Raw genomic sequence first — 144,179 nt, 5'->3', positions numbered from 1 at the left:
ACATACAGTATACTGCACCATGCAGTGATAGCGGCTATCGTTGCTGACGCGCGCGATGTTGGTGTCAACGAATGGACTGCAGGCCGAGCTCAGTGCTGCACGCATAAGGGATTGGCTTCTTTCAATTTTTTAAAAGCATTTTCTCATCGAAGAACATTCACTAACAATAATACATATTTTAAATAGTACTGAGTATAAGAATTTATTCTTTGACGACGATACCTCCGGTAGAAATAAATAGTAAATATTAGTACAAAACGATGAATTCATAGAAGAAAAAGCAGAATTATTATGTAAACTAGCAATTGCCACAGTTTAAGGTGCGAAATGCGTAGACTATCCAAAGTGATCCGCCAGTCATTTCAAACATTATGACAAGCATTTGTAATTATTCTTGCCCGATTCACTGTAACGCGTGAGAGTTGTTCTCAATTCCAATAAACATTTCATTTTTACAACATTATTGGGCCTTTGTCCCTGGAAGCTCACGCTTTGTCCCTATGGAAGCCGTTGGCACCATTGAAAGTGTAAAGAAATAGTTGAAGATCAATAGGATTAATTGGTGGGGCGGGCATCGGTCCACCACGGGCAGGCAGGTCACGCCAAGCTGCGTGCGCTCATCATTAAAACACACACAACCATCGATTAAACGCCACTCCGCGGGGCGCCATGCAAGACCTCAAGTCTTCAAGAGCCTGGTGAAAAGGACTTAAAGACTGAAAATCGTTATGAATTGCATGACGTCATTCAAGGGTCATAGGGTTGGGTGTCACAAATTTAGGGGCTCGTAAGATGGTCTATATTGTGAGGTCGACAAAGCATAAAGTCTCAAAAGTTTCTTAACATCCATTCTTGATGAAAAAATAGGGCCTGAAAATTTTCCTCATACCACATATAATGAAAACTTTCTACTTCTATTGAAGGACGCATGCAGAGCTTATATAGCATTCAAATTTGCAAGAATACAACTAGGCGTATCGTCTTCGTCACGAATTTTATTATTTAAAAATGTTGTATCACTTCAACGATAATCTATAACTGTTATCAGCGAAACTTTATACATTACACTTTACAAATATTTATCAGGTACATCCAATTTACTTTTCACTTTTCGAATTATCTAATTTTGTTGTTGACGATTTCTCGTTAAGGGCTGTCGGAAAATATTTATTATGGAGGTACCAAGAAAACGAAGATGTCGTAAACAAAATTACTACTAGCACCAGAGATAACACAATGCATCTTCGAATGCAGCAACAACAAGATGAGTTTGATGCATAAAGTGAAAAGACATTAAATGCAATAAATTCTCAATTAAACTACACTGTTGTGCATTGGCTTGCAAAATAATTGTATATTATTTTATTATATATTATTTTGTTGCGGCTGATTCAATAGATATAAATAAAAATTAACACTTCAAAGACCACAGTCATTAAAGAGAATTTTACAGAATTTAAATTCTTGCGAACATCATTCTAAGGTAGAAGTAGTCTGAGCATGCATTATTAATTTTCACGCTCTAAAACAGGTTTCATCAGTAGCGAGGTCTGCATCATCATAAACCTGCACCATCTTATCAATTAGTCTGTAAAGAAACTAATCTTCTCAAATCTTCATCGAGAATTCATGACAATAGCGTTGCAGCATTGAACACTGCAGCAGAGACGAAGCACCAAACGTCTGTCTTTTAGCAACGTAAGACAACAAAACTGTCTAGCGATGTCAGCGACATTAGAATTATTTATGATATTAGTAATAACCAGCTTCGCAATAAAACCACCCGCATATGCATAAGCAACCGCATAAAAAAGAACAGCTGCAAAATGCATACATAACAGAAGCATGATGAAAATAACTGCAACCGTTCTAACGAAAAATGGCATCTAAAACTGCATAACAACATTTCCACTTAAATAGCTGTGTCGCGTGACTAGCTCAAACTTACTGAAGTCGAACGTCTTGGAAAGCACTGTAATATGCATGATTATTTACTGCCCCGGCTATGGCAGTTCACAATCAAAGAATTCACATGTCAGTTCCGGATACCTGCCGATTGATTTCGCTATCACAATATGCAGCCACAAACACAAAGAATATATTCATCGCCGATAGAAAGAAGTCTGTGGAAAAATCACGTTCGTCATTACACGAATCAATTAAAAATGCATCAAGTTTCTTCGAGTTTGAAACATTTTCTCAAGATTATGCATTTCTATAGAGTTATAGTGTTTCTCTTTGTAGGCTATAGAAGAAACAATTCTTCTGTTGTATTTTATTACAGTCTGTCAAGTAGCAGTAAAAACGAACTTGAATTATGCCGGCCTTAATGAAGCAAAACAACGCTGACCTTATCTTCACACAACTAAAGTATATGGTTCTGAATAAAAAATAACACTAAAATTACCCGATCAAACTTTAGAACCTTGAAACATTATTCACAAATGTCAGAAGCAAAATTCACAAAATATATAGAAACTTCAAAACAAAGTACGTAAGTAAATAGAAGAAAACTATGCCGTACAGCCTGCTTTGCGTAGACTATGCGGTATACCACCACTAGAAACCATTACGTTCAATACACGATAAGCTTCACGTACATTTAACTCTTAAGTGTTTGCGTCATCCAAATAACATCTACCACCAGACGCTGCTATTCTCGGCTGATATGAGCGTTGCTAAGAGCGGCGACCTGACAGCCATACGAACAGCAGACCTAGAGCTGCACTGTCAAAACTTATAGGCACACGCTGCAACCTGAGAACACCTATAGTGCTTGATTTCTCGTCTGTGATTGCTGGGTTTAGCTTTAAAATCTAAACCCAGTTTCTCTACTTAATTATTGGCTGAAGGAATACGGTTGATTTCTCGTCTGTGATTGCTGGGTTTAGCTTTAAAAGACGCGAATTATTGGCTGACGAAATACGGTTGATTTCACGTCTGTGATTGCTGGATTTAGCTTTAAAAGACGCGAATTATTGGCTGATGGAATACGGTTGATTTCACGTCTGTGATTGCTGGATTTAGCTTTAAAAGACGTGAATTATTGGCGGACGGAATACGGTTGATTTCTCGTCTGTGGTTGCTGGGTTTAGCTTTAAAAGATGTGAATTATTGGCTGATGGAATACGGTTGATTTCACGTCTGTGATTGCTGGATTTAGCTTTAAAAGACGTGAATTATTGGCTGACGGGATAGCGAACTCTTATATATCTTTGATTATAGGGCTTCAGGTTCTTCACATGTGCTTCTGAGCCACGTGGACGTCACCGCACTGGCACAAATGGGAGACATTAACGCAAATGAGCAGCGATAATTCCGACAAAAGCGAGCGGACAACACGCAATGACGCTACTGTAGGAAAAGTACAACACGATGATGGCGACTATTAATTTATTGCCCCGGTAACGTGAAAAATGAAATTATCCTTGCATGATAAGAGACGAGTGTAGCCATGTACCAAACAACAAGAAAAACAGAAATTTTTATTAATGAATAAATTGAAAAGACATGATGAAATATTAGTTACTGATAGATATGTATGAACGTGATGCCTGGATCGGTGAATAGATCCAGAGTAACCAAAATGAAGACCGTACACTTTGGGACTTCAAAATTCTCGGCATGACAGCACAAATGATTTCGACAGAATACAAAACACTCTGTCGAGAGAGAATTGGTAAGAATGGAACGAAGAAATTTTAATGCGATTCAGAAAATTCAAAATCTTAACTAAAATTCATACTTATTTAATATGCGCATATTACCGATGCATAAAAAAGATAATTTAATTTATTAATACTGTTAAACTCAAGCATCATATATAGAACTACACAGAATTCAACAGTGCACGAGTTTTCAATCGTCACATACAGTCAATCAGCTCAACGCTAGACCTGAAAATCCCACCGTTTATCTTAACATTTCCTTTTCCGGTACGAACGAGTTGGGTTGGTGGAAAGAATATTAATGAGGCAAAAAAATACCATTTGACAGTGAGCTAAAGTCGAATCGTGAAAATTTAATTTCCACTTTTACTAAATGCCGATGTAGTATGTAGATCGCAAAGCAAGGCCAAGCATCGTTTTTTTAGTTAATGGACCAGCCGTCTGATTTTAAACATTGATTAATTATTAGCTCGAAGCAACAAGATAATTAAGCCTTACAATGTGACAGCGATGATACTTCACTTTTCTCTGTACAGTGCGGTACGTAATAAACTGTACATTATTTGAAACATTAGCAACTCGTTGCACTAAAAATGGGCGACCTATACAAAACAATGCGATGCTTTATAAATTCACTGCGGTGGAACAGCTTTTGTTCGATACAATACGAGACAAAATAAACTCGTTGAGGTGAAATTGCGCAAGATACTAATAATGCGAGACAATAATTATGATGAAACTAAATCCAATACGATACACTGAGAGCCATTGCGAGCTGACTGCAACAAAACTGCACAACATACAAGCCAATTAAATACATTCTCGCCTGACTTGGCCGCAACTGTGCTTAACAACTGTGATTAAATCACAAATATATGCTTATATAGTTGGTTCCATCAGATCAATTTACATTATTGAGTTTGATTTCTTCATCAAAAATGCAATAATTTTAATAGTTTTAAACACACGTTTTCAGTAACACAGTAAAAATTTAATTCGTTTTCAATTTCCATTGGTATAAAACTTTTCAAAAAAAATTCACCGACATTTATCGTGGACAGAAGATCGGAATCCGAACGAAGATTCTTCTACGTGCGAAGAATCCGAATATAAGACGTTACCAGAAGCACACATCCACAATATCCAATACAAGAGAGTATTTTAATCTCACCGAATAAAGCCTGGTGGAAAGATAACAGAGCGCAAAGCCGAGACAATCAAGACAAACCGTGTTCGTCGAGGAGATAAGCAGATTTGCTGAACGGTACAGGAACCTTAAAATGAGTGCTGCGGTAGCTATCTGGGTCACGGTTTCGCTAGTGTAGCTTCACTAAGCATTGCAGCTATTATCAAACTATACCTTGAATTAAGCTCTATTTCAGTGTAATAATTCAATCACAATTTGAAAGAAAATCTTGCAGTTTTCTATATGGGTGAATTATTTTAAAAAACATTGATCTGGAGCACATGTAGGCATCCAAGTATGATACACGAGTTCCAGTTTTCGTCTTTGAAGATTTCCGGCAAAACTTATAACTCGGCAATGGCTATTCTATTCTTCATTTTTCATCACTTACTATGATCAAAATTTTAATTCGTGCATGTTTAGATTTCCTAATAGGTGGCTGGGGGTGAAAGAAACTCAATTAGGGGACAAGAGTTCTTCAATTGACCAGCAAGACAGGCAATAACTGAAGTATTTGCAGGTCACGCGAACCGTATCATTCTTAAATCCGGGCCCCGTATGAGTTCCAAGTAATATGGAACCTCGCATCAAGGGCCAGCTCAATGCAATGGAGGGGACGCTGGCTACAAGAATTGATATCCGGCTCTGGTTCTGAAATATCGTTCAATATAACAGAGATTGTGTGAGCCAAGGTGGAATTGGATGATGTTGTGCACGGCTGGCTACATCAATAAAACTTGTACGGAAATCTACAATAAATAATACACTAACCTTGCAAATTTAAGCACAATAGTTGGAAGAATCATTGAAAATATCAAAGCAAGTTTACAAAAAAATTGAACAAATTAAAACTAGGCATAAATGAAAATTTCAGCTGTATTCACAAAGCAGCTAATACAATATATTTATCAATTCTTAACTCATTTAATTGCAAGTGTTGAAAAAAAACACAGCGTCGTAGCTAATGACGGCAAAGTGACTATAAGCTTTGTCACGCGAACCGTATCATTCTTAAATCCGGGCCCAGTATGGGTTCCAAGTAATATGGAACCTCGCGTCAAGGGCCAGCTCAATGCAATGGAGGGGACGCTGGCTACGGGAATTGATATCCGGCTCTGGTTCTGAAATATCGTTCAATATAACAGAGATTGTGTGAGCCAAGGTGGAATTGGATGATGTTGTGCACGGCTGGCTACATCAATAAAACTTGTACGGAAATCTACAATAAATAATACACTAACCTTGCAAATTTAAGCACAATAGTTGGAAGAATCATTGAAAATATCAAAGCAAGTTTACAAAAAAATTGAACAAATTAAAACTAGGCATAAATGAAAATTTCAGCTGTATTCACAAAGCAGCTAATACAATATATTTATCAATTCTTAACTCATTTAATTGCAAGTGTTGAAAAAAAACACAGCGTCGTAGCTAATGACGGCAAAGTGACTATAAGCTTTAAGTTTACAAAAGTTTTTAACAAAATTCAATGAAATAACTGGACGCTTGAGCAAACTTTCTAACTCCGAATAAAAAAGTATGAGCTCTTACATTAAAAGGGCATTAAGGTAGATGCGTTGCGTCACCACCATATGCCGGGGTAACTTTTGTAAATGGTACTTGAGGCAGTCAAAAACTTAGCTTAATTTATTACACGCAAGCTCCAAGAGACGCCGGCGCGAATTTCCAACTTGCCGGTGAACAGCGGGACAAAGTTGTTACCGAAGGAATTGTTTGTAGGAAAAAACTGAAGCAGCTCGCTAGATAAGAAAGAGCGCAATGAAATAGTGTAGCGCAAAGAAACGAACACGGAACAATTCGGTAATTGAAGACTTGCTAAAAATGTACTCGATTGTTTCTTTGTCAAGACACCGGCTGTTAGAATCACAACAGTTTCATCGATATAGAAACAACCATAAAAAAGCCAATAATTCCTAGAGTGTTTTTCCAATTTAATACCGAGTATTCTGCGCATCAAAGGTACCTATTAAGGCCTTTACACCGAGAAATATTGAATTAAAAACTTTAAATGAAGTCAATGCCAGTAATTACGGATTACGCCGGGAACGGATCATTTGAAAATTTAAACAAATATAAAAGCTTTATTTTCACTCAAAAAATCAAATGAACGTTCTCAAATCACGAGAAGTGAAGTTATTGATAAATTCATCAGATTTATACTTTTGTTTCAATTTATCGACCAAGTCAACATTTTCAATAAATTTAATTCAACTAGGTTACTGAGGTAATATAAGTACCAACATATTCATCAGAACTTGACTGAAAAATTATGCATTACCGGTATATCAATAATTTTTTTCTCATAACCTAGATTAAAGAATGCGATGATAATTTTGATAAGCAGGTCGTAAGATTTATAGATCCTAAGATTTTTATGGTCAAATAAAATATAATACAATTTCACTTGAAATTCAAACTATTAAAAGAAAACTAATAATACGGTATACATATCAAATCAATTGCTCCCACATAAATGAAAAAAAAGGAAGTTCATACAGAAAAAAATTAAAAGGTATATAGGTATATAAGTAATAAACTCTTCTCTGAAGGTCTTGCCATGGCAGAAGTTGGAGTTGGACAAGTCTATATGTATTGTTATTCTACAATACGTAGACATGATAGTTTTTAATATATTTTAAGTTGTTATTGTAGAATGATAACATCATTCGTAAATGCTCTCTTCCAAATTCCAAGAAGAAAAATAAAATCATTTCATTTAGCCTGTGGAATGCGAAACAAAATGCACTATTGGTGTAACAATCCTTACGAAAGAAACAGAGTTTCTGGAGCAATGGGAACTCGAGAAATAAATTCACCAACTATTCGTAATTGACTAGAAAACTGCGGCTTTGGCTGAAAGAATTCAAGTTTATAACTGAAGAACGCGGTCATTGAGTCATCGCGTTCTGAATATGCTCAAGCAATTCATAGTAAACTACGTACTACTATTGCATGGCGTTCTTATCGTGATAAATATGAATCTATTACAATATAGAATAATCAGATGTAGAAGTAACTAAAATCAGTGCTTACGTACAACATTTTCAAGGAAATATACGCTTGCCATGAAAGTGTGAAAACGGTATTTTGCATCAGGATTAAGCTTAACGACACGAGAAAGCTGGTTGAAATAATAGATATTATAAATAAAAAGATATTCAAGATATTATAAAAAAAATAAATCACAGTAATTTGCAGCGAGTATTTACACTTTCAGTAATACTCAATCTTATTTTCATCATTTTAGTAAGCGAATTTAACAAAGAGGAGAAAATTGAAGTTTTCCTGGGATGGGTCTTTTATATCTTCCTAATGTTGTGAAAAAACCTAGAACATAATCGATGAGCCACAAGTAAGGTACTTATTGATCTTTAAGGTCATTAAGAATGGGTCATTTACATTATATTATTTTAATATCTGAATAGAGTACTATGGATAACGGAATATCAATAATTATGTAGTTTGCCAATTTCAAATTAAATACAAATTTAATACGAAACACTAGCATAGAACAATTGCTTCAAACTAAGCACGAGATAAATTTCATCAGCAACAATTTTTTTTCTGGCAAGTAGAAATGTAAAAAATGTCTTTTTCGCCAGCTTGTTTCGTATTAATACAACTCTTACACCCAAGTATATATCCGAGTTCTACTCTCGGTTGTATTCCATTTAAGATATCATGAAATAATCTCGCAATGTTTAACTTCGTTTCTAGGTTCTTCATTATTAAGTTGTGAGTCATGGAGGTTCTTAGGATTTTGAGCTATCGTTCAATAGCTTGAGTAATTATCATACGAGTTCTAAGAGAATATGTTTTTCACTATCCATGTAGCTTCACTATCTTCACCTCACTATCGTTTGATTCACCTACAGTTCGACGAACACATATTGAACTCAGAGATAAACCCGAGTAATACACACAAAACAGCACATTTCTCGTCCAGCATAAGCAATGCAAGTTAATTGAAGTTAGTGGGGATGTAAATTAATGAAATATCTGTGAGTCGACAATAACAAATTATGTATGTAAGAAACAGCGAGTCCTGATATTAATCTTTGTAGGAGACTAATAAGTGAAATGTTGGCAGCGAGGAAATCTAAAGCAGAGAAATCATAAATTCTTGAGGGTTGTAAATAAAGAATAAGTGCTGGTGTAATGAAGGGGCGGCGAATGCAACTTTAACCGCTGTCAGTACACGAGAATGACAAAGTAGACCTGAGGGAACATTAAAATGCTCCAACCGAAGTACCGAAAGTCCACTGCGCCACTAACGTATGGAGTTGAACCTCCTATGGTAAAGTTTTGTACCTTCTTGGAATGCAAATTCAACAACAGCGGTGTCAGTCCACTACAACACAGCAGTAAACAACAGCAGTAAAAAAATTCAACTACAACAACAGCAGTAAATTCAACAACAGAGTGAATCAATCTCTTGCGTGACATTTTCGGAAAACGAAAATTTTTTTATCAAATAGAAATGAGAAACAGGTCAGTCATATCATGATTAATGTTCGGAATCCAATTAATGATATCAAGTTTACACCGTTAACATAGACGTTAATCTAAAGCGCAAATCATGTGCAAAAATACCTTAACTATTTTTGTACGGACAGATATTTTTTTTAAAGTATGCACGGGTACATTTCGAAAAAATTCTAAAGAAATTTAAACTCAATCATAATCTCAGAAAATTTTCATGAAATGAATCTTTAGCCAAGCAAAAGCTGGGGTATGTGAAGCAATCGTGAAAAAAAATTGAAAATGAATTTAAATATTTAAACTCTGCATCGATCGTTCATACAAAGCAACACTGAATAATATAGATTTTAAACTGCTTTAGGCTAAGGCAGCAATATAAAAGAGACCTAAATATTACCGAAAACTGATCTTGCAGGCATTTTTAGTTGAAAATGCAACCAAAATTCGTTCCCGCCTACACCTGGTGACCTCAGGAGAGAAACAAATACGGGTTTAGAAGAAAGTCGGCGAACTCACGATATTCAAGGCTTTTATCATTTATATATCATATACGGCCTATAGCTCTGTCTCGTCAAGCTCAAGTTAATGCGGCAATAAACACAGCAGATTAGGAGCACGAGGTCTGTGTCAAGCAACTTCCCAGGCCACTGAACGACACAAATTCAAATAAAAACGGGTCAATGCTAAAATTGAGATGTAACAAGTTCATATAATAAAAAATATATGCCAATTTTATTCAAAATATGAATCCCATGAGAAATTATTCAGGTTCAAGGTTGAGATTCAAGTCGCTATAACGGTGCCAGCCACACCTAGCAGAGGCAATGAACGAAAAATAGAAACTTGGCGATTTTCTTGACGCTCAGTTGGCTTTGCAACGTCGAGTCTCGTGGTGACTTCCTCACGTAGACTCCTGGTGACTTTTCCATAAAATTTTGTAGTGACTTAATGTAGACTTCAGGTGATTTGATGGAGGCTTTTGACTAGGCAGCACAAAAACATACGATCTTCATCAAGTCGTCAGGAAGATGAGAAACAAAGCATATAAGAGGAAGAAAAATCTGATCGTCACTTCCACAATGCGACAGGATTTACGGACTAAAAGGGAATAAATATGGAGTGAGCAATTAAATAAGTAGAATTAGGCTGCCTGGAGCGAGAAATCGATGAGCTCAAGGCTCACAAAGCCTTCACTTGGGCTTCACAAAGAACCTGACAAGCAAGTCACAAAACAATTGAAAAACAGCAAATTATGTTACAAATTTTCCCTTGTTAATCATACGTGGCAACTGGACTTGCATGAGAAAAGGGGTATTTGAATTTAGGAGCACTTTATGCCTTTAACCTTAATTGAACATCTCGTGAGGTACTTGGTTATATTTCAACCAAGTACGAATTGATTATTAAGAAGAAATCGAAAGCCTAGAGCAAAAAATCTTCAGTAAGAATCTCGAGAAAAATGTTTTTTTCTCTTGAACGCAGTCTACAATATCGGTCAATAAAATTGCATGCATAAAGCAAGCTGCAAAATATAATACACCGATAATACTATAGTTATTGGTCTAACGAATGTCGGCTTCAACCGTGAAATTTCAAGAATATTAAAATTAAATAGATTGAACAAACTTTAACCAAGTCTAAAAATCTATTCGAAAATTTTATCGAGTTATCGCTCGAGTTTTAATTTGAAATGGAATAGTAAACTTTTTATTAGTAAGCAGCAACATCACCAACTAGTTATTAGACCAATTAATGCAATTAGAAAGTTCATCAGCACCAGCGCATCAAGTTGTGGAAGTTCCAACTTCATCGGGTTTGCATTCAAAGTGAATATTTACCAGATATAAAAATCTGATCAGGAGGAGATTATTTCAAAAGTATAAAACACTGAGTAATTGATGAAGATGGCGATAAGAACAGCGAAGGTTAATAAATAATATAAAAAACGAAAAATATTCAAATAAAACAATTAAAGAAAAATCTAATTGGGGCACGACTATAGAGGGGGAAATTCAACTGGAATGTAAACATTTTGACAAGAATGTAAACAGTTTGGCATGCATCAAAATCTGCTAAGGAAGCATTGCAGAAAACGCGATGAAAAAGAAAAATTATTACTCGCGTCCACAGATTGGAATATAAGAACAGATTGGAATATAAACGATATATACGCCTAAATGCTTTATTTAAATAAACAGATTGACGCTGACATCCTGTGACCTCAAACTGATACGGCCACTACATTTTATTTCTTGGCGTTAAAAAAATAAACAAAGAACTTTCCGAAGCAGTGAAAATCAATTGATTACTCAGGTAAATAAATCTTACTAAAGTAGGACGTCAAGGGAGTCTAGGATTAAAATAACTCGTTTACAGTCTACCAATAGGTAGACAAATGCTCATCCACCCTAAAAATTGATCAAGCAAATGGGTGCGAATACAATAGATCATAACCATAAACAAATTGACCAAACAAAAGGGCGCGGATAGAATAGATCATAAGCATAAACAAATAAGAAACCGCAACGATGAAAGGCAGAGCACGCAGGACACAAAGTTTATGAATAAAAACGAGGTGCAGCAGCGAAGGGCGATGCACACCACCACCAGCTGTATATACACAAGTAAGCAGCGGCAGAAGCAGGTCGTCATACCGAGCGACAGCTGTGCTCCGCTATAATAAAGCTCTTGGCACGACCTACAACGCTGTGGGCCCACTGAGGCTTAAATCACAAGGGTAAGTGGCGGCCTTTAGGATGACTGAGTCGTCTGCTCAACGTGATTTTCTTTGTAGGATAATTCTCACTCGGTTTCAATCATAGCAAGCGAAAAAATTGATAGTTTTGGTCCAGTCGACACGTTTAAAGAGGTTATTAACGAGGCATCACCTCGTGGTGCAGTTCAAAACGGTTAAATATTTGGAAAATTAGACGATTTGGCACTTTAACATCGACGGAAAACATAATTTCGGTGGAATTACTGATGATATAAAGATATGTTTAGTTGCCTCGCCAAGCCGTTGAAATGGACGTCATTTATGCAACGTCACCGAACTTTATCTCAAAGCGCAGGTTGTTTGCACTTTTGCTACAGTCAAAATATGTCGGTAGCGTCACTGCCAAGCCAGCGTATGTGAAGGACCAAGGCATGGTGCCTCGATACTGTGGCGCCAACGTTCGAAGTTACACGAGTACATATACGCACTGGTACTGAAGAACAGCGTAAACCTTAAATGCATCGTTATAGTGTAAAGTTTGTTTCCGGCCGCAGCCAAAAGCGTCGTTTAAAGCACTAGACACCAAAATTTTCAGCGTATTTTCATTTAAAAACGATCGACAATGTTACAATAATATACGAACTAAAATAGAAATAATATAGCTGTTTGCCTTAATTCTGACATGTATGAAATTTGAACAGCTTTTATCATACTGACAATGCGACTAATTTGAAGTCTTATAGCCTTCTTTGCTCCTTACCATCGGCAATGTTCAAATCTGAAATATTTTTAGCGGGGTGAATACAATGAACGTCGAATTTTATGCCAAGATTCAGCGAAAAAGCTTAACTGCCGACACCACGATGCTCGGGAGTTGCCGCACTAGCAAATATCCGCAGAACATTCGTGACATCGGCGAGCAAATTATTAACGAAGAGCAAGCAAGAGAACCCGGACACGGTGAGCGCTTGCGAACATTCCATGCATTTTCGGAAGTAGGTGAATGCGATGTAGCAGCGACCACGTTAGGCGGGCGGAATTTGTAGACGGGCATGAGAAAAACATCGGATAATTCTTTGTCACGTAATTTAACACTTTAAAACCAGATTAAATAGTTCAACTGGGCACTGGTATAACCTAATCACCAACTCGTCTTAATCCATTACCCGTGAGGTAGCTTCAACCCTTTATTTTTAATGACCAATCTGGCTCGGCTTCTGACAACCTCACTCAATAGGAAGTTAAGCCGGGAAGCCTGCCACTGATTCAGCAATAGTATTAGGCAAGCACATAGCAGAAGCAGCAATTATAACAACACACGCGCCCTATACTCTACCATCTACCCGATGTGTGGCACTGAAGTCACCCAATACTCTACCATCTACCCGATGAGTGGCACTGAAGTCACCAAATACTCTACCATCTACCCGATGAGTGGCACTGAAGTTCAAATTTGTAGCAAGAGACCGTCATTCAATCAGCACTCTTAACAGTTTGGCAGCTGACACTACTTCGCAGCAGCGGGATATCATATCTCATTAATAAGAGCACACCAGAGCGGCCCTTTAATGACATAGGTACGGTACTCAGATAGGAGGCTAATCCAAGTCAGTGTCTGGACTTGAAATTAGTCCAAATTTCAAAAGCTATAAATACCAATCAGATCGACAGTGATAAGGAAAACACACGAACAATTTTATCCTCGACTCGACAAAATTCAAACCACGATTCATTTCCGACACATGCGCATCGTTGAGCATTATCAAAAGAATAGGATTATTCCGCATCAAATTGTTTAAATTACATTGAATTTATCTAATTTAATGTAATTATCATACGTTTCGCGTGTTAATGCAAATGCATATCAAAATGACAGTCCCTTTCACAGCGGCAAGGCATCTCTGAAGCAATAGACGAGGTGCAATATTAAGCAATAGTGGCAGCCGATAGGTCATATGTGCGACCTAAGCGGCAGTAACATCACATCAACTACTGATACGTACTCCAATGGATCAGAGATTTTCTAGTAGGTAGACGACAACGTGTCAGTATTAACGGAACCGTGTCAGACTGGGCATCAGCGCGCAGTGGCGTGCCACAAGGAAGTTTGCCACGATAAATCCAAAGTTAAATCAACCTCAAAGGTGAAACAGACGTTATCTAGTTTCTGTTCAAGACTTGAACATTATTTACAAGTCAAAAGTAGATTACGCAAAGATAAAAATCCCATCATTTATTACACATGAAGGTCGAAATGACACGCTTGTTAGTACAACTCGTGTTTTCTTTCGTTTTACTTTTGACTCAACGAAAATCAAATTGAACTACAGTATAGCCTGCTTCCACAATTGGCATCAGAACGAAGGTTTTTTTTCTCATTTGGGTGCAAAGAGAAAGGATTGTTGTATTGAAATTTTTACAGCAATTATTTTCTACGACTACGAGAAAAGATAAAAAATAATGCAACGAATTTATTGCAGCAACAGCATTCTGTCATGAATCTTAATTTACAAAAAGTTCATTTACGAAAATTCACAAGATTGTACATTGAATTTTAACTTTAATTTTTTTTGTAGCACTTCTCGTAAAGAAATATTGAGCCGAAAGCCAATGTTACACATCAACGCGGGGTACAGAAAAGTCCACAAGGTTACACATCAACGAGGGGTACATAAAAGTCCACAAGGTTACACATCAACGAGGGGTACAGATCTAAGATTAATGTACCTATTGGTAAAAGTTTGTAGAATTGCTACGCTGAGAAAATGACATAAGTTTGTTCCTCACATTTAATCGAATTCAATGGTAACAAAGAAATGAAACCCGGAAAAATTTTGTAAAAAGATGGGAAAATTACTAAAACATCGAAATCTTACAGGAGGCGCGAGTTGTAAACTCACAAATTTAAAAGGGTTACGATCTTGAATTATCAAATTCTTTTCAATATTAACTTATTAGCAAAAAATTACAGCGAAGAATATCATCTTCAAACATGAACGCATCATCGCCCAAGCGTTGTAGAATTAATTTGAATTGTCTCTGATATACAAAAATTTCTACTTCATTATCTACTATCGTGTTGCTTTATGTAATTTTCGATAGTAATGACACAATTTCCGAACCTGGAGTCAGGTAAAAATAATCGATGGGTGTACAATTGCTTAAGCTCCTATGGCGCTTAAGATGACATAAGCAGGAGTATTAATTTCGGCAGTGTTCATTATCAAAATGGATTAAACTAGACATCGAATATTCATGTAGAAACAACAGTGACAATTGAGCCAACTCACATAAAAATAATAGATGATTAGGCCTGACCAGCAAATGAGAGCTAGATAATGTTTTAAAAATACCATACCGTGTATATCACCTAAAATTTCGTCCTAAACAGAAGAGGGAAGCACGAAAAATAATTAGAACAAAATTAAGAGATCCGATAGACATATTGAAGAAATTTAATACGAGTGTTTTTTGCCTAGTTGTGGTTGCGGTTAATATGATATTCTGTCCATGTTCCACCAGTTAAAATCGTGAACGACGACTGTAAAAGTGTTCCAAGTATTCACTTCATACTAGCAGATGAAGATCAGGACTTTCGACTCGACAATTTTTCATTTATTTACGATCCAATCTTTATATTGAAAAGTATTTCATGTTAACCATTTGAACAACAATATGTTTACCTGCATTGCTAGCCAAGATAAATCCAAAAAGAATTGATAAATGGCTAGATAAACTAATTATTTAATTTCGTTTAAAATCAATACTTTAAAATGTAAAAATAGTTCAATACGATTACTTATAAGAGTAAGCATTTGCCTAGGCGAATATACAAGCTGTTCATTTTCAGCATTTCTAACAAAACGCAGATTCAGTTAACGTCATTACATTTAACATTTGAGACCTCATCAGCAACAAGTAAAGAGCGATAAAAAATATGCGGCATCTACACTGAGAGGAAGAATCAGCCTAAGCTCTAGCATTAAATTCTAGAGAGCCTGGTAAGAAAAAGTCCATTGCAGTCGTTCATGTTCTGTGTCTGCATCATGACCCAAGTGCAGGCACAGCTTTTACATTAAACTCTTAAGATCCCGTTACTAAAATGACCATTTCAATCGTTCATGTTCTGTGTCTGCATCGTGAAGCAAGTACAGCCACAGCTTTTGCATTAAACTCATAAGATCCCGTTACTAAAATGACCATTTCAATCGTCCATGTTCTGTGACTGCATCATGACGCGATTGCAGCCACAGCCTTTGCATTAAACTCTTGAGATCCCGGTACTAAAATGACTATAGCAGTTGTCGATGTTTTGGGCATCCCCTTTGCCGCATATGCAGCCACAGCTTTTGCATTAAACTCTTAAGATCCCGTTACTAAAATGACCATTGCAGTCGTCGATGTTTTGTGTAACCCCCCCCCCCTGCACATGCCACATAACGATTGATCACTCATGCACATGCCACATAACGTTTGATCACTCACGCACATGCCACATAACGTTTGATCACTCTTGCACATGCCACATAACGCTTAATTACTCATGGACACGACATTCAGATTAGTTTATTTTGTCACTTAATTGAAGAGGTCATAAATAAAAATATAAATCAACGGCTTGAAATAAATCAAAGGAAACAGAGTATTAGGGCTACCATTAATCAAGAAAATTTCGATGTTTTTCTGTGTACTTAGCGTACGACTGATCATAAGTATAGATTGAAAACGCACTAAAAATGACTAAAACTGACGGATGGTATACCTAATATATATGCAAGTTAATCCCATTTTGTCGAACACTAGTCCAACGCACTGAAAAGAACAAATCGGAACTTAGACCAGCAGTAAATTTCACCCCAGATATTCAATATCAGAGAACATGGTGCATAATTTACCTAGAACGTGTGTGAATTAATAACGTTCGTTACATTTGGAAAAAAATAGAGCTTAATATTCGCGATACGCGATACCAATATTGAAAAGTGAATAATGCATTGAATAAAACAAATGTTATATGAGAAACAAATTAACGCAAAATATGTATTGTATTTTTATTAGAAAACCGATCGAATATGTATAATAATTAAATTTCTTTAAAAAACGCCAACGCTTGAGCATATTAGTGCTTTCAAATTGATACAACGAATATTTGTAAATTTCTAGCAGATTTCGACTTAGCTCAGTTAATAACCAACCGGAACTTGATACCTTTTATATTAAATACATATTGCCACTAAATATGTATATATATTCTTCCTGCGCTTCATGTTCCAGTATGTAAATAGAAAACTGTTGTACAAAACGCATGCACAGTTTGCTTTGACACGAGTTGGATCTGAATGGGTTAAAAATCAGCGTTGTCGACAATTAATCCAACAAAAAGAGTGACGAATCCTGCAGTTATTGTGGACGTTTGTTCTTGTTACGTTCAGTACCTTACTGATGCCTTAAAGTTCTTCGACGCTTAGAACAAATAAAAGACTTGTTTAATGAGTTCTGTAATAAATTAATGCAAGTGATACATTCAAATTATGCTCGACGAACCCAGTAGAAGCGCTCAGCAATTTTAATTATTCAATAACAAAGACATATGCGAAAGCAAAATCAAGACGCTTCAAGATTTAATTAATCGTCTTAATTTAATCAAGATTTAATTTCGAGGCAATTTTTCATTTTTCAGACTCCTCGATTTGACTTTAAAACAAAACTCATCCTCTACTCGAATGAGAGAACAGAAACAATAAAGTTATATTATTTTTTCAATAGCGAGTAATGGAGCTTGAAGCTTGCCGAACGTCTGCTAATCCAAACAGTATAAATTATGAGCGAAGCTCTTTCTCTTTCCATACCGATGAATCTCGCTCTGATCATAAAATAATAAATCAAATAATAACCACTTTCAGTGGTCGTCTTTTGGGCAATGGCAATTTGAATATTTATATACATACTTGAAATGAGGGATAACGACCGAACTCAATTAAAGTTCATTTACATGATATTATCCTAAATCCGAAAACATTCATAATCATTTTGGATCTTCAATTCAGAAAGATTTACAAAACAATAAAAAAAATTACATTTTACGAGAAATGATTCTCTTCCAGAAATTCCAAAAATCTCCTCCAGTCTTCATGCGCAGTAATATGAAAACTATTTGACACGTGTATAACAAATGAAAGCGAGGGTTAATTTCCATCAATTTAGCGACAAAAGCTAAAATAACTGGAAGATTGCAAGCAATTTGAAGACAATCGACTCTCACGAGCAAACTACATATGCATGAAGCAAGCTCAAAACATTGAGTGGTCTTAGAAGACAATCTAGCGCTACAAGAAATTTAGTCTGCAGTCCCAAGGCAATTACACAAGCGAATAAACTTCACACTAAAGGGAAGCCTGGACCAACAAAAACGATGCCTCTAGCATAGAAGCTATTAAGAAGTCTTTCTGTCAACGTACAATTGGACCGCTTCTGTAGAGAGAAACTTTATTTCTAAGAGCATCAATGATAGAAACTTTTGCAATGGCATTTCATATCGAAACTAAAAGCTAATGGAAACTGAAAAACAAAATTCCAGTTTCAGTAGAAGACTGATTAATGTCAGAGAAAAAAATTACCATTGTGTTACAATCAAATAAATTTGTTTCTTTTACATACTAATATTTTTCAACAAATAATTTGAATAATATCGGACAGAGATTTTAGACGGCCGATGTAATCAAAAAATAAATCAGCAAAAAATGAGAATAGCATTACGAATTCAACCTTTCAAGGAATCAAAATCATAACTAAGAAACAAAATTAGAAATGTATTTTTAACGCTATTTTATCAACATGATTGAACTCGACATATTCATATAATTATATGTTGCCTGATTTTGGTCAATACTTATAAAGAGAAAAACTGCGTTTATCAAAACATTAATAAAAAAACACTGAAAATTTGTAAACCGCCGAAAGGATTGCATAGAATTGATCATAAAGGAATGCCAGGCACTCGCATTGCCACAGGAGTGGTTAAGAATGCCACTAATTAGAAAAATTACACAATCTTTAAATCAAATGACAGTTGAAAAGAAGCTAAAACTTGAAGCATAATACGCTAGCAGCGTCGATGCTTGTACTGCTCAAGTACAAACAATTAATCCCGCCTCACTCTTCATGATCAAAGTTATAAAAGAAACTGCCAAACGTCCCATTAATTAATTAATATCATATTGCTAGCACAAATCAAAATTAAAAGAAAATAGATTAAGAGCGTTCAAGCCTAAGCGAAATAAGAATTATATTGTTGCTTGCACGAGATGCAGCTATGCATGCACGAAGTCGCTGCAGACTCTTTTCTATAATTTAAAGCCAACCTTTCCTAATCAGGAGGAGCTGTACTATCAAAACTCGCTTAGGTACACATAACGGCCTAAGTACGCGAAGCAGCCTAAGTACACATAGCGGCCTATGTACATGTAGCGGCCTAAGTACACGTAGCGGCCTCAGTACACGTAGCGGCCTAAGTACCGTACACGTAGCGGCCTAAGAACACGTAGCGGTCGATTTTTAGTCTGTGATTGGAGGGTTAAGCTATGATTTATAAGTAGCTACGAACTCGTAGGTACTTTTGATAGTACGACCCATGGTCACAAGTGCTCATCGTTCCTGCGTAACGTTAAGACAATCGATTGTTGGTCGATGTGTGTATATAAATGACCCCTCAGTAGCACTTATCACTGCTCTAGATATCTTCTCTACACATTAAGAGCTTTAAACTAAGAACACTCGGAGCGTAACGAAATTTCAAACTTTTGGTGAAGTTTCCTATAAGAAAATAAACAGGTATCATAGTAATTATTTAAATACGTGAAAAGATACGCAATGCATCGTAGCAGTTTTCTAACATTTTAATGTAGCCTATGCATGGAGGAGACCCACTTCAACATTTTGCCTTGATTAGTCTTTGCGATCGTCATTATTGTATGCAAAATTATCGTATGGAAATCGAGTTTCTCAAAAACGAACCAGGGTTCGATAAAGAACTTGGTTCCGTTTCCTCGACGGGGTGCAAGAAAAGATGATGCGGACAGTTACGTACGAGCAGTTTATTTCTCATAGCAAAACACTCGGAGAAGAAATCATAAGGCAAAAGAAACAAACCACGCTCACCGGAGAAATATCTTTCTTTCTGGGCGCGTTGAACTATCACCGGAAACGAACGAACAAAATGTGGTGCAGTGTGAAAGATAAATGTTGCGAATGTATCAGATGGATAATATTCTGTTTAGTTGAGGAATATGATCGATAAAGTTATGCAAAAAATTATATCTAAGCAAATGGGCATGCATGCTTATTACAAGAAAGTAGGCTTTTCAATTGAGTCTCGGGAATTGGTCTCACAACTTTGATCATAAAATGACGAACAATGCATCGCGACTTTAAATCGCTGCCAAGGGTTGTGATGTTGCAGTGTTCGCAGAACTGNAGCGAACGGTGACCAATTTATGGTTATTCTTAGCAGAACTTACAACTACGAACAATATAACCATGCACTCTAGGAAGACACATATAAGATTCCGAAAAACGGAGAGAAACAATGAATACACAACAAACACTTGAAATTGAAAGATGAAAATAAGTCAAACTATAGTATAGTAGAATTCGATAAGACTAATCTCTGAAAAGGCGTGCTTCCAGAACGTACTTCAAATTTAAACATCAATTTCCTAGGCAAACTTTGTCTACGAGATGCTATGAATTCTGAAGTATTTAGAGCATTCTATTGAACGCCCAAAATTTTAGGAGTAAGGATAATTCGACTGTCCACTAGTGTCCAGCTCACTATGAAATAACACGAGTCGAAATATTCTACGACCCGTAACATCATAGCTTAAACTACTACTACTATATGCTACTACTGCGGGTGATTCACGAAAACTTCCATTTTCTATTTCGCGCCAAGCAGCTAGATGTTGTAGGAAAAAGGCAAAGAGTATTTCATATGAACGGCAAAGTCACGAAGTTTTGTGATTTGCTTTGTCAGTTGCCACCATGCATTGGACAAGTGAGCCGCGTGCGTTTGCTGTCGAGGCGCTCTTTTGTAATGGCCGTTCCACTATTGCTGCTCAAAGCATTCCGTACTCGGTTGGGTATTTATCCTTCAGTGGCCATACTTTCAAAACTCGCTAAGTGAACGTAAGGACTTGCGCTCTATTTTCTTGTCTATGATTGGTAGATTTTGCTTTAAAGGCCATCAATGATGGGCTGATGAACTTACGATCTCTTAACTTTTTTTGGAAGTATGGGCCCAGGTCCGATATTTCTGATCGGAAATAGATTGTTACTGGGGTTCCCCCAATTTAGCTCCGTGTAATTTTTCTATGGGGTTATCTTCCATCAAATGTTTATAAAGAAGGACCCTACCTCATTTAATGAACGACATACGCCAAGCCATCGCCAACATACCCGTCATTATGCTTCAGCGAGTTGAACACAACTTCAAAAATCTACTAACTGAATGCATTGGCCATAGGGGCAGTCATTTGTCCGATGTCATCTATAAAACTATAAGTGATACAAAAATTCAAGTAATGTATTTTCGAATAAAAATTATATTGTTCTTCATTTATTGAAGAACAATATTTATTGAAGAACAATAATAATAATAATAATCAATAGTTCTTCATTTATTGAGCTTTCAAATCAGGAAGTTTCGGTAAATTACCCTATACAACGCCATCAATAACCTAAATAACCTAAGCAGAATTTTACAGAATGGATATCCGATCCGGCACAAAGGATCAGAATGAAAAAGTGGTACTGCTATCGAATTAGAAGCAATTGAAGAGCAGCGCGAATAATGGATGTCAATACATGCGAATGAGTAAGATTGCATATCATTTCTTCCAGAATGCAATCACTTTCTTGCGATTAGACAGCACGCCAAGGAAGAGCTAGATTATTCCATCAGCGTTATTTGGTGAAATTGACGCACAAAGACGGTTCCATTGCGCCTCTAATTTAACAACAGAGGACAAGCACCCTTTCATCAACTCGACAGCTCTGTTCCATCATGCTCCATTTATATTTTGTGAATATTTTTTTACTATTAACTAGAGTGCATGCGTAGTCTTCAGCAACATCATGCAAGTGTAAAGAAAATTAATTAAACTCGATGTAAACCGTCTGCAATAGCCCACAAAAATTTCATAAGGCGTCGTGAACAACCAACAATGTTATGCTTGGTGATTCCTGAAACCTGACTTCAATACACGCAGCATACTTTGAGCGGAAGCATAAAGCCAATTAATTAAATATGCTACGCAATAGGCTCTAAAAAGTAGAATGCATAATGAGTGCGAAGCAAATAAAGAAGTAGCGCCCGGCAGCTCAGAGCCATCATGTTAAATGGTCCTAGCGAAAAATTTGGCGAATCACGCGTCATGCGAACCACACGCGGAAGAATCAATACCAAGGAAGAGCTTTGATCTTAATAGCCTCGTAAAAAGTGTCAGTTTCTTAGAGCTTAGAGTGTCAGTTTCTTAACACTCTAATGGAGTGTTAGCTGCAGCATTGAACGTCTCTAAGTACCAATGATATGAGGTTTTAAGGTTACTGGGACTAAAATGCGTTTATGGTGGATTGCATGTACAAGATATCAGGGTAGATGTGCGCTGTCTAAACAGGGACATATATGGCAATAATAGAGGGGTTAACGTGATACATGGAGCGACTATTACAACATAGCTTTACCACCAAGTGACTGGACTGTTAACCATCTATATAAGAGATTTGAACGACCGCATGTCTTTACAACTCGACTATTCAGCTTGGAAAATGAAATGCTTGTTTAATGCATGCAAGTCACTGTATCAATATATGTAGTATGTAGTTAAATTTATGTATATTTAGGCCACAACCTACCCACGAGCCACAACCGTCCCGGGAGCCACAACCGTCCCGCGAGCCACAACCGTCCCGCGAGCNTTATACACATCTACCGTCCCGCCAGCCACAACCGCCCAGCAAGCCTCAACCGTCCCGCGAGCCACAACCGTCCCGCAAGCCACAACCGTCCCGCGAGCCACAACCGTCCCGCGAGCCTCAACCGTCCTGCGAGCCTCGACCAGATATCTCGACGTGCTATATATGAGGTCCAACAAATGTCGTCGGCAGCGAGACACGCTTTGCATAGTCGCAAGTCTGGCCGGTAACGAGACAAGCAATCATTGCGAGACCTCTTCCTAAATTTAGCGCAGTGAAGAGCGCAGTGAAGAGCGCAGTGAAGAGCGCAGTGAAGAGCAGCAGCAGCGTGTGTCGTGGACCCGCTCGCTCCTCCAAAATTTGTACGCTCGCCGACGGTCAAGTAAACAATTTGGTTTATCGCTCACGAAGACCTTGGTTGCACGCGACGACAAAGGTATATACTTCAAAGCCAGGTTCTTTGTATCTTACCTTTGATCGAAGTAAAAATTGCAACGCCACATCAGTTAACACCGCACTGTCCACAAAGAAAATAAAATGTTTGTGGATCGCGAAAAAGATATGAATTTATCTTAACTCCCCGCACGCTTCCAACTCCTTGGCAAAAGTCAAATTTGATGAACAGATGGGGTAAAATTTTATACAAGCTCATTAACTTTCAATAGCGTTTATGGTATGTTCGAAAAATAAAATTCCAAATAAAAAAGTCAGCCGTTGAGCATCATTGAGCCGGATTCTTGATCGAAATAGCCGTACGTCAACGTTCATGACAAGCGCCCAGACAGAAAATGAAATGATTTCAAACGAACGAAAGATTCATTAGGATGTTAGAAGTCAATAACTAAATTATTTTATGCTAAAATACTTCATAACCTGCAAATATGAAGCATCCCCGAGCCCTGCGCAAACTAAGGAACACCAAGCTAATTTGAGTACGTATTTCCTTATTATTGGCAAACAAGTCAAACGTAAAGGCTAATATTTCTGCAAGACCATGCTTCAAAAATAAGGCTTTATTGGTGATCGTCAGCCAATTCTTGAACGTTATGGGGATTTCAATCCGATTCTACGAGGCATAAAGGTCTTGTTTACTGCATAAAAATTATATCACAGATATTATATAAACGTAAAAGCTACGAGTAAACGAGTAACAACGTGAAGAGTAATTTACAATTACAACAGTAATACAATTACAACAGTAATACAATTACAACAGTAATTCTACGAGCAGAGGAGCCCAAGTTTCAATTATTCACACGGGACCGGATGTATAATCAAGAGCAAAACATTATTAGCGCCTCCATTTGCTGTCCGCCGACAGCACATCTCCGTTAAATTAAAGCCGTTTCAAGATCTCGAGCTCGAGAGACCGCGTCATCAAGACGGCTAACTTTAGCGGAAGTCCGGAGCTGTGATCTGAGAAACATGGCGGCTCTTGCCAGACGACATATGGCTTTTAAAGAGGCCTTCTTGTGAACATCTTGTGTATTTGCACTGCAGTGACCAACGCATCGTGATCTGGTGATACAGTGACATATTTATGAAACAAGACTATTTTCAATATAACCGGTTAACCTCAGCTTGATGATCAGAAAAATCTTGCGGAAAATATGACATGTCAAATTGTACAGTGATTTTTGGGGACCCTGTAGCATTTAAAAAGTACGAATATATAAAAAGTTTAGGCCAAGCCTAAACCTTAAACCGTATCTTAGTGGTCACTTCAGTGCGCATACATAGTACAGACTGTCAGACGACGTCATGACAGCACTTGTGCAACATCATAAATCCAATTTTAAGTATGTGCGGTTGCGACAGGCAGAGCTAAATGGTAATAAATATATCTCCTTATCTGATAGAGAACTCGTTTGGTAACGCTGATGTTAAAAGAGTCAGAAATTAAAAATTGTTTGACTTCAAATAATAAGAGAAAACCTAATTTTCGTAACGTGTAATTTCATGAGATTGTATGTTATAGTGAGTATAGTATAGGCTATGATTAAAATTCAAACATAAATCTCCATCCTGGGGCAGACAGGTTCAAGAGCCATAGGTTTGATGCTGTCTTACGTGTTCAAAGAATGTTCTTAGAATATTCTTCATTATATATTAGCAAAGTTCTTCGTAACGTGTGCAGTGAGAATATGATGCAAATTTTACACGATTTTTCAAAAATTCGTAGCAATGTTGAGAACGAAAAAGCGGTCCGTTGTCATGGTTTTAGTCATTTAACAGAAATTATTAAAATAAAAAAAATATTATGTGTAATAGGTTCTAGTCTAATGTTCATTTTAGGATCTCTTTCCAATCTCACCAATCTCACCAGCAACCTTTAATCTAACGTGCCTTAAACAATTTAATAAAATACATACGTTAAAAACACACAAAATGCGTCAACTTTGAAATCATTCCTGATCATTCATTAATATAATTTTATCATATAAAATATTAGCAGAAAATAATTCATTCCCTTCAAAAATGACAACTTATTCGAAGGAATGACAACTCTTTAATAAATTCATGCAATTATCAACAGAGAGATGAATTATCAACAGAGAGATGAATTATCAACAGAGAGATGAATTATCAACAGATAGATGAATTGAATTATCAAGAGAGAGATGAATTATCAACACAGAGATGAATTATCAACAGAGAGATGAATTATCAACAGAGAGATGAATTATCAACAGAGAGATGAATTATCAACAGAGAGATGAATTATCAACACAGAGAGTCTCTAGCTCAGCCATAGACATGAGCAGTAATGAGCGACATGACTACATTTACAGTACAGAATCACTAATTCATATTAATGATTCTGTATAGTGATACATATTATATTCATTCACACAGGAGAATAAAATAAACTCTGAAATAGGCAAGGAACCAAAACAGGTTGTAAAACTCTGAGCTAATACTGTAACCTTTTCCAGTTAGAGAATTATAGCGGAAGTTCAGATGAGTACAATATGTTCGCAACTAGTAAAAACCGTGATACCCTAGATACAATAACTCATAACTGTATATAGTTGCATAGATAGTAGTATCCATCTCGAGCTGGCGACATGATTTGACAACGATAAACATATAAGCACATGTTAGGGCGTATACATTGCACATCACATGTTGCGGCGAACACATTGCACATCACATGTTGCGGAGTACACATTGCACATCACATGTTGCGGAGTACACATTGCACATCACATGTTGCGGCGTACACATTGCACATCACATGTTGCGGCGTACACATTGCACATCACATGTTGCGGAGTACACATTGCAAAGCACATGTTGCGGAGTACACATTGCACACCACATGTTGCGGTGTACACATTGCACATCACATGTTGCGGAGTACACATTGCACATCACATGTTGCGATGTGCACATTGCAAAGCACATATGGCAATGTGCACATTGCAAAGCAGTTCACATGAACAGCTGACCCGTGAAACCCCACTCTGAGAGGCGAGCAGACCAGCCGACAACGAAATACGGACGGTATTTTTACCAAGCTAAGGTGGTGGCGGTACACTGAATAACATCGACAGAGCTCCCAGTATAGATTCTCGGTCAAAACCAAGCCTCTGACATGAACACGAAATTATGGCTCTTGTAGTCCATGAATGCACCACAAAGCAAAGAAAAGAATTATTCCGAGGCTAAAGACTGCTCAAAGATATTCGGTTGACTGGCAAGTATGAATAGTTTATTCCGTATAGAATTTGTTGATTATTCAATAAGAAAACATGTGGGGAGGAGCCGCACTTCAGTACCGGAAAAAAGGCCTCCAAACAGAACCGAGTAAATCAGCAACAAGTGACGGCAGCCCTGAAATCATTCCTCCTGCGAGAAAAAAGTAAGGTAAGCATATTAGCGATGACGAACGAAGCGGCAACAGCAACGCGAAGACACTCCAAGATCCGAGTCGCTTGCATGGTATCTTGGCACACGAGAGACGGAGTAGGTAAGTGCAAGAAATCCCAAAAAGAATTCTATATACGAAGGAACTGAGACCCGCTATCAGATTCTACCAATATCATAGTATGTGGGTTGTTCAGGATGGTGACCGTCAGTGAAACCTCAGATCTCGAAGGTTCCTGAAATTTGCAGTTTTGCATTCCATCCCACATTTGGTTGGTTTCTTTTCTTGATGTTGGCACCGATTGATGAAACAACGATTTTTTTTTTTTGCAATCACATCTATCGCAAGAAATGAACCTGGAGATTGAACATCATAAAATCATCATGCACGCGCACCGGTTAGATACTATCAGCGAGGGAGTATAGTCGAGGACCCTCGAGGTGACAGGACAGCAGCTGTCGGTGAGCGTCACCACCCACACCACAAAATTGGAGTCATATTATTACCGGCCAACCCAAGTCATTCATCGACCACCGGCAAGCCACCTGTGATACCTAACTGAGTGCGCCAGTGTTGTCACCAAGCAATTTAACGCACCGAGCAGACAACAGAAGTTGCGGGCTTCGCTCTAATTTACCGCTCATATCTAACACGCGGGAAGAGAGGGCATATGGCCAAGAAAACTAAGCATTAATGTCTCTTGATTTCCAATGTTACGGAGGAGGAGCTGAGATGATAATGGCTTCACGGCAATCATGCATGATGAAATAATAGTTTCAGCACCGAGGCAGCCGGCGGCCCACAACTCATGCCAGATGTCCGCGGTTTTCACAAGGACTAACGCAACACAGAACTTGTCTAAGCTAGAACAACATCGACTCTAATATATGGGACAATATTAAGTGGTGGTACCTCTTAACACAAAGCACTTAGTGTATTCGGGATTTGCAGAATTAATTATTAAAACTATAACAATCTACCGGAACGTTTCGTAATATAAATACTTTTCTGTACACGTAAAGTGGAAGAGTTTATTGAACAACAAAAATTGAGACCAGCTGATTTCGTTTCCTTTATTATTCCTTCTGCATGAAGCTTCTCGATAATATTTTATTTTCTAATGTAGCTGATTAAAAGCCATCTCACTTGCAGGCTTTGTGAGTAAACCCACAGAGCGATATTGGCTTTAAATTAAAATGATTTAGGGTCATCAAACGACAAAAGATGCATAACACATACCGGTACTCGGGTAATAGGGAAAGCAGGACAATAATAAATGGCTTGAAAGGTCATTTCAAGCTTGTGTGTTTTTCTTAGACTCTACTTACCAGTAGCTCAAGTTTGTTCTAGGTGCTTAATATAATATATTATTACCATAAAATTAAACTGTGTGCTAAATGATTTAGAATGTAAAATACCGACTGTGATGCGTTTTTTAATTAAGGTTGGGTCTTGGTCAAAATTCCAAGATTTGGCTTCTTTCGTGTTTTGAGCTCATGCACTTTGTAGCTGCGGAGAAGGCGCATCGAACGCAGTAAACTGTATGTATGGGCGCGCTTTAGTTTCTGCGTGAGGCAATTTCTAATTTATAAAAATAAGCAATTTTTACCATATTTTCAATAAGATTTCTTTAAAAAAAAATTGAATTTATAGGATATATTTTTCGCGCTAAACTGGATAACAATAAGTCATGTCATGATGCCTCATTACGAGAAATGGGCGATGGAGAAGAAGGTATACATTATTAAGTAAATTTTCCAGCCTTTAATTTTTTTTCTAATCCACGTCACTTATTTGGCTCCCTTAAACAAGTAAAATTGCCATTTTCGCATCATTTTAAAAGTATCTCACACTTTAATCTCCAAGCTACAACTTTGTGAGACATATCATTCGATTTATAAAGAGAATATCTAGCGGTTTCAGAAGCCCTTCCTTCTGATTTATCTATTGTTCGGATTATATATTGAAAAACTAGGGGAGAAGAGGTGGAAAAATAGAAGAAAAGTCCTCGACAATATTTTTGGAAAATATGGCCTCTAGAGTCGCTCGATATTTGCATTGCAAATCGAATGGTAAGTCTCTCGATGTTACAGCTAGTAAATTAAATAAGGAGATAAATTTATAAAAGTTCCCCTTCTTCTGTTTTCACCTTTTCTTGCATTTTGTCAAAGTTCATTCGAACAAAAGGTTCCTGTAATAATTTTACATGTTTAAGTCATTCCTCAGGTCAAATTAGGAGATGGAACGCTGCAATGCTCGACGAAATAGATTACTTGAGTAACTATAATTAATGCAACGTGAAAGACATGCGGGATGTAAATCATGTGCAAGCCGTGATGCCAATCAAAGTGTCCAATTGATTAATGCCAGTCAGAGTGGATTTAGGGCGCTGAAATGCTGGACGACCATTTAGTGAATTTAAAAAGCAGATCATCTATACTGTGTTTCTTTTACAAATGAAGGGGGATTTCACAATTTTACAAACTTGCATAGGTCATCGATTTCAGAATAGTATGCAATATCACGTAAAAACAAATATTGAAAAGCACTTTTCACAGGCACCTCAAATCCTACAAGGTCAATGTCGATGCCTGTCTCAAAGTAATCCATCGCAGGCACCAAGAATCCCTTAACAAAAGTACGTACCTAATACAGACTACTATACAATATATAAATTTCAGCATTTCAACGCCAAATGGAATTCAGGAATTCGCGCGAAATTTAAAGCTAAATAGCCTAAAATCTCGAACTTAAAGTTCGATAAAGCTAAACTATTGCATCTTTCGCTCATGAGGCCAGGACCATGGCACAGCGACACATAATCAATTATCGTTCCAAACATCAAAACACAAGATTAAAAGTGAAAATATGACATGCAAATCCAGCTTAATGTCGCATACCGTATCACTTAGAACATTAGAAGAGAAGCACCGTGAATATCGATGGTAGAGGACTCGTGTCAGGTGCTATGAAGCAACGAAAACGCAAAATCTATAATAGTTGCGTTAACAGAAACTCACAGAACAAAAGTACAACCAAAAATATCTTATTTGACCACCGGTATACATCTTTTGCTGTCATCTTTACTCTATTTGTCGTTTATCCTGATATTCGAGGGGGTTTTCAAATAATATGCACTAGGCAGAATAACCACTTCACTTTTCATCACACATCATTCGAAAAATGGATTGATGCAGGAAATTGGTTGAAAGAGGTAATAGTGGATCGCTTATGGCGGCTCCAGTACGTTCCACCTGATCTTCATTTAACAAACGCAAAATGAGAAAAAGTTGGTGAAGATTTGGTCCATCAAGGACGAAAATATTATGGATTCCTGGCAAATTGCCTCCGAGGATAAAGTTTTTAAACACGCTTTTTATAAGGAAATAGTAAGTTATTTCGCTCGTGGAGGTAAGGGGGACAAATAGCTAGCAAGAGTACCTCGCAGTACGTAATCATTCTAACGGTTGTTGACTCCTGATGATATAATTTTGAGAATAAAACACGAAACTAATTGATCGAAGCATTAAAATTCTCAAGCGTGCGATTATTCTAGCTGAGCCTTACTCGCACAAGAGCCCCCATAAAAATACCAGCCAGTTCGTAGTAACCATTCTAACGGGTGGTGACTACTGACAATATAATTTAGCAAAGAAAACACGAAACTTATCGATCGAAAACATTGAAACTCAGGTATGCAATTATTATGGCTGCGATGAGAGAACTGGCATGATTGCGATGCCCCTGAACTGAGTGGGCAGAGGGCCAGCAGTCCCACCCATCAGCAACGACCAGCTCTAGCGTCGGGGTTGGTGCGCGCGTCTTTCTCATTCACGGGCGCTTGGAGGTTTCGTTTTGGAGTCTGGCAACATCTATTTGAAGAATCTATTATTATTTGGATTGTGGCAACATCTATTTAGAGGATCTATTATAATTATTTTGGAGTGTGGCAACATCTATTTAAAGGATCTATTATAATTTTAGAGTGTGGCAACGTCTATTAAAATGATCTATTATTATTTGGAGTGTGGCAACATCTATTAAAAGGATCTATTATCATTTTGGAGTATTTTGGAGTGTGGCAACATCTATTAAAAAGGATCCATTTTCATTTTTTAGTGTGGAAAACATCTATTAGAAAAGACTATTTTCATTTTGGAGTGTCGCAACATCTATTTAAATGATCTATTATTATTTTGGAGTGTAACAACATCTATTAAAAGGATTTATTTTTATTTTTGAGTATGGCAACATTTATTAAAGATTGAGCAGGTCTTGTGATGGCGTTGTTTGCCACCGTCGTTACACAATGCACTAAGTTGGCAAACAGGATAAAATAAAAGCTTAAAAGACGTTTCAACTTTGACATCCTAAATTATCAACATCTTAGGTAAAATGTAATACTCAAGCATAATCCCATTAGTCAATAAATTAACTGACAATATTTGAAATTTCATGAGGCAAGTAAAAAAAATTTAGCGAATTATGGCACATAAATCAGTCAGTTGGAATATTTCGACAGTACCATTTCATCCACCGTTCCTCATTTGCACTTTTCCTGACCATTACGGTATCTACCCAACTCAAATGTCAACTACGGACCACCGAATTCCCTTCAAGAAATAGGTCGAAAACTTGAGAGTTCGGAAACGTTTAAAAATTGAATCCAGATACTCCCCCTCAAAAGAGTTCATGAACAGAATCGAGCAGTGTAAAAACAGACAAGATAAAACAAAAAATTTACTTTTGAGATTCAAATTATCAATAAAGGATAATATTTAGATCGTATGGAAACGAGTGTTCATGAGTAAAAAGCTTATAAACTAAAAAGTTTAATACTTCCACGTTTCAATTCAATTACACATACCGCATCGAAAACTATTTATATGTAAATTTAAGAGCAAAATAAATCTTCAGTAACGTATATGACGGTGCTTTCTAAGCGTCCCGCGAGTGTCACTAAGAACCAAGTAAACAAAGCTGCCGTCTCTTGGTGGTATGTCAGAACTACAGGAGAAGTCACTGTCAAATTCTGAGCTCAAGTTTACGTGTCACTGGCAGAACAGACATGTAGACATCAGTTGATGTGAAGGAAACCGAACCTGTTAAGTGAGCTCAGTCTTACGCCAAGTGTTTCGTTAAGTATGACTAAACTGCGCTCATTTAGCTTCTGACCTAACCAAGCTGCTTTGAACAGAGTGTGGTAAAAACTTCCATAGTCATCAAGTAATTCCTGTCACAGAAACAGCTTTTACGAACATGAATATTAAACATGTAGCTCAGCTTATTTATGTTCAACATTATATTGTTGCACATTTTTCTTTTGACAACATCAACCAATTTACGATAACAAACCTCGAAGAACATTCAAAGGAAATTCCACACGACTTCCCAACAGCTCCACAACAAGTGGTTAGAAATTCTTTCAGTCAACTCAGCTCAGGAGTAACGCCACATCAATATTTGAAAAGAGGTACACGTGAGGAAGAACTTTATGTAAACAAACTCTGAGTATACAGTACGAGATTTCAACTATCAAGGACACACCAATAAAAATTTGTTATTTTTCTCAATTTGATAGACCTCGTTACCTACAGATACATTTATCGTCCTCAATCTTTCTCGTATCTAATTGCCTGTTGACTGGGAAAATACTCGGGAAAAATTTAAAGGGATAATCACGAATTCAAACAAGGACGCCGGTGTTTGCACTACCAATTCAATCCGCTTCCGGGGGTGGCACTCCTTCATTCAGTATTTTAAGGGAGGTTATTTTTAGCTCAGCAACCACAAAAAGTCCCTAGCACGATCAGAATCTGGCCACAGTCACTGAGAGCAAGCAACGCGGAGACCGAGGGGCAAGAAGAATAATGAACTCGAGGGAAAATCTCGCCCGAATGTTGCCTTCCTCCCTACGAGAACCGCCTAATGCTCCCTTTGAAGCATCCGTTGGCAAAAGCCTCTGCCTGATTCCAGCTCCAGCAACAAAGAAACCTGGAGTGATTGCTGGAATTTTATAGGCAAATATACTTGGCAAATACGATCGTGCATCGCTAGGAGCATTTCACATACCTGAATAACTTCGATTACGTGAAGGCCAGACGATAGTAGTGAGCGAAGCTCATACACTTACGCAGGACATCGAATTTCTAGCTCGCGAGTGAAGAATTCATTTTCATATCGATCATTTCCTAAGAAATATTGAAGCAATAACAATTGAAACTTAAATTAACTCGCCATATAACGACGAAGAGGCGTAACTCGCTAGTTATAATTTCCCAGCGAGGTCCCCAGTGTTGGATTTTGAGTAATTTTGTAGATTTTATCATTCACTTTTTTTGTTCATATCGTCAGAATCTGGGGAATGTTGTTCCCTAGAACATCATTTGATTTATATTTTTATCGGCTCAAAATCCGGTCTCTCAGATTTACCTTGCACCAGTAGTTTGGATTTCTATACTACATCGTCGTGGCCCGTGGCTCAAGAGAGATATAACATCAGTTTAAATTCTATTTGTCGGTTTGGCCAATAACGTGTCATTTTTCGGGCAAATCACCTTACGTATACATTTAGAGTCTACCTTCATCACAGAAATCAATCGGCATACGGTAAATTTGAACACGGTATGACCTACTTTTCGTATATTCATATTAATTTTAACTCATTCCTTTTTACGAGGGAAACAGTGCTTGCTGATGTGGTAAACATTATGGCTTTCAGAGTTTCAACCTAGACCGACATCATAAATAAACCTTGGATTCGGAGCTTTCATCCATGATGTATAATAGAGTCCTGGGGCCATACTTTCAAAATTCGCTAAGTGAACGTAAGTACGTACTTACGCTCTGTTTTCTTGTCTATGATTGGTGGATTTTGCTTGAAAGGCCGTCAATGATTGGCTGATGAACTTGAGATCTCTTAACTATTTTTGAAAGTATGGGCCCTGATTTTTCTCATTGTGAAACCGCTGAAAATTCTATATAAATGTATCTCGTCAACTATCCCAGCTCGTTTACGTAATCAATGATAGTGAAATATGTTGGAAGCTCTCCTACAACAAAATTACCCAAGGTAGAAAGATCTTATATTACATTGATGGCAACCAAGTCACAAATAAAACGAAAATGTACAGTAAAATATTAACATTATCCACCGAATTCAAGTAGCACCACCTATCAAAATTCCCCATTTTAGCCTCACAACACTTCTCATCCACTGTAGAAGGGCGCTCTTTGTACCACCTTGAACCACATTCCACACAAGCACTTTTGAACTATACCTCGTTACATCCTCTACTTATAATAACACTTCTAAGCATTTGATAACAGCTTTAATAAATGCATCCATATTCTTAGTAAGGAGTACACGGCGTTCTCTACTGGTGATACGCACTGGCAGTGGAGACGGATGCCTTTCGGCCTTACGAATAGCCTTTCGTCTTTCATGCGCCTTATTTCGTTGGTATTAGCAGGATTACCGTGGAGTGTAGTAATAAGCTATATAGACTCTTTGTTAAAATATTGTCAACTCAGTCATTTTGCAAATAGTCAGACAATTAAGAGCATTGCAATATGGTACAGTATGGTGAGGTCGATGCCTGGGTTCTGCCAAGGATGCCGATTGTACAGCCGCCGCACAAGCAGCCACAGCGGGACGGCCAAGTGCCATGTGTGTCATATGACGGGTGAGGAGGCGGGTAGGTCTTGGCACACGCAGTTGGGTGTCTTTCAAGACCAAGCCACAAAACAAAGCTTTCAGCGTCAACTCATGTACTATTTCAGCTGCAATATGCGTTGTGCAGATCATGTAGATGCCGTAGAATTGGCTTAAATTGCGTCTTGATTTTAATGACGAGGATAAGGTTATCAGTGTCATAGTCACGAACTTGAATGATTGTAAACTTAACCTCATAGCGCCCAAATAAAGATTACAAAATACTATATCGTGCATCAACATTGAAGTCTGGCAGCAAAAATTGGCCAAAAAGCTTTTGTAAGACATAAATGAACCAGAATTTCCTAAAAAGCTTTGAATAAACTACAAATTTTATCATAACCAACAGTACCATATTGTCATAAACAAGAGAAAGATTTCAAATTACTTCGAACTTTTCTTCCACGTATTATAAATCCTCGTACCTGCAAACGTCACCGGCGCGCATGACATACGCATTTATCGGATTCATGCAGCATGACAACATAAAGGTATTCGCGTACAGCATACCACAGCACGGAAATAGAAAGTCATTTTGCAGCATTGCGACAAGGCAAATATGTGTACATTATATAACATATATATATACATAGTAAGTTAATTTCAACTTTCAATTACCACGCTCGGTCTCAATGATGAAGACTTCTACGAACGAGTTCATGAGTAAACCGTTCATAAAAACATTCGCCGGCAAGAAAAAAGAAACACACCATTAATCCTGCATCTTGAGTAACATATCATTACTGAAGCTCAAATAAATGAAGACCATCCCCATGTATTCCCCGACCTCGAGGCTGACTTGACTATACCGGTACTAAATATAACGAGTTGGTGGAGAATAACAAAAAAATGTTGCGGTTACTCACTTGGGCCATCAAAGCGGCGGATGATGGTGTTGATGAACAGGTTCTGGGGAGCAATGTGGCCCCTCCGCAGATGCATGCTGCCGCCTGACAGAGGGGAACTGAAATTCACGTAGCGAAGAAAGAAAGACAGCCTGGCTAGATTTCTCGAACGTCCTTCAGAAATCCGACTGGTTTGAACACCAGTACTGTGAATTCAATTCAAGTAGCGAAGAAAGAAAGACAGCCTGGCTAGATTTCTCAAACGTCCTTCAGAAATCCGACTGGTTTGAACACCAGTACTGTGAATTCAATTCACGTAGCGAAGAAAGAAAGACAGCCTGGCTAGATTTCTCGAACGTCCTTTAGAAATCCGACTGGCTTCAACACCAGTACTGTGAAGAAGGCTGAGGAAAAGCCAGGAGAAATGCTCACAGAACAAGAACACTGAATAAATTAACTGAAGTGGACGGCGTTTATCGTGACAAAAATTGTAGTTTCAATCACGTAGGTGGGCCGATCATGGACAAAGTGTCGGCCATAACGAAGAACACGGCATTTTTCAAAAGGAAAATTCTTCAAAAAGCAACATTTTCATTAAATACAATGTGTACACTTCCACTGTCGGGTCTCAGACAACCTCATTTCGACTCCTGGCTTTAACTTAGTCTACAGAACTAGACACTCAACAGAGATACAAATGAACTTAGCGGGAAATTAAGGCTCAAGATGCATGAGATTTGTGCGAAAGATGCGAGGTTTCTTTTGACCCTCGGCAGAGAAACTCAATGGATGGTACCACGAAGTTCATGTTCATGTTGGTTATCGCTGCGTTGCATCTGGCAGGTGAGTTAGCCATGATAAACTTTTATTTTTCTTCAAAACTCAGAATATTTATAATTTCGAAGTTTGTATTACAAACGTCACTTTCAATTTGTAACATTTATTTCGAAGAAATTGCACACATTTTCCAAAATGGAATACTATTATTAATATATACTTCAGTAACAACAAACAATTGTCTACCTACATTCAATGTTATCTATATAAAGCACTTTAACACTGTCACATCACTATGCACAACTATAATATATTTATCTATCTGAAAAAAAAAATGAAAACAATCATCGAAACCTGAACAAGAAACGCATCAACGGTGAAAAGAACAAATGTTCTCACCAAGTCGCAAGGAAAGTAAAAATTATAAATTGCAAACAATTTAAACTTTCAGAATAAATCTGATACAAGACCGTTGTCAAGACATATAACTTTTACACTACGGAATTATATATATTATCAATATTTGTCGCATTCTGCGTGATTTTGGGTTTCTGTTTGACGTCTGGCGCTGGAAATGTATAGGGGCTAATGGATCACGTATACTTTACCTTGTACTGGAAAAATTAACCTATAGTAATTAACAGAATAATAATGCATAGCAAAGCTAAGACGAATAGATTGTATCACGAATTAAAATTTGATATTTAAATCGGAATGTATCGATGAAATCAATAAAAGATGCCAATGTTTATCTCAAATGTGCGTTTGAACAGGACTTTTATCTATCGGTAGACATGATTTTTATTCGTATTAATGAGATTCGGGATAGCGGCATTATCAATCCCGGGAAACGTATACGGCTAACCTGCTAAATTAAGTAATATCTTGCTGCATATTTTTCATCATTAACGCCAGTTTATAAAATAATTTTGTGAATAATGGGGGAACCAGGAAATTTGAGGTCAATCAAGGTTCCTATAAATTACGAGTTGAAGTCATTAAAAAACAACTATCAGAGTAAATAAAATGTAAAACTGAATTACCCGGTATTAGTGAACATTTAAACCTTGCTGCAGTAAAATGACTAGTTCTGTAAATCTTCAACATTCTTTCTACACATGTATTCACATAAATCATTTTGCAGCAGGTATAATGACGGGCTAAATTACGTGCCACGACACTCAAAGGACCTCGCAATCTGATATGGCGTGCTGACAGCACTGTAAGCTTCAGGGATTAAGAACTAATAACCGCAGTACAATCCCAGGATTATCATGAGAGCCATAATGTAAAGAAACTCAATATATTGTTACGACGGAGCACGGTTCCAGGAAATTCAAAATTAAAAGAAAGAGTTGAAGTTTTCTTTATACTGGCATTTATTCATTCTTGAAAGATTAAAAACAGGTAGATAAGAGTTCATATCTTAATTATTTAACCCGTAATTTAATCATTAGTAATAATCAGGATGATATCAGTTCTGGTCTGGATCTTGAAAAAGAAGAGTTGCATTGAACAACAACCTACAATTTTTTTATCAACTTTTAATGTTACAATTCAAAGAATGTGAGAAAAATGCAAAGATTAATTTATCGCCTCAAATAAACTATTTCAAAGCCCCTCATAATCATAGAAATCTAGGTAGCAGTAAATTACGAAGATACGAGCGAATGCTACCCTCACTAACACAGGAGTACAATAGCAAGCTAAATATTCATTTTCAGCGTATCTTCTTCAAAAGAACTCCGTATCTCAGAGGAGCTGATAGAACGAACTCCACACGCCACCGGAAAGGCCGCTGCCCGAGTGATATTCTTTTCAGTTCAGACTCTACAACCCACATGACCATAGCATTTGGTAGACAAGGATTAGGTCGGATAAACTTTACAGCAATTAAAATTATCGATTATAATTTTTTCACACAATTCAGCCTCTTCATAATCCAGAAACTGCCTTCTTAGTTAAAGAGTCCTTTATAGATTTTCGACTGCAAGTGGAAGCAAAAAATTTACTTTTCTACAAGTTGCATCCGTTATCCAACAGCTAATCTTGTTCAAAATCAGATGAATCCCCGCGAAGCAGTAATATTCATACGGGCTGCATCATGCAATGATAAATTGCTGAAATCAGTGCTAGGCCTAATCGATTATTTAAATTTAAATTATCTAATTGAGAAATTGCGAGATAATTAAAGGGAGTTCAGATAGGAAATAGGACACGCAAATCATCTATCACAATTACACGATCGTGTCAAATCAAATATCAAAAACCAAATACGCTGTGTACTATGGCCAGCGTTGGGGGTGGCGATGGAGTGTGGAATGCAAGTCTGCTGCCACCAACCGTCGCCAAGCCACCGCACTATCGACGCCAGAGCCACGACTGCAGCGGCTGCTGCTATCGACGTCCACCATCACACGTGCATTGCTCCAGAGAGCCAGCTCGAGCAGGGCAGTTCTCCACACAATTGCTTATTTCGTGAATATTTCACGGTACGCTCGTGCGATATGGCACCGAGAACTAAGGTATCGACGTAGAAGCTATTGAGAATTATAAGCAAAGTAGGAAGGTTTTGATAATCGACGTAAAAACTATCGAGAATTATAAACACAGTAGAAAGGTTTTGATAATCGACGTAAAAACTATTGAGGATTATAAGCACAGTAGAAAGGTATTGATAATCGACGTATCAACTATCTTTAATTATAAACACCATTGATCAGTCTGAAGAACTAGCCAAATCTTTATTCAGATTGGCTCAATTTAATACAGGGGAGTACTCGAGACAATCGCAAATTTCATGAATATTTCAGCGTAACGCGTACAATACGGCACGGAGATACGAGGTATCGAGTATCGACATAACGAGTATCTAGAATTATATATTAAGTAACGTAGATTAGTTTGAAACGCTCGCAAAATCCATATTTATTCCGATTAGCCCAGCTTAACGTGGATTATATAGAAGAACTGATTATCATAGCAGCATTTAGGATCTAAGTTTGTAAAAAATATAATAAACATTCCAGTAGTGTCAGTCTATTTTACGGGAAATCGATACCTACTGCGGCTGCTTCAAATACGTAGTCTAAACATTCGTGGCAATCGTAAACAACATGGAAATCATAACAGACTTTCATTTTCAAGGATTTTATAAGATTTTTAATCAAAACTGCTACAATTTGAAAATTTTGGTAACAAATTGCATCCATCATCAGAATTCGATTTTTCCGATTACCGACAGTTGGCATCCCATGTTCATCAAAATTTAATAAGTACACCTTCAGCATGACCACCTCTATGAAACCTAAATGCAACTGATTGCTGAACATTTAATTAAACAGTATTTATTGTTAGTTTCATAAATGACCTATTCGAAAGCTTGTTAACATCGAAAAGTACGTTTCAGCTCAATCAAAAAAAAGGCTGGATATTGAAAAGGCTGGATACCTATTGAATTTGTATGTAGAGCACTTCACGTTCGGAGACTCAAGTTGAAATTTCAGGTCATTGGACCGTAGACTACTTAGGTTTGGTGTGAATTCAGCAGTCTTCTGTTCCAGGAAGCCATACCGCGAAATTTATGACTCTTTGATTAAGCACAAACTTGGTAGCAATTTTTTAAACGCCAAAACCTCTATACAGTATTGCTACTAAATCTACTGACTGACACTTAACTGATGCCCCACATAAATATTAAATAAAACTTTGGAACGCGAAGCCACAAACAAATATCATGTCAGAACGAGAACAATAATGAGAGTAGACATTTTAATCAGAACTTTTTTTCCTGTTGTGATCATTTAGATAAAACTAAAGGAACACCCAGTGAAGGCACACATCACGCTCGACGCAACAACCCTCCACACACGACAGTCAACAGCATACTGACCGTGCAACTGCACGACAGCACGAGTGCACGTCTGCAACTGAACGTCTGCAATGAATCGGAGTTTTAGAAATAAAACATCCTCAACAATTGAACAGTTCATTTTTCTGTGAAGTTAAGCATTGTGCATCCGCAAATGTAAGTATTTCAAACAGTTTAATACAAAAATTTCAAAGAGTATTCAAAATATGACTGCTGCGTTATCAACAATACTATGAGGCCACTTGAGGTGTATAGCTCGACTTTCAGCACAGTCAGAAATTCGAACACGTTCTTCTTAGATGGAAATTAAAGATCTATCTAAACATGAAAAGCCACAAACCAACTAAGTTCTTCGAAAGTTTGGAGGTGAGCATGAAAAAGAATATGAAATGTTTGGAACCGACGATTGTGAATGACCTTCCTTGCATGGCGACGATTATATATTATTACAGCATTGGTGCCATCAGCACAATCAGTTCGAAAAACTACGTAGAGTACAACAAATACCTGCTGGTACCAGCAGCACAAGCAGTGCGAAAGTCTACATCAAGTGCAACCAACTTACCTGCTGCTAAACTGAAGTTCGTAGTCACGAAAACACCGCCTTTTCTTCGTCTTGTGCCAACTCCAGTTCTTCTGAGTATTGAAGCGGTCATGGTTTAACTAATGCTAATTTAACATAATACTGAGTGGAGCGAAAATTTCTATAATTCAAGCATGGATGCGAAGATCTATGCAAGGGTAGAAAGCTGATCAAGGAGAAAATAGCGTAGCCCTAAGTACAAACTGACAGTAAAAATGTGGTCAGGAGAACAAGTGGAAGGAGGATAAATTTTGAAAAGCATTGTCAAAATGCAACTATAATGTGATTAACGTCCAAGATTGCGGCTGCAGTGGATCTACTATGACATTTAAAATAAACGAAATCACGAATGCGACAAGTGCTAGAAAAACCGATCTTGTAACTGTGCAGTGCTGGCTCTGGGAAATGTAAATCCGAGAAAAAGTCGTTTAGGAGAAGCTGTTAGTAAGACTTTGAGTTTGAAGTTCATGAGTTCAGCGACGGACGAATCTGACGGTTGCTCAGCTCCGAGTGAAGTTTCAGTTTTTGCAACGCTCCTTTGCTATTTGAAGCCCATGTTTGAATCCAACCGCGGAAGGAAACTATTTAGCTCAACCAAGTATGAGAAAAAGTCGTGTGCAATATATACTAAATGTTAGAAAAGTTAAGAAAGCTCAACCTGTAATCTCACAGAAAGCAAAGCAGTTGCTTATTGCGTAATAATTCCAGAGTAAAATCTGTGAGTAAATACAACTCGACGCGGTCAACGGATGTCAGTACTTCAGCAGTTTACGAGTCCTTCGATAATCGGGCGAATAAATCAAGCACGGGAGCTTCGTCGAATGGCAAATCAAGTTCGAAGAATACCGTTTCCTTAAATCTCTATTTCAATGCACTGCAGTCCCTTGACAAATCAAAGGAACTGAATTCGGTAGTCTGCTTCAGAGGAATCTGCTGGAATCGATCAGCAGGTTACACGATCCTAGGTCTCAAGATGAACTACAATAAGTATTCGGATAAATTTAATCGAACTCTAATTCCTCTCATTGTGCTATTCGCTATGGCAAACATTCTACAATGGAAGAAAGGTAGAATTATATGATAAATAATCACCGACGATGAATGGAAAGCATGGTTGAACTATATACTAGTTCAACCATGAATGGAAAGTTGCTGGTGAACTGTAAGCAACGGACTTACCTCAACGTAACTTTCCGGGTAATTTAAGGAACTGCAAATGCAGTTTTATAAACACAATTGAACTTGTTTCCGCTTACGATTCAAATAATTCAATATTATACAATCACGAATAAAAAACAAATAAATAACCTAAACAGGTAGCTTACGCTGAAGTTGAAAAAAAAAAAACTCAAAATTCAACACGCCTAACATGATTTAATTAATGTTCTCAGAATATGTAAATGATCTGAATTCTCGGCGCTGAACCGTAGCTTAGTCGACATAACAATAAAAATTTCAGCGATTTTGATAGGTCTCGTAAACATGGGGTTTGTAAAGTGATGCACAATAACTATTGGATAATCATACAAATCCTGATCGGAGTACGAAGTAAATGTGAGCGTAGTCTATTATAGGTGTAGCGCATTCAATTTGTGCTTACTTACTTGACACGATTCCAGAAATTTGTTGCTCTCAGCGTCAGTTACGTATCACTATCAGACATAGAACAGAAACATGTATTATGTTACCAGAAAGTTTCTCAAAGTGAAGTCATTAGCTTACAAAATACTCATCGTCACCTAATTATTGGTATCACATGCGGTTGTTGGAGTTTAAGTAAACCTTAATTGAAGATGGCATGAACTCTTTCCCGGTTCCCGTTGGGTACTGCTGAACTATACTTTTTGTTAGGTGCAAGACAAATTTCGAATTAGTTTTTTTTTCATTATCTGTAAATTTACGACAATTGAGAGTGCACCTCAAGTTAAACATTTATTTTCAATTCAGTATTTTAATTTTACATTTTTGCTGGTCGAAAGATTGGATTAGGTGATAGAAACTAGCTAATATCCATTTGAAAACTACTATCCACGTCTAATTTCACGATCTTGTGATTTTCCAAAATCCTTTGCTTATTCAAAAGTTTTAAACATTGTGTTTGAGGAATTGATACGTTCAAATAAATATCATCACCAAATTAAAATCCAATCACATTTTAGACTGTATATTTCATGCGGATCCTGAACAGTGAACTGTATTCAACTGCACATATAGAGGATGAAACCTATAGAGCACAAAATCCATAGAGAAATTCGAACTTGAGTAATCGAAACTATGCTTCAAGTTAGATGGAAAAGTGCAATATATTTTGAGCTTCAACAGTTCTGCTAATCCTTTAGCTAAAAAGTTTTTCCAAAATAAACAGAGTTCTCAGAATTATTCAAGGTCACTGCATAACGTGCGCGTATCGGTCGGTTCATATACGGGTAAAAAAAGAGACAAAATTACACAATTTTTGTTCCTGGATTTATTTTGATCAATTGATAATTGACAGAGGCAGAGTTAACATCAGCCAAGAATTACAGGGCAGCAGAATATGAAGGTAATGACAAGGTGATAGAAGATAAACAAACAAAAATATTCGCCGTCCAAAATAAACAATAGCCATCGATTCAAGCAAAAGACGGAGCAAATCAGAGTGTAGTTCAGGTAGCGAAACCTCAATTAAACTTGAACAAATTCCATATTTCATCTAAATATCGACAAACGGGAAGAAATCTTAAATTACTACAAGAAATGTCAACACGTGATAGCCACGAGTAACATCGTAAGCGGTAAACAGCCATGGCCATAGGTGGTATATAGGGCAAGGCAGTATGGTTTGGGATTATGTTGTTTAAAGATTATCAAAACTGAAGGCGGTAAATAAAATCTAAACGGGGAAAATTATTCTAAAGAAATTCGGTGCAAGAAATATACATCGTTAGGAAAGTGAACAGAAGAGCCGAATTTGTTCAGCGTGCAGATAATATTTCATATAAATACTAGGAACAAATGGAGATTGAAAGCAAAATTAACATGACTACGCAAAAGAAATTGTGACGTGAACAAAATGACAGCTGTACATCTCTTAAATTGCTAGCATTATAAATTTGTTTACGGAAACACCCGCCGTCAAAGCCTTTCGTACCTCAATCCTGCTAAAATATTGTTACTAACAGTAGACATGTAATTTGCGTTCTTAATCTCCACGGCAATGAACATAATTAGTCTTATTTTAGTAAAGATTGGCGTAGCGAGTGCACACTACATTTTGTTAAAAATGTTGGTGGTCCTGTAAAGTAAGGTTCCTTCACGATACCTCACGGATTAGAGATTGGACTCCACTCCAGAGCGAATTACAGAGATGAAAATACCACTCGGGGGCAGGTCAACGTGGTCCAGAAGATGTAATTTATTTGTAAGAATGATAGTGATCAGTGATAAATTAATAATCATCTTTAGTGTAACAATAGTGCGATGCTCAATTACATCATTCACAGAAGCGATCCAGAAGCGGCGATCCATCGTGGCCTGGGACTGCTACGTCCCAAACAAATATTAAGGAAACTAGAAAGTTCACAGTGACTTCACCACAAGTAAAGAAGTAAGATACATTGGAACTTGCCGGTAGAGAACTCGAGATTATCACAGAGACTATGATGTGGCGAGTATACTCTAGTGTCTTGGTACTTTGAGCACTGCAAAGCAAGGAAATCTTCTCCTCGGATCAACTCGTAAGAAGAACGAAGAGTGGTACCGACAGCCGGAGGCTCATTGGTGCCCTGTGGCAGAAAACAACTGATCAATTACTATATTCAACACTGGTCTAGGCGCATTTTTAATCACGGTATTTTCCTTGCAATAAGCACAAATAGCACTAATCCCCTCATCCAAATAGGAAAAATTCCTTTATAGAAAAATGCATGAAGTTTAGGCGCTTATGAGGAAGAAATGAGAATGTTTAATTTTGCTAATCAGCAAATACAGAAGCGAGTTTAGACTCGATAAGAGAAAAAAAAATTTCGACATAAATACAAACCCCGCCAAGAGCTCATGAATCAATCAGAATTTAATGCAACGAGTACACAATAAACAGGAGCCGAGAACAAGTAATTAATTCACTTTCCATCCTAAGGTCTCAACACAGCGATAAAAAATATCCGACTTTATAGCACTTAAGTCAGCAGTTCTCACCTCGCCAGCAGATCCTCAGGAACTTCATGATAATAGAATCGTTTTGATGAAGAAGCTGACTGAGCCGCATCGTTGCTGCTGAAGCATTTTAGTCGTTCTTTGAAACTTCAAGTTTATGAGATCCATCCTGATGGCAGCTCGAGGACTGACTTCAAGTGGTAACGCCTCGCTCATGGTTCGTCTCCAAGTTGAACCTAATACACAGATAGTAATTAGACATTAAACAACAAGAGTGATTAAGTGAAGCAAGGCAAAGAAAAAAAAACCAACGCTCCTCTGAAAAACTTTGATTAATATTTGATGTTATTAAGCGAAATTACGTTTACACAAGTGGCTAGTCACTCCTCAGTGGAAAAATCGTGACTACACAAAAAAATAACAAATAAAAAAATTAACCCACGCGAATTTTAATTTGAAGCCGATTAGCCAGTCCATTGACTACTAGATTCGTTGTCGTATTTAAAAAAAATCTGGTAGCATTTCTCATTCGTTTCTCCTAGGAACCTATGCGTTATTGGCTGAATGCCGTCAGATTGGAAACGCATGAATACTGTCGCTATAGGCTAATTTAATTATTTAAAACAACCACGTTTCATGCAATGATTAAAAAATTCGAAAGGGTACAGAGCAGATAAAAACAAAAGTTAATAAAAGGTAAGAATAGCACAAATGATTTTTAACGATACATGAGAGTAAAGTTCCACAATGAGGTCATTCCGTGTCAACAGAAAAGCGACAACGAAAACCAAAAAAATATTGAGGGGCGCCAGATGAAAATTCGGATTGTGGAAAGAGAAAGGAGAATTAGCAGACGCCTGCTCACATCAATTACAGCAAACTTTATGCACTTGACGGATGGAAAAAAAAAAACAACAAAAATATTCCAAACACGCGCACGAATGACTCGAATTTGAAAAATATTTTAGATAAGTGACTAAAGACGCTCAACGAAACGGCAACATAACACAGCGAAGTACTCTTTCAAATGCATCAAAATTTCGGATTAACTGAAGCATAAAGGTAGAAGGGAAGCAGCATCGCGTCAATATGAACCTCTCGCGAGGTCACAGTCTTACCTTCAGTTTCCCGCTAAGCGGTGTGAACTAAGATCGATTTGTTCAAAAGAACGCCATAGTTGGTTCTCGCGAATCTCCGGGTAGCTCGCACGATCCAGTGCTCAGCTTAGCATTTGACTTCGGTCTGATGTCACCACGCGGCGACATGTACTTGTGATACAAAACTTGTCGGACATCAATCTTTTATTGCGAGCTGATACACACATACTAAAGCTACCACACCACTAGCCTATCTTAATTTTAGATCGAATCTAGAAGTGACATTGGCACGAAGTAAGCCGGTTGTCATTAATCGAGTTATGGAGTGACGAACAATATTCACGGGATATCGAAGACAATTAATTAGATAGCACTTAAGATATACGGATCAATAGGTTACACTAACTCGTAGACATAACAAGAGAAATATGAGCGAGTGGGAATATTCTGTTCGATTAATTAAGTTTGAGAATTACATTATCGGTAATTTAATACATCACAAAGCTAAGAATTTACAATGAAAAAAAAAAAACGATCGGAATCTGTTAACACTATAACGAGAGCAGACTGATTTGGATAAGTGATAAGTTAAAACTAAATTCATACCGATCATCGTACAGAATTTCAGATAATTAGCTAGTTAATGAAATTAACGGTCATTTTTCGGGTAAAATTAATATTGAGTTTTAGACGTACCTAACAATGATTTATGAGAAGGCGAACATCGCAACATCGACTACATATTACGGGCGGTAAGTTCGCTACAAGTCATAACAATGAAGGACAAAATCTCAGAACTTCATCATATTTCGTAGATACATCGAGAAAATAGTCAAATTTACAATTGTAGTAACAAATTATCATGAAAATTAACGGCCAGTATATAAATACATTCCGGGGTGATTTCGATGAGCTTGTGAAAATTAACCAAGTGCTCGTATTAGCAGAAATTAAGGTTTAACCATTTCGAGTCCCTAAGCACGATGAGCAAGTGGCGTCTACAAAACTACCAAAGATCTCTATCAAGAAGAAAACGGATTCATTGCACGAATAATGAAAAACCGATAATTTGAAATAAATGTCTGAGCGCCTGTAACCCAAGTCAGGTCTAGCATTGTCTGCATTAAACTTGTTTGCTAATGTCGTCTCATCACTAGAGGTAACTAACGCATATAAAACATGAGTTATAGCAAGAATTATCTTCGATTGATATATAAAATTGAGGCTTTGTTCGTAACCCAGATTTACGCTCGGCGTTGCTAAAGTTAGTACGGATAGTATGAACAACATTTGACGCTCATTAGTGTTAAACAGAAAGTTTTCCAAGAGAGACAGCTCAGTATGAATTTAAGACGACAGCATGTCATATAACTTAGGACACGACATTTCTAAACAGAATACTTGTGATAAGAGATAACGCTATATACGAGAACATTTTTCCATCGTAAATTTACGGAAGTGCAAATTCATTGATCGTAACCTGATTTGTGTCCTTGTACAGTAAAGCTCTATCAGGCCCTTGGACAATGCCAGGAGCGAGTATTGAATAGGACCAACGAATCGATCAACAAGAACTTCTTTACCGCCCATCATAGAGAGTAAATTTCGTGATGAAAACAAATTTAATTAGAAAATTATATCGAAATATTCCTCCTGAGAACTCCAACTTTAAAACGATAGCTAGAACTATCTGCTGGAAACGCGCACTAACTGCTGGAACTAACTATCTGCTGGAGTTTCGTACCCTGAATTTCTTTGCCGTATTCATGCGAAGGCAACTTCATTAGTGATTAAGCATTATATCCTAGCACATGGATATTGAGGATCTGATGGAAACTCCTTTCATGGAATCTAGTTACATTTAAAGAAAACGAGAATTCGATTGCTAAGTGGCTCAGATGAGGAACGGGATTTCAAAGAACACAATGTTAGCGGTCGCCCTTAATCAGCTCTATAATACAGCGAAGTACTAGTATCTGGAAATAATAATACATAGGCGGTGAATTGAAACGGTACTACCTATGCTAGCAATACGCCGAATAAATAGAGTTCCATGTCTAGTTTACGACTCATGGCATGGGTAAGGTACGCCGAAAAAGTTTAAGACGACATTAGGTATCGAGATCCCAGGCTTAGAGTACTTCGATGGTCAGGGCGAGCGAGATGGAACTTAAAATCGTCGGGGTGGTGCCGGAGGCAAGTCCCGAGGAGGACCGGCATAGCTAGAGAAAAAAAGCGTCAATATTATTCGTCTTATACATCTTTCTGTATGATTGACTTTTGTCGTTTACGAGCGTGCGCACGCCAAGATTGTAAATAACGCACCGGGCATTTAGGACTTAGTTAATTCTATCTAACTGTACGGGACTACTGACGTGTTTGACTGCAGCAGTTTCTAGAAATGATTAATGACAATTATTGTACACAATAGCATTAGCTTGATGACGGCTGCTGGAGATAACGTTGACATTGGGTCCCAAAAGACGAGATTCGCAACATTTTCGCCCACACCGCAAAGTACATCACAGAAAAATGAAAAAAAAAAACCGCGAAGAAATGACATAGAGAAGATACTTAACATTGAGGAGCAATGATCGACACAGAATTTCGAAGACAGAAAATCGTAACACGAACAAAAGATTGCCCAACCAAAATTAATTAAATGAATGTGTTCATAGTACTTGTAGTGCTATAGTGTTCTAGAATAATACTTGGTCACTCAAGGCAGCAAACCGCTTCAAAATATTTCATTACCACGCATACCAGTGACCTAAGCTCAGCAAAAAATGTACTGTGCTTCACAATCAAAGCTGAAATTTACATCTATTATGCGTTCACCAAGGCAAACGTATCTTTACTTTGTTTAGAATGAGCAAAAGAATTTTCAGGACGGTTGGTACAACGTCTTCCAAATTAATTGTTGTGAAAAAACATTTCCCTCCGTTGAATATACAAGAAATAAAATTTCGTGGAGTTCCGTTCAATGCAGTTCCGATAATTTGTTAACCAAAATTGACTTTCTCTGATATTTTCGATCCATTCTACTCGCCAAGAAAGATGGAGCTCTCACAAAAGTCATAACAATCACACGTCAAACAACATCCTCTCTTTCAAGCCAAGAAGCACGCAGTCGGAATAATAAGTCAATGAATTTATTCATGAAATTAAGACTATTGGTAATGAATTTATTCATGAAATCATTGAAACGAACACTAAAAATGAGCCAGCACTAAAACTGCAATAGCAACCGATACGAGTATCTTTTTTACTGTACGATTGGCCAAACTAACATTCATACAAACAAGCTTGATTTCAAAGTAAATCGTTTTGGAAAATTTGCGAACATAATGAAAGCTCACCGTCGTGGACTCATGGAGCGACGGATGGCGTAGGGGTCTCGGGGCGCGTAGGGATCGCGTCTGAAAATAATGTTACTGTTACATTTTGTGATATAAATATTTTAAAATTACATGATTTATTCCTAAATATTTTGGCAAAAACCAGTAATGTCAACTATGTGAATTTTGATAACCTGAATGAAATCCTCCTGCACTCATTGCTAATCCCCTTGAATGTAAAGTTCTGTTTCGCCTACAAAAGTTGACGGTAGTGACGCAAATGAAGGAAACATTGCGGCCAACACAATCCAATCATTTTGGGGAACACGAAAATCATACTCGCATTCGAACACAAAATTTAAACAATAATAAAAATACCTGAGTTCTAGAAGAATCAATTACATTATCATCATGAAAAAACGAATGTAATGCAATCTGATGGCCTGTGAAAGGTATTAGACAAAAAAGGCAAAATGATAAGATAATAAGACTAATGAAAATATTAAACCGTAGAACTCTATAACATTTCTTAACGCTCTCAGAATGAAAAAAAAAACTTTTATTCAGAACGTTAGGGATTGAGAAAAATTGACGTAGTATAAAACAAAATTTTATGTGGTTGTGACCGAATTAACAGGAAGGTGAATCAGCCTGAATCTTCATGCTATTAATACAGTTGATAGTTAATACTCGGTAAATATTTTGAGTCAATATGCATGTCACTGGAGAGAAAAAACACTTGGTGATACAGAATAATTCTGCACACTCATGGTATATGAAAAAATCAAATCTGCCAGAGAATATTATTTTTTCGTCATACTCTAGAGGTCTTGATCAATCAAATTCATGTTTATCATGTTCGCGGTAGACACGATAATCACTTACTGGACATAAAAGAATTCAAAATATTCAGAGGCTCCTATGAAAGCAGCTTGATTTAAACTGTGAGTTAAAAGAAACAAGAAAAAAAATAGATGTTCACAGTAGCTTTCACTCACTCCCTGTAAAGATCAGCATATGGATCAGGGCGTTGGTCATAAGGAAGCGGGGCGATCCTGCGCTCCATCAGCACTGCAGATCGAGGAGCCGGTGGGATGCGGTCATAGGGATCATATCGATCATAAGGATCCCGCATGTAGGGGTCCCTGGGAGGAGGAAGAGGTCGGCGCTCCATAGGCAGAGGTCGTCTTAGGGACTCGTCATAGTCGTCGTAGTAGCTATTGCGAGGAGCGGGTGGCGGTAGCGGACCATACCTGCAAAGTTGCATTGTTAAGGACTTCCATTCTTCGTTATAAAAAATCAGTTTTCTCCTTGTGGATACAAGAGAAATAAAGAAGGTTGTGTTGTACCGTACCAAAATTTATTACTGGTCATAATTTACTTTTTAAATTCAAGTTCGTTGGCTGAGCACTGATCAACAGAAAAAATTTCAACTAGACATCAATTCATCTAACTAGACACCAAAACTCTTTCCTACATTTTTCTAAATTTTTACGAATGTATCAGATGCACAGGTTTTCAGACACATGAATCCAGTCAATTCAAGCTCAATTTAAGCATAGATCTTATTTCCATAAAATTCTCAGCCTTAAATTGCACATTCAGTACACCATGTTTTTTAAACAAGGAAGATTTGCACTTGTTTGCTAATGCTTTCCAGCTATTTCTTATATTTACACTTTAATACCTGACATTTGGTGGATGGTTCATTTTTTACTATGTAGGTTTTCATTTTCAAAAAATTAAGCTAAACAGTTGACTTACTGGCATCCTGTACACATGCAAAGACTAATAATTCTCACCATTGAAGAATATATTTAGTTGAAGTATTTTTATAGAAGAAATCAAATTTGGAGTTTGCAATGAAGGCAGTCGATATTTTGGTTAATTGAAAGATCATGTTTTCAACATGTTAATTCAGACAAATTTTGTTTCACAAAATACTGCTAAGTGATTCAAAATTTTCAACAAAATATTCTCTTGTCAAAAAGTCTCAACAAAATATTCAACAATATCTCTCAACATGATTGCTTGTGTGAACAAGATGATCATATATTTACTTATTTACACCAATCAATATGGATGGCTTACATATACCTATATATACATGAATATTCTAATCATTTTGGGGAACACGAAAATCATACTCGCATTCGAACACAAAATTTAAACAATAATAAAAATACCTGAGTTCTAGAAGAATCAATTACATTATCATCATGAAAAAACGAATGTAATGCAATCTGATGGCCTGTGAAAGGTATTGGACAAAAGAAGCATAACAAAAAGTGGCAAAATGATAAGATAATAAGACTAATGAAAATACTAAACCGTAGATCTCTATAACATTTTTTACCGCTCTCAGAAAGATAAAAACCTTTTATCCAGAACGTTAGGGAGTGAGATTAATTGAGGTAATATAAAACAAAATTCTCTGCGGTTGTGACCGAATTAACAGGAAGGTGAATCAGCCTGAATCTTCATGCTATTAATACAGTTGATAGTTAATACTCGGTAAATATTTTGAGTCAATATGCATGTCACTGGAGAGAAAAAACACTTGGTGATACAGAATAATTCTGCACACTCATGGTATATGAAAAAATCAAATCTGCCAGAGAATATTATTTTTTCGTCATACTCTAGAGGTCTTGATCAATCAAATTCATGTTTATCATGTTCGCGGTAGACACGATAATCACTTACTGGACATAAAAGAATTCAAAATATTCAGAGGCTCCTATGAAAGCAGCTTGATTTAAACTGTGAGTTAAAAGAAACAAGAAAAAAAATAGATGTTCACAGTAGCTTTCACTCACTCCCTGTAAAGATCAGCATATGGATCAGGGCGTCGGTCATAAGGAAGCGGGGCGATCCTGCGCTCCATCAGCACTGCAGATCGAGGAGCCGGTGGGATGCGGTCATAGGGATCATATCGATCATAGGGATCCCGCATGTAGGGGTCCCTGGGAGGAGGAAGAGGTCGGCGCTCCATAGGCAGAGGTCGTCTTAGGGACTCGTCATAGTCGTCGTAGTAGCTATTGCGAGGAGCGGGTGGCGGTAGCGGACCATACCTGCAAAGTTGCATTGTTAAGGACTTCCATTCTTCGTTATAAAAAATCAGTTTTCTCCTTGTGGATACAAGAGAAATAAAGAAGGTTGTGTTGTACCGTACCAAAATTTATTACTGGTCATAATTTACTTTTTAAATTCAAGTTCGTTGGCTGAGCACTGATCAACAGAAAAAATTTCAACTAGACATCAATTCATCTAACTAGACACCAAAACTCTTTCCTACATTTTTCTAAATTTTTACGAATGTATCAGATGCACAGGTTTTCAGACACATGAATCCAGTCAATTCAAGCCCAATTTAAGCATAGATCTTATTTCCATAAAATTCTCAGCCTTAAATTGCACATTCAGTACACCATGTTTTTTAAACAAGGAAGATTTGCACTTGTTTGCTAATGCTTTCCAGCAATTTCTTATATTTACACTTTAATACCTGACATTTGGTGGATGGTTCATTTTTTACTATGTAGGTTTTCATTTTCAAAAAATTAAGCTAAACAGTTGACTTGCTGGCATCCTGTACACATGCAAAGACTAATAATTCTCACCATTGAAGAATATATTTAGTTGAAGTATTTTTATAGAAGAAATTAAATTTGGAGTTTGCAATGAAGGCAGTCGATATTTTGGTTAATTGAAAGATCATGTTTTCAACATGTGAATTCAGACAAATTTTTGTTTCACAAAATACTGCTAAGTGATTCAAAATTTTCAACAAAATATTCTCTTGTCAAAAAGTCTCAACAAAATATTCTCTTGTCAAAAAGTCTCAACAAAATATTCAACAATATCTCTCAACATGATTGCTTGTGTGAACAAGATGATCATATATTTACTTATTTACACCAATCAATATGGATGGCTTACATATACCTATATATACATGAATATTCAACTTCTAATTATTTGCATGGTTTGATTTTACTTTTAATTATACAAAAATTTGTAAATTTAACATTTTTTAGGATCAAATGGTAGAGGCAGAGTTGATTATTTTTGAGACAATATATTTTTGAGACAATATATATAAACCTAAAAAAATCTTAAATCACATGCACAAACTTCACATTTGATCTAACTAAAAAAAGTGAGACTATTCTTGTACACATTTAATGCCAAGAAACTGCTAATAAGAAATAAAAACAGCAAGGTTTCTGATGCTGCCCTCACTCATTACCTATCAGCCATAGGAGGCATGGGAGGTCCCCCATATCTGTCAGTAACTGGCATGTGGTCGTAAGGAGAAGGTCGCATCCCAATTCTCCCGCCAAGCCTCATGGGGCCAACTCCTCCTCTCATGCCCCTGCCTCGGCCACCACGAAAGCCGCCTCTGAAGCCTCCACCATCCCGCTTTTCTCCAGTAGATTGCTAGGAGAAAATAAAGTTAGAGTACAAAAAACACACAAGTTTGCACATAACAATAACATTTACAAAAAAGCAATGTCAAACTGAACTGAAATACATCTATGTAAACCCAAAAAATATTTCATAGAACATAAATAAAAAATCCTAAGAAATTCAACTTGTATAAAAATTTTATATTAATAATTAGAGCTAGAGCTGCTAGTTCTCAGAAAACAGTAAGTATTACAGTGATCCTTCATCTTTTATGAAGATATTATCCTTAAGTCCCTTGCAAATTATGAATCGATTCATCGAATTTCATCCAAAGAAAAATTTATCCAAAGGATATGTAAACAATGAAAAATATTATTCACACATTTAGAAAAATCCCTATTTTTTAACTTGGTAATAAACTTTGTATGCAGTAAACTGAGTAAAGAATGATGATTCAGTTAAATGATCAAATACCGTCAAACGGGATAAAATGGACGGGCTGGGTAAATCAGGACATGCGTCCCACATTTCGTAGAAATGTTGTAGCAGCTAAACTAATCAAAATATTGCAAAAGTAAAAATAGTGGCATAAACTTCAACATTTTTACTACTGTAAAATGGGGTAACTTTGACCACTTTTTTTTTTAAATGATGCCATTTTTTACTAGATAAGTTAAACTTAAATTGAAACGTGCAAAATTCAGGTCTATACTCTAGCTTTACTCACCATAAATTGCTGGCTCCTGCCTCTCATAGTTTTGATGTAATTTCAAAAAAAGTGATGGTCTTTGTTACTCAGGCCATGGGCCTATTTCTTCAACGCCGACACTTCTATTCTATTCTATGACTAGAAATTGTAGTTCTGACTTTGGACCAGTATTATACAAATGGTCTTCAGTGAGATAAGGCCTAAGTGGAAGAAACACAATAATAGACAAATTGATCAGTCTGAAACAAACTCAGCACTCAGCAAGTTGCTTAATTTTCCTCTGGCAACATCTCACTTGTAAAGTTGCCATGCTTGTCATATTGCTTGAGAGTTGAGAATGAGAAACATGTTTGACATCAAATTGTCCATTAAACAAATGTGATATGAACATACAAGTAACACTATGTCACCAATTAGTCCTTTATTTCTCTGTATTAATGAGAAATTTTTTGTATATTTTTTTTTTTGAAGCTTGACATTTCTAGAGGTGCTGCCTCAAAAGTAAAGACTGCTCTGAAAGAGAAGGATAAATGTCCTCAGCCAAGCACAAGTGACAAGTCTGGCCAAAAATCAATGTAAATGTTGTCTGAGAGTGAGAGAGACCATTGGTAGGGTAAACGCGGTATATTCCAACACATTAAGGACGCATCGAGAAATGAAAAACTATAAAAATGACACTATGCATTACTCAAGTTCTGTTTGCTTTATGTGACTCGCAAAACACCGTACTACGCGCCAGTAATGATGAAACGTCACAAAATGTTGCCATATTTATTTAAAAGCCTTTAGAATGCAAACCTACCAAATCCCTATATTCCGACACTGTGTGTGGCAATATTCGGCACGTGGTGAGGCGTATTCCGTCCGCGCTTCAAATTCTACTGATACGTAATGCCGTCATCCACGTGTTCAAATTCCGTTCGCTGTGTGAGCTGTATTGGAATACAACACGGCTTTGAATTAGAACACTAATGAATATTGAACACTACTTAATTACGCTTTTAATTAACAACTATTAAGCTTTCAATTAAGCAAATTTAAATTTTTGTACATAGCTTGGAACAATCTGTGTGTGTCCTATTCAAGTTGTGACGGAATTAGTTTTCATGTGTCTAAATCCATTTCTCAAGTTAATCATCTATTAATTTATTTACCACTTGAAATCATCAAATACAAGTATACTTGAAGGATTCCTAATATATTCACAGACGTTTGAGCTGTATTGGAATACAACACGGCTTTGAATTAGAACACTAATGAATTTTGAACACTACTTAATTACGCTTTTAATTAACAACTATTAAGCTTTCAACTAAGCAAATTTTAATTTTTGTACATAGCTTGGAAGGATCTGTGTGTGTCCAATTCAAGTTGTGACGGAATTAGTTTTCATGTGTCTAAATCCATTTCTCAACTTAAGCATCTATTAATTTATTTACCACTTGAAATCAGCGAATACAAGTATACTTGAAGGATTCCTAATATATTTACAGACATATTTAAAAGTCTCAAACCATAATATTCTTCCTATACAAACAGTTATTCACTATTTGGTAGAGCAAGGTCAACTGTCAAATTTGACACATTTTTCGATGATCTCACTGGTTAGCGTGCATTGTCGCTCTTTGGATCTCAATATTTTCCCGCTAGATGGTCAAGACCTAGTGTTTTGTCATTAGTTCGACGTTCAAATGTATGACGTCACCATTTCAACCATTAACGAACGCATGGAACTAAAACAAAGCTTAATATAAAGGAAAAACTAGAGAGGTGATGGAATTACCCACGATGTCGGAATATACCGCGTTTACCCTACTTGTATGTTTTATTGGCATAGTGGCAAAGCAGAGAGTTTTTTAGACTCTCCCTCAACTTCAAGTTCATTTTTGAGTCCTATAGTATAACTGTATAAGTATAAAGTAAACCAGTAAAGTATCCTGGATAGTGGATACCAGCATGGGCAGCATCATCATACATAAGAAATTGGTTTAAATCTTGGGTAAATGAGGAAATTAAAAATGAACTGATTCTAAAATATCTCTGGTTTGTCACTATGGTTGTATCAATTGTGAGGAACAATCAAAAGAACACGGCTATTAAATTTACTGCAAACTGTTAAGTGTAAACCTCAATGATCAATGAACACCTACAGAACCCAGTTTCAATGAAGACAATCTGCTGACTGCTGAGACCTGAGAGCTTCACAAAAAGCTCCGAGCTGTGAGTTTTAACTGAAAAATATGTTAAAATTACTTTGGAAACAATTCACAGTGTGTAAGAATCAATGCCTCACCAAGTTGAGGCTGTAATAGCGGCACAAGGTTAAACTACCGTTACTACCCCATACCCATAGGCCCCAATATGGCCAATAACCCCATACCAAAATATATTTTGTAGATTTCTCAGGCCGTCAGGCGTTTCCCTTTATTTGCCTAACCCCTGTATTTTATACACCTAACTCAACGCGTACCTCTACCTTCTAGGCTTCTCAGTGTTGCCAACTCTTCCTATCACCCGTTAACACAGAGTTGAGAGTTGATGAGTTTTTCTTGCCGGTAGATGTTGACTGCCCTCTAATATTTGTTCTATTCAAGTATTTTTTACCGTGTACTACTCACTTCATATGAAAGAATCTCCAACTAATTACATCAGCATATAGTCGGAATATTTTCATTTGAAAAGCTAACCTGATACTGTGTTGATATTCTCTAGCTATATTGTTCGTACATTCAAAATTGACCTTGCGGCTAACAGTAACGACTAACGGGTCACAGAATCGATCAAAACGTTTCAGTTGAATTTTAGAAAATAGTCCCGTTACTGCATTTTTATGCAAATTTGACATGTACGAGATCATACATTGCAACTTAAATTTCTGTCATTACGAATCCCATCGTTCCAAATGCCGCTGACATGGATTCCCTTACCTCAACCCTATCATTAATTGAATAATGTTAATTAATCTAAGAAAGACCGGCTAAAATTTTGATAACTCTCTTGACTTTCTCATTACCAAAAGTGAGACTCCAGCTATGAACTTACAACCTACCGGATTTGTCAGGGCGTTTAAATTATTTTCCGAGTAATATCAAGTTCTAATGCTTCAACTCTATCCAAAATACTCCTCGATCACCGGTCGGACAAATGCGCGCGAGCGTTAGCGTGGGATACAGCGTGGGCCAGCCCGGCCCTGAACCTGCCCTACACCTGCTCTCCCTTTAGCCACGTTTTATTCCCTCAATTCGTAATCAATAATTATGGAAATTATATACATGGTTTCACATGCTTATTGCGCAGTCCGGCACTTTTCAAGACAAAAAATGTTTACTCAGTTGCGATTTTAATATAATGTACATACACCTAACTTAAACCAGGTTCATATGTTATTAGTAATTGCTCTAGGTACATCCAATTTCGTATTATCTATCCGGAATATTATTTCTATGCTGCATGTACCAGTAGTTTATATATACAAGGGTGTTACTATCATCGAAATTAGTTTCATGTTATGATAAAAAATTGTGTATATTTACCTAAGAAGTTGACCGAATCAAGGCCTTTTTTACTTAATTGATCGTGTCTCGATGATGTCAGATTTTACTGAATATTATCGTTTAAATGAATAATTACTTCATTTCAATTCGCGATTAACAAGAAAAATGATGTTCTTATAGGTCTAAGTATATTGAAAACATTTGATGATAAAGTAACCTTTTATAAACGCAGATATATATCAAACAAGAAACATGTCATATGGTTTGCACCTCGCTTCTTGAATGGTAGGATTTAGGCATTGTTTACTAATTAAGAATATTTTTCATTTCCAAAAAACTTATGCCTAGCAGGCCAAAAAATACAATTGTAGCAATACTGTGGATAACAACATTGCTCTGGATACTTTGTAATCAATTTACTTTGGAAAAAGGATTATAGTTATTTTATAATAAATTTGTTAATAATCTGACACTAACACAGCTGGACAATATATTTAGCGGCTAGTCGGCTACGAGCTAAATAATCACTATAGCTCTAGTGACATGTTTGAAGGAGTTCATTATAGCAAATTTACATGATATTTTATTAACCAACATTGTAAGTAACATAAAATGCATCCTGCTACATGTTAAAATGATCATTGAATTGATGGTGGCAAAACAATTACTTTCAAGGAACAGTTGCGCATTTATTGTGAAGTTTTAAACATATGTTACTTGCTTTGATTTTGCACTTCAAGCTTTGCTAATGAGTACATCAATGACATGAACAATTTTTAGTTTTTAAAATAACGGTTATAAGTTTTATTTGTATATGCATTGCAAGAAAAACAATGTCCATATAATTAACATAGTTTAAGGTCGACTATCATATATGGCATGTAACATGTGTGTTCAATTGCTCATTGCCAGGAATCATTTCCGCAGTGTCTACAAATTAATAGCAAGTCAACTTTCTATCCATTTAAATATTCAAAACTTTCAAAACAGAATGTTACATAAGTAGTCTTATGCTTGTATATTGTGATGATAGCAGCATAAATCATCTTGTGCACTTGGTTAGCAGGTACGAACGCCCGCTGGCTCCATACACTATTCCCAAGACGCTCGCCAATCCTTTAATCATTTGGTCCTTTAATCCCCATACGCTCGAGAAGCGTTGTTCCTGGGGGACCAGGATATTTTGTCCACCATCCATCTCGCGGTTTTCCAGTAGATTGCTAGGAGAAAATAAAGTTAAATACAGAAAAACACAGATAGGTTGCAACATAATAACATTTATAGAAAAGCAATGTCAACCTTAACTGAAATGCATCTGTGTAAACCCCAAAAATATTTCAGTAGAATATAAATAAAAAATCCTAAGAAGATAGACTAATAAAATTTTACATTGATAATCAGAGCTAGAGCTCCTAGTTCTCAGAAAACAGCAAGTAATACAGTGATCCTTCATCTTTTATGAAGATATTATCCTTAAGCCCCCTGCAAATTATGAATTGATTTATCCAAAGCAAGATTTATCAACAAGATATATAAATAATTAAAAATTATTCACACATTTACGAAAATCAATATTCTTCTACCTTGGAGCATAAAATTTGTATGCAGTAAAGGCTGATGATTCAGTCAAATGATCAAATGTTACTATTGCCAAATAGAATTATACTCTGAATGATAATACCTTCTATGGCCACAAGTTGTCAGTTTGATTTGCAAACTGATAAATTGCTCAGAAGATAAAAGTAAATAGCTCATAATGAAAGATGATTGCTTGTATTTTTTTAAACAATATGCCTAACCTGTGCTGCAAGTCTTAACTAGGGCTGGCAAAGATTATATCATGCGATTAAATCTTTATATTTTTTTATTTTTTATATATTTAAATATATTGAGTGGTAGTCTTTGATTTATTTTGAGGTATTGTTATTCATGGTTTAGTATAAGTGTGCTATGACAAATTGGAATATAAACCTGTTGCTTTTAGTGTGTATTAGGTTCCAATGAATTGTATGTTTTTGGTACAGAGGCATCTAGTGTTGCAATACATTATAGGTACATAGCTAGCAGCTTAGCTAATTCTTATAAGACTATATGTAGTCTTCAACTATTATAAGGCTATAAGTAGTCTTTAACTATTATATATTATATAATATAATATCAGTTGAAAGGTGTATATATGCATACAGGGGTTGGACTGTACAAAATAAGGGAAACACCTGACATTTTGATATCATAATTTTGAACATTCACAAAAAATAAAAATTTGACATATTTAAGAGTTTTATTTTTCATTTTAGTTGTTAATTGATATTTTATACTTGCAGATATTTTCAGTAAATTTTTGTTTCTATAACCTAAGCTATAACCACAAGGTGCGTACCAGTCATGGAAAATCTGGAAAGTCCTGGAATTTGATTTTTCATTTTCCAGGCCTGGAAAGTCATGGAATTTCATTTCAGGTTATGGAAAGTACTGGAATGTGCAAATAAATAAAAAAGGAAGTATTTTTCTGTGCTGCGTGTGTTAACCCTAATCGCCACGGGTTGTCGTGTCACGCTACAACCTCGGGTGCAAATGATATCAGCCCTTAATTTTGTTAAGTATTTTTTAGGTGTCTTCTATTTTACATACACTGCGATTATTTTACCAGGCATTAATATACATTGTTTCCTATCAAATGCAGTCTTCAAACGCACAATTGTGAACTCGAATCCATTTTTGAAATTATGAGAATTAAAGGGCCTAATTTCTGGCCTCAAGCAGAGCCATCTCCATGTACAACTCCGACCATTTGAACTTGTGTCTATGTTACCCATGGGGAGGAGACTAAGTCATTCACGTGTGCGTGTGCCTGAGAACACGTGCATATTTATCGCTGGTGCATGTGCACCTCCTGCGTCCTCATTGCTAGTTTCTCTCAGTTTTTGTTCCAATTGTTTTTTTGTCTGTGACTTTGTTGCCTGCCATTAATAGTTTGTCTGTGACTTCGTTGCCTGCCATTGAAAGAACTGCACGAAATGAAATGCATTAGCAGAGCAGGAAGATCAAGTACCTCCACGAAGTTCCAGCCCCATTGCTGGAGCTGAGTATTTTCCTGCACATTTCTGTGGTCAGTGGTCACAGGTACATTTAATTTTTTAGGGGGTTAATGCTATTTGTATTTTATTCAGTCATACATGTAATTTAGTTTCTAATGAATTTTTGGTTAAGAAATGATGTGGCAGAACAGTGTTTGCTTAATATAACAGGCCTTAAATTATGGCAGTTTTGTACTTGTGTGGTTTTTCTCCATTCTGTTTGTTCTGCCTAGATGGCTGGAAAATGTGCCTGTAGCAGAGAGACCTTTGGAGCTGTGGCCAAACATCTAGGAATTCATTCATGCAGTCAAGGGAGGAAAGGTCCCATATCCAAAGAATTGAACTTCCAATACATTGCAGGAGTGTGCTGAAAATCCCCTGTTGGAGGCCAAGGTGCATGCCTTCATCTCTGTGGCCAGGGTGGTGATACCTTTCCTGCAAAAGTTCCAATCAGATGCCCCACTGCTGCTGTACCTTTGCTCTGACCTGCAGTCCATGATTAAGAGGCTCCCTGTAAGATTCATTACTCCAGACACTTTGGATGGCCTGGGCACTGTGGCAAAACTGGCTTCCTTGAATCTAACTGACAAAAGCTTTTTAATTTCCCTCAATAAGATTGATGTTGGTTGCATGGCCAGGACCACGATAAAAAAAACAGCTTACAGACAAGAAGGCAAGTGCACTGCAAGTTCTCACTTTTAAGACACAATCACGGGACTTAATGCAGGCTGTAGTCCAAAAGCTACTGGACAAAGAGCCCAATCAGGTATGTCCTTGGTAGGAACCTGAGATGGCTGGTGCCAGAAGTCTTCATCAAGAAGGACCGTAAGGAAGCCAACAAGACACAGTTGAAGAACTGTCTCAATTCGCTTGTTGATGCCAAGAGATTCCCTAACACAGATGTGGATGGTGTTGTGGATGAGATGTGCAACTTTAGAGATGAATCAAAACATTGCAGTGAATTGAATGCACAGTTTCAAGCATTTTCAACTTCTGGTCGATTGGACACTTTTTGGCATGCCATTCTGTCAAAAAGCACCTACAAGAAGCTCTGGAATGTGGTACAGATGCTCATGCTCCTGTCTCATGGCCAAGCCACATATGATGGGTTTTTGTTCAACAAAGAAATCATGACGCACAACATGAAAGAACAAACGTTGGTTGCCCTGCATGCTGTGGTTGATCATGTTGCACATGTTGGTGGCCTGGACAAGATGACCATCACCAACACCAAGAAGATGCTGCTTGCAGCTGGCAGTGCCAAACATCCTACAACAATTATGTGGCAGAAGAGAAAGAGCAGAATGCAAAGGCCCAGAAAATCCAGAAGAGGAAGGCTCTGTTGGATGAGCTAGATGAACTAAAGAAGAAAAGGCATACAGATGAGGGCATCAAGGAACTTGAGCAAGCAGATTAATATGCAGAAGCAATGGAGAGAAAGTGGGATTTGAAAATCATTGCAAAGTTCAACACCATGAGGCAATCTTTGAAAACAAAGCACTCTTTGAAAACAAAGCAAAGAGCTAGACACTCTTGAACTGAACCTTAAAGAAAAAGTTGATGAAATAGCTGCCAGTTGAATGTTAGGGTAGTGTTGTTTAATCATGTTCTGAACTGTGAAATATTGTGAAATTCACATTATCATGTGAAATATTGAGTGCATTACTCAATATTTGTTGTGATTTGACACTATTGAATTCATAATAATAAAAGTGTGGGTTTGATTTCCAGATTTGTGTCATTTTTTATCCTCTGGGTTTGCCCGCTCTATGCATTTACACATTTGATAGTTATCAACTTTAGGAGATGATAGAATATGCACGGTTACTCTTTCAGTCATGCTAAACCTGTTGTATGCAAGTTATCAATAGATCTACTAGTTTTACGTCATATAAATCTACCAGACTGTACCCTCTAAACACACTGCCTAGAAGTGACCAAGTGACTGACTGCACTGCTCCATCCTATCACCCTCGCTCTTCAATCAATTCATGCACAATATACCCAAACCACCTCCAAACATCCACATTGCCTCCTATGCAGACATTACAATAACATCCACTCACCCATCCGCAGACATATGTAATCAACAAGCACAATCATATCTCAACACTTTATCACAATGGCTTACACTGACCCAAGGTTGCTCCTTGTAAATCCACAAGCACATTAATGACCAGCTACACAAAGGAGCACCAATACAGACCAAACATCACATTAAACAACACCCCAATCCTGCACACACAAAACAAAAATATTAGGGGTCACTTACTGACTTTGGCCCTCATGACTTTTGGCCCTCACATCAAGAACATAGTGAACAATGCAAAAATTAGACAACTCACTTCGGTCCCTAGGCGGCACCAAATTTGGCAAAGACAAAGAAACATGAGCACCTACATACAAACAATTCATCACAACAGTGCTGGCATATGCCAGCCCCGCCTGGATGCCCGCGCTATCCAACACCAACACACAGAAACTCCAAACATTACACAACAAAGCACTCATGATAGTCACAGGCTGCACACAAAGCACCCCCATCAAACACCTTCATGCTGAAACAAAAATACTTCCCATAAAAGCACACCTTAACAGGAGAGGAACACAGTTCATAGCTGCAGCCATAAACAACACAGAACACCCATGCTACTACCTGCACAACCACCCACCTACACACAGACAAATAGTGCAAACACCCACATAGTATACACAGATACTACATCAACATACTAAACACAGTACCCCCACCCCAAGGCAACACCAGCACAAAAGAACACTTACACACAATTATGACACATAGAACACTGAAGCTGGCCAGCAACAACCAAGTCCTTGGACACCCACCACCTGACATAAGCAGCACAGAAACCCAGCTCTCTAGACTGGAGAGAGTACACCTAATCAGCTGTGCTGTGGCCACCACCACTCACTACAAACATCCGCAAACAGAATTGGCCAAGCAGACACAGACACCTGTCCATCCGGCCAGGGAGCTCCCCACGCAATCACTCACATTCTCCTCTGGCAGGATCTCAGACAACACCAGCACATAACCTTGGCCCTACAGCTCTGTAGCAACCCCCCTGTTGGTGGAGTTGTACTTGTGCGAGGAGGGTCTCTTGTAAAAGGGAGACTGGGGAACCACAACAACAACCAGACTCTACCCTCTAAACACACCAACTAGTAGTGAATGAGTGATTGACTGCACTGTTCTCATTTGTTTCAGACCAATAAACCAATACTAAACATAAACTGAATCACAACCAAACAAACCTCAAACTAAACAACTTGAAGCGAGACTTATCTTATGAGAAAAGCAAATACTGTTTGACATAAACATGTACACAATTCAAACAATTTATTTCCAATCCATGCATTTGATTATTTTATATATAGTTTAATAATTGTAATTGATTTGTTTCTAGTCATAAATTTACATATTTAAAGATTGAAATTAAATATTTTAATTAGAATAGGGTAAACACAGTATATTCTGACACTTTAAGGACGTAGCAAAAAATAAATGGCTATATAAAAAACCAAAAGCGCAACTAGAGTTCTGTTTGCTTTACGTCACTATCCAAACACCGCACTACGCACCAGCAACAATGAAACGTCACAAAATGTTGCCATATTTATTTAAAAGCCTTTAGAGTGCAAACCTACCAAATCCATATATTCTGACACAGTACGACACTGTGTGTGACTAAATTGGGCATTTTGTGAGACTAATTCCGGCCACGCTTCAAACTCTACTAATTCATAATTCCGACACTCTTGTGTTCAAATTCTGATCGCTGTGTGAGCTGTATTGGAATATGACACAGCTTGGAATTAGAGCACTATTGAATATTGAACACTACTTATTTAGGCTTTTAATTAAGAGCTATCAAGCTTTTAAATTTTAATCAAGAAAATTTTAATTTTTGCAAACAGCTTGGAACAAGCTGTGTGTGTCTAATTCCAAGCTGTGTCAGAATTGGTTTTTATGTGTCTATAACCGTCTCTTAACTTAATCATCTATTAATTTATTTACGACTTGAAATCAGCCAATACAAGTATACTTGAAGGATTCCTAATATTTTCACAGACTTATTTAAAAGTCTCAAACCATAATATTCTTTCTAAACAAACAGTTTATCACTATTTGGTAGAGCAAGGTCAACTATCAACTTTGACAAATTTTTCATGTTCTTGCTGGGTGAAGCGCACTGTCTCTTTGGATCTCAACATTTTCCCGCCAGACGGCCCAGGCCTAGTGTTTTGGCAATAGTATGGCGCGCAAACGTATGACCTCACTATTTCAAGTTTTCAACCATCAACAAATGCATGGAACTAAGAAAAAGCTTAATATAAAGGAAAAAAGTCGAGAAGTGTCGGAATTACCAACAATGTTGGAATATACCGCGTTTACCCTACTCATATTAGGGTGGAAAATCTTTTTAAAGAAGTCAATACAATCTCAATCAACCCTTCTTGCTTCTTATATAAGCTAGCTAACACATGTAAATTATAGTTATATTGTAATTAATAATTTATTATTTAATATTCAACAAATAGGTAGTCAAATAGTTAAAGACTACTTATTACCTTATAGTTATAGCCTTATAAGAATTAGGTAGGTAGGCTAGCTAAGCTGCTAGTGGCTAGTGCTAGCTATTTACAGTAATCCCTTGATTAGCACGGTTTTGAATACCGCGGTTTTGATTAACGGGTGGTGCTCTAGTTACTCATTAGCCTTCAACTGGTCAAGATCGCTGCCATATCTACAGCTCATTTTTATCAAACTACATAATTTTCCTTGATAAATTACCGTCATAATTATGGACAAAAAGGGAAGAAATCTAAAAATTCTAAATCTAAGGAGAGAAAGGAATCTAATACTACTGTGCAATTGAAATTGGATTCGTTTTTCAGTAAAAAATAAATGTTAATTCATTCGCATTTCTTTTACTTATTTCCCCTATTATTTAGAAAAAATATGATGAATTTTAGTGGAAGAAAATTATTATGTAATTTTGCTATTTTTGAGGATTCATTATAATTATTCCCATATATTCTTAAGTTTGATTACCTAGCTAGCGCGGTTTTGCTTAACATGGTAAAACTCGGGGATTTATTAACCGCGTTAATCAAGGGATTGCTGTAGACTGTAGTACCTATGTACTATGTAGTACAACTTTACAAGTACCTACAGTTGGTACACTAGTAACACTACACTCTACAGTGTATTGCAACACTTGATGCCTCTATATCAAAAACATACAATTCATTGGTATGGGTATCATCAATGTATGGTATGTAATTACACTGTAGTGACTGTACACACTAATCAGTCTAATGGCAACAGCCAACAGTGAACAGGTACACCATACATGATACAGCCTATACAGGTTTATATTCCAAATCCAATTCATCTAGTACCTACATTTATTTTATATTTATACTAGGAGTCTAGGTATACCATGAATGTCAATACCTCAAATTCTCACAATAAATTAAAGATTGCCATTCAATATAGGCCTATTTAAATATAGTATAAACAAATACCTAAATAAAAAATCATGATTTTTTTATACCCAATGCTAATAAAATCAAATGATTTAATCACATTCACATCACAATGATCACATCATCATCACTGACATCACGATCAGTCGATCACATTATGTTATAATTAAATTATATCATGTTTAAAAGTAAACATTAAGTACCTAGCCTACTCACTTCAACAATTATGGTGGAACCTTGGAATCGATAGTGATTGAGCGATTTGATGGCCTCTTGTGCTTGATCTTCCGACTTCATGTGAACAAATCCAAATTTCCCAAGAACAACGCATTCAGTAACTTCCCCATGTCGTTCAAAAAGCTTACGTAGAGCGATTTCAGAGCATTCATTAGGAAGTTCTCCAACGAATAATTTAGTTTTAGGAGGCATCGCAAATTATGTTATTGCTGACAGGTTAAATGTGAAGTCACGTAGCCTACCTAGCCCTATTGCAATTATTTTACTGAAACAAACAACGGCTACAACGCGTACCTTCTCAGTGTTGCCAACTCTCTCTATCACCCGTTGACACAGAGTCGTTGGTGGCTTGATGCGTCTTCCTTACCGGTAGACGTTGACTATCATGTAATATTTGTTCTCTGAAACTGCTAACACCTGAAACTGCTAACCCCTGAAAACAGCTAACCTGAAACTGTGTTGATATTCTCTAGTCCAGTGGCAACTTTCAGGCTGGCTTTTGGGCTTTTTTTTCAGGCTGGCGCCCCCTTTGGCTCTCTAGTGAATTTCTAGCGCCCCCCTCAGACATACGCCTCTATTTTAAATTTAGTACGCTGCAATTTTTAAAGAATAAGGTTAAACACAATGTGTACTTCACAAATAGAACCCCCTTCAGTGAACCAATATGTTTTTCAGCTGTTTTAACTGTTTAAGCACTAGAAACCTAGGACGTCGCGAGCGAATTTACGGCCGGACACGTGGCCGGTCTCACGACCAATCTACAAATTCAATTATCAAGTAATATCTCCCAAGCTAATGAACGCAGCTCTGTGAAACTTGGAACACGTATTTATCAGAATCTAACGGTGATGCTTAGCTTGTATTTTTTTTAATTTAACCTTCATTTGTGAGTTACGCGTATATTGCGAAAGAGGCCGAAATTCGAAGTGATCAAAGAATTTCTTCCAAACTATTGAACAGATTTGAACGAAATTTTGAATATACATTCCTAACTACCAAACGGTGGTTTTTTTTAGCTTGTAATTTTTTTTCGATGTGACCTTCGTTTGTGAGTTTTTTTTTTCATTTCACCGTCATTCTTGACTTCACACTTTCTTATATTCGGCCCGTATCGCCGGGTAATTTGTTATTTAAATTCGCGGCGATCAAGAAATTTCTTCTAAACTACAGAACAGATTTCAACGAAACTTTGTATATAAATACCTAACCTCTCAACGGTGATGTTTACCTGGTGACAATTTTTCTATTTTGATTTCGTTCGCGAGATATACAATACAGATATAGGAGGAACGAACGGATTTTCTACCGGCCGGGTAAACCAAAAGCCTTATATGTATAGCCGTATAACTCGCAAACGAAAGCAAAACGAAAAAATTGTAAACATCCCCGCTGCTGAGGTTAGGTATTTAGATACTATGTTTCGTTCAAATCTGTTCTGTAGTAGGAAAAAATTTCTTGATTACTGCGAATTTAGGCACATATTGCTGTTTAAATGGGAGCGCAGCCGTGCACCACCAATTTTGCGCACAAATAAGCCCTGAATCGAACGCCTTGGATCTCTCCGGACATCCACCAATCAGCCGTGCTCCACTCGGCTTTGTCCTCTTCCAGCCTTGATCACCACCTGCCGTGCACCACCAGGCCGCGGATCGAATCTGACTTCCGGGCATCGTTAAATTACGTAATTTTACGTTCACCGCATCTGAGGTTAGGTTTCAGATAGCATAGTTCTGTTCCAAAATTTATCGTCCTTCGACAAGTGGCCGTTCGACCGAGGGCTGGTTCGACCCACGGCCTAGATACGGACGGCTTGAAGTGTTGAAGGCTACGTTCCGGAAGGCAGGAATCATGATGGTCCATTACATCCAGGGCAGTTGTGGTCTTCGGCAGGCAACCCGTTTAAATCACGAATGAAGGTGAAATGAAAAAAAAAAACTCGCGAACGAAGGCACAATCGAAAAAAATTTCACGAGCTAACGTTACCGTTTGGTAGTTTGGACTGTAAATTCAAAATTTCGTACGAATCTGTTCAGTAGTTTGGAAGAAATTACTTGATCACTGTGAATTTCGGATCGTATTGCCATATAAGTAACTATGGCAAAAACAAACGATGGCAAAATTCAAACAATTTTCACGAGCAACACATTACCGTTAGGTCCTAATGAATACGTGTACCAAGTTTCATAAAGTTGCGTTCATTAGTTTGCGAGATATTCCTTGATCATTGAATTTGGAAATTGGCCGTGAGACCGGCCGGTAATTTGTCCGAGACGTAAACACAGGAGAGGTTAAAAAACAGATCTGGGTGAAAAAACCATCGCTGGGAGTCATGTGATGCACGTGTTGTTTACAAATCGTCAAACGCACGTTCGAACTTCTGACATTGACTTCGGACTACCGCCCCCCTATCGTCCTCCTACCGCCCTCTTCTTCCTCACCGCCCCCCCAAAATCTTTCCACCGCCCCTAGGGGGGCGATATCGCCCACTTTGGGAACCACTGAATTAGACTAATCAGCCCACAGGAAAATAAGCCTGACGTCGTATGGCCCAGCGTCGTCTGCCAATACGCGAAGAATGTTTACACCACCCGGACGGAGCGGGTGGTGTAAATCAGCCTACGGAGCGAATCAGCATACAGTCGAACGGCCACGCCATGGTTGAACTACTACTAGTTCAACCATGGGCCACGCGTCGTAAGACGATAAATTTTTGAACAGAACTATGCTTTCTGAAATCTAACCCCAAATCTGTGAGCTAAAAGTGGCGGTCTGGTGATGCACGGCAGGATGCACGCAGTTCCACAGGCGACCTTGGGCTGGTTGGTCACAATCCGTTGTCCGCAAGTTACAGATCGAGCTAAAGTCTGGGTATGAAGTGATGATTCGATGCAACGTTCAGTGGTGCATAACCATTACTCTCTGGGCTATTCGCTTCAGAAAATAGTGGCGTTAAGCTCTAATATTTAAAGCAAGATGATGTCACGTGCTGGTTACCGACGGATGGCTAATCCACGGCTGATTGGTGGTCATCCGGAAATATGCTAGGCATTCTTTTCAAGGCTGATTGGTGCACGGCTGCGTACCCGCTTAAATTTCTGGGTCAAAAATCGTAAATTTCACTTCTCCGGTTTTTAGTCTCGCCTTAAAGCTGACATTCTGACCTATCCAACGGTACCGAAGGTTAATTACCCTTTACCGCCCGAATTTCTGGGTCAAAAATCGCAAATTTCACTTCTCCGGTTTTTAGTCTCACCTTAAAGCTGACATTTGGGCACATAAATAGACGACCTGGAGACGCTGATCTTTAGTTACCCGGCTGCTGTTGTGTGGGATGGTGCTCATGCAGTCGTTCCCACCAACCTTGACTGAATTTCAGCTCCAGTAACGTCTATTCTTGTATCCATGCCACCTTGAATGCCTATTTCGAGGCGCTCGGGACTTTGCCGGGCTCTACTGAACATTCACACTTATTGTCACTGCAAACTCATGGTTGAACTATATAAGGTTGACCCACGCGGAAGTTCCGTCTTTCAGTTCAGCTTTCTTGTTGCGTCACGTAGATCAAGAAACGTAAACAAACCAGTAATTCCCATGACGGATTGGTTGACTGGTTTGAACGCATTTCGGTGATTGGTTAATGCCCGTGACGTCATTGAGATCAGTGACGCCACAGGCGAAAAACAAGCTCCATCCGCGAAAATGAGCTTCTCATGGGTCAACCTTATACTAGTTCAACCATGTGCAAACCTATCTCCTCCTAGAGTTTTTAAGCTACAGCAATGAGACATATACCGTTCGATTCGCAAATAAAAGATCTAGAGATTAGTCGTAGATTTTTTTTTCAATTTCGTTATAGTTTCGAAAATATTTTGAAAAAGGAGGGGGGGAGAAATTCGAAAGGGTGGGGGGAAATTCGAAAGGGTGGGGGGGATTCCAAATTTTTCCGAAAAATGCCCACCCCACTTACAAAAATTAGAATTTCGAAAAACAGCAAAGACCAATCGATAAATATAGTCCTTACGCATCGAATGATATGCGTCTCGATGTTGTAGATTGAAAATCCTAGGAGGAGATAGATTTCTACAGTACCCCCTTTTTGGCTGTTTTCTAAGAATTTCACGTTTTCTGTCATTTTTTTCGAAAAATTCACACGAACAAAAAAGTCTTAGATTTATCTTTTACATGTGTCTACTAAGTTTCAAAGTGATCCGTCTGTAAATAACCAAATAAAATTTCCACAAGAAATTGGAAATTGCCATTGGAAATTGGAAATTTTATTTCGGTTATTTACAGACAGATAACTTTGAAACTTGGTACATATATTGAAAAAATAAATCTAAGACTTTTTTTGTTCGTGTGAATTTTTCGAAGAAAATGAACGAAAACGTGAAATTATTAGAAAACCGGTGTTTTTTGAAAGGCGACTTGAAAGTCCGATTTGGCGGTAAAGGGCTAGTTATGTTATGCGTCCATTCAAAATTGACCTAACGGCTAACAGGTCACTGCATCGATCGAAACGTTGCAGTTGAATTTTAGAAAATAGTCCCGTTACTGCATTTTTAAGCAAAAGTGACGTGTACGAGATCATACATTACAACTCTCATATTTCTGTTATTACGAATACCTACGTCCCCTATTCCGCTGACATGAATTTTTGTCAACTTGACGAGACTACTTTGTTCAACGAAGACTTTGTCAGATTTTCAAAATGTGAATAAAATAAAATAAGAGAAATAATGGAAGTTGTATTTATAAAATCTCAATTAAGACGTATAACATATTTGTACAAGATTAGCCTGAATTAAAAGTCATATGCAGTATATTATAGAAGCGGACGTAGTAATATCAGTTCGAGTAAAGGGTCATCCAATTTTATAATACGTTGAATGCATTATCCAGAAAGTTATAGAAACTGTAATAGTTCCAGACATGAATAAGCAAATATTCCGTGTTAATTAATACTCAGCGTTAATAACAGGAAATGGAATGTGAAGAAGAGAACAACAATGCATAAATCATTAGAATTGTAGGGAGGGTTTGAAAAATAGGTAAGTAATTTTGTCTTCTGAGTTTGAATTCCAGAGGAGTATAAATTTTGCGATTTTGATTGAAAATTTTGTTTTTAATGAACACGAATGCATTTTGTCAGCCAGTTAAATGCAGAAACTTTAGATGTTGGGTCACTAATTGGTAATTTACTGTGGTTGCACGGTATTATTACTCATACAATATTGACATTTCAGCTGAGGAAGCTCAAATTTATTTGTAACTTCAAATATCATTGTCCAAAATTTGCTGTGTTCCTTCGATGATTAATACTTATAGCACCTCGCCAAGGGACGAATCGTGAAAGAGTTCATCATTCATCTGCATAAAGTTTTCCTAACTCAACTAGAAATGATAACAAAACCAAATCATACAAAATAAGAACGTAAACATCGAAAATGGAGCTACGACGAGCTCATGATATTCTAAATCTTAATAATGCCACTAAAATAATCATTTTAACTAGACTAAGAGCATTATGCAGCATGCAAGTAATAGCAGATACAAATGTTAAGCATATAGGATAAAAGTAGTTGTACTGTCTATTAGTTTTTTAATAGCCATGCGTTGGCGATTGCTAGCTGTCAAGTAAACTTGTACTAGAACACATGAAATGCTTCTCATAGGAACTGAAGAACGGATATCGCATCTAAAAATTCAGTTACTTCAAAATATCAATCATGAGCTTAATAAAAAAATTGGATGGAACTCTCTGAACTTATTGATAAAAAAATTGAATCCAAGTGGCAAAAAAGAGGAATGTTTTTCTGTTGTCATTGTCAAACATGTACGCATAATACTTTCGATTTCTTATTTTTCAGTTACCTCTCAAGTTACTTTAACCTAATTTCAATAAATTCAGTGTTGAAGTCATAGGTAAAGGTACATCCGTGAAGACGCACCACACCATCAATAAATGATCGTCTCCTGATTTATAAAAAAATTTTTAATTCGCAAGACAATCACAATCCATATCTGAACAGGCCTGCCAACTGAGACATGAAACCAGTATCGCTGTATTCTCAATGGCTTACGAAGTAACAATGTTGTTAACTTTCATCATAACTCATCTTCATAATCAATACACAATGTTCGCACTTGTTTTAACAATGCTAACTAAGATTTATTAGTCATCTTTCCTTTACTGTAATAAGCTGTGAAGTAAGTGGTGCACAAGCGTTCAGACGCAGTATGCACTGTAGGTCCTGAGAGAATCGTCACTGTAGAGTTTGCCAGGCACGACACCGTGGTCGGTGTGGTGTGCGGGACAGGAGCGAGTGGCAGGACAGCGACACAAGACGGTCGTGGTCACCTCCTCGAAGTCGGTACGCTTACGTGCGCTGAACAACCTGCACGGCTCCTTCCTCTTGCACACCAACTGTTGAGGCGGTACATTATTCCAACCGGAATATTCGGTGCATTAAATTGATGACCAAATGTCAAAATCAAATAAATGAAAAATTCAGTCTCTGAAACGAGCTCCGATTGTTTTATTATATGAATTTCTTTCAACTTAAGAGTCGGTGCCGAAAATTGATGACCAAATGTCAAAATCAAATAAATGAAAAATTCAGTCTCTGAAATGGGCCCCGGTTGTTTTTATATGTGAATTTCTTTCTTCTTAAGGGTCCGTGCCGTAAATTGACGCAAAATATCTACATCAATTATGCGAAAAAATTCAGTCTCTGAAATGTGCCCCGGTTGTTTTAATATTTGAATTCTTTCAAGTTCTCTTTCGTTGATGAAGTGGAAAGTGGTAGAAGAAGTATGTATTCACTACTGATAACTCGAAATATTCCTAGTGTACAGAAATGATTTAAATTTATAAAAAATGTCATAAAAATATTTCAATTTTGTCGATATGATACAAAACAATCCAGATTAAATAATGGTATTCACTTAATTTGATTCATCCTAGCGCAAGCTAATACGAAGCTGCTTCTCGTCACCTTGACAGTTTAGATGAAATAACCAAAACATATCCGAAGAAAAAACTTTGGTGAACCAAATTTACAAGATAATTTCTCGCTATGAAGAGTCTTTGCAGCACCTAGAAGTCAAAACTAATCACCGGTGTACGCTCATCTACTCGAAAACACATTACCCCAAAGTTATAACAATGACGTTGTGTCAGATGTGAACGCTCATATCCACTGCAGACGCCTACACGTCAAACTGATCTTACTCAAGTATCACTTGAAAAGTCTTATCCACTCAAGATGACAGTTTTTTCTTGGGACACGTGCAGTGGACGACAAGTTGCGTCACGTTGTCAGGGTAGAAGATCATAGTGTAGGCAACCTCACCAAACAGCTTGCACTGGGGTAACTTCTTCGCTGGTTCACACATCTGAATTTTGAAAGATATTTATTAACTCGCGAACTAAATAGGCATTATTAGTAGGGACAGTAATTACGATATTTGTCCATAATTCGGTACATTAACATAAGAGTTCAATACTTAGAATACAACAAAATAATTTATTAATAATCAACTATTTTGAAGGCATGCCAGTGCAACTTACGAATTCTGAAGCCTGTGGAGGCATCGAAGGTTAGTGAATTTATCGACATTCGTGACACATTGCATTATAAATCGATGTAATAAATACTGAGGTCGCTCACCTCCATATAATATCATACTGAGTGTATGGCAGCTGCATGAGAGCCCTTAAAACATTACAATCCTCTCTCAAACAAAAAACACGCATGCTGGCCTAGAATAATTTCAAGTGGTGAGAATCAACTGTACCCGTAATTAAATTACTGTAAATTAATTATAGGTTATTAAACTCAACTCAAGTCCGAGAGAGGTTGATCGTGGGTTATACTTTTGATATGCTTTTTTCAAATTGAAAACTTTTTTCAAAGAACACAGATAAAACAAGTAACTGCCACAAGATCTTTATACAATATTGTTTTTCATAACTTGCTTTTACGACTAATCTCATCACCATTTTGTTGGTAGTTTACCTTAAACTGAAGGTTTTTATCGACCACGTACGGTATAGCCTAACTGCCACAATATCTTTATACAATATTGTTGTTCAAAACTTTCTTTTACGTGTAATCTCATCACCATTTTGTTGGTAATTTACCTTAAACTGGAGGCTTTTATCGACCACGGTACTAACTGCCACAATATCTTTATACAATATTGTTGTTCATAATTTGGTTTTACGCGTAATCTCATTACCATTTTGTTGGTAACTCACCTTAAACTGAAGGTTTTTATCGACTACGGTATAATCTAACTGCCCCAATATCTTTATATAATATTGTTGTTCATAATTTGGTTTTACGCGTAATCTCATTACCATTTTGTCGGTAACTCACCTTAAACTGAAGGTTTTTATCGACCACGGTATAGCCGTCCTGATTGTCGAGGGATGTGCTGCATTTGGTCTCGCCAGGACATCGGCACATGCGCTCAGCGTACGGTGTGCTGTACGTGCTGATTTTGTTGCACACCGAATACGTTGAGCACACTGGTAAGTCTTCTTCCGAGTGTTGCTGCAATGAAAATAGAAGTATAAATGACTGTTGCAGATCTAAATAGTTGAAAACTGTACGTTTTACTAAACTAAATAGTTGAAAACCTTGATGTCAAAAATTTTTTGACGTCAAGGACAGGCAGTGTTTGAACTTCCAGATTAATCCAACTTTTATTACCATATGAACGAGAGTGAGTCAAGCGAAATAAGACGAAATCTTTTATTGACATGTCTGCATGTTATAAATTTATTTTAAAAAAGTTAAAGTGACATTAATGAGTTTCTCTTTGGACACCAGACACAACTCTAATTTATTAGGAAAAAAGAATATTGATCTGAAAATCATCAGCCCATCAGGCTCCACGAGCGGAAGATTAAGTGAACGTAGACGAGACAAAAATGTGATACTTTTTTCCCCTAATTGAACTTTGTAAATATAGTCGTATCCATAATTTATATTTTTGCTGATAAATATTAACAAAATTCAACTCGTGAATTAAAATCCACACACATTCCACAATTTTGGTTCATGGTAATACGTATGTTGAAGCAATTAGTTACACCGCCAGGCTTTTGCTAATTATTGTGAATACTAAAGCTATAAATTTTCGTTTATTTCATACTTATATAAATAACATTGAGTACGTTCGTGTTTAGATATGTTGTATGGCGCCGCGGCGATGGAGCCGCGTGCCAAGAGGTAATTTAAAGAGCACGTGTGGAGGGCGCGCTTATAAACAGCAACTGACGCTATGTAAACTGCTATTCTTAACTGGCAAGCTTAGGGTTAAAATTGCGAGGTTATATTTACCGCATCGTGAGAGAGATGATCCGTATTATGTGGTCAGCTGAAAGCAATTCCGTAAAACTATTGAACTTGAAATGAAACAAATGTTCATACGGTAAATAAAAGTTCAGAATTCTTTCTAAGAATAATCTTTATTCTACTCCCAATACATATTATTTCACAAATTACTATAACTATTTCATCCAAAATTTGCATTAACGTACAATCAAGTTTTGATATGTCACCAGAGCAATGATTACAGAACTTGAGTTATTGAATTTGAGTTATTTTTAGGCGAGGAATGGTCATCAAGAAGTTATGAACCGAAATGTGTTATTTAACTAAACAGTCAGAAATTTTTGTTTTGGTCCTTTCATATCAGACCGACTTCTAGTAATTTAGTACGGTTGATCATTTTTTTTGCATCAATAAGAATTTGCACTGGTGTTTTTCATAATTTACATTTGTATCACTGAACCATGGCCCAAAGTTTATCCAATAAGGTGATCCGAAAATTATTTTCGTATTCCCAAGTCAAAAACTCTCGGCGCCAGGATAAAAGCCCGCTCGCGGCGCCCAGCCACGCCCCAATGAAGAACCGCAATCCTATTTATTCCCCAAAAATATGCACTATGAAAGAATTTATGGAGAGTGCCAACACCCTTCTGCCAACGTCACACGTTGCCCTTGTTGCTGCCCGATAGAAATTCCTCCACAAGGCCATTCGCTCGTAAACTTTGTAACAAATCTAGTGTTGAGCAAAGCTTGGGTCCACAACACAAGAACGCAAAGCATGCAACCCTGCCGGTGCCACATGTAAAAAGCATAAATCATGAAGCTTATTTTAGCCGCGAGCCGAGACTATCTAAACAGAGGAAGTGGCACTCAAAGAACAATCTTGACCTTGGCTGAAAATGAACTGCACACATGAGATATTATTTTATATTTGTTTATCTATTCATGGTGAGGGTTTTTTGTTGTTGTTTGGTGTTGTCAAACTGTAAAGTATGTATTCCCAAGGCAATGTGTGATCTCAGCATAAGAAATAAAACGTTGTGCTACATCATAGGCAGTCTCAACAGAGACTTTTTGATATTTTTACAGAAAAAAATTGAAATGATTCATGACAACTCTTCATGCATGTAAATATTGCAACACTAGATGTGATACATAATAAAATATCTTAAATTTCACTGTTCGAAGTCAAATTTAATGAGTTTCTTATGATTAAAACGGCATACCAATTTTTACACACGAAAAAATGGCTGGAGGTTTATTAGAAAACAATACATGAGCGGGAATAGAGCAAAATTTTCAGCCCCTTGATTAAGCTAACAAAGGATTCAACAAACGAAACACGAGTCAATGATAAAATGATTCAAAAACAATTTCTGTGCAGCAAATTTTATGCCATTCCGAAAAATACCTATTAATAAAATAAAACATATTGATTAAACGTCTAAACATTTTTCTGCACAATTAATTAACAGTTATTCAATTATCGTTTCCTTTAAAAATTTTTACATGGTGCATGAGACGAGGTCTAATTGTAAAAAATAACCAATAATAACCCATTGCATCATAACATTCTTGTGTTCTACTAAACTTCAATGAGTACCGAGAAAATTTGGAGCTAGACAACTTAAAACTACAATATCCACTTTATTTGTTTGACTTGCAGCGTTAATACTTATGAGTTTTTCGAGAACGTCTACAATACTTGTAGTGTCTTCATATTGTTTGTTACTGATATCTCAATCTATATGGTGGCATCGGGTGAATTGTGAAATAGTAAGAGATTTTACTTGATTAATGGGTAAACTTTAGCCACAATTCCTTTGATTTTTACCCGGGGAGTCAGATAGGAGTTCTTGGTAATTGTGTGTTTGAACGGTTTTATATCACTCGACACATTTTTATTGCAAAATAGTTAACTTGGTTCGGGATGACAGGATTCGGTGCGATTGGATTTATTATTAAAGTATTCTAAACTTAAAGGGAATATCTCTCACATACAACACTTGGTAAACTTGCTTGTAACGCGTACAGTTAGTAAAATAATTAAAGCGACTAAAAGAAAATTGAAGGACACTTGCAACAAATCGCTCTCAAGGGCAAGTCAGTCATACGATGCGTATTGCCAGAACCGTGGACTGAATGTCGACGACGAGACTGTAACTCTGGAATAATACGGTGACGGAGGAAGACCGCGGCCATTGCCGTACGATAATAGGCGTCCTGTGGTCGGAAAATTGTTCGAGTGTCTTCAGAGATTTGCGCGATCATTTGTTTGGATCATCGCTGAGTTAAGTGCAGCCGAGTTCAGCGAGTACAAGTTGTTATGAAGAAATTTTGGTGAAGAGGCAGGACTACGGCGACATCGCTTTTCCGGTTCAAATGATAATCTTTACTTGTTTTGTGGTTGCAAATTCAGGCTTCATTCCTGTATCATTTCATACTCTGGTAAACAACATGTGTGTAGTTTCCTCTTATTCGTACCATGTGCAAATGCATCATTACCTCGTTTCCGTTATTACCTAGTGTAAAAATTTATGAAACTCACTGAATATTAATATTAGAAAACAAAACATGAGCGAGAACCTATCTTTTCTCTCCCGATTAACAACACAGGATTATTCTCTCTGTGTCTTTCAAATTTATCACTCAAACTCTACGAACTCCTCCGCACTGCCCGTCGCCAGCTCTCCATCATCACCTCCATGTCCCCTTACTCGCCCGCCTCCTGCCTCCTACTCATTCACCCACTGCCTCCCACTCGCCTCCCTCTGCCTCCTACTCATCCACCTCCTGCCTCTCCACTCATCCGCCCCCTCGACGGGACCGGCATTCTTGAGGCTCCATTCATTGCAGGACGACCAGCAGCATTCGCTGCAGCGTGGAGTTCGTTTCATTGAGAGCCGTCGTGCATGACCTTATATAAACGACGGTGAGCACACGCAGCTCTGGCTGCAACTTATTTAATAGTGCGATGCTCCTAAAAAGTAAACATTGATTTATTAAGCATGTTCCTTGCCATAGGTGCGGCAACAGTTACGCTAAGCCAAGTTCAGATCCTTGAAGACTCGTGATATGCGCGAATGATCCGGAAAATGTTATTGATTTTATCGGAAAATAATATTTATTTTCTACGTGTCTTCCTATAATTATTGCTGTGGTGCGACAGAAAAACTTTATTGTATGCCAATGCCAACTTAGGATGAAATAGTTATTGTAATTGGTGAAATAATAGGTGTTGGGAATAGAATAAGGATCATTTTTAGACAATTAAATTCTATACTTCTATTTCCCGTATCAACAATTTTTCATTACTGTTTTAATGGGATTGAAACATTCTGAAATAACTATTGTTGGCTGCATTTATAATGTTTAAAACTTATTTTCTACCATTTTACACTGTGATAAAATCTTGTATATGGATATTTGTATACCTGATACAATACATAATTAACCTATAGCGAACACAAGGCTGTACCAATGTTCGAACGTTCGTCTTAAGTATAGTTGTGAATAAAAGTTTGTAACCGTTTAAATTCACCCGTTACATGATAGCTTTTCCTGGCATAAGGACGAAAGCTGGCATGAAGCTGTGAATATCCAAGAGTTGTCCAGGCCATACGCCGATGCAAGCTGTATGCAAACATCGTACATATCTACGAAAACAAGTGTGACTTGCAAAAGAAGTGCGTTGGCTGAGATGGTTACCTACAGCAATCATCTTTGTCGTGTCTTATTGACAAATGTTGCGCATTACGTTTATATTGGGGTGACATTGCTGAAAATGTGTGTAACTGAAAACCTGCATCACAAGACTTTTTAGTTCAGTTGGCCATTGCTAAAAAAAATAAAACTCAGTACTCAATGCAGTGAGTGACAGAGAGCGCACTTTCTNCTTCCAGCCATGAAATCGAAAAAAACACGAAAAAATGCAGAAATTTTGAATTTTGATTTTATGAAACGTTTTACATAGCTTCTGCATAATTACATAAATTCGACATTGAAGCAGTTCCCAAAAACTTATAACGTATTTCCGTCAATATGTTTCGCAATGTAACAAAAAATGGGGGAGAAAATTTTTTTGGTTGTGATTATTTACCAAAACAAAAATTTGAATCATAAAAAAGCCACAATTAGATAAAAAACAAAACATCAGCATACAAAAATCAGGCAAATTTATCCGAATGAGTAATTATTGTCATCAAAACACCACATAGTGTGTTGTTCTGAAGGCATGAGAGACGCTGAAGTATGCAGCAGGCTGTATTCTACGTTGACATCGTGGCTAGAAGGATACAAGTGTGAGTTGTGAAAGAAGCAGCAGGCTGTATTCCACGTTGACATCGTGGCTAGAAGGATACAAGTGTGAGTTGTGAAAGAAGCAGCAGGCTTTATTCCACGTTGACATCGTGGCTAGAAGGATACAAGTGTGAGTGAGCCACAGGACGATGCGACCGCTGTGCCGAACTTCACTTCCAGGTCACGACACTCGCGGTGATCTCCTGAACTGGCGGCGGACTGAGACATCCTGCGAGCACAGCTCTGCTGGCCGAAAACCAAACCTCGACTTGCGTTGTCAAGTGTAAAGGAATGCGAATTCTGCGACTAATCAGGTTTTAACCGTACGCAACGAAAGAACGATACAATTCGAATATTGGTAAACAGCTTCCAGCAGGTAAGTGTTAAGCGAAGCTAACGCTGATGTAATTTACTAAGTTTTCGTCTGTTATGATAGTGAATTAATTAATAACTTTACTGAATATTCGCCAATTATCTAAGAAACATCTACGTACAAGGATGGAAATATTGATACATACTTTCGAGGATACATTGCAACACAATAGTGAGAGGAAGCGAACACCTCACGTCTTCCTTACAAGTCAGATGCCAAAAATAGCACCCATAACCAACAGTGCAGAACTTGTTTGGGTTGCGTAATTCAATACGAAAAAAGACTCGAGAATATTTCCCTTTAGTATTCGACATGTTGGATAAATATCATTAAAATATGACTACAACAAATATAACTCGGTACTCACTGCAGTGAGTGACAGAGAGCGTATTTTCTCGTCGACGAAAACGTGAAGTCACGGACGGACAGACAGACAGACGGACAGACAGACAGACGTACAGACAGACGGACGGACGGGCGGACATGGCGAGCACAATAGCGCCTTTTTCATATTAAGAGAAAATGCGGTAACATCTGCATCGATTTCTAAAATAAGCAGATCGATTCATTTTATCAACACAAAAAATGTTTTGGTCAAGACCAAAGACAGTTTCAGAGGCTCGTTCATTCTTAAATGAGTGATGCAGGAACTTCTAAAACAGAATTTCTAAATTAAATTATAGAGTTTCAATGTTTTTAAAACTGTTGAATGTCATAAACTACGAGTTACTCATTCAATGAAACAGTTCTTACAAAATTGCCTCGCTTCCAAGTGATTAAGTAATACAAGAGAAGAAGCATTTTTTGTGATTTCAAATACAAATAATTTAACAGTTCGTAGGCGAAACTTTCATTTACGAACATGTTATTGCAACTTCCTTATTTGAATGAAAACTCTTGCAATGAAAATAGAACAACGCTAATCACAGAAATACTAATTTTTTGTAGTAAAGTCGCAGTAAATTGTGTTCTGATTGTAATAACAATATGGCGGTGATTGGAAACGTGTCATGGCTTGCTTTTGGCTGCAAAAACAATGGAAAATAGCCAATTATTCTCGCAATGGCAAAAGGTGGGAAGCAATACGCTGGTAAAATGGACAGACCTTCGTCTGGCATCATTTGTGCTCGGCGAAGCATTTTATCGGGCTACGATAATCTTGGAAATGTCTACGTTAATGACATGCATTATGCATGAGACATTCAACGGTATCGAACGTCAGAGTGAAAGGCAGGCATGCCCAAGCAGTTATTAATTCAAGTGAAAGTCATACTTGTTTGTGGTGTTGCACTTCATTCAAGGCTACACAACGTTGGACTCAGACTTATTCTTCGCCCAAAGTTCATGAATTATTCAAATCACGATTTTTAAAACAACACAGACATCATATCTGTTCTAAATTTTAACGAAGAGGCTCGATCGATACTGCATTACAGCGTTCGACGTTGCATCGAAGTACAGGATATCGTTCGCGTTGCTATCAAAATCCCGCCTATACGATCGGGATGCAAACATCCAATCATTTCATCGCTGGACCACGAGGAAGTAAATAGTTTCATCATTCTCAGAGTTGAGACAGGAATGGGAGTGGTGGATGTGAAGTGTGAGTGGTGGCAGTGGAGTGTTCGGGGTGGCAGTGAAATGTGCGTGGCGGCGGTGGAGTGTGAATGGTGGCTGTGGAGTGTGAGTGGTGGCGGTGGAGTGTGAATGGTGGCGGTGGAGTGTGAGTGGTGGCGGTGGAGTGTGAGTGGCGGCGGTGGAGTGTGAGTGATGGCAGTGGAGTGTGAATGGTGGCGGTGGAGTGTGAGTGGTGGCTGTGGAGTGTGAATGGTGGCAGTGGAGTGTGAGTGGCGGCGGTGGAGTGTGAGTGATGGCAGTGGAGTGTGAATGGTGGCGGTGGAGTGTGAGTGGTGGCTGTGGAGTGTGGCAGTGAACCAACAATCTTGTGTTCAGCGGAGCGCGGATTTTGCTCGCAGCAGAGCTGCTGTCAGCGGGAGCCGCGACTCACGTTCCCTGCTCAGCGGCAGCGGGGGGACGTGAGGAGAGAGGGTGGATGAAGTGAGAGATGATGAGAGGGTGGATTAGGGAAGAGAGGGGATGAAGGGAGAGATGGTGAGAGGGTGGATGAGGGATGAGAGGGGATGAAGGGAGAGATGGTGAGAGGGTGGATGAGGGAAGTGAGGTAATGAAGAGGGTGTTGAGATGGTAAAAGAAAATGAGTGAGTCAAGAGAAGTAAGGAAGCAGTAGATGGAAATTAGCATGAAGAGCATCCTAGACACCCAAACGAGGGAACTTAGTAAAAAATGACGGAGGAGTGACAGAGAGCGAGTTTAGAGAGAGGCAGAGAGAATAGAGAGAGAGAGACAGAGAGAATAGAGAGAGTGAGGGAAACAGAAACTTAGTAAAACCTGACGGAGGGCGACAGAGAGCGAGGTTAGAGAGAGTGAGAGAAACAGGTTGATCGAGATCGGTACATTTTTTCTAAGGTAAAAAAATACTGCTGCAAGTGGGTAAAATTAATATGAGGGAGATGTTTTAAGAATAAAGTAGAATCCAACACAATAATTTCGATATACTATTTTTTATCGTTTGGAAACATCCTGTGTTTGCACGGTCGCGAGATTAATCCTGATATGATAGAAATCCTGGAATGTAGACGAATCCTGATAGAAATCAAAGTTCCAGAAGGAAATACAGAAGGAAATAGTAATTATTTTTCATCACAAGTTAAGTAAACTAATTCCTCATGAACATTCTTACCTCAAAGACTTGATAATGTTAGTTGCTCATTTAGCATACCCGTCCGACTCGAAAAGACGATGGAATTAAATAAGTGTCTAGTCTCTATGAGGTAGTACTTCGATGCTAAAAAGTTTTACGCATAATACGAATTGCATTATATAACTAGGCCTATAACTAAAGCACCTACTCATACTTGAAAAAATGACATTGTTTGAATCATCTTAAGCAGAAGTTTGCTTCTTCCGCGCTTTGTTCGGTACCAATGTTCAAATTTTGAACGCAAGATCGAGCATATACACGAAGGCTTACACACCTCATGGGCATGGACACGATATAGCGATGCCTTTAACCTTTTCCAAGTCCACCCACGCCCCACACCTTCATTCAATGACTTCTTCATCATACATTTGGGTTGAAGAAAAAAATGGTGGCGCTACGCACGAGGAAGTTTTCCCTGCAAACGCAGTGATAAAAAATGAAGCCGTGGCCCCTGTGGCGCCACGCATGGGTGGAGACGCGATATCCAGGGCCGCGAGTGCACGTGATTTGGCGAAGACTAAATCATGGACATCGTCTCTAGCAACTCGCAGATTTGCACCCAAAACTCTTCCTGACCTTAAATGATCACATTTGATTTGGAAGGCTTCAATCAATAAGACTTTAATCAAGAAGCGATGTTAAAGCGTTTATGGAAGCTTAACACGTTGATTACGATTGCTTCATCTTGTACTATTATTTCATTTTTTGTACTGTTTTTAAACAGGGTCGCCAGACGGCCATTTTTTTCCGGACAAATTCCGTGATTTAGTTTTTCTCAATTGCGTTGGCCGGCTAAAATTTATGATAGGGGTTCTTCCTAATTAAATTTTAAATACTGCAAAAAGAAAATAGGTGGGATTTTTATAGCAGAACCTAGAAATAAACTGGAATTTATTGAGTTATCGGCCTCTCTTATTTCCCGGATTTGGCCGATTTTAGGCAACCTGAATTATGTACCACTACGTCCTGGAGAAATACATTTCGTGGTACGCATATGTACCACTTCGGAGTCAACGTGTTAAGGAATATGACATCACATTTAATTTAAAAAATGGCGGTGTGTTTGAATTGTATACAAAATATTCATCACACAATTATTTTTTAACAAAAGAAAATTTTCAATTGATGACAAATCACTTTAAAAAACAACATTGCAAAATTTTTGCAACCGTTTTGAGTACCAACATAATCAAATTCGCCCTTAAAACTTTGAGAGTTGGCAAACTTTCAAGCAACATCACCTGACATGAATGCATGTTCACTTCAAACACAGTTAATTATACGCAGGCTTGAGCGAATATACTGCGCATGTGCAGAACAGAGCTAGAAAGCCTCGGTTTCATGTGAGCCAGTTTTTCATGAAGCACAAAAAGTGCGCAGAAATGCCCTTTGCAGGTCAGAATGAGTAGATAAGCTTGAGTTGGAAAGGGATTTCTCTCCGCAGCTGTCGAACGGCATTTCTGAATTCCAAGAACCTCGATCGTGAACAACGTATAGCAGCATTCCAATGGATTGCCTGTACGGTTTCAATGGTAAAATATTCTCAACCGAATTAGCTGCATAAGAAATTTTTCAAAATAAATGAAACAATAGATATTGTTATTTGATTTTGCAGTGAAACTTATATCGGAACAAAATATGGAATAAATCCAATTGTTTTGTTCATTTCTTCATACGCTCGGCTGAAACCAACAAAGTAATATGAATTAAGTTTACTATAATGCTTAACACTTGTTAAAATTTTTAAAAGCATGCACAAAGAATAAAAAGGTGCGATATCCCTAGAAAAACTTACTTTTGGCGTCCTTTGATATAGAAATATATTAATCTCCCACAAAACTTATTCAAATATCTACGAAAATATACATTATCAGAAATCTAATTGTGCGATGGTTTTAGTGTGCTAGAAAGAAGGCCAAAATACATTTCAAGAAAAATGTCATAAATTTTAACTCATTTCAAAATCCATGTATTGACATATTTTGATAACAACAATTTTTTGACCTATGATCTGTTATGAAAATGTTTTGAATTTTAATTAATCTGGACCATGAGTAAGATATGAACTTGGTTGTTGATTCTATCAAACATACTGGCTTGAACTGCTTCAATTGTCCATAATTATTGAAAGATGAATCACTTAACTTTCCAAGCACTCACAATCATTCTATTAATGACGCGAAACATTTTTAATGTATGAATGACGTGAGACACTTTGTATGGATGAATAACGCGAGACATTTTGTATGTATGAATGACGCGAGACATTTTGTATGTATGATTGACGCGAGACATTTTGTACGTATGAATGACGAGGGACATTTTGAAAGTATGAATGACGCGAGTCATTTTGTACGTATGTATGACGCGAGTCATTTTGTAAGTATGAATGACCCCAGACACTAATTTTAGAAGTGACGCATAAACGCTTTACACGTCAAGCGCAAACAAATATCAAAAGATCTACGGACACAGAATATATAGCAGGCAAAGAAGCTAAAAAAAGGTAGCTTGCTCTGGACCACAGGCGGTGCTGCTGGTCGCCGTGTTGTTGAGGCCCTGGAGGCAAGACTGGGCAATGAATGACGGTGTTAGCCTCCAGCGCCGCTGCTGCTGCCCAACTAAATGAATGAACTGCGTTGCAGGAGCGGGCGAGCGTCTGGCAAGGCAGACTAACATATACGCGCGTCTATCTCACTGCTGCAGCAGCAACATCCTGCTATTACAACCTCTCTTTTGTGAAGAATAAACAAATGTGTATGGTCTAGATTATGATATCTATTTAATTTATTGTTTCTTGAAGAAAAAACAGAAGTGTATTATATAGATTTAGATATTTATATTTGCTTTATTGTACAGCATGCAATCAAATGACATAAAATGAAATTTTTCAAGCCATGCATAGACGCTAATCTCTGCATGTGATATTATAGATTTTTTTAACACGAATATCAGTTATTCTCGCAGCTACGATCTAATACAGTCGATGTACAATTCATTTCATGTATGATGATTAATTTGATACATCTGTATGGACGTGTGCTTCATTGATTTATAACTAGTATATTACAACTGAGTTTCTAGTGAAATCGCAATATAGCCTCGGTTTCAGAATCTACTAGTCAAAGACTGACCTAATAAAAAATAAATACATAAATAGAGCATATGAATAGATGTTCTCTGAATATATGAATAATGAAATCAATAATGAATTAGAGCTAGCGTAATACGAATTGTGTTGAATATTAGTAGCTTATAAAGAGCATAAATTGCTCTTTATAAAGTAGCTTATAAAGAGCAATTGAACAAACAGCCAAAGGCAGCTTATCTATCCAGTTTAATATTTCTAGCAACATAAAGCAGTTCCATTTAGTGCTGAGTTTGATGGAGAGATTTTATGAGGGGGTGCGCTAGCCTCGAGGCGGTACAGCGAACGAGTCCGAGAAGCAGCGGTAGCAGCAGCAGCCCGCAGGCTACGATGACCAACCAACAAGACAGAAAAAAAACATAATAAAAATAAAGATTAAAAAAGGAGAAGAACAAGATCAAGCTTCGTGCGCATCAAAATTGGCGAGTGCAATGAGATAAGCTTCGTATGTACGTCATCTGGCTTAGACTTTGATTCCACCACGCCAACTTGCATCAGGATCAACCGTGCATAAGAAGCGTAGAACTGCGTCTACTCTTCGGTGTTCATATAATCAAGTAAAGGCAATAAATAATCAAACCAAATCTAATATCACTTTCCAGTCGACGGACAGATGACTACAGCCTAAGAAAAATATTTTCCAATATGGGATATGAAAATTTAAATTTATAACGAGCAAGCATAGTTAGGAAACACATTTGATTTTTAAACTATCGATTTTAAAACTATACTGCATGAAATTTAGACGTTTATGAAATTTTTGCCACTCAACTAACATCTATATTTAAACTTAGACTTCGGAGATCAAGTGTTTCATGCAATTTTTACCTCAGAACTACCCGGTTTAAAAACGAATGCGAAGTGCGTGAAAAAGGAAGATTATCACAGCAGCATCGTAGTGATAAGTAGCTCATTTTAAGAGCACCTGACAACATTATACCTCCATGTAATGTTGTAAACCTCAGGGATATCCTACTTAGTATACACTACCTAGTACCTACACAGTACATACTGCAGCTCTACGCCGCAGGATGTACATCAATTGTTATCAAACAACGCCACTGCATACTTTTATTTATGATGGCAACGGTTTCACATACCGGCACGCTTATGTAGCTCTGTTTGAATACTGAACGGTGGTCAGATGTATTATTTTTTTGTAAAAATCTCTGGAAAGTAAATGAAAATAACACCAATAATGGTAGTTAATGCAACATTTTATTCACTACGTTAGGAACAAATATGGAGGGTACAAGCAGAACATTAATCCAGAGAGATTATCCTTGAACGATCATCAATACGGCAAAAGCGTACAGAAGAAACAATCGTCAATTACATTCTTTAAAAAATCTCCTATGTTTGTACACTTACAATTTTCGATTTTTGAGGAAGTGAACCGAATAAAAGCATTATTACTGCATTATTGAACTATGAAAATGCCACATTTTTGAGTTCGGGCCACTCGAGTTTCACACGCGCCAGTAATTACAACAAATGCATGAGAAGAATACAAACTGAACAAATTAATAATACATCCTGATGTACTGTTCTACGAATAATAAAGTAGATCTGTATTAACATTTTCATTTGTATATGTATATACATGTATGAACAATTTACCAGCTTTTATATATAAATATTAGGTTATAAATAAAAAAGCCATTAACGAAACGCTATCAAGCCGTATAAATGACGAATCATATTATTAATGAAATTAAGATCATGATGATAAGTCAGAAAATTTTTAAGTAGAGTTGAACATTTACCAGCTGACCTAATAATCAGTAGAGTGTGATATTTCGCCTTGCTATACATTGAGTGTAAGTTCTTGAGCATGGATTTCCAAAGAACCATTTTATGCTCAAGTAAAATTCCACACAAAAACCTAATTCTTCACTCGCAGCTTTTATCATGAACTCCTATTTACTTTCATCTGTTTTCTCCCTAGCTAATCTGTGAAATCTTTTCCTAGCTTACGCTCTCCCAGTATCTTCTGACAATTTCAAAAAAATAAATAAATAATTCATTTCATTTTTTTTTTCATTTGACTCAACAGCGTTCATTCTACATAGTACAATACAAAACGTATTAAAAAAAGTAACAAGTCGTAGGCATGATACCATGCTGAACATCAGACGATTTCTCGTTCTGCGGACGAATGAAGAAAAGCCATGGCGTAAGTGAAGAATCACTTCAAAGTAAGTGCTGCAGAAAGTCAGCCCGTGACCTAGACGTTTAGGTCAGCATGACAATATGCATAAAAAACAAAAACTAATTTATTGCTTAATAAATCATTCTTTAGCATCACGTGGGATCTAAATCCTTTGAATGTAAGTAAGTGATGTATTGAGCACTTACCTTTATTTTACTTTTGCTAGAACACCCGCTTCCAAAACTGAGCTAATTCCATGTAATTGTTCCTATTTTAGTTATAATATGTGTTGCATAAGCTCCTATGTTGGCAAATTTTCTAGCAGGCTCTAAAGCTGCCTTTTCACAGGAAAGTGTCAAAGTTTACGATATAAATATTAATTATTTTCATCTATGTAAGAGTAAATTGATTAAAATCAATACCATATGCCTGGTTACATGGTAAATCAATGCTGAATTGAAATAAATAAATTAAAATCAATCGAATGCATGCAGAATTTTTCGATGAACGCGATTTCATAACAAAAAATATATATATAACTCAGTACTCACTGCAGTGATTGACAAAGAGCTCATTTTCTCGTCAACGAAAACGTGAAGTCACGGACGGACAGACGGACATGGCGAGCACAATAGTGCATTTTTTCCATAAATGAGAAAATGCGATAAAAACAAGAGAAACTAGTCTAATGAAGCATTGAACAACTAAATACGAGAATAATGCTAACTAAAAACAAATACCAACTTTAAAACTGAATTTCAAGAATTTCAAAGCAATCTCCACCACAGAAAACTATCCCACAAATGAAGCCCTCCAACTGCAGTGTACAGTGCGTAGAATAAAGGATGTTTACGAGCCTGTATTTACCTCGCTTAGTATTTAGGCTGCGAAAATATACGGTCGACACTTGGCGTCGAATCGTTGTCACCTCAAAGAAGTGAGCCCGACACCACAACCAACAAACAAGATTTCGCCCGCAAAGATCGTAAAGCAACAGCATTGAGCTGCAGTGCCAGCTCCCCTGAGTTATGCAAGGGAGCAAATGTAACTTTGAAGTTTATCCTGACAGCCTCAATTGCCATTAAAATAGAAATGCTGCACGTTCGCACGAGAAGCATATGCATGTGGAGAAACTTTTAACGGCCGTTTGGGCCCAATGTTTCGTACGAAGAAAGTAATGCGCTGAGTTCTTATAGCTAGTGTTTGGTTATAAGGCCACGTCTATTTGATTCGTTGTTTGAGTTGCATGTTTGTAAATAACTTATCATCATGTCTCAGAGTTGTTTATACATATTATGCATGTACTTATCATATCTGATGAGTATGCATAATGGGAGTTAAGTAAACTGCAACTTTTGGGAAGGATTTAGTAAATCATCCTCGTGTACGCAGGTTCCGAATAATTGTTCACAGTCATCAGAGCTTCTCTGTCATTTTCTTATTGGTTCGTATCGCCACTTACTCGACAAGAGATCGAGGCCGATCAGTCTTATTCTTAATTAAATGCAGGCGACTTAATCATTAATTACTATTTATTAATTGCATGCATGTGAGGCTCTACTGGCAAGAGAAATAGCTCACTTAAAGTTTTAAAAGAAAATGTTCGAACTTGGAAAAAAATTTTGATCAACATAGAATATTGATTACATTTTTGGAGACGTAATCAGTTGTCCTGAAGTTGAAATAATTCATCTGTCAGGAATTTTGAAATTTTTTATAAAAATTTAATTGCTATAATATCTCACACGAGCTAGAGTCGATGGAAGTACATTATTAAAATAGTCAACATTTTAAAAATGTGAGTAATGTAAGCAAACTTTTGTTCATTTAAGACATATTCTCTCGCAATTTCCAATAGCAGGTCCAAAAATGGCGACATTCAGACGCGGCCGAAGCAGGAGCCTTCATTGTCATGCCTGAGACGAGAGGTGTGCGGAGCGAGCATGCCTGATCTTACGTACGTCGCTTGCATCCAAACTTCAATACGAAGAAAATCACGGCAGTCCAGCTTTAACAAATACAATAGCAGGAGAGATCGCAAAATGTTTGAAAAATTTGAACATATATTTCATAAAATAATTTCAACGAATTGGATGTGTTCGCATGCGGCAAAGCTTCTTTGTTTAACTTTGAAGCGTTGATTTCGCGTTACGTATATACCATTCATAATGATCAATACCATTCATGTCAAGAATTCATTTTTTAATAAAGAGGTTCCACAGATTGACAACAATAGTATGTTTCAAGGCTTAATTGAAGAAGACAAAATATATTGATATTTTCATTTATGCGAAATGAAATGGTTCTCATACTCTTAAAATAAGTTATAAAACTAATTTTATCAGATATTGTTATATGAAAATAGCCTAGCACTATTTGGTACGACTTATCCTCAATACAACACTCATTGAGATCATATATTTGTAAACCAGACAGTTGATAGATAAAAATCTTTTTGGCACCTGCACAATTCAAACAATCAGAGAGTTACAATTCTGCAACGTCTCTGCAATAGTTAATGGAATTTCTTACCACGCAAATGTTCGAATAAATAAATGTATTCTAATTTATCTTGATTAGATGTGCACAATTTCATTCGTATACTAGTGTGTTTGCCGAAGTCATCTGCCTCCATTTTACCCTGTGAACGATACAATTCTCTGCACCAATGATCGAATAGCTATAACTGTAGGCAGATGTTAAAACTTTCAATCACTCAAAGCTTATTAGGGTCATGCAACAAGGAGGAAATTTTCCATAGCAGGTTTCTGAAACGTCAACTAGACAATTTACGAAGAAAACAATTACGGCAGCTTGCGGATTCTTAGCCTAGATCGTTTCGAGACTCACATCAGGTAATTAAGACTACTGGCTCTAAGCAAAACTGCTTGATATTATAGGGATTTAAACTCTATATATTTCATTTAAAGCGAAACGATGTCGAACGCAAAAATTCAAGTTCTCAATCGACAAAGTTTTATGTGGAGTTGTTGACAGCGTCGATAAACGTGTCAGTTATTTCAATCGTAGTTACTATATGCTGAAAATTTCATTTATATTCAGTTTATAGCTTCCTTAAGTTAATTGCAATCGAAAAATCTTGCATTTGAAGGAACTAATTGCAATTCTATTATCTGTACGGACATCGAGGTTCTTTACTGAACGGACAACTTATTGATTGCTAATGAGGCGCTATTGTGTTTTGATAACGTATCCGTGATCCTCTGTCCGCTTGTTTGGTGAAGCCGTTCTTAAATTAGCACGCGATGTTGGTGTGACTCTAACTTTGTGCGTTGAATTACTAGAACATCATTTCATAAGTATTACTTTACATACACAGCACTGTCGTAGCCATGAAACTTGGATAAAATATAGCAGCGTAACACATCACGAGTTATACGTTCTCTAAAGACGGCTGCAAACGAGCAAACTACATAGCCAAGTGCTCCAATATATATAGTGGCATGAGCACGAAATATATGCCACTATGGTGGTAGGTGCAACACATTACGGTTGCTACATGCCCTAAATACGGCTGCAGGTGCAGCGCACCACGTACAGCTGTCAAGCAGCTGGTCATGCAGAGATGCGGAAGGAAGTGCATGAGCGTGCGCACTGCTCACGTTGGGAGCAGCTTTGTTGCTTTGTGCTCTTCGGTGCATTTTTAGCGCATTTTCTCATTTATGGAAAAAATGCACTATTGTGCTCGCCATGTCCGTCTGTCTGTCCGTCCGTCTGTCCGTGACCTCAAGTTTTCGTCGACGAGAAAATGCGCTCTCTGTCACTCACTGCAGTGAGTNGATGATAAAAAGTGAGCTTTTTTATGTAAAACGTTTTGCCTGTAAATAAGTCTAGCGTGCTAAGCAAGTGCATCACGTATGCTTTAGAAAAATTGTCGAATTTTCTTAATTATACGCTAGTAACCGGGCATCGTTCCGTAGCAATGTAGCTTGCGAAAAATATCTCGATCAATAAACAATTGTTGACTATTGCAGCTCAATGATACTTACCCAAAATCTGGAGACTAATTACAGCGACTTCAATAAAATTTAAGGTTCAGGCATGGAAACTATTTTAAATCAGTAGTAGAAGCTCATAAGAGGTTTTTTTTACTCCAAAAGTGGTTATGATTGAATTCTTGGCCTAATGTTTTGCGGAATGCACTTGAACTAATTCCAATCCAAAAATCAATTCACGTAAAGGCAGGCAAAGAAGTCTAAGAAAATTTATCGATATTTATGGGAACTGACTGACGTACTATGATCATGAGACATATTAAAAATTACAGTTTAGATGGAACCATGCATTGATGTGGAGTAATTAATACAATTAGCAATATCTTCTTATAAGAACAGGATCGCTGGTAGCCGCTCTGTTAACAGAATGTTAAACACGTAGATCATGCCCGTTTCAGTCAATGAATGATTCATGCAACTTTTTTGGTACGGTTACAAGCTTTTTATTATATTGAGATCTATACTTAAAGCATATAGGTGAAAGAAAGTTTTAAATACTTACCCCTTGCTGGAAAAAGATGCGATCCGCGTGCAGTGGTTCATCCGGTATTCTTGGTTTCAGTTCAGGTGGATAGTCTGGTTGGTATTCCGATGAATAGGACGGATAGCTGTCAAGTATTGGCACTGACGAACCATGACGAGTGGACACAGAAGTGCGGGCTTCAATCTTAGTGGCGTCGAATATCGTCAGAAGCAGGACGAGCATCGGGAAAGCAAAGCATCGTCGAGATGAGCGGATGAAATTTTCCCCGACTTCCGCATGTGTCGGTCTGGTGTTGCAACTTGAAGAGAACGAATTACCGAGCTGTTGAATCTCACGCGGTTCCCAACCACATGCACGATCTTTTCTCGACGTGGCTGTGTGTGAGAGATTGATTGTGGTTCTTGCGGTGTTCTGCATCTTGCTAAAAAGAGATTCTTCCCGAAGTTGTGGATCTGAGGATGCCGAAGGAGATTTTTTCATTTCAACAGAAAAAATCGGCGCATTATTCGTCGTAGTCGTGCATAAATTATCATGTGTAAGATTGGTTCGCGATTTTATCTCGTTTGACGGAAGCATTATGGATTTTTGAGGCATTGATACACGTTGGCCAACTATTATACCCATGCGAAAAAAAATTATAAACGTAAATTTTATCTCAAAATCGCAATTCAGTTCGTCCGAAATGAGGAGATGAATTAACGAACTGAAAAATATCGAATGCTTCAATACTTCAGCGTATTTTGATCGCACAATGTAAAATAGCGCAAGGTGCGCAACGCTAGCGAGCACCTGTACAGCGGATCAGAGTTAGCTGCAGCGTAGCGTCCACAACCTCACGCGACTGTTACTCGTTTACTACTAACAACATCTCGCTTCTGTGAGCCTCCTTATAAAAGAGTTCAATATCTTGACTTATCGCAAAAACATGCCCTAAAAGGACGGTCATCTATCAAAAAGGCGATTTGATGACAGACATGAAATTTAAGACTATGTTTGTGTTGTTTCTCAGGGTCACGACGGTTCAAACTCGCGCGAAGACACGGACTTGAGAAGAAGGGAAGCTGCCGTTCTTGAATGAGATGAAGGAGGAGCTTCGAGGCACTTTTGTGAATGAACTTCGCAGGGAACAACTCCCCCTCCCCCTCCTCATACCGAGCACCCCCTCCCCCTCCTCATACCGACCATCCCCTCCCCCTTAAACTAAATGCTTCCTGGAAGGCATGCGCGTTGTGCCGCTCTCTCAACATTATCATTTATTTTAATATAGAATAGAGTTTGTCTTTGTCTCAATTACTAAAAGATTTTAAGTGATATTGTGCGAAGAGTCATAAATCTGTAAGTGATATTTTGCGAAAAATTTGCGAACAGCTAACAACCTAAAGGGCGCGGTTATTAGTTATAAAATAAAGACATGCTAGAACATTCTAGCATTAAGGTTATACAGCCGAGTTGTAAATTATAGAAGTGAAACAGCAATTATAGAAGCAAACAGCGGCAGAGCAGCAAGTTACAGCGGCAGAGCAGCAAGTTACAGCGGAAGAGCAGAAAGTTACAGCGGCAGAGCAGCAAGTTACAGCGGCAGAGCAGCAAGTTACAGCGACAGAGCAGCAAGTTACAGCGGCAGAGCAGCAAGTTACAGCGGCACAGCAGCAAGTTACAGCAGCAGTACAAGAAGTTACAGTTTAAGAAGCAGCAAGTTGCCTGCTGCTTCTTAATGATACGCTGCTACCGTGCGTCGGGCGGCGTCTCATCAAATCTCCGCCAGTGGCGCGTCATCAAATCTCCGCCAGTGGCGCGTCATCAAATATCCGCCAGTGGCGCGCCATCAAATATCCGCCAGTGGCGCGTCATCAAATCTCCGCCCGTGGCGCGTCATCAAATATCCGCCAGTGGCGCGCCATCAAATATCCGCCAGTGGCGCGCCATCAAATATCCGCCAGTGGCGCGTCATCAAATCTCCGCCAGCGGCGCCTCATCAAATCTCCACTAACGACGTGTCATCAAATCTCCGCCAGCGGCGCCTCATCAAATCTCCACTAACGACCTTTCATCAAATCTCCGCCAGCGACGCCTCATCAAATCTCCACTAACGACCTGTCATCAAATCTCCGCCAGCTCCATTCATTCGCTGTCACCGTGGCGCATCTGACGCCTGCAGCGACGCACAAGACTTTCTTTACAATATTCCAGGATTTCAATCTAATAATCGTGGCTAATCATGGTTAATTGTAATTCTTTAAGCTTCGGCTATATTGCCTTTCTGCAGAAGACATGAACGCACAAAAGAGAGATGATCGCAAGATAAACTTTCGACTATGTTTTAGGTTAAGCACACAATATTTTGGTATGACAATCTTATTTCAAAAAATAAGAATGTCTGGATAAATCCTGTATAAGCTGCAGAGCTGCTGTCTCCATACATTTAGCGCAAAAGGATCTTTAATTGCAACATAAAACTATTATTTTTTTATCGGGAGTCCTTAAATTATCAGCGTCTTGCGGGAAAGGAAAATGTTAACTGAAAAAAGAAGCTTTCATTTTGATCTTTATATTTTTTGGAATTTTTGCCGAGACGTTTCAAGATCCGATCCTGTTACGAATGAGCCTAAAAAACAAACAACGAAAAACTACCGCACCCAATTACCCTATAATTAGTGTATTGTATAATGCAAAGACTAGACGCACGCAAAGTAATTATGACTGAATTATAGGTAAACTTCAGGCTATACGTGTATTTAGCTGAGCTCCGTTTATATAAAATGAATCTCTATCCTGAGCTGAGATGATAAATTGTTTTCATTGGCTTAAAAATTAGTGATGTTATCAGAGCGAAAAGGTCTTTACGGTAGGCCTAAAGTAACGCTAGGCATGGCGGGGCTTCTCGCTGGAATTTGACGGTAAGGCTTAAATAAGCTTCCGGAAAATGATACGTCGTAGAATTTAAGCAATATTATAAATGAAATGGTCAAAATAATGCGCCCAGGTAGACGCGAATAGTGCGAGTCACGCCGCAGAAGGATATTTTGGCTTTGGTTTCATTCCGAGAAATAGGGACAAACAAGGTTTAGAATTCATATTATACCAGGTCGCCCATCTTTCGTACCGTTAGCGGCTAGTCTGATTGTTCTAAAACTCCATGTTGAAAAAAAAAACGTTTTAGGATATCTATGGTATGAAATAAAAAAAAATCAGAATCTGAAAGTGGGAAAAGTTAGTGGAAAGCTGACAGACAATAATAACATGTACGTTGCAATGGCGCTATAATCATGTTCACAGGTTGAATTTTCTCAGCAAAGACATCGATCGCACACCAGAATTATTTACTGACACTTCAAAAATCTTAATTACTCGAGCTCGTGATAAGCTCAATCTACAACAAAAACTAGATGTAACATAAAATAAGCACCTTCTGTTACATGACTCAAATTATTTCCATGAAACTGGCATAATTGATATTCATAACATTAGATTGGCTTCTGCTTCTTTCAATAAAAAATTTATTCATACAATGAAATATTTTTCAGCAACGTTCAATTTTGCCGAAAATGACAATCAACATTTAAAAATGGACGTAAAAATAGTTGGACGGTTTCATTGTCGGTAGATCTGACGGATAATCGTAAATCGTCGAAGACGATGGCAAATTATGCGGCCGGTAATCCATAACAAAAATTCCGTCCCTTTAACTTCAATTTCATTATGCCGATTTCGTAGGTAACTGTGAAGAGAGCCGTCCTATGTAAGAGCCGTACTTAATTTGATTCATATTCTACATATTCTCCACGAGTAAATATTATGTTTTTTTGGTTTGTACAGTTTGGTGGCTTATAAGGTAATTTGCTTTTTGTTAATAAAGTTAAACATTGAAAATACGATATTCCAATCAATATTGGTTTGACATATGTATAGGTACAGTTTAATTCTCATGGAATAACTTGAAAGTAAAAATATAGTGCCATAACCATAAATAAGCTAAAAACAACAGGCTCAAATGCCCTAGGATTGTCAAACTATCGAGATTAATTGACTATCAAGTTTATTAAATCTTGATAAACAACTCAGACATTCCGACCACTGTCACAATAATCATCAGTGCAGTTTTAAAATGATTAATGCAGTTTATATATAGATGATGATTATCATTCGATGTACTAGATAAGATGAATTGATACCACTAATGGAATTAATGTGTACATGTGCTTCAAATGTTCACGGAACAATTTTTTCAGATGATGTTTCGTTTTCTTCCGGTGCTCGGTGTAGAGTACAACAAAGTGACCTCATTTCCCGTGGGTATAAAAAATTGTTGACGGACGCTAATCTGATTATCTGCTTCTATCCTGTTTATCATAACGTAGATGACAAAAATGGTTCACCCTGAATATAGATTGAATTGCATTTGTCCAAGTCAGTAAAATTTTTACTTACTCTTATGAAAACTATCGAAATATTAATAACTTATAATAACAGGTTTCCAAGCATTTTCATTGCATATTAACAATATTAAGATCTAATAGTAAACTGAGAAATATATAGTTATAAAATGGCAAAGTTATTGAATTATTTTCTAACGTTGAAACGGTAAGATTCACTCTTACAAAGTTTTCAAATAAAATGTTTATAAATTGTATCGCTAAATTCAAAATATTTAAGACATTACTTACAAAATCAAAAACTTCTTCAAAAACATATCATAATTTTCCTACAGAGCAGAGAATTCCAGTAATATTCTTATAGAAACGATCATGAGAGCCTAGAGGTTCACGAGGAGCGGCCGTGCCGGATCAAACAACTGACATCTACGGCGGCGCATAAACCAATCCAGCGGCGGGCAGTGCCTGGTCGACGCGCCCCTCTAGACTCAACCGTCGTCGCTATCGCAGCCTATCCATTCCTGGCGACCATCAAGAAACTCTTCGCCGAGCTCCGGTAACCCGGCGTAATACATTGCTCTTTAGCAGCGCTCCTTATCAACACGAGATCCGGGATGCTCACTAACTGACCATCAATAAATACGATCAAAGCTAACGACTACGTCGACATTTGCTTAGGCGTTACCGAAAGAGATGGAAAACTATACCGCCTTCGGCTGCGAGTGACGAAGAAAAAGACGACAGAAGCTGAAGGGCTTTAGATAATACGAAGCAGTTGGTTGGACTGGGCCCGGATTGTTTACGCAAAATTCTGCTTTGCATGAATTCGCTTATCTTATCCCGGCGTTGAAATGAAGGGAAAATGGCGCGTCTCGAGTCCTTTTGGATCAAAGAGGCTGCGGTTCGCAAAACTATGATCTTGATCCCGGATCCATGCAGAGCTTCAAGGGCATGGAGGCATATAAACGAAGCCGCCATGCGACGAAAATGTTGTGGCACATTGCCATCTGAAAAATTATAAAGCAGTCTCACAGAGATAACTAGTTAGCGCGCGAAAGAATGCATTTTCGGTCGCTTGCCCTGCTGAAATAAACATGGAGGCCAAGAAGCCGGCATCAGCAAAAGAAGGACGCCTGCTTCTCGGGCACGACTGTGATACCCTCCCGGATGTCGCATGGCATTAATTGATTATCGTCCTGCAAACTTTGCATTAATAAAGTTCATAATGTTTTGGTAAATGGCTTATATCATGATAGGTTATTGAATGGGGAAATGGCAAGAGTTTTAAATAGCATATAGAACTGATAATAATAGATATAGCTTTGCATCGGGGGAGGGGGGGGGGGAATGATGCGTACAAGTTAATTTTTTAGGACAATCATACAAACTAGTTGAAAAAAAACTCAAGAGTTTTCCCCAAACATTTGCTTTCTAAGTTCCATACAGATTGACTTATTCAGCACACTTGAAATATTATGCAAACAACGGAATTCATTGATTGGGTGTCTTTCGAATGCGGCCGGTAATAACAACGGTCTGTTCTCGAAATGTTGCAGTTTATTCGTTAATTTATCTTTGCATGTGGCGAAATATTTTTAAAGTCTTGAATAACGTCTAGTTTTAATCAACATGGGACTGAGGTATGCTAATGTAGGACCGCCAAAAATTAAAGAAATCGTTATGGCGACGGCGGGTCACCGAAACGAAAAATTATGCTTGGCTTAGATAACTCGAAATACTTCTGTGGGAATAGCTCATAAAATATTGTAGCTCTTCCAGGTTTATCTCAATATTTTTGGTAGAAAAGTATTCTACGTGCTATGATTATCCCATAGTTCGAGTTATGAACATTCAGAAATCATCTGTTTAAAATGATTCAGAACTATCAGTTACCGATCCGCCATTTCTTTCCTATGAAAAATATGATATTGAGATCATTGTTGACGCTATGCCACTCCTCAGTCACGATAGCGTCGTAAAATTTCTTTAAGATTTTCAGTGCTTGAATTTTTCTATGATTTTCAAAAATTATTCGTCAAATTTGCCTCTTCTCGTGGTCCGTGAGAAGGATTTTTGGAATCCTGTTAATGTTAAATGGAAAACTTTCACTCATATTTATCGCAGTTAGATATGCGACTTGAACTGTTCTTCATTCTGAATTGAATTATCATTTTGTATGGGCTTGTGGTCTACCGCAACGTTGTATGTCTCCTTTTGTCCCGATTTCTTTTACATTTGTACGCAAGTTTTTCATGTACTCGCACTTCTTGGTCGAACTATATTCTTGAGGTGATATATTTAATGATCTTTATTTTCTCTGTTGCGTGAGGCAACATTTTGAATGAAGAATTTCTCTGTTTTACATAACAACATATAAGTATTCATCATTAAAAACTTTTCTAGAATTGGGGCTGTTGAACACACAAATGCAAGATTTGATAAAAAAAATTTCATTTAAAAACATTGTTAATTATAGATTTTCTACATGGAAATAATTCTGAGGGACGAGTAAATACGAATTGTGAGGATGATGAACTAAATCCAAGTAAAATTAACAGAAGTTTTTATGGAGAGATAATTTTTTTACTGGCTAACTCCATTTAATCTTCATCCGACACTATTCATTTATTGTCTATCAAAATTATCCGTTAAAGTTACATCACAGAAATAAACTACATTGCACGGAAGGGATGGCTTAATTTTATAAAAACTTTTGTTTTGAGTTAAGGAAAAAGTAATTTGTTCGGACAATAATCTTTGGCCATTCACCATGTGTTTAATGGCCACCAGTTATATATACTTACGTGCCATTATTCTATCATAACGATGCTGTATTAGAAGATAGCTTATAATTGCCAAAAACTTGCAGAGATTGCTTGCTTCAGCTGTTGAGGTTATGTTATCTTAATGCTAGTTTTGCTCCTGTCATAAATCAAGATTGACACACAGGCGAGAAAATTACAAGCATAAAAGAAGACAATTTCGGCTCCTACACCCCATAATTTCAATATGGGTGCGTTTAAAGCTTTGGCTATATATTGCATTTGAATTTTTACACTTGCATTGTTGATTACTTGTTTTGAAGTTATCTAAAATGCTTATGCTTTTAGCATTTTATGTCTTACACGAACTGTCTCTACCTAGCATTATATTTGTGACATCATTCGACTGTCTGTGGAAAAAATTCTTATAATGTTTTTCAATAAAATTATTTATCACAAGCTGCCTTAGTATCCGTCGTCAGTGCCGTTAGGCTCCTTCATAGAAGCGCTCATATTTACGCGCTAATAGTAACTTTAATTACGCGCTCCGGCTGGCTGAGTTGCGTTTTACGCACGTGCATGTGCCAACTCATTTTGGGACAAGCCGAGATCGAATAGACACTTTGGTGCGTCGTTAGTACACAGCGATTTGTGTGAGTTTACTTCAGCGAGCAGGGAAGTGAGTTAGGTATATTTAACATTTTATTGAAAACGTAAGCACTGATGACAAACTAAGATACAGAATAATCACAGAAAAAGAACAATGCCAATCACACGTACTGAATCAACTGCTCGTATTGTTGAACTAATAACTGAGGTTTTGAAAGAAATAAACTTTTCAAGATGCGGCAATCTATGGCCGAGTCTGAGGTATTCCTACAAATATAATCCCATACTATTAATAACTAACACAGCACAACGTCGTGGATCACAAATAACACAAAGGCCCCAAAAGCACAATCTAACGAAAGTTACAGCAGTATTAAAGCGCAAGGTTCTCCACGACGAACTCTTGGAATGTGACGACTATACGCATTAATCACAGCCGCGCAAAATTATTTCCAATAAATGTTGATAATACATTTTTAACAACCATGCGAAAACATCCATTTCAAAAAGTGCAATGAGCGAATCGTTTTAAAAAAAAATTCCCGGGATAAAGATTTTGAAAGAGATTATTTCTATAATACATGAACGTATTACTTGAAATCAGATTAATAGTGTTGAAACTGCAAAAGAATTTCACTTAATAAAATGAAAAATTATACTTTATAATTTATAGTCTGATATAAGGAAAAAAAGCAAACATCTCACTCGGCAATATCCAAATACAGAGAAAATGTGCCATAAAACAACGATGACAGGAAGGAAAAATTAAATTAAACTGATCAACGCTGACACCACTATAACTGTTACGCCACTCCCATATATGTATATAGGACGGTGCCTTGCGTATAAATGACAAGCGTTAGTTCATCAAGCAATGAACAGTAATCTTCATAAATAATGACGAGAGTTACGCGGGAAAAATCGATTACAATTTGTTTAATTTTTCTCCGACGAATACGCATATTTTTTTCTCGAACGAAGATTATTGGTAATTAGCAAACTGTTTACTTAGTTCGCACACATAAGATAATCTAGATTCTCTCACATTTATAAGAGTCAGAGTAATTATTATTATTTACAATATTCGTAGTAATGATATTCATTATACTAACGTTTATACGAGTATTCAGTTTCGTAGCCTACAAGAAAACAGCTCAGCGTATTACGGTGCTTTAACCATTATTTGTATCTTTTTGAAACTTTGTTCTAACTTTTCATATTTATGTATTCTCACTTGAATCTTTTGCACGTACATTTGAAATTATTAGCTAATTTATCAATATTTTTGTATTCTTTAAAATCCATTTTCCATCTGATAAAAAAGAATAGTGTCGTCATGGTCGTGGAATTTCTGAACCTTTAAATTTAAACCTCGTGGTAACTTCGCAAAACGAAAGCGTCTTATATGAGTTACCCCAAGCTAGCGTAGAAAGTTCTCCCAAACCTAGGAATTTATTCATATTAAAGCGATAATAACTGTTATAATTTCACGAGTATCAGTTCAGCCATTTCTAAAATAGAATTAGTATTCATAACTTTTTAGATTCAACTCGAAAGTTCTCTTAACTTTCGAGTTGACCTAACCTAGAAATTTATTCATATTCAAGCGATAGAAAGTTTGTCATAATTTCACGAGTACGAGTTCAGCCGTTTCTAAAATAGAATTAGTATTCATAACTTTTTAAATTCAACTCTAAAGTTCCGGAGAAGTTTTAAATGGGGCAAAAGAAAAAAGTTACAGGAGACATTTATTTAAAAAATATTGACGTTATCGGAGTCACAATGTAGTGAGATATACCTCAATCAACATGAATACCCATACAGGCGAAAGCTGACATGTCGCCAATGCTAGGCGCGGATTCTTACAGATGCTTGGGGCTGTGAACCCGCGTCTCAAATATTGATATTCTCTTCAACGGTTCTGCCACCTTGGGAATGAGTTGTACATTACATTCTTTTGCCTTCCATGTTTGTCCGGAGGAAATTTTTTCGTTCTAATTTCTGATTTTTTTTACCAATGCACATCAACTTCAACATTTTGGCTGGTTTTTACTATAGCGGCGCAAAAGTACCTACTTATAACTAAAATTCAGTGTTCAGGCACTCAATCAACAATTTTAAGCTGAATACAATTGAAGATAATAAGAAATAGCCGGCACCGTAAATTACAAAATTATTATAACGATGTGTAGCCAATGACGCGTATAGAGAAAATTATGCGCCAAACAGCCGTATTTGTCGAGGAGCGGAACCAATTATCTCTGAGAGCACAGCAGTCTTGGCCGTCCAAGTCAATCATGCCGAGCAAATACGTTGCCGTGAGGATTGTTAATGTCGTGAGGATTGTTAATGATGTCGAGACGGACGGTGAGGATTGCGGTAGGCATTTTAGCGAGTGGGAGCGGCAAGGCTTGTTATGGAAAAGGAAGGTTGGGTTTGGCTGCCGCAGCAGCGACCCCATGTCGGACTGTAACCTGCGCGTGATGTTAGCGAGCGTTACGATGATGTTGATGTTGGAACTCAACATGATGTTGACCGGAACCTCGACGATGCATGATTTTGGTCCTTTTAGATAATGTGATGGTGTATGTGATGGTGTATATGATGGTGATATTAAAGAATGTACAAAATTATGTTGCATCGATGGTATTTATGCTGGAACTCTACATGAAGTTGACTGAAATCTTGACGATGATGGTGATCATTTTATAAACATATGAATTCATGATGTGAGGATGTATACGATTGTGACAAGAACACTGACGATTATGGTGAACGTGTTCCTTTCGATGCTATAGATGGTGATATTATAGAATATAGAAAATTGTGTTGCGCCAATGAAATTGATGCTGTGAGAGACGGTAATGGGGATATTGACGATAAAAAATTTAAAGCAATTCTACTGATGGCCATACATTCTATATACGAGGGCTAGTAATTGTGATGATGAAGCTAGTTGATGTTGTCGTAAATGATTCCATGGCTATGTCATTAGATCCGTTGACTACAGCTGACTACATGAAAGTGATAACAAGAAAAAGAAATTTTGAAGTTTGAACAAAGAAATTTCAATACTAAATTCCAATGGCGCATTCGTTTTGTGGTGGATTTTTAATAAAATTGATGCATACAACTGTAGACTCCCAATAGAATGATTCGATAAGAATGTAACTCTATGAAGGGCTGCTGTTTAAAATTCAAGAATCTCACACGATTTGTTCACGATTTTTTCACGTTAACCGAAATCGAGAATACCTTATAGAACTTAGATATAGTAATTGACAAGCTGAACCTAAACGCGTGTATTGCATAGGTGCCTGCAGCACAGACAAATCCGGCGTCGTGAAAGAAACTATTTAAACACGTAGCATGAATTTTAATAAGAATAAATTAACGCAAATTTGTCATATCGCCAGAATAAGGAAATTATTTTTGTGCCATGCATCGAGCTGTTATAAGTGAAGTTTATAGAAAATACATATATATAGGCGTGATTGATTCTTAGCAATAGAGGGGTGTGCACTTCACCCTAATGTTATTAATGAAATTACTGAAACAGGATTCGAAATAAAAAACCGCGTCTGTTCCAGGTTAATTAATTTAATTTTAAATTCAATGATTTTACCACCTGTGACAAGTGATTCGTATCGGCGAAGGAAAATATGGCGATACAAACGAGAATAATGGTGTAAAGAACACAAACGGGGAGCCTCACAATTCACATAATTATTAAATGTACGATAATAATGTGTCAGCAGAAAATTGGAAAATGTCAAAGATATGTTTCTATTAACGGTTACATCAAAACTTTTCTAACGAAAATATTTGGATCCATAAGTTGTTTATAGGATAACATGGGGCAGCGAGCCCACTGCGGGTCATGGGCCCATAGCGGGTTTCTCGCTAAGTATGGCAGATATTGGTCCGTGTTCTCTACCGCCGGTCGACAGTTTCACTGGGATGAAGTGTACGGATTTACGTTTTGCTAAGTCAGGATATCTATTAATCATGTTTAAATTTTATTTGTTGGGTGATTATTATGAAGTTATAATAGTTCTGACTGTCATCTGTATGACATTAATGGAAAAATGCATGGATATCTACGCCAGTTTTGTCCCGAAAGGGAATTTGACACATGTGAGTAAAACATTCGCCCAGACTTCGGCTGAAATAATGCAATCCTTTGTTAGCCTTTCAGAATTACACAAATTTTTTGCATGAATAACTTTGTATCACGGGCAGATTAAGAAATAGTACATTAGTAACTAATTTTGGCGTCAGAAGGGATACGGCTAGCTAGAAAAATAACCCAATCTAAATTAAGAAGCTGCGGCAATTATAACAATAATTTCATTCAGCCTTATTTACGCAAGATGAATTAGGACTATCGGCCATTTATGAGTGCAGTATTGCGGGCGAGTAATAGTGCGGGAAGGTAAAAATTTACCTGTTTCTAGCTGCCACCGCACAAGTTCCGAGATGAAAATCAAATTCAATTAATTTAATGTTAATTTAATTTGTAACAAAAAGGACTTTTTGAGGCAGAGACATTTCATCTCGGCAGAGTAGATAGTCTTGAGCCGACTGGTAAGGACATGATTTTCATAACCAGGCTGGTATGAAATTTGTTCAACTTAGTCAGATTAAAAGTTACCCACCAGTCATTACAGTGGCTTCTTCATTGTATAGATTGAAGAGACGGAATGCCGCTTCAAGACTTCTCATTTCAAAATTTTGAATTTTTCTTTGGATTCTGAAGACGTAAGCGCGACAGCGACGTCCGTAAATTTGCAGCGACAAAGACATTTGTTCTAAACTACTAAACAGATTTGAACTTAACTTCGAATAAACATTCCTAACCACCCAACTGTGATGTTTAGCACGTGGCAAGTTTTTCGATTTTGCCTTCGTTTGCGAAATATACGGCTATAAGGAGAAACGACCGGCATTTCTGAGGCCGATTTTGCGGCCAGTTTTCATATTTGCAGTGACCAAGAAATATCTCCCAAACTAACGAACGGAGCTAATGAAACTTTGTACACGTATTTATTAGGACCTAACGGTGTAGGGTTATGTTGAGCTTGTGGAAAATTTTTCGATTTCTCCTTCGTTCGCGAGTAATAAGGCAATACGTTAAATCCACTGTTGAACGAATGAATAAACATTTCTTTGGATAATTCAACTTTATTGCAGATAATTCGAGTGCAAATTACTGTGTTCCCCTTCGACTTAACGAGCTAAAAATAACCGTTGGGTGGTTACGATGGTATATTCAAATTTTCGTCCAAATCTGTTCACTAGTTAAGAAGAAATGTTTTGGTCACTGCAAATTTTGGCCTGTTTCGCCGAATAACTCACGAATGAAGGTGAAATTAAAAAAAAATTTTCACGAGTTAAACATCTCCGTTAGGACCTAATGAATAAGTGTACCAAGTTTCATCGAGCTGCGTTCATTAGTTTGGGAGATATTTCTTGGTCATTAGGTTCGGAGACAGGCAGCGATCCCGACCGTAACATTGTCCGGCACGTCAGTTATCCGAATTTATATAATGCCATCAGAGACAATCCATAAATATCACGAACACGAAGATCAATTTATAAATACCACAACAACACTATTTAACGGAAGTTAGACCAGCCGCGATTTTACAAGGTGCCCCATGAGTACGACTGACAGACATATATAAGTGAAATTTGGAAGTGAAATGCAAAAGCGAATAACAGGATTTTTCTCTTGATGAATATGCTGGTAAACTCGAACGATAAAATATATAATGAAATTAAAAACATATATAACGACCAAAAATGAAAAAAATAACTGGTATTCATAATTTAATCAAAGTAATTATTAATTATATTTATATTTGCGTCATTTTTAATAATTGCTACATAATGAAAATGGAAACTTTATCGATAGACGTTTATAATAAGGTGAAGGGAAAAGTTATTTAGTTAGATTACTATTGTGTCAGTAAATAATATTAATCAAAGATCTACAATAATTCCGAATTTATATTATGGTGAGCTTTAAGAATTTATTCTCTGAAATAAATTTCGTGTTTGTACCTAAATACGCGTTTATTGTTGATAGATTCATGCATTTGAGTCATGGACCATTCAATGGCAGGTCCTGAAACGCTCGACCAACGTTTACATTAATAATAAGTATCTTTCTGATTCTGAATAAGTTAAGTGTTTTGTATACCGGCACGTAGGCCGCCTCGATGGCAGCGAGCGACGATGAACGAAGGTCGTCTCAAATCTACGGACTGTGCACATGTTTTTCCAAATTTGTAAAATAAAACCGGATGAGTATGAATAAAGCTTTCAGGATTTAGAGTGTATATCACTTTAAATTAAGATTGAGCATGAAACAAAACTGCTATTTCAAACACATTCTATCACTATTAACAAATATTTAACATTATTATTACCATCAGTGAATAATTGAATCATTTAAGTGATGTACCGTGATCGGTATAATTTTAATTTCATATGCATTCAATGTCATAGTTTCCTGCTGAAAAATTATTGTTCGAAAGTGATAATGACTTCTACAAATCGTGCAAGCTCTCTGCTTATCACTATAAATTTATCATAATTGCTATGTCGGTTAAACCGAAAATATGAAGAATTGGAAGGGAAGAGATATTCTAACATTTCTGCAATTTTTTAATAACAGAACAACAAAGCAAACAACATTTTTACACAATGTCATGAATTTAAGTCTTAAATAGAGCACAATTAACTGAAACAAATTGTACCTGCCTCTTCTTTTGAGTATTGGAGGTGCTGAACAGGAAAAATTCCAAGATATAGATAGCAGCACATTGATTGTCTATGCAAAAGTGAAGTTCTTTATAAAATATATATTTTTTTCAAATAAGTTATCAAATAAGTTGGCTAGGAAAACTACAAGTTTACTTCCTCAACGTGATTCAGCTCATCATTTGCACAGAGGGACTATACAAGAAAAATTAATGGCACCAAATTACAACTCAAGTAGCTTCTGTTCGATGCTCGCGAAAACAATTAACTCTATTGCTCATTTGGGGACGTTATCACGCGTCAGAAATTTGCCGAGATATCTAATAAGATACGTGAATTTAAATTACAATAACAAAATAAAAGGCAGAATGAATGATTGATTGCACACGCTCTTCAAAGTCAATTGTTGTAATAAATTAAGGTAAAAATTTGCTCAGTTTAACACGAGGCGTTTAAGTCATGAGTGGAAATACGATAGTAGAAAATTCATAAAATAGTTACGTTGGACTTTAAGATGAACAATCGTATATTTTTGAATACGTCTCATGTTTATTTGTACAGAGTGTTGGAGTACGTACATACGGACCATCTGAAAACCTTGAATTCGATTTGTACTTCGAGATTGAAACTTTCCATGCACCTTAAATAAAGTCTAGATCTCGACTAAGTAATCAAGAAAAATGATATTACACTCATACTTATTTCTTTTCTGTTGTTTACTAGAAATTGAAGCAAACGCTATTGTAGCGGTGAATATAAGACGTTTTAAATACAGTAGTAAGAGTAACGAGCGCTCATAATTCTTCTGACAAATTAAGGCATTTAATGCATCAATTAGAACGCTTTGAGGCAGATAAGAAAAATAATACTTGTGAATAAAAAACGAAAAAGAGCTAATCCAATTTGAGCATCTGTAAGAATATGTTTAATTATTGCACGCTAAAAATACAGGCTTCATTGCTAACACTCCATCATTTATACAAATTGCGCTAAGTAGCTGCTTATTTTCGACATTAAAATACATAAAAACAGCTCCAAAGCTCAGTATCAAAATATACATGCCGGGAAATCCTAGCTATGCCACTACGACGTGTAGACTCTGTGATGGGCCGACCAATTTAAATTTGGATTGTTCTAGAAATACGTACAAAATGGATATGCTTGACGTTGTTGCCTGAAGAGCACTTGGGACACACATGAAAGCAGCCGAGTTTTGCCGCATGAAGTTTGCAGGGCAAATTTAGAACCTTATATTCTTAGACTCTTAGCTCAATATTCCTAAATACGAGCGACATCTAAATGCCCGTGGCTTAGTTAATTTATACAAAAACAATGTCTGCACGATGACAGCTCAGTAGGTGATGAACGGTTCCCGACGTTGAAGTTCTGTGGCTTCTTGCTCTTAGTAACAAAAAAGAAATGCCATGTTTACGTAGTATGTGGGAGCACGTCTGAAAGACGATACACGGAAGAATGCAACCAACAGCATATAGTACAAGGAATTTGATTGGATTCAGAAAGTAATTTGAGATTAAATGAAATAAACAGCACCACTCTTGATCAGACAAGCTAAGACGCTGAAAGATCTTAAAAATGTACAGTTATCGAAGACAGTAACAAAATTCTTTGTACAGGTAGCACAGTGTGTATAAATTATGCGAACATTTGACCCTAGAGGAAGTTTGTTTAAAAAATCACTCCGGCTAATATCAAAAATCTATATGTACAAATTGGGTATCTCAAAAGAAAACAAATAAGAAAGAAAAATAGAAAGGATTTGCATTTCTGGCATTTGGAGTTTTGAAATTAATCTACAAATCAGTAGATGCTTCAGCAGTTAGAGGAGGTCTTGCCAAAAACTGAAAATACACAAGGAAAAATATATATAGGTGAGAAATTTTGTCTTAATTGCAAGTCACATCAGAAGATTTTTGAGAAAATTGAGAGAAGGTTACGCTTGCACAGGACACGATAGATCATGCGCATGAAGGAGACTGCGACGAGCTACCACCTAATTTGGGAGTCGACGGCGTCGACGGAACTCCAGGCGGAGGCGATAACGAAGTTGTTACCGCAACATGAGATACCGATGATGAAGGCAATTCTGGTGATAGCGAAGATGGTGTGGGAGACGTTGATAAGGATGCTTGTGGTTCAATGGCAACGTCAGGAATTGTTTTTTCCACTGCTGCTTGAAGCGAGGAAACGTTGCCTGACGATGAGTTGGCAGGAGTGACTGGAGTACTCTCGTTCTCGTCACCTAGGAGAAAAAAATAGGTTCAATTAGACAACAGCTACAAACGAGCATCAAATGAATTGATGACACTGATAACATGCAGAGACTTTCGGAGTTCAAATTTAATTCTTCTTAGCTTAGTAAAGACGAAGAAGTTTTACATGAATTTTCACACATTTGCACCAAAATAATGGTCGGAAGAGATGCAAGAAATTTTGAAAATTCGGAGTATTGATAAAAATTACACTTTTGAAGTACACGTAATCTTGAAGAAAAATGCAATACGTAGAATCGAATATGATTAAGATTTTTTCACTATAGAAGTCAACGGTCCTGACGCAAGAACATCACAACTTCCTAAGTGCACGTAGCGGTAAATTTCTTGTCTATGAGTGGAGAAATCGGCTCGGAAAGCTGTCTGTTTATGGTTGACGAATATGCGAACTTAATAATACGGCCTCTGGGCAGTACATTAAAGCAGTTATGTTCAGTTAAACTCCAGAAAATCCAATCGATGCAATGTGTTCTGCGGTTCATAAGGAATTGAGAGCAAAGTTCACTCATCCCGTTATACATGAACTTGCAGTGCGGTACACGACATAATACAGTACAAACACATACATACGCTTTCATGTCAAAATATAGGCAGCATTGCGGCAATGAGACAGCGGTGAGTTATTTGAAGTAGGTACAGTAGTACACAATATAGGTAATACATTAAAAAAACATATATACGCTTTCATGTCAAAATATAGTTAGAATTGCGGCAATAAGATGCGGTGAGTTTCTTGCAGTACAGTAGTACACAATATAATACAGTACAATAACATACATGCTCTTTCAGGTCAAAATATAGGCAGCATTGCGGCAATGAAACAGCGGTGAGTTACTGGCAGTACAGTACAAAACATAATACAAAACAAAAACATATAAACGTTTTCATGTCAAAATATAGACAGCATATCGGCAATGTGACAGCGGTGAGTGGAAGAGTACCAGAGTCTGGCAGCGGCGAAGGCTCGTCCTGGTCATCTGCAAGAAGATATTCGTCCGAGTTCACCGATGACCCCGACACGGTGCGTGGTCGAGAAGTTTCACCCAAGCCCTCCGTGTCGGCTGTACCGTTTCGCCACGCCAGTAATTTTTCCGGCTCTTTTGCAAACAGCTTACCCGCCAGAGACTGGGAAGATATTCTTAAGTTACACGTATTGTTTTAATGAAACACGGCATCAACTAAATTTACAGTTTGAAAAGGTAGTTGAAAGATTCACAGCTGTTTCCAGTGGCGGTTTTAAAATCGGGCATTACTTTCAAAGTCAGGCATGACGAAATGCATATCCAGCAATGATTAAAAGTCATTTGAACCTGATTCGTAGCAGAATTTTTCTGACCTGCAAGCTAAGAAGCGAGTGTTCGCAGTCCGTCGTGTCGATGTTAGCAAGCGTGAGGCCAGTTCTCTCCATCTCAGCGTACAAGCCAAAGGGAAGCTTACTGAGACACTCCAGCTTGAGAATGTGCATCTTGGAACGCAAGTGTTTCGCAAGGTGGCCGTGAATACGAAAGGCAATTTTACAATCGTGACACTTGAATGGACGAGGGTTCTCGGTGCTCGCGGCCCCAAATGTCAGGTTCATATTCACCTGCACAGGAAAACAAACCAGTCGCTTATCCACGGTGAAGCATAACGCATTAAAAATTTATTTTTTCATCAGAATGTTAACATTTGCGTGACTTCTACTGAAGCTTGTGCAGCGACAGCCGAACATTAAGAACAAACAAACTTAATCTAAGCAGACACAATGATGTAGTGTTGTATGACATTTTTCACTCGCCTTATTGAAGTGACTCGCTGATCGCTCGTGTTTCTGAAGGTGTCCGCTGGTCCGGAAAGAGACGGCGCAAGACTCGCAGCGGAATCGCCGCTCCATGTAATGAATGTTCAAGTGCAGCGCCAGCTGCGACGACCGAGCGAACTCCTTGTGGCAAATGTAGCAGCGGCATCGACCGTCTTCCGGGGCCGAGCGACTGCACCAAAAAAATACGTAAATGAGCACAATGTTGCGTCGTAAAAAATTAAACAAAATGAACAAAAAATTGGTAGTGAAGAAGCACCACTAAATTCTACAATTGGTAAAATTAAAGCATCATAAAATTCGTTAATAGGATTCAAACACAGATTGCAGGGTATTACTAGCATGTTGTAAGGAACAAGAACATTATAATAGCGGTTTCAGCGTTTATAAGGCCGTAGGGCTGTCGCCGATCCTTAACATCGCAGAACATTCACAGCTTGTTGCGGTCTCTAACTCGCAACTCACTGCTACAATTCTATTTTGCTTAACCGCTCGGCCTCCTCGCCGATTCTGACCAGAAACTGGCGCACAGAGCTGGGATCGAACCCGCACCTCTCTGCTTCAATCTTGGTACTCTGAACTGCAACCACTGGGCCACCCGAGTGACGACGCTGCTTTTCAGCGCGGATAAACATTGGATAGTTAAAAATAAACAAAAATTAATATCGGCTACTGCAAGTGCAAAATAAATATATAATTAACAACTTACTTATTTGCATGGTTAGGAACCACCCCACTCGGCGAAAGGAACGATGTGCCAGTCTTGGAGTTACTGCTATTGAGTACAGTCAAGTTCATGGCAGATGACGGCCCGGCTACAGTGACCGTCCGCAGAGTTCCAGAGCTGGCGGACAAAGGCGTTGTCACGGTCGTAGTGCGCGACGGATGGGAATTAACAGACCGAGAGACAGGCACGGCAACAGAGCTGGGTACTGAGAGCGTCACAGACAGTGAACTTGAAACGCTTGATGGCGACGAGGATTCAGGAAAAGTCAAACAGCGCGTTAATCTCGAATTAGGTGGCAAAGGCGCTGATATGGTCACAGCCCAGGGTTTCTCGGAGTTAGGAGATGATGTGATTACTGGCGGTTCAACAGCGACGGCTGAAGCATTCCGAGAATTGTTAGAAGCATCAATAGCCACTATCGACGACGAATTGGAAATGATTGTTTCCGGCTTTTCTTCGGTCTGAGTTAGAGCAGAGGAATCAGGTTGTGTGATGGCGTCGAAATTCGTGGCCTGCTTCTCTGTATCGTTAGGGTCGTTAAGGGTAGGCAAGCCTAATTGAACACTCGAAGCATTTGACCAACTCGATGCTGGGATTTGAATCTTAGACGTTGAATTTGAAGAAGGGATATCTTGAGAGACTAGGGATGGTTTAGTCAGATTTGACGCCAAAGGGGCTGGTGCAATGGCTGCGATCGGTTTTGCATGGTCAGAAAGGCCAATCTCTCCTGATCGGTTATTGTAGTTTGGTTTCTTACCGGGTGTAAGAGAACCCTCAGGAACGGCTGGGGATCGGTCAGCGGTTGTTGTTGGCACTTCTGGGGCAGTCAAGTTAGACGTCGATGTGACAACCATTCTTGCAGCAGCCATAATATGATTTTTCTTAGGAACAGCACACGATAGACTCACTGAAGCATCAGCAGTTGATTTGACAACAATTGGCGGACTTCTTGGTAACTTGCCAGTAGCCTCAGATACCGCAAAGCGCTGGAAGGAATATTCTAAAGCAGTAACTCCTCTATCATTGGCCTCGACCAAATCGAAAGCTGCCCTCAATTTTCCTTTGAAGGTCGCGTCGTCAATAAGAGCTTCACATCCTTGTGTAGATGCAGACACTAAGGAAGCAACAGACAAGGGGGAAAATTCATCAATTGAGGCTTCTTTACCAGCGATGGGTTTGTCTAAAACTTGAGATACGCATGACGTGGCCAGCGAGATCGAAGGTGATGCCTGCAGTGTTGTACCCTGCCATTTCCCTTGATAGTAACTTTTTGGTTTCAAAGTACACGACGCTACAGTAGAAGACGAATTAGACCGAGATATATTGACGACTGGGCTAGAGGATGCACCTTCATTCACAGCGGCAGATATAACCGAGCCCGTTTCGAGGCCTGTTTTTGACTCGTGGGTAGAATTTTCTATATCTGAAGGTTCATTACTAGCATCTGAATACGATGTCTGACCCTGGTATTGATGGCGCTTGATGAATGTGTCCTGGATAGCACGTTGCGTGAGGTAGGCTTTCATCATTACCCCGCTGGCCTGACTGGCGGCTATGGAGTGTGGGTAGCCAGCCTGGCTGCTCAGGACAGATACTCGTGACGCGCGCTCTGTCGTACTGTATATACTCTTGAGCAACATAGACGAATCGGTGACCGGCGATAAGATATCAGCGGGTTGTTCACGGATTGGCGTGAGGGGAGACACAAGACTTGTGCTGCTTTTCGGAGGGACAAGTTGTAAAAAACTCGGTCGAGATGAAGTGACTGAAGCTATGGTAATCTTAGCGCTACTAACAACGTGAGGTAGCAAGGAAGACGGCAAGATTGCTCCCGGTTGGGTTGAGTTAGAAGATTTCTTAATACTGAGGTCCATGGGTGCGTCGTCTGGGGCTGAGGCAGGAGACCCTGCGCTTCTACAGGCCACTTTGGAGACGCGGAGGTCGATGCAAACTTCTTCGTCCGCTTTGATTTCTTCGTGAGAAGACATGGCAGCAGATGATAGTAAATGACCAGTAGAAAAACAAAAGTCTTCCTTGTTTTTCTCGAAACCGTTACCACTACCGAGAACAATATTTTCTTCAACAAAAGCAAATTCAGGAATACAACTGTTCTCTCGGCTTTCCGGTACACAGCCACGGCTCTCTCTAATGTAACTGTTCTCGCAATTCTCTCTAATACAGCTGTTCTCTCGACTCTCTCGTACACAGCTGTTCTCACGGATCTCTCTAATACAACTATTCTCACGGATCTCTCTAGCATAGCTGTTCTCGCGACTTTCCCCGAGATAGCTGTTTTCCCGGCTGTCGCGCATGGAGCTGCCCTCTCTACTCTCGTTCACGTAGCTGTTATCGCAACTACTTTCACGGACATAACTGTTTTCCCGGCTGTTATCACGCATAGAACTGTTCTCTCGGCTCTCCCGCATGTCTTCGTCACACTCGTCATCCTCTTCATCGTCGTCTTCTTCACCATCATCATCGTCGTCATCCTCATCGTTATCGTCATAGTCCATCTCGGTCGAAGCGTCATCACCAGAGCTCTGGAAAAACACACCAGATAAATTTAGGTGTTCATTACCCAAAAAAAAATTTCGTAATGAAATCACCATGTATAATTTAGCGTAGTTATTGGAAGAATTGCAGAGAAATAGTTTATCTAATATTTACCAACTAGGAATTTTATCCTAAATCATGACACACATAATCTCACTGCAACATTGTGAGAGGATAGATATAATGCGTTTAGTGAAGAGAGAACTCACACTTGGCGGTTCATGGGGCACGCCGAGCTGAATGCATCGCTGGAAGTGGGCCTTGCTCTTCAGATGCTTTGTAAGGTTGCCTTTTGTCTTGAATCTGGCGAATATGGGTCAGCAATAAGAGAAGTTTCAGCGGTAATTAGCACTAAGAAGTCGCCCATAAATGCTGTTAATATAACTTTATAGATGAAGTGGTCTAGTAGTTCATGTCGGTACGCGAAAAAAATGTATTAAAAATGTCATTGGCAATTCCGGCTATGAATTCCGTATTGAAACGAAATAGAAATCTCTTCCCTACACATTTAGTACAATAATTAATATCCGATTAGTTGATGGAGTAAAGATTAACACTTGTGATGATAATTTAGTTTCACCGCTGCCTCCGCGATTGACATGTAAAATGGCGACTATGAGTACTATACCGTATTACTAAATTCCAATGAAGATTGTTGCCGAAGGACATTTATGAGAAAACACTAGCAATAGCTCACCTTGAGGTGCAAAGGGTGCAGGGATAAGGCCTGAAGTTGGTGTGGGTGCGGATATGCTTCTTCAACATGGAGGGCTTCTTGCATCTTATGCCACACGTCTCGCACACGTACCGACCTCTGCCTCTACCTCTCACGTACGTATATTCTTCTGTGCTTTTGAAACCTCCATCGCAAATCCTTATACGGCTTGATGAGCTGCTCAGGCGGCTGTCTTCAGAGGGTTCTCGTGAAAAAACTGAAACGCTGCTAGAAATTTTAGTTTCTTCAGCAACACTTTGGCTTATCTGGACGTCCCCTGCACTATCAGACAGCTTAACGGAGTTGATCGGAGACTCTCCGTAGCGCATCTTGTTCTCACCAAGGGAAGGAACTAAATTTTTTGCCAAAGTTACAGCCGACAAAGACTGTTTTTCCTTCTGGACAAATTTGATAGCATCAATCATTTTCCTGTCGCTGTATGTATAAATTAGAGACAATGCGGGCTTAGCGACTGAGTAAGCAGGATTCGTGCACTGGCAGGATGAATACAGTCCCATGGATTCTGAGATACTAAGATTAAAAGGATTATCTTCTGCAGGTTTTCTGATTTGCCAGTTGGAGTACATAGAAATTTTAGATTCAGGTGACTGGGGAACGTACATTGGCTGTGGCCGAAAAATACAACAGTAATAAGTTTTGGTGGAAACTTTGAGGCGTAAGTAGGTGTAGGCAGAGCCATCGAGTAGGAGCTGGGCGCATGACTTCTTAGGTCGCGGGGTGTCAGGGCTCGTGATGATGCTGCCTATGAGCTGAGCTGTTGACTTGTTCACAAATTGCTGAGGCTTCAGTGGTAGCGTGTCGGGTCGCTTGCGAGGAGCGATGAAAATATCTTTCTGGTCAAGCAAAGCAGGAACAACTTTATCGGACTGCAATGGAACTTCAGACGATGTTCGGACGTCAGGAGTTGCGTAGGAAAAGTTCGTCTTAGTTGAGGTGGGAGGCGTATTCTTGGTTACCAAAGTATTACAGGCAGTAAAGACCTTCGGGCTCTCAGGGCGTACTTTTACTTCATTTGACATTTCAGATTTAGACGCTAAAATTGGAATTGTGCTGACAATGGTGGCAGGTTTCTGTGATGTAATGGAAGTACTTAGATTTAAAGATGCTTGACTATATGGACCTGGGATTCCGGGAACAAAAGGAATTTTATCTTTACTCAACGAAACTAATGGTGAATTTATGGGTAATTTAGTCAGAGGTTTCTCCTGAGAGTTGAGTAGAAGTGAGCCATAACTGGAACTCGTTTTGAAACACTCAGAAAAGGATGATGTGCGCAGATGTTTCATTGCTGATGGCTGACCAGTAGACATTTTCGACAGCAGAACTCCTGACATGTTCGGAATAGGAACTCCGGGAATAGATAGATTGGGGAGCGTTAGTTGCGGTGCATATTGTTGAAGATTAGACAACGATATACTGGGTAAATCGATATCTTTGCACAAGAGCTTTTTGGTACCACGATGCATTTCATTACTAGAATCAGAGGAATAACCACTCCTTGATGGTGAAGATAGAGAACAGCTTGTGGCGAGGTAATTAACGCGGCTTTCTACCATTGTACCGCCGCAGTTCAGGCCAGATGTTGACAGGGTCACAACGTGGCTTTCTGGGATCTGAGGTTCATCAGATTCAGTTTTAACCTCGCAAATTGGCGAGCTCATCCCCAAGGCATGACTTCTACTGCATTCGCTGGTGTCAATGCGCATGGTTTTGTACTTGGACCCATCACAGATTTTTACTTCGCCTCCACACAACTGGAGTTTTTTCGGGAGATTGTTTTCTTCAACTTCTTTTACTGATACCCTAGCTCGTTGCAACACCACGCCGTTGCGGACAAGAACAGGATGCACAGATGTGATGGAGAAATCTCCTGGCTGAGGTTCTGATGAAATTTTCTGCTTTTTGGTCGGCGGCTGAGGAACGTCCACAGACTGTTGCCTTGAGTATTGAGGCATACTTTGAAATGGCTGCTTCATGTGTTCGGTGTTCAGACGAACGTCTGCTCCTAGTGATGAGCCACGACTCTGAGAACTTTCTTCTCTATGATTCTTCAGTCTAGGTTCATTTTCGACGGAGGAACTACGCATATGCATGGGGGAAAAATCTCTGATGATGAGTCGCTTTTGCTGTTCATGAGCAGTTTCGTGACCAGCTCCAGTTCTCTGAACTAAATGAGCACCGCCAGCAGAATTATCGACAGCAGCGGCTACGTTTTTAAACGTGGATAAATTTTCAGTCTTACCACTACAATGCCTCTCAAGATGAACCTCTAAGCTTTCTCGAGTTCTAAAACTGGTCGAACAATTTGGACAAACCATTACCATCATTGACGGGTTTGTAACGGGAATTACAGAAGTATCTGGTAAAAAAGGCATATTCCCTCTCCTTAAGAGCAGTTTGTGGACATCCGGATCAGGATTGGGGGGCATTTGCTGAAGGTATATTCCACGGTCGCAACTCGCACCAGGTATCAGAAGCTCTGCAGAATTCATTGCTGGAGACTTGTTATCTACCGAGACGAAGCGTCTCAGATTGGCAGGAGTAGCTTGATATGTGGGGATGTGAGTGGTTGGAGCAGCAGCGCAACTTGATTTTATACTTGACAACGAGGGACCAGCAGCCGAACTTATGACCGATAGGCTTCTTTTGAAAGACACGGAACTGTGAGACTCAACGGGCACAGAAACTGATGTTTGACATGCCTGAATATCCGCTACGGCCGGAACTTTCACTCTGTTGGGCACCGTAGATGTGGCCGTCTTACATTTACTAGGATCGTTAGCGCTCGATCGTCTGCTGCGTGAGCCACAAGAATTTTCATTTTCGCTGGATGACGATCCTATGCTTGTCTGTCTTCGGTATTTACGATTGCGTAGAGGATTGTCAGAGTCCATAATCAACTTATTTTGATCAATAAGCTTATCGATATGTTCACCAAGATCAGGACTCGGTGATTTAATTCCCTTGAACAATGCCGACCCAACAATGGAGCCGAGCCTAAGAGCTGTGCCAGGTTCATCACCTTTTAAAGGAAACTGGGATCCAGCTTGTCTCGGTACAGTCCCTGTCCCCTTCAGGTCACCCAAGGTAGATAACAGGTGATTGTCCAAATGTACATTATACTTCGCTTCAGGGACATCGAACACGTCATCATTGACCGTTGCACCAGTCAGTGTAGTTCCCCCTGTCGTAGACTCGTCCAATGAGTAGCTAGCCCGAAATTTAGGCTTATAAATAGATTTACTATAAGCCCCTTCGGGAGCTTTGATTAACGAGTAATGATTTCTAATATAATTTTCGTCGTTTGGATAAATATTGTTATTGCTTGATATTGAACTCGTGACTGACAGATCCGCAGGAAGATTATGCTTATCTATCTTGAGTTTGGAGTAACTTGGATTCGGGACTAGAGAAATTGAAGTTTCAGATATCGTCGACCTGCACTGCCGAGCATCAAGATGTTCGCAGATGCAGGCCATTTCTGGGGCTCTACAGTTAGAGCAGAGCCTAGCGTGAACAGCCTCATGTACTTTGAGTTCATCTTCACAGGTGGCACCGAAGTTGCAGTATCTGCACGACCAAATCCTGACAGAAGCATTGGAGGGAAGTAAAATTTTAGGGTCACCAGTGCCGTTTACTCGATGCGCATTTGAAGCGAGTCTCTGTAAACGCTCGCCCGCCTCTCGTTGTTCCACCAAAGACGCTGCGATGAGTAAGCTCTCCGCCCCGTCTCTGTCTTGTGACCAAGAGTCCTCAGGAGCTTCTGGGCCACGGCTGGCAGCGGCCCATTGAACCGTCTCCGCTTCAGAGCACGGTAGCGGCTCAGCGGGGGCATCTTTCCAGCTCTGAGAAGAAGTTCTCTTGAACTTCTTGTGAGTGTAAATGACATTGGCAGGCTGGCTCATTGATAACTCAGCCCGGATTAAGCCCATGGGACAATCAACCCCATCTGTCGCCACAATCTTTCTTTAATTATTTCAACTGGAGTAATTTCTCAGTAACAAAGATTCCTTTCCTGAACAGAAATTTATGTGGACAACTTGAACTAAATTAAATAAAAATCAATAAAATATTAACGAAAAACTTGAGAAGGAAAATCTCAACAAGTTCTTGAAGGCTTCATTTCAACATCGGTGATGCGTGATTAAATAGAGGCAGGCAGGGCAGTGAGCTCATGGCTCAACAAAATTTGGTCGTTGTTTTGATCCCACGTTGGGATTGTGTAGATCAACATCAAGATGCTTGTTTCTACGATGGCAGACGAAAATTTCTGATGCGTAGATCGTTGCGTCACCGCATCAATCGTTCACGTTCTACCATACCTGCACAAAATATTAGAATTATACCAAAAGCTCCGAAGAAAAGAGAAACACTCAGAAACCATTCATACAGACTAAGTGAGTTCTTCCGGGATTAAAGACTTTGATTGTAGCTTGAAAGAATGACATATTTTGACTACATCAATGCAAATTAGAGTTTGATAATGGAATTATCTAAAAAAATGTTTAAAAGAGAATTTCATAAAATTCCGGGGTTCACTGGTTTCATGCGTCATTAAACCAAACGTGCCGCGCATCCTTTTCAGATAACATATCTACGACCCGTCAATTAAAAAAATCAGCCAAGAAATGTAAACAGAAAAACCTTGTGAGTTAATATTACAAGTGTTAATTGGTAATGATAGAAATTACTACCAACAATACGAGTCTTGATTTCCACGCACCCCCTATCAAAGGTGAACTCGTTAAATTTTACGCAGATTGCTTCGCGATAGAGCGCAACAACGAAGCGAAGCTGTTTGACATACAAGCCAAGACTCCACAATCGCTAACACGCGCAAGGCAAAACGTATCTATAATGAGAATGAAGACACGCACATTGGTATATTCTTTAGCAAGTTAGAGTCAGCTGAAAAGAACTTTATTTTGTTTGTCAAGAGAGGATTGGTTGCAAGAGGTACCCGGTATATGCTTCATAATGGGAGAGGCAAGGTTCGAATTCAGCTACAGTTTACATGAACATATCACGAAACCAGCAAGAGGAGAATCCCGCCCACATGAAACTTGATCAGGCAATGAAGTATCATGTGAAGTATCATGAATGAATAATGAATAGACACAGGCAAGAAAAAACACCTTTACTTAGAGGCAGATGCTAAACGCTTGGGATGGCGATGAAGCAACAATGGCAGACAGCCAAGACGTTGACAACGCACAGGACATCCATTGCTCTTACGTCAAGCCGATATAACAATGCCTCTCACGCGCATCACAGATAAGACGACCAACCGTCCCTGACATCGGTAGACGACGAGCCTAGTCGGCCTATACTGTACCTGTAGGCCCGTAAAAGGTGCCCACTGCCCAGCGCAGTCATCGTCATGCAGAGCTACTACACAACAGCCGAACTACCGCCGCTTTCATCATGCAGAAAAAGATATCCTATTAGTATAGGTTGGCTAAATTTGTTCCTTTAAGCATGTTTCATTGAAGACCAGAGAATTCGTTTTATTCTTAAATAAAACGAATAAAAGTTATTCTTAAATAAAATAAAAAATATATCCTGAGACTTTCAATTAACTATTTTCTGCATTTTTAACAGTTCACGAAAAACAAACTATCGAGCATCGACTACCGACAACAATGTCTTTCAGTAGCGAGGAGAAGTTCATATAAATAGACTGGAAAAGTGATGCGAGAGCACAGCTCAAGTCGATGCTGCATTAATTATAGTTTATATTAGATACACATTATCGTAACGGTGACGTAAAAAAAGAAGATCAAAATAAGGTGAAATTGACTGACGGAAACCTGAATAAACAATTTTACATGTTCATGGTTAGTACGAACTCCATGTTTGTGCACTTTTCCAAACTCCAGCATCAAAGAGCAATGCCAAATACGCATTATATTTGAGTTAATTGATATTTGATATGTCTACGTCATCACACAAGACGAATAACGTCACGTCAAATGCCCCAGCCTCACCGTGTCCTGAATGACGTTGCTGATAACAATTGGCTTGTAGTGACGTCACGAGGTTGAGGCTGCTTTGCTGTGCTGGCGGAGTGATGAAGGTGGTGGTGGTGGTAGTGGTGCAGGCAGCTGACGTAGAGCAGGTGGTTGGGGCAAGGCTGTGATGAAGGTGGTGGTGGTAGTGATGCTGGTAGTGGTTGTAGTGGTGCAAGCAACTGACTCAGAGCATGTGGTTGAGGCAAGGCAGTGATGAAGGTGGTGGTGCAAGCAGGTGGTTGAGGCAAGGCAGTGATGAAGGTGGTGGTGCAAGCAGGTGGTTGAGGCAAGGCAGTGATGGAGCTGTAAGTTCTATCAACGGAAGAAAACCAGTAGTGTCTGTCCAGCATCCACCTGCAATCAAAACATTATGCTTATTAGAATAAAGTACGTGTCATATCTTTCTTGGATTGAGATCACTGAGTTTTAGCATTAAAAAATTCATAACTAAATTCTCGTTTGGGTCATTGGCTGTGATACCGTATGTGTTAATCCTTTGATAATGACTGTATTAAGATGAAATAAGTTAATTCTATTCAATGCCGAACTGTTATTTATTCGAATACATAAATGAGAGAATAATTTTTATATGAATTATGATACCTTCAGTCCTTCACATGTTGTTAAAAAATATTTCGAGTCATAAAATTAAAAAAAAACTAAATTCGTGAATTTGATTGATATACGTACAACAGGCAAAAAACTTTGTTGCACGAACTAGTCAACATTCGATTCGAGTTGACAATGTATTTGTACAAGAAATAAATTGTGATTGCTGACATAAACTTCATTTGCGCATCATATACTTTAGATAAGTTGAAATGGATGACATGCCAACGAGTTACAAAGTAGTGTCAACATGAAATATCGTCAAAATATGCGATATCATGGTTTTTGATCGTCAACAGTACTCAAAACTGTGATCATTTTACTAAGGATTATATGAAATATTGTGGGCAAGTATGAAGAATTAATTAAGCTGTAATGTTTCGTAATAAAACCAGAACGCATCATGATGCCAGGAATATCGAACATACGCAGTGACTCACAAAGCCGTGAATGTGATGAGTCATGTGGTCACTCACGCTCACTGTATAGCAACTCCACAGGCTCAGTCGAAATAATTTGTTCTTGCCAGGCTACAATTTTTCATTTGACTGAATTTTAAGATATTATAATTTGGAACAGATAAAAATAGTAACATGGTGCCAAAAAAGTTACGAAGTCAACCGCATCGAAAAAAATAATAAACTACTTGAAATAAACTAATGAGTCTTTAGTGTATTTCAAGCGTCGTATCTCGGAAGCACATACAAAGTATGTCAATTCAACATGAGCTGTCTTCGGAAAAATTTCATCATTCAGTTATGATGAGAATTAACAATTAAATATTCGTTTGTTCGGCGTTGCGCAACGTGTAATAATTTTCTAACAAATAATGGTAATACCGAGCTCTGAATGGAACGTGACTGTGCTCAGGTGTGATGGCAGAGAACAGCCCGTATCTAAGTTACACGTATCAGCGGAACGGAATCCTAATGAGATGCACTGAACCCGACAGTGCAAGCTTGGTGTCACGGAGAACTACCGTAACGAATAAGGAACTGCAGCACACTAACATCGAAAGGTACACTCGAAAAGCCGAAATTTTCAATAAGGAACTGCAACGTACTAACATCGAAAGGTACACTCGAAAAGCCGAAATTTTCGATAAGGAACTGCAACTCAGTCACAATCATGCCGAAACTTATTTAAGGACTCTTTTTAAATTTCTCACACACGTAGGTTTTTATTCTAAAAATTTTAGTGATTTATAAAATAAAGGCAGGTACCAACAACCAAAGAGCCTGATTCCAAGTCAGGAAAATGTGCAACAATCTGATTTGTTGATGCATTTGAATTTCTAAATATGCCTCATTTTGTTAGCTAATGTATTGTTCTCTAAATAGATCTTAAAAAAGCTCATGTTGAGTGTAGAGTCCAAACTGCGCTCGTATAAAGAATTATGGTCACATGAATGCTGGGCATAGTTAAAAAAAACATTATAACAAAAGTGGTCAACAAAGAAAAATAAACCAATATTAACATTGAATGAAGGCACGACGTAAAGTAAACGATTAGCTGATGCAGATACACCCAATTCGTAACTATCAGTTCCGCATCTAATTTGAAAGAGGCACTACCAATGATTGATGGGAGAACATACGTCCTGTGCGAAAGGACTTTTGGGTCAAATTAAAAATTCGGACAGGATGACAAGACACTGACAGGTCTTAACCACCCTTTAAATTTTCGCTTATATCGATGGAAATGAGTGATTTTTTGACGTAAAATACCTATATGAGTCATCTTCTGAGGCTAAACATATGAGTCATCTTCACAGCCGCTGAAAACCAAATACGTAATTCTTTGACAAGATTTCTGACTTGAAACTAAGAGTTGCATGATATAAGCAAAACCAAGAAGCTACAGAAATAGTACGAGTTAATGCACTGGTGCAGAAACAGTCGTGGTTTACGACTCGCAGTGTACTGCAGAGTACTTATCCTCGCGATACTCGTGAGATAACCGGCAATGCACTCGCCTTATCATCCACTCGTCATCTTCTAACGAAATGTTGAGCCAAGGAGATGTGGTCTATAGCTTTATTTCGTGCACCAAAGTAGCTTTTCTACCTTTAAAAATTATTTATCTGCACTGCCTACAATGCTTATAATATCACGTAGGCTGAAGACCGGATAAGCAGTGAGAGTTCTAAAATAAAAATCTTATCCGGAAGCGAATAAATTAAGAGTTAGACTAGAGATAGGACAATTATTTAACAGAGATATTAGTGTTACATGGTGGTACAGTTAAAAGCATGCCAAGCGTTAACTTTAAATGAAACTTTGTACTAAACTTTTTTCAATTATAGGAAAAACTATACCAGGTAAAGTTCATTAAATTTGTTGGTACTATAGTGATTGAACATAGGTTCCTGTACATAAGTTTCAGCACCAAATAAATCTAGTTACCTATTGACACCAGTATTAAACAGTAACATACAGGAGCGAGAGCTGCATATAGCAATAGTTTGACCCACCATGCATGACTGTTCTCGCACCGACTGGATTGGTCGGATTCCAGCCGACCTGAGTCACACTACTCACTGTTTGCGCCATGAGAAAGGAATCTGCACTTGCACCCGCGAACATTTCATGCTTGCCATGTCAGTAAAAACAGGAGGCCCTTGCATTCACTGCTGTACTAATTTCAGCGACATTCCTGAAGGATGATTGGTACCGTAAAAAAATCAGAAATGGCGAGAAGCCTGGAGACCGCGTTAGCCGAGAAGAAGCACACGTTCAGCACATGCATGGACAGAATAGAATAGAAGTGTCGGCGTTGAAGACATAGGCCCATGGCCTGGTGCAATCTTCATCTGCATGATATAATCAGCGAATAAAATCATTCTCAAGACGTGAAAACTTTAAATTATATCGCAAAATTAACGTTTTAATTTAAGGTATGGCGAACTTGCAGGGCGTTTTCATTTAAATGTCTGTTGCACTTGCGATTCAAAATAGAATTGGGATTAACATGGACTTATATTTTTCCTTTCAATTGATAGCAGAACATAGGAGCAGCAAATTCACAAATAGTCTGAAGCAACAAAGAAGGCACAGAAAATCCCAATTAAGGAATCAAAATCGAAATTAATAAAATCGGCATTTTCAAGACAACGCAGACTTGATAAAATGCAAATAACTAGTACATTTATTCTGTTTGTTCAGTGGAAGCATACGAGCAACAATAAGGAACCACCGTTTCTAGCCTCATTCAATAGCATATTATTGCGAAACAAAAAACTTAGAAGACTTAGGATATTCATCGAAGGTTATACGCGCGTACAAAATAAAAAGGACACATTGCAACTGGCAGGCTGGCAGCTACACATGAGGAAAGGTCTCGTGATGGCCTTGCAAAGGGAAGAAGCACAAGTTGCTCGGTGCATGCAATGCACTACACGATTACTTGATACGTACCAGTGAACCACGTATCTGGGTTCTCCAGCGACCGAAAAAGAACTCACAACATTTTATTACAAAGAACTCACAACTATTAGTGCTCACAACATTTGTCGGTGCTTGCAATGCACTACACGATTACTTGACACGTACCACGAATCTGGGGTTCTCCAGTGAACGAAAGAAAACAATATTTTCTTTCGTTCACATTTGTTTGCATTCACAAAGCTCACAACATTTGTTTAAAAATTCGAGCCAAGCTTTTAAATGTATCGATCGTGCTTGCATTTGGTAGACCAGTGGTTTATGATAAGCTTTTTGTTAAGGACTGAAGGATATGCGTATTGACATGGCGTAAAATCAAGAATAATGCATGACATGAGATTAAATGGAAGTAGCAACTGGACGAAGATTCACACTATTTTTAGGAAATTTTTTTCGTAAGCGTTATCAGATAACGTGGAAAATGTACTTTTATACTATTTAAAAATGATGAGTACTGAAAAAATAGCACCCAATGAGATGATGTATAAAAAATAACAAATGCTTTTGAAACAAATTCAGTTTAATTCAAGCAATCAGAAATTCAATTTGCGCAGATCTTCATGTCGCTCGCAACAGTTTAAAAATATACAGCCACATACACATTAATTCTGATATTAAACCAAGACGACCTTGTCAGTGCATCGGATGATTAGGCGACGAAGTGGTCGCGAAGTTGAAAACTAACAAGGAACAAGAAGGGACCAAATAGAACACTTTAACTTCTTAGCATTCAAATTAAGGGTCACAAAATCGTCCAGGTTTGTATTTATAATATACTATACAAGTTCTTCCCCAGAGAGCATGTAGAACAAAATCGCGGATTTCATTCAAAAGAGGCAGGACAATCATCAAAGAAATTTTTGCAGTTAAGTGATCAAAACCTAATTTATAGAATTAGTATTTCTTTCTTTGTCATGAAATTACTCAGACTAAGCACATAAATATTGGTGTTCAGGATTCGAACTCAAAATCTGTCACGAATATACCACTACAAACGAGCGTAGTTAGACCATCGAGAAATAGCGATAAAGATCAACAATTTTAGACACAGCAACTCGTAATATACTGTATATAGCTACTATATTTTGCATTACAAATTTATTTAGTATATATGCATCGTCATTAGTTTGAAAAAGAACAAAGACCTCATAAAGTTGGGTGATTATCTCCACAAGACCGCAGCTTATTCACCTAGTGATTGCATGTATTGTTACCTACACCTGGGCCAATACTTTCAAAGAAGTTAAGAGATCGTAAGTTCATCAGCCAATCATCGACGGCCTTTCAAGCAAAATTCACCAATCATAGACCAAAAAATAGAGCGTAAGTACTTACGTTCACTTAATCATAGACAAGAAAATAGAGCGTAAGTACTTACGTTCACTTAGCGAACTTTAAAAGTACGTTCACTTAGCGAACTTTAAAAGTATGGCTCCTGATATAGACGACCACCAGCAGAGGGTGGCAGAGGCAGGGTAGACGAGAAGCAGGTTCACGGAGGAGCGTCTGCTGTGTGCACGGTAATGTGGCTCTCCGGACACGCTGGCGCCTAACTCAGCCACCCCCTCTTCCTTACCTGCTCCCTCTCTTATCTGTCTCCTCGCACTGCCCTGTCCCTCCCCCTTATCTGCTCCCTCTCTACCTTTTGCCAACTCTTCTTCGCTCTCTTTTCTGCCTCCTTTTATTTTTATTTCACTGCTGTGACCCTCAACTGAGTTTCCGCTGATACCAATCTCTCTATCGCACTCTCATTCCATTCACTAGCTCTCTCACTGAATCCCTCTTACCTGTTTCCTTTAATTTTTTTTCTGACGTTTCTATATTCACTAAATTCTTCATTTTCAGTCTCGCATTTACTGCTTCTCATCCAGTTAAATTCTTAAGCATGGGTATTTCATCGCCGTCATATCTCACTCTATTTTCTTCACCCTATACACATACACCCAATTACTCGGTGCACGCCGCGGCTGTTGTGATCCTCCTGGCTGTTGCTCTTTACTCAGGTGCTGCATTACATCTATTGACAGAGCTGCGTAGCTGCATCCAGTATAGCTATTGACAAATACCCCATACAAGGTTGGCAGGCGCTGCTCGCTGACTTTAACAGGAGCTGTCCACTACAGTTAACAATTGAATGTTCATACGGAAACAACTATATGTACTGGCGCCTGCACCTTGTAACAATTAACTGATGTCTAGGTTTCTGATCAGTTAATCTGAGTGATTAACTGATGTCTAGAAGTGAACACCCACTGATGTACTCATCAGCATGAGACGTCAAGCGATAATGTTAGCATAAAACGTTGCATTCACAAACATCAGACGCATAGTGCATAGTATGAGGTTTAGAGCTGTAAAGATGTTCCCTTAAACGTGGTATTAGATCTTAACAGCACAAAACTCCTCCCTTCATTCATAAAAAATTGAAGCATAAACTAATTTATATATTGACTGAATAATAATAATTATCAATTGTAGGCAAAAATGTGACTTTTATCCCAGAGCTTCAAGCACGACAAGTAAGGGTACACAAAATGCAGAGGCAATCATGAGAATACTTGGTCTCAAAAAAATGCTTCTTTTCATCATACTTATATATAATTGATTGAATAATTTATATAATTGATTGAATAAGTGCAATACGGAAGTAATCGTTCTTAAAGGAAAAGAAGTTATTTTTTTCTTTTTGATGCTAACTCCATATTGCTGTTGGCAATGAATGATAAACTGGGATATAATAAGCAGAGAATCTTCATATCCAAGGCAGTCCAGCGTTGCATAAACGGTATGAGCGGCATGGGCGCTAGAAGAAGTCATGGATTTGCTCAAGGCTGTTTGAGCAGGATAAAAACTTGGCACTGTAAGAAAGAAAGTTTCATTGCGTTTGTTGCTGTACTAGAAAGTACCCGACCACTCGACCACTGCTTCGAGGTGGTAAAAAGCGATTGGGCTTCAGATAGCGGCTGGCAAACTTAATTTTTCTTGTCTGGCTGTCGCGCCGTAGGAAAATTCGACTGGTTATTTTTGTTTACTTAATCACAATACGATGCTTTCTAAAATGTAAATAAAAAGTACTTATTTTTATATTGATACAGAATATATGGCTTCATTTTGTTCGCGGGTATTCAGTTTACTGACATTAAAATTTAAATACTAAAACTGTACGAGAACCTAATGAAATTTTTACTTACTTTTTTTTTAAGAATCAAATACTTGAGCCATCGAAATCGGCCAGGCTCACAAACTCACTTTTTGACAGAACTTAACAAAAATTTAATTTGAAAAATTATAATAGGCAAGGAAATGTGTACGGTAATATAGAACAAAATGGTTTCATGAAATCTCTCATTATCTTCTATATGCAGAAATAGAAGAATTAGGCTAATTTGGTGACGGCAGTAAAAGGTTAAGAAGTAAGCTAATTTCAGCAAGAAATTTCTCAACGGACCAACATAATAAGCGAAGGTGCAAAACAATTTTTTTCGGAATTAAGAGTTAAATGGGAACTGTTGAAAAATGGGAACTTGAAAGGATTCTTTGAAAAGGCGACGCGACATCAATAGCGAGAAATAGAGAACTGAATATAGTAATTTAATTGATTGCGTGACCGACGGCAGCTCAAACATATAGAATAGATCATGACATGAGCCGCCATAGCCGTAATCTATGCGGGTAACAGAGGGCAAGACGGATGAACACATTCATCCACTAAACTCTTGTAATAAAAATACCCGTGATAAGTAGGAAAAATAAATTAGTTTTGGGTCAAATTAAGAAATAGGCATCATTAGATTAAGGATCCAATAAATTAGAATATTTTAAGTCAACATCCACAAAATGGAACTATTTGCAAAGCATTTCTGAAAGAGAAATCCAGAAAGATTGCCATGAACATGAACAGGAAGTTATTGTGTTTTAGACACAGTAAATTGGTTCGAGCAAGTATAGCGTCAGCCCTGCAAAAGAAATTACACAGTTCTCAACTGAACATGATCGCGATAGGGTACATAGAACGTACATAATGACATAATAATAGAATGAAGTACATAATACATAGTACATAGAATGAAGGTCAATGAACACATCGTACCAGCATAGTTACGGAAATTATGAAGGAAGCATTCCAGTTGAAACGCTTGAGACAAGTGAACCAACATCATGTGGCGTCAATGTATGCTAGCTATTATCACCATGGCTTGGGCATTACCGAAATGTAATCGAACTACGCTGATAAATAATAGATAACGAAAATATATGCGGGAAGAAAGAAAAACACACTTTTTTCAACTGTTTCCATTTTTTCTAGCAACACCGAGATATAAAACACAATACTGTATTTTATATATTTTGTTTAATGAGAGTCCCCTTGCTTAAAAAATGCATTTCAATGACAAATTAAGACTGTTAAAAAGTCAGAACTAAGCTGAGAAATTGTACTTCACTTGGATCTCAAAAGCTAGCAACCAGTACCGCATCAAAATTTTACAATTTTCCTCGTTATTTAATAAATTCCTAAACATTCAAGAATAATGAGATTATATCAGGACCAAGGAAAACAATGAAAATTTAAATCATATTTAAATCACTAACGTCTACTGTATGTCGCGGTAGAGATAAATTAGCAGGTCAATCGCTCTTCAAGCCTTGCTTGGGAGTCACAAAGAAAGCGTTAAATGAGGCTAGAGTTTTGAACTGATTCAATCACCTAAAATAGCTCAGTCACTCAACAGCAAGCACAAGTCAAGAGAAGCAATGCGTCATACAAATGTACTAAACTAAAGACACTTCACATTTCCCGGTGAAAGCAAAACTGACAGCTTTTACCGAGTTAAATAAATGGATTCCTGCTTTACGTTGAATTACTTTTTCGAATAAACAGCTCTTGAGTGTGACGCAGCTCAATGCACGCAGAGGTCTAGTGTGACTGTGACGTAGCTCAATGCACGCAGAGGTCTAGTATGTCGCGGCTCAATGCACGCAGAGGTCTAGTGTGACTGTGGCGCGGCTCAATGCACGCAGGGGTCTAGTGTGACTGGCGCGGCTCCATGCACGCAGAGGTCTAGTGTGACTGTGGCGCGGCTCAATGCACGCGGGGTCTAGTGTGACTGTGACGCGCCTCAATGCACGCTGAGGTCTAGTGTGACTGTGCAGCCACACAAGATGGTTCAGCTGCAGTAAAGATGCTGGCTGAGGTGATGGTTGCGCAAGGATCATGAGGTATGCCAAGAGCACGCAATTCAATGCGAATAGTCACAGGTGCCAAAACGAGAGGGAGCACACCACCAACCCCCTAAACTTGGCATGCCTCATCCTAAGCCTACTGTTAAATTAGCCACATTAATAAAGAACACGGAGTAATTTCAACTGGATTTAGCTTGATAATTCACGATTGAGATAATCAATTGGCTATGCAAATAGATCGCTTAGTCATCCAGCAAAACATTGACTCTTTAATGCGATGTATTATACCTCATTCACAGAAAGTTATCTACATAACTCCAATAATCTAATTAGCGGTCATCGAGCCTCCGCAACATGAGCACATCGTTGCATAACAGCGCAACACTGGCAAGGTACACCTCACTAGTGATCATTGGGCTATCAGCTCATGTATCCTGGATACTGAGCATAGAAACTAAATAGACAATGTGAACAGCAACTATGCAGGCTCCTCTAAAACACACGTGCCTTATTGTATTTAATGTTATTGAGGACATTACTTTTGATATTAAGTGCACCGTTTACCATCTTGACAGTCAATGCTTGACTCATCACATGGCAGTCAATGCATGACTTATCACATGGCAGTCAATGCATGACTTATCACCTGGCAGTCAATGCATGACTTATCACCTGGAGTCAATGCATGACAAACTAACTACCTGCAGTTAATTGCACGACTTATCACCTAGCAGTCAATGCCAGGCTTATCACCAGGTAGCAAATGCATGACTTATCACCTTACGGCCAATGCAAGGCTTATCACCTGGCAGTCAATGTATGGCTTATTACCTGGCAGTCATTACTATATAGATTACCATGCCAATTTATATCATGTTTTGAAATTCAAGCGAGTGATTTATCCTATAGATTGGGACCGGAGTGAGTGGTTGCATCCATAGATTGGGACCGAAGTGAGTCGTTGCTCCAGAAATTAGGGCCGGAGTGAGCCGTTGCATCCATAAATTGGCCCCGAAGTGAGTCGTTTCATCCATAAATTGGTCCCGAAGTGAGCCGTTCAAGCCACAGAATGAGTTGCGTAAGCATCTGAGGTCGTGAACACCGGACAGTTGGAGGAGCAACGGACAGAGTAGACGAGTAGCGTGTGCTACCCTCGTTCTTGCGTCGACTGGACATTAGTGCAGACACTTACTTTGGGGGGATACGGAGGAGTGAGGGGAGGAAGGCAATGCATGCGAGGTGGGCTCAGGGGGGATCAGGAAAGAAACTAAGAGGCGGAGTTTTGTGACGTCACAGGCGCCACGATGTCTAGGAATGTGGCGGCTTCACAGGCATACTTCGGCGCTTCGCTCGCCACGTCGCCGCGTCCAAGCCTCATCTGTCCCGCGCTTACCTCCTTCCTACCATTCGTGTATTGACTATTAGTCGATCTAGCGTAATCAATTAAAAGCCTCTCTTATTCTCAGCATTTCACTTCCCGGAAAGTCATCGTTATTCAAAATCGTAACTCAATCAAACTTAAACCCGCATTCATTCGCTCAAGATTTGTGATTCGCGTAGTTTTAGCGCCTCTGGAGTATTCGAGAAGTGCTTATTGCTTTCATAACGTCTCGATTTTGATTTGTTCATTTAATTCCTTGGCCAAGTTCAAGCACTATCCATCCATCTATCTATCCATCTATCTATCTACCTATTCCAAGCACATTCTCACTTCCTCGTCAACGGTCAGTCTAAAGCACCGACCGTGCAACTGAGGGGGTAAACCAAGTGGAGTCGTCAGAGAGAAAGGTGATCGAAAACGTAGTCTCGTTTGCTGTTATGCTCATATTTTTTAACAGTATTGAACATAATTTGATACTACTAGATATCCGAAATCTTAGTTTAGTCCCGTGCCGGCGTTTTTGTTAAACACTGGTTAATTATACGGTCAGGCTTCCTCGGGAAGTCAGTAGAAAGTAATGGGAAGCCATTATGGATGGTTTATTCTGAGCTTCCATTAGCAGAGGGCAACGGGCTCAATAATGAAGAAGCTTATCACATTCACCGTTGTACAACGCAACGAACTTGGCCATTCAGGATGTAAAGAATATTTCAAATAAGAAGTCTTTGTCTTGTAACATAGAAGGTGAATAAATTTCAAAAAAAATGTCTATACATCATTTAAAGTAATATATAATTCTTCCGTGAAAAAAGGGCTAACACCAAAAAAGGCGATTTCCTGGGGCATGATGTTATATAAGTTACAGTGGGCTGAATGGTGCAATGAAATGGTATTATGAATGCAGTCAATGCACAGTATCGTGTCACAGTAAACTAAAATTTTGTTGAATATTAAATAGTGTTTTGGGCGTTTTTAGAGCCTTTAAATGTGCATTAGACCAAATTTCACCTGTTACTTCTAAGAGCTAAAGTCGTCGCAATGAACATCAGAGTACCGCGAAAAGATAACATCTAAATATGTTTCTGGGCACTAACACCATTTGGTAGCAAAAGCAAATTCGTTGCGTTCAAGCAACTTTTAAAGCTGTGAACTTGGACAACTCGGGTCATCGAACACTTCCGCATTCACAGATATGAGAATAACGATGGGATCCGCGGTCAACTCGCGACTGAGTCACTCAGAGAGAGGTGTCACTTCCCATCGCAATGCGTCCTCGACAGCGATAGTTTCTTACAAGACTTATTTTAGTGACCACGCTTTCGAATATCTACTTTATGAAATGAATAATAGTAGGCGTTTATATTGTGGTTCAATTCAAAGTCGAATGCAAATAAAATGTGAAAGCAAAGTTAGCAAATGCTCGTCAAATTTGCTTTGTAACGAAGAATGCATAGTTTCTAAAACATTGCGATGACTTTTTGATCACATTACGGACGAATTGGGCACCAAGGACGTCCACACCTACACGCCGATTACCATACTAGACCGCGGCTCTGCCTTACTTCCTGACCAAATCAGGGGACTGCGGTAAAATTATAGGCGCAGGCAAAAAGAGTAAGCATGCTTATAATTTAATAATAAGCGAGCATCCATGAATTATAATTTAATAATAAGCGAGCATCCATGAACACAAAACGTGGGCGATTCCCATGTTTTGTGTCGAAATCTACCTACATGAATCAGAGTCGGATTTTCCTGACAAGAAAATCAACAGAAAATTAATTTTCAAAAATATATCCTTGCAAATGATGGTCGGTGAGCCTTTAAAATTGATAATTGTTTACCATGAAATGCAAGTAAATTTGAATAAGTGTTTCAAAAGGCAAAAGGACAAAGATACTATTTTTTAAAGTTATCGCATGGAATATTGCTAAAGCTTTCATTGTTATTGTTGCATGAAATTAAATTGAATAAAATTTACAAGCAGATGACATTCTACTGAAGTAATACAATAATAGGAACATTTAATTGTTTCTGAGAAAAGACTAGATTGGTCTGGAAACTTTTTCAATAAAATCGAGTGGAACGATGAACAGTAGAGATGAAAAAACTCGAGATTAGAGGCGGTTTCTGCATGATGAATGGCAGGGCGAATGCACCTTACTATTGATCTCTAAGTAGCGGTGTATGCAAAGCGCGAAGGTTGTTGCGTGCAATTATCCTTCATAATTTAGCAATCAATTTCACTCTCAAAAAATAATTCCATTTTTTTTCTCGCAACGATAAACGACGAGTCAATGGCAAAGTTAAACACGAAGAAAACGACCAATACATTCATATTACGTACTGATGAGGAAAAACAAAGTGTAAAACAACTTCTTCTAAAAATATGTTCATAAAAATGTTACCAAAGCATGAATATAATAACATACATTTAATCATCAAGAACACAATGTTGGGAAAGCCGAGCGAGACTTCCAGCGGAAGGCGTTCGGCTCAACAGCGCTTTTCTTGAGCTGCGCTAAGAAGCACAAGCAACGGCCACATGCAGAGGCCGCCAGACCACCGCTAGACAGAATCAATAGCGTCCTCTCGTCGGCAGGTAGTGCGAGAGCGCGATCCTATGACATCACTTCATCACAATACGCTGCTCGAGTGAATGAGCTCTCTGTGTCGACTAAGTGGGATTCCAAGAAGAAAAGTGAGTTATGGGTTTTCAACAGTGGATATTGTCGTTTCTTGCAATGGTTATGCAAACATTATCTAATAGCTAATCTTCATGATAGCTTCATTTCATAGAGAGCAATCTTCTACGCAAAAAAAAAATCGTGGCAACTAATAAAAGGGTGGCGTGCGAATATATTAAGGAACGAAACAACCCTACGTGTGTAAATTGTGCAAATCTAAATTGAGATGATGGCGAGAACGATGAAGTCATCATGCGAGAGAGGCACGAATGACTGAGGCCATTACGTAAGAGAGATAAGAAGAATACATGGATTCCTAGAGTTACCGTGGAGCTTACAAAGTCTGCAACGAAAGTTTGGATGATAGGCAAGGCAATTAATTTCGTAGTTTCAGGCTGTTAAGAAGCAGCGTTCCCAGAATATATTGATTTCTTCAACCATACAAAATAAAGGCTTTATATATATCGGTTATTGTCGGCTGGCCTCGCGAAATGGAAATCACTGAACAACGACACAACGTCAAATAACTTTTCACTATCAGAAAAACCAAGGAAACATGTCGGGTAGTCGGAAAAGTTCAAATATTTTTAATTCAGTGAGATAAATTCTATTAATGGAGGTCATGACACGATCGATGATATCGAATTGACGGAATTGTTGATAAAACAGCGAGCGTGAATGTGGGAGAGGTTTTAATCCACATACTTGGAGCAGATGTTTTAATGCGATGCGAAAAAACGAGTGAATAGTGAATAGGTGCTCATTAAAATAATAGCTTCCACCAAGGCGTGTTATTATTAAATAAGTTACTTGGACGAAATACTTAGCGGGAGCTTGGCCTCCTGCACGGAGAGTCTGCGTAGAGATCAATACAAGGGCCCTGACGAGGGCGACTTCTTGTGCAGTGTTACGTGCACCGGAACCTACCTGCCACCACACGTGCATATTTATCAACTCTATCTATCCATTAGGGTCTAGCTTAGTTAAGGAAAAGGCTGGCATCCTTCTCGTGCCTTAGAATAGTCTTCAGTCAGCTGACATGTCTATTTAGGGAGTAGGCTGACATTTCTCTCGTGCTTTAGAATAGTCTTAGTCAGCCGACATGTCTATTTAGGGAGTAGGCTGACATCTATCTCGTGCCTTAGAATACCTAGTCTTAAGTAAGCTGACATGTCTAGTTAAGGAGAAGGCTGGCCTCCCTCTCCTGCCTTAGAATAGTCTTAGTCAGCCGACATGTCTAGTTAGGGAATAGGCTGACATCTCTCTCGTGCCTTAGAATAGCCTAAAGTCAGCTGACAGGTCTAGTTAGGGAGAAGGCTGACATCGCTCTCATGCAATATAATACCGGACTACCGGTAGTCTAAACTCTAAAGTCAGCCGACAGGCATAGTTTGAGAGTGGCTCATCTATCTCTGAAGTGTCAAGGTTTAGAGATATTTTTAGCGCATTTTCTCATTTATGGGAAAAATGCTCTATTGTGCTCGCCATGTCCGACTGTCCGTCCGTCTTTCCGTCCGTCCGTGACCTAAAGTTTTCGTCGACGAGAAAATGCGCTCTCTGTCACTCACTGCAGTGAGTACTGAGTTATATTTTTTTAATATCTCTTTCAAAAATGTCGATTGATAAAAAGAAATCCGATCTAATAGAGTACCGGTACCTACCAATTATTTAAAGCCTTCTTTGGTGTTCACTGGTTAGCTTTAGTTGGCAATTGACATCCAAGAGCTTGGAATAAGATACATGCAGAAATTGTGAAATAGGATTCAGGATTGCGTTCGAACCAGCAATATTCCAAGTGAGTGATAATTATGCAACACCTGCGAATTTAAATTAAAAATGTCATCAGAGCGACTTTGTGTAACTAAGTCGTAAGAGAGAGCACTGTGAATATTTACAGCAATCTAACTAGTCGTAAGAGAGAGCACTGTGATTATTTTACAGCAATCAAGCAAAAGTATCTTACAACCCATCAAGCAAGTTGGATGCTTGAAACTAGTATAGATAGTACCTACATAACTACTGCATCATACTATCACGTTGACCCAAATGTATGATAACTAAGATACCGTATTGCTACAAAACTTGCTGACGCTACACAAATTTCCCTGATGACATATGATGTTGAACAGTCGGAGGTCCGCGAAATCATCAAGTTCTTAAAAAACATTCAAGTTCGTAGCTACAATTCAGTCAGTTTAGAGTGGAATAAACAGTTTTAGGAGGAATTAAATAACAGAAAAACATAAATGTTAAACTCAGGTTTATAGATCCGCATTGCTTCTGAATTACAAGTAATTTTGGAGATAGAGTAACAAATAAGTAACTAAACTATACATCTTTTATCTGTAATTCCAACATGACATTCAGCATCCAAGCACACGCGGACTGTACTCAACCGTTCAGTGCCACTTAATTCACTTTGTGTCGTCTATAAATGCCACATTAAACAATAAAATTCACTCGTAGTCCATTTTCTTTCAGTCAGTTAAGCTCACACTCAACTAAATTTTGAAATGCGAGTAGACAGCCCTATTATGGCAGCGCTTAATACGAAGCCAAGAGTTGGCATTGGTCAGGACTATTTCACTAAAAGTAGGTACGCATAATTCATTCATCTACTGAGTGATATTAACTTGAAAAACTTGCAGCACCTGTGGTTGGAGAAGTGACGTCATACAAGCAGAGCAAGAGCTCCCAATACGAAGCGGAGCGTTTACAAAAGGTCTGATTCAGTCATCGACTGAATGGTATGGACTTGGAAGCCAGTGGCTGGTGAGGTGACGTCACACAGACAGTGAGACGTGACCCTGATGCGTCACAGTAGTGCTGGCTGCGAGAGATAAACCTCACCACGTACACTCTTATGTGCACACTCGGCAACACAGGCGCCATGCAGTCGCGTTAATAAGAGAACCACGTCAACAGCCATGCATATCTGCACGACTGCTTTGCTTCGTATCTATATTAGATCGAGGTTTCGGTTTACAGTTACGTACGTTCGCTTCTCAAGCTATGTAAAGACCTAAGATTTGGTCCATACAGTCGAGTTGCCTCCATAATTTATGCGCAGTTACCTTACTCTTAAAGATATTATCTACTACCTATAAGAGTGTCATGCCTCGTTGATTGTTAATACTGCGTCCTAGCACCAGTGCAATTTAATAGTACCTAGTACCGATAGTATATAGTCGTACCGTTCGGAGTATAAAATAGCCATAACTCGATGGGCATACATTTTTGCGCCCGTAAAAATTAAGAAAAAGGCACGCATTTTCACTAGGTCTAGGCTTCATTTTACACAGAGTGCTACTTGGTTAACAAAGTCATAACTCAGGCCATGCCTGAAACCCGAACTCTTTCTATTTAAGCGCAAACTTCATATTAATGTTGCTATTGGTGGCTTTTCCAAAGGTAACAACCGCATTTTTCTGAAATTAATAATAAGATTCAGATTTCTTATTTAACGGAATATTTTACTTCTGGATATTTTGAATTTTTTATCTGGATTCGATTTATTTAAAAAAAATAATCTATTTCTAAATACTTCTTCAACATCCCATATGATGTACTGGCCACCTGCAATAATGGTTTAGTCCAAATTGCGAAGTAACACATTATTAGTTTATAAACATGAATATTTGCTCGAAAAACAAAAAAATAATCACCGAATGCTAACAACAAATCGGTGGCACTCGAGTGTTTTAAGAAGAACGATCAATACGAAAGCGATAATTAACCACTAGAATAGCACGTCTGACACTCCCACAAAGTGTCTCGCTTCTTATGACACGCGCTTTGACCAGGTGGAGAATGATGGCAGATGGCAAAGGATTGACCGACTTGAGGAAAAAAATAAAACTTGAATACAATCTCAGTAACATTCTTTCATATGTAGAAAAGTACTGGGTATTACGAATTAATGATACTAGTTACTGAGAAAGATCGTTTTAAAAGATCTCAATACCGATACCAAGTTACCAATCAATAGCAATTCCAACTTTAGTCAACACCGGGTTTAATGTCTTATCAGCGATTGAATCATTATCTATACACAGTTCTGATCCAGTTTATATATAATGTATTCGTTGATAGAAGCGTACGCAGTAGGAATGCTCATATCCATTAGGGCTGTATGAAAATGAGCCCATAAATAGAAAATAATGCAAATAAATTGTTTCAAGAACCAACGTCAGATTCGATAGAAACTATTCTATATGAAAGAAAAACTGCTAATTTATTTGTTGCGGTTGGCTATTCGAATAAAATATTGATTGGATAAATATTGAACATGAATTTCTGTACCCACATTTTTGTCGCAACTCACTCGCAAGAAGTGCCAATTGCCAGGGATCATCACCTGTGACTTGAAGCTCCTTGTTGCAGGGGAAGGGTCTAAGGTTGTTCCAAGGGAAGTGGGACTGACCAGCAGCAAGTAAAATTCTACTCCGGTAGGAGCTAATTTATTACTCCTTCTATGACGTACATTCCTCTGACGGAACGGTACAAGAACGAATAATGCACAGTAAATAAACTAGAAATAGAATCCATGCACATTTTTGCGCATGCAAGCTATTGATGCATATTCAAAATGCCAAAAAACAGAAGTCATGTAAGTTTCTAATCTAAAGAAAAGTTTAGTTGAAAGGAAAATTAAGTACTTTCGTGCTACTTTCAAGTTTCAAGCCACTGTAAGTGTAGGCAGCTGCACGTTACCATATACCATTTAACAGCAATCAATGGTCCTTATTGATATAATTTAACACCATGCAATTATATTAATTGGAGCAAACGTAAAACAAGCAATGAAGCTAAATATTTCAAGTATCGGAGCGGTAAATCGTTTCCATTAACTCACGTTTTAGCTGAGAAGCGTCTGAAGGTAAGTGGCCAACTGCACTTGCAAATTATGAACCACACTACAACCCGATAAAATGCAGAACTTTAAGCACTCGTCAATTTGAAATAATGTTGAACACTGTTAAAATACTTGACTTATTACCTAGAATTATATGCTAAATGAAATGAATATAAACGGAACGAGAGCCAAAATACGGCCCACAACCCTACCCCAATCACGTTTCATTCGCAACTGACGTCTACGGTCTCGGTGAGCCTCGGCGCTCAGTCATCAGCACTCACTCAGCCGCTACGACTCCCTATCTCGTTGTACTCAACTCAATACACAGACTATTTGTTTACTCGGAGCGCCTTTGCGCAGTCAAAACATCAGGTAAGTTTTCAGAATGTATAGTCGCAATTATTCAATTTATACAATAATAGACTAATGAAATATTTACCGTTATCCTGAATCTTTGCCAGTAAATGAGCAACAAGTTAATGTTTACAAGGAAATTTTCTGATGTAACGTACAAAAATTTCACTCGAAGTTATAGTGCTGAGGGTGTAGAATCTTGCTTCATTATGAATAACAAGGTCGATGTGATGAAACCTCTATGATTGTCGTAATGAAAAGTCTCTGCCTGTAGTAAAATTACCCATATGTTTAACTTGAAGCATGCGAGACATGAGACATAGATAGGGTTTCTTTGAAGCGAAAGCGTAAACTTTTATTATGCAATTCAAAGATTGATTTTACTCTAAAACCACACGACAGATGCTTTCGCCTCTCAGGGAACTCTTCAATTTCCTTATTAGAATGAGTTACAAACGTGATAGCTTCAGAGCTATAATATGAATAAAGTTTACGGAAACGTGCATTTGTGAAAAAAAAGACAATAACAAACCCTAAAATACTATTTTGCATTTGAGCTGAGTTTGAAGTTGATAGCTACGGTGGAGGGGTTTTTTCTTTGGTGTTTTCTATTGGCTCATATGTTCATGCAAGTCAAGGGTGACTGCGGCGCCACACTGTCCGTGAATGTTCGCTCAGCTGACGTAACGAAACTACGTCGTTAGTTATTTTCGTTCACCTGGATGGACATGCGTTTAACTATAACTCTCCTAAAAACTGAACTACCTTGTAAGGTTTGATTATCCCATTTAAGATTCTCTGCTTTAAATAATTTCGTAATGGACAGTTTTAGATCTAGCATATGTAGAGAGCCTAGCAAACAAGTTTGATTGAACCTTAGTAATACAGTAATACTGTGTTCTCTAATTTGGAATCAGTTCCACTTGTCTTTTCAGCCATCATTCCTGAGACACGTGATGTACATGTGCTAGAAACACATAATTGGCAATTGAAGATACGATGATTTAACTTAAAATAATTCGGTAAGCTGTTTTAGAAAGAATTTTTCATTTTAAACAAAGTCAAAAGGCGCAACACTGACTATGCTATGCATATAAGTAAAGCCGCAGAGGAGCTGTTATACATACTATATAGCAAAGCGAGGACTACCTTTAAATAGTTACTTTTCGTGTTTTCATCTCCCTGCTGAGTTATGAACGCCACAAAAATCGTCAAGAGTTCTGTTCAAACAAAAAGAATCCAACTTTAGCATTTTATAACTGCCAGATTACTCAGGGTATGCAGCTCGTTCAGTCGCCGGTGCCGACACCAGACTAGCCACCGACTGTGACCGACAAATGGCTCCTGAGATGAATTGAATGATATAACATTAATGATTAAGGCAATCAACTAAAAATCATACGAACAGCCACGTTGGCAATTCAAAAAAAAAAAAAAATCTAGACAATGTAAACGTGTTTTATGTTCAACTATATTGCTACACAGTGAACGAATTAAATGCTAACTTCTATTACAAATAAGTAGTCAAGCTTGACAACTACCTACTTAGGAAACGTTAACGATTCAACCAAAAAGCAAATTTGGGCTTTACTGCACGGAAGGTTATGTTGCACTCGAACCCACACAGAGGCAAGAAGTGAATTGCTCTTTGGACAAGTAGAAGTCACTTCAGACCAGCTTGCTACCACTTTCGCTACCACCTTTTTGGACAAAGTTTCAGTCATTTTTCTGAAGGTAGAGAGCATAAAAAAGTTCCGAAAATAATATTCTGTCGAATGTCTAAATTAAATACTAGGCTACAATACTTAAGCAGGACAGAAGAGATTTAGATGAGAGGAATTTCTACGAGGAATCAATGTAAACGAGTTGAAGGTTTTAGGCACTTTTATTAAATATTAAAACCTTAGACTATCTCAAAGGGATGGCACATATATCCCTCTAGTGACGAGGACGATATCAATCCCACTGGAGTAATCATGTTCAAATGACGAGTCGTTCGATCGTTTCTACCAACCTGGGCCATATAATACCAACACAAAAGGTACTATTCGAACGCATGTATTCATTTCGAACGCATGTATTCTCCACCCACTTGATCATAAGAACAATATATTTTCATGACTGAACTGCGGTTGTCCTCAAATTTGGGGGTTGAATCGTTGATCAGAGATTGGTGTGCGAATTGGGAGAAGCGACCATAATAAACAGAAACGAATTATTTTTTGCAAGCATCAAAAAAAGATCTAGTTTATATTTCAGTCAAAGACAAAAATTTAACCGTTACAAGCACATTAAACTTCTATAAAACCATCGTACGACGCTGTTCGAAGAAAAAGTGCAGCCGTGAGCTGCAGTGCACTCGAAAACGTTTCTGCAGTGCACTGCAGTGCACTCGAAACGAAAAAGTGCAGCCACTCGAAAACGTTTCATCATTTAAAAGCAACATTAGCCATGAAAAGTATACGGAAATATCCCAGGCATTCGAAACACTCCTGAGATTTCAATTCTACCAGCATAGTCTTATTTAACCTACAATTTATTCGCTGTTTATTGTGAACAAGTTCAGTATGAAAATGTCGATCGAAAATTTGAAAGAAATTAAGACTATTCAAGAAAAATTTAATTGGGCGTTTACAAAATGAAATCGTAAAAGATGATAATGAAGCCAAACTGACAATACAGAAAAAAAAAATAGAAAACAAATGCCATTTAAAGAAACAGAGGAAAAATGATTATAATTGAATATTCTATTTCTTCACAGTAATTATGATTACGTATTGAAAAATTTGGCTTATACTGGAAATAAATCTCGACACAATATCACGTTAGAATGTTTGGCTTAGAAGGTACCTAAGCGGAGATATTACAATCACAGGCACAGGACAGCAACACCAAGTAAATATTTACAGAGCTGGTTGAGTGTTAAGCTAAATTGCTGTTATATTATCGTGATTACACGATAAATTTCATGTTACAAAATAAATAGTCACAGGAAATACTGAGCCCTCTTAATGCATCACTGTCACCAAACGCTGTATATTGACAAATGAAAACTTAAGTGAAACACCCTTTCTCCAAATGAGAATTAATGAATATGTTAAGCACAATAAATATGTTCAAAAGAGTTTCGGAGGTGCTTCTTTAATGTAGATTTTTTTGGTGGTGTTGAGTTTGGGAACGAGGAATGCTCGCATAATGCTGTCGAGTTCGTCAAGTGCGACCACGGCGTGGGTACGAGTAACTTCGTCCTTGTCCTTTTTGGCGGCCTCCTTGAGGCGCTGGTACAGGTCTTTAAGAACGTCACTTAGAAACCTTATAGCATCTGTACCAAGTCCACGCAACAAAAGAGTTGCTAGTAGGAGTGCTGCTCTCCTTGGCTCCACAACATCATCGCATCGGATCACCGTCTCGATAACGCTAAAAATTTCTACGGCCTCAGGCCCGACACTCAAGCGCAGCTCTTTACATACTTCACCTAAGCTCGACAGACAAGCCGCCCGAACTATTGGGTCTTCATCCTTTACTCCTCCCAGCAATGAGTTGAAAAAATATTGCTTGTATTTGGGTAAAGCTGATGATAAACGTCGAGCCGATCTAGTGATTACTTCGGCCATCTTAGCTCTGTCGACAGCACTTCTGTCGCTTTTCATTTCATCACAAATAATTGGTACTAATTTATCGGGGAAAGCATCGCAAAGTGCCGAGAGGCCTTCCACAGCTGCCAG

The 144,179-nt window shown here is 38.1% G+C and overlaps 4 protein-coding genes across 8 annotated transcripts in view; all 4 read right to left on the bottom strand.

Moving 5' to 3' along the window:
* Window positions 1-43,149: 43,149 nt before the first annotated feature.
* LOC108682982 (pollen-specific leucine-rich repeat extensin-like protein 4) lies at window positions 43,150-53,722 on the bottom strand. 3 transcript variants are annotated; one of them, XM_018172250.2, is made up of 5 exons: window positions 53,527-53,722; window positions 52,094-52,348; window positions 49,296-49,355; window positions 44,882-48,158; window positions 43,150-44,469 (listed from the first exon to the last, which is right to left on the bottom strand). In XM_018172250.2, the coding sequence occupies exons 1-4, from the start codon at window positions 53,646-53,648 to the stop codon at window positions 48,107-48,109; spliced, it is 489 nt and encodes a 162-aa protein (XP_018027739.1). In that variant the 5' UTR covers window positions 53,649-53,722; the 3' UTR covers window positions 43,150-44,469; window positions 44,882-48,106. The 3 variants fall into 3 exon arrangements, 2 of the variants coding, with proteins under 2 accessions (XP_018027739.1, XP_018027740.1); XM_018172251.2 differs by having other exon boundaries at window positions 44,882-45,075; XR_001931588.1 differs by lacking the exons at window positions 52,094-52,348; window positions 53,527-53,722 and adding an exon at window positions 50,273-50,523.
* A 17,727-nt stretch (window positions 53,723-71,449) lies between these two features.
* LOC108682980 lies at window positions 71,450-94,347 on the bottom strand. Its single transcript, XM_047885512.1, has 4 exons — window positions 93,332-94,347; window positions 75,100-75,276; window positions 73,989-74,113; window positions 71,450-73,176 (listed from the first exon to the last, which is right to left on the bottom strand). Exons 1-4 carry the CDS (start codon window positions 93,935-93,937, stop codon window positions 72,945-72,947), a joined length of 1,140 nt encoding a protein of 379 aa, XP_047741468.1. The 5' UTR covers window positions 93,938-94,347; the 3' UTR covers window positions 71,450-72,944.
* A 15,454-nt stretch (window positions 94,348-109,801) lies between these two features.
* LOC108682979 lies at window positions 109,802-140,313 on the bottom strand. Its single transcript, XM_018172246.2, has 9 exons — window positions 140,098-140,313; window positions 121,918-122,295; window positions 115,892-120,252; window positions 115,404-115,497; window positions 112,624-115,181; window positions 111,894-112,086; window positions 111,453-111,701; window positions 111,058-111,241; window positions 109,802-110,085 (listed from the first exon to the last, which is right to left on the bottom strand). The coding sequence occupies exons 3-9, from the start codon at window positions 119,860-119,862 to the stop codon at window positions 109,802-109,804; spliced, it is 7,533 nt and encodes a 2,510-aa protein (XP_018027735.1). The 5' UTR covers window positions 119,863-120,252; window positions 121,918-122,295; window positions 140,098-140,313.
* A 2,010-nt stretch (window positions 140,314-142,323) lies between these two features.
* LOC108682978 (transport and Golgi organization protein 6 homolog) overlaps window positions 142,324-144,179 on the bottom strand; it is a 15,093-nt gene continuing 13,237 nt past the window's right edge. For all 3 annotated transcript variants that reach the window (XM_047885513.1, XM_047885515.1, XM_047885514.1), the window contains one exon: window positions 142,324-144,179. This exon is cut by the window's right edge and continues 756 nt beyond it. In XM_047885513.1, coding sequence (XP_047741469.1) covers window positions 143,571-144,179 — 609 coding nt within the window. In that variant the 3' untranslated portion in view covers window positions 142,324-143,570.

The sequence above is a fragment of the Hyalella azteca genome, unplaced genomic scaffold, assembly GCF_000764305.2.
Source record: "Hyalella azteca isolate HAZT.00-mixed unplaced genomic scaffold, Hazt_2.0.2 contig2266, whole genome shotgun sequence".
Lineage (NCBI taxonomy): Eukaryota > Metazoa > Arthropoda > Malacostraca > Amphipoda > Hyalellidae > Hyalella > Hyalella azteca.
This window is presented reverse-complemented; position numbering and strand designations above follow the sequence as displayed.

What these genes read in the sequence shown, in the direction of transcription:
- LOC108682982 (XM_018172250.2), bottom strand. Translation starts at nt 53,648, where the DNA reads ATGAGAGGAGGAGTTGGCCCCATGAGGCTTGGCGGGAGAATTGGGATG. An exon ending in ATGCCTCCTATGGCTGATAG is followed by an intron (nt 52,349 to 53,526) that starts GTAATGAGTGAG and finishes GCAACTTTGCAG; the next exon opens with GTATGGTCCGCTACCGCCAC. An exon ending in CGCTCCATGAGTCCACGACG is followed by an intron (nt 48,159 to 49,295) that starts GTGAGCTTTCAT and finishes TTTTTTCTCTAG; the next exon opens with CTATGCCGGTCCTCCTCGGG.
- LOC108682979 (XM_018172246.2), bottom strand. Translation starts at nt 119,862, where the DNA reads ATGGGCTTAATCCGGGCTGAGTTATCAATGAGCCAGCCTGCCAATGTC. An exon ending in TGCACCCTTTGCACCTCAAG is followed by an intron (nt 115,498 to 115,891) that starts GTGAGCTATTGC and finishes CATATTCGCCAG; the next exon opens with ATTCAAGACAAAAGGCAACC. An exon ending in ACTCGCTTCTTAGCTTGCAG is followed by an intron (nt 111,242 to 111,452) that starts GTCAGAAAAATT and finishes ATATCTTCCCAG; the next exon opens with TCTCTGGCGGGTAAGCTGTT.
- LOC108682980 (XM_047885512.1), bottom strand. Translation starts at nt 93,937, where the DNA reads ATGGGTATAATAGTTGGCCAACGTGTATCAATGCCTCAAAAATCCATA. An exon ending in ATAAAAACCTTCAGTTTAAG is followed by an intron (nt 74,114 to 75,099) that starts GTGAGTTACCGA and finishes TTCAAAATTCAG; the next exon opens with ATGTGTGAACCAGCGAAGAA. An exon ending in ACGTGTCCCAAGAAAAAACT is followed by an intron (nt 73,177 to 73,988) that starts GTCATCTTGAGT and finishes TTAATGCACCGA; the next exon opens with ATATTCCGGTTGGAATAATG.